The 144,179-nt window shown below is 42.8% G+C and overlaps 9 protein-coding genes and 2 long non-coding RNA genes across 13 annotated transcripts; 5 read left to right on the top strand and 6 right to left on the bottom strand.

Annotated features, from left to right (window-relative positions):
* Positions 1-4,523: 4,523 nt before the first annotated feature.
* gja1b (gap junction protein alpha 1b) lies at positions 4,524-10,071 on the bottom strand. Its single transcript, XM_044049703.1, has 2 exons — positions 10,004-10,071; positions 4,524-7,456 (listed from the first exon to the last, which is right to left on the bottom strand). Exon 2 carries the CDS (start codon positions 7,437-7,439, stop codon positions 6,273-6,275), a length of 1,167 nt encoding a protein of 388 aa, XP_043905638.1. The 5' UTR covers positions 7,440-7,456; positions 10,004-10,071; the 3' UTR covers positions 4,524-6,272.
* Positions 10,072-11,460: 1,389 nt separating this feature from the next.
* Positions 11,461-14,217, bottom strand: LOC122783777 (gap junction Cx32.2 protein-like). The gene is made up of 2 exons (XM_044048608.1): positions 14,135-14,217; positions 11,461-12,356 (listed from the first exon to the last, which is right to left on the bottom strand). Exon 2 carries the CDS (start codon positions 12,338-12,340, stop codon positions 11,480-11,482), a length of 861 nt encoding a protein of 286 aa, XP_043904543.1. The 5' UTR covers positions 12,341-12,356; positions 14,135-14,217; the 3' UTR covers positions 11,461-11,479.
* Positions 14,218-15,855: 1,638 nt separating this feature from the next.
* Positions 15,856-20,432, top strand: LOC122784258 (gap junction Cx32.2 protein-like). Its single transcript, XM_044049441.1, has 2 exons — positions 15,856-15,916; positions 19,428-20,432. Exon 2 carries the CDS (start codon positions 19,437-19,439, stop codon positions 20,196-20,198), a length of 762 nt encoding a protein of 253 aa, XP_043905376.1. The 5' UTR covers positions 15,856-15,916; positions 19,428-19,436; the 3' UTR covers positions 20,199-20,432.
* A 742-nt stretch (positions 20,433-21,174) lies between these two features.
* Positions 21,175-35,218, bottom strand: mcm9 (minichromosome maintenance 9 homologous recombination repair factor). The gene is made up of 15 exons (XM_044049440.1): positions 35,092-35,218; positions 34,310-34,500; positions 33,470-33,635; positions 32,746-32,852; positions 31,870-32,076; positions 31,714-31,795; positions 30,043-30,243; positions 29,835-29,960; positions 29,338-29,457; positions 28,914-29,088; positions 28,400-28,602; positions 28,020-28,223; positions 27,433-27,515; positions 25,655-25,800; positions 21,175-23,382 (listed from the first exon to the last, which is right to left on the bottom strand). The coding sequence occupies exons 2-15, from the start codon at positions 34,472-34,474 to the stop codon at positions 21,798-21,800; spliced, it is 3,570 nt and encodes a 1,189-aa protein (XP_043905375.1). The 5' UTR covers positions 34,475-34,500; positions 35,092-35,218; the 3' UTR covers positions 21,175-21,797.
* Positions 35,219-39,041: 3,823 nt separating this feature from the next.
* LOC122784520 (MYCBP-associated protein-like) lies at positions 39,042-41,468 on the top strand. The gene has a single exon (XM_044049821.1). The coding sequence runs from the start codon at positions 39,042-39,044 to the stop codon at positions 41,145-41,147; it is 2,106 nt and encodes a 701-aa protein (XP_043905756.1). The 3' UTR covers positions 41,148-41,468.
* A 2,391-nt stretch (positions 41,469-43,859) lies between these two features.
* Positions 43,860-52,333, top strand: rad51 (RAD51 recombinase). Its single transcript, XM_044049268.1, has 10 exons — positions 43,860-44,032; positions 44,436-44,532; positions 44,877-45,014; positions 46,070-46,187; positions 47,469-47,560; positions 49,492-49,586; positions 49,687-49,800; positions 50,575-50,704; positions 51,255-51,376; positions 51,841-52,333. The coding sequence occupies exons 2-10, from the start codon at positions 44,449-44,451 to the stop codon at positions 51,962-51,964; spliced, it is 1,017 nt and encodes a 338-aa protein (XP_043905203.1). The 5' UTR covers positions 43,860-44,032; positions 44,436-44,448; the 3' UTR covers positions 51,965-52,333.
* Positions 52,334-52,363: 30 nt separating this feature from the next.
* On the bottom strand, positions 52,364-60,920 carry rmdn3 (regulator of microtubule dynamics 3). Its single transcript, XM_044049267.1, has 13 exons — positions 60,714-60,920; positions 60,363-60,561; positions 59,525-59,714; positions 58,843-58,986; positions 57,368-57,695; positions 56,477-56,579; positions 56,281-56,341; positions 56,128-56,203; positions 55,427-55,504; positions 55,017-55,115; positions 54,158-54,211; positions 53,727-53,804; positions 52,364-52,856 (listed from the first exon to the last, which is right to left on the bottom strand). The coding sequence occupies exons 2-13, from the start codon at positions 60,550-60,552 to the stop codon at positions 52,803-52,805; spliced, it is 1,455 nt and encodes a 484-aa protein (XP_043905202.1). The 5' UTR covers positions 60,553-60,561; positions 60,714-60,920; the 3' UTR covers positions 52,364-52,802.
* Positions 60,921-61,003: 83 nt separating this feature from the next.
* Positions 61,004-87,607, top strand: LOC122784151. The gene is given in 25 exon segments (XM_044049265.1): positions 61,004-61,018; positions 64,835-65,043; positions 65,123-65,209; positions 66,790-66,913; positions 66,992-67,094; positions 68,612-68,710; positions 68,804-68,920; positions 69,997-70,157; positions 70,523-70,669; positions 76,948-77,050; positions 77,362-77,487; positions 77,617-77,799; positions 78,029-78,270; positions 78,350-79,135; positions 80,422-80,518; positions 80,594-80,686; positions 80,878-82,050; positions 82,243-82,365; positions 82,445-82,573; positions 82,653-82,845; positions 83,031-83,155; positions 84,004-84,194; positions 84,906-85,039; positions 86,229-86,398; positions 86,400-87,607. Coding segments are annotated over 24 exon segments (4,917 nt in total). The 5' UTR covers positions 61,004-61,018; positions 64,835-65,024; the 3' UTR covers positions 86,592-87,607.
* Positions 87,608-91,722: 4,115 nt separating this feature from the next.
* On the bottom strand, positions 91,723-106,300 carry slc5a9 (solute carrier family 5 member 9). Its single transcript, XM_044049155.1, has 14 exons — positions 106,212-106,300; positions 105,683-105,789; positions 105,520-105,591; positions 105,314-105,418; positions 104,920-105,084; positions 104,384-104,489; positions 104,016-104,096; positions 103,688-103,893; positions 96,581-96,716; positions 96,346-96,453; positions 96,104-96,254; positions 95,706-95,874; positions 95,414-95,629; positions 91,723-92,199 (listed from the first exon to the last, which is right to left on the bottom strand). The coding sequence occupies exons 1-14, from the start codon at positions 106,234-106,236 to the stop codon at positions 91,897-91,899; spliced, it is 1,950 nt and encodes a 649-aa protein (XP_043905090.1). The 5' UTR covers positions 106,237-106,300; the 3' UTR covers positions 91,723-91,896.
* On the bottom strand, positions 98,550-102,822 carry LOC122784077. Of its 2 annotated transcripts, none has more exons than XR_006362139.1 (3): positions 99,259-102,822; positions 98,972-99,104; positions 98,550-98,575 (listed from the first exon to the last, which is right to left on the bottom strand). It is a non-coding gene; the product is annotated as an uncharacterized LOC122784077 (long non-coding RNA). The 2 variants fall into 2 exon arrangements; XR_006362140.1 differs by lacking the exon at positions 98,550-98,575 and adding an exon at positions 98,763-98,781.
* On the top strand, positions 105,760-120,841 carry LOC122784076. 2 transcript variants are annotated; one of them, XR_006362138.1, is made up of 3 exons: positions 105,760-105,909; positions 119,259-119,650; positions 120,028-120,841. It is a non-coding gene; the product is annotated as an uncharacterized LOC122784076 (long non-coding RNA). The 2 variants fall into 2 exon arrangements; XR_006362137.1 differs by lacking the exon at positions 105,760-105,909 and adding an exon at positions 117,395-119,192.
* Positions 120,842-144,179: the final 23,338 nt, after the last annotated feature.

A 144,179-nucleotide genomic window follows, 5' to 3' on the forward strand; every position in this document is an offset into this window, starting at 1 on the left:
ATTGAACTGCTATGATGCTTCATCCTTATGGTATTTTGACCAAAGCATGTCACTGACATGTTCATTAGGACACCAGGGAACTATTTTAATGGGGGAAATAGGGTATAATATGTCCCCTTTAACAGCAGTGCAGGTCGTGATATTGACTTGAGCTCACTGGCTCCTGTGCATCATTAAGCCATATTTTTAGACACACCTTAGCATTTTTTAAAAAACTACTGAAGGGAAATCTTTCTCAGTTTTAACTCCTTCATTCTTTACTCTCCACATGTTATCAGCCACTATTTTCTATACAATGTGTGGGAAATGCTCAATTTGCTTTACAGGATCTTTAAAGACACTTTTTCCACACCAAAAACATAAAGTCTAGTAGAATTAACAAGCTGTAAATAAATTCCATGGCTGCACGGTTAGTGTAGTGGTTCACACTCAGGGCATGTTTGCATGTGTATGGGTTTTCTCAGATTTGGGGATTGGTGCAAATTGGACACTTTAAAATGACCATGAGAGACCATGTGACTCCAGGGTCGACCCCGCCTTTTGCCCTTTGTCTGCTTTGTCGGCTGGGATTGGCACTGGGCCGCTCATGTGGAGGATACAGCGATAGAAGACTAGGATTTCAGTTTATCATGCTTCTTTCATTTCTGATGACAGGACATGGTCCTTTCATGATAGCTACAGTAGGCAGGATGGGTTTGTCAGTATTGATTATTAATTCATTAAATCATTAATTACAGAAGACTTTGACCAATTACAGAGCAGTTCACATATTATTGGCTGGTTCTACTATGACAACTGCATACAGGCAATAAACCTAAAAACAGGGTCTAATAGAGAGTTGGAAAGTAAACACAACAAAACACAGATCAATCATCTGAAACTCAGCTTTAATACACTAAGTATTCATCACTGGATATGAAACCAGGACAACAGTGTTTGATATTACTAGTGCTGATTTTTGTCCTTGGTTTTTGTGGATTTCCTGTTTTTTTTTTACACTTCATGTTGTGACCCTCATCTCATCTCTTGTCATTTCATTCATTCCCTTTTTTTCCGTCTTTTGGAAAACCTGCCCTGCCGTGTCCTAGTGTTCTGCTCTCCTGGGATTTTGATATTTGTACATTGTTGTTTTTTTTTACTTTACATTTGTGTGCATTGTTTGTCTTTTTGGGCTGTTTTGTTTGACACTGCCTTTGTTTTTTCTACATTAAAATTCTGATTTCTTTTACTTGTTGTCCTGCATTTGGGTCCAACATTACAAACTGTGTTTCTTACTACAATAAAAAACAGTAGCAGACTACTACTTACTAAAGCCAGAAGAGCATGTTCACGTCTGTTTTAATGCTAAGCTATGCCATGCTATCTAGCAGCTCACATATAAACATAAAAGTGCACACTGTCGTGTGTAGTTTAGTTTTGTCTCACATATAGTTGTATTTGATTGACTGGTTACATATGAACCCTATTTCATCTGTGTCAATGCCTGATATATTTGAAACCACCACTCTCCTTCTACTGAACACAACAGGAGCATTTTCCTCTACAAGAAATAAATATTTGACAGCTGTGAATGAATAAGTGTGTAATTAGAGTTTGACGCCCCCTCACACTCCTCCTCTTCTCTCCGTCTCTTACTTTGAGCCACATGTGGTCTTCAAGCTGCTGCTCAGCTCTACAAACATGTGGTTTAATTTAGTGTTGTGGAAAGATTAAATAGGAAACTTGGAAAAGTGAAAAAGAGCTGTGTCCTTTCATATTATGAAATGTAAGTGTGTCTCTCAGAAGTCTACAGTATACTTTAGGCTTGAATACCTATGGAGTCCTATCACTCTCCCTAATCTGCATTATGACTGGGTTTATGTGGTGTTCACAGGGCCTGCCAGTATGAGCTGGACAGTTTCCCTCTGTTTCATACAATGATGTAATCCTCTATAAATGTTCTAATAGTTGAGTCAGAAAAACTCTCATCATTAAGTTAAAAGATGATGTATGAATGCCAGTATGGTTATATTTGGCAGAACAGGTATACAGTCCAGGGTGGTCCATATATGAATCCAAGAACTAAGTAAAGATTCAGCACACAGGAATCAACAAAAATAACAGTGTATCCAGGTGTTTATAGTTTATTCCTCAGTACCCAATTTTCCATATACAGTATACCATGAAAATAATTACATCAGAAAGAGACATCGAACATGGAAGAACATAGAATAACATAGAAGAACATGCAAGAACATGGAAGAACATAGAACAACATGGAAGAACAGAACATAGAATAACATGGAAGAACATAGAATAACATGGAAGAACAGAACATAGAAGAACATAGAATAACATGGAAGAACATGCAAGAACATGGAAGAACAGAACATAGAAGAACATAGAATAACATGGAAGAACATGCAAGAACATGGAAGAACATAGAATAATATGGAAGAACAGAACATAGAATAACATGGAAGAACAGAACATAGAAGAACATAGAATAACATGGAAGAACATGCAAGAACATGGAAGAACATAGAATAATATGGATGAACAGAACATAGAATAACATGGAAGAACATAGAAGAACATGCAAGAACAGCGAAGAACATAGAGGAACATAGTAGAACATGAAAAAACATAGAAAACATGGAAGAACATAGAAGAAAATGGAAAAACATGCAAGAACATGGAAGAACATAGGAACAACATGGAAGAACAGAACATAGAATAACATGGAAGAACATAGAATAACATGGAAGAACATAGAATAACATGGAAGAACAGAACATAGAAGAACATAGAATAACATGGAAGAACATGCAAGAACATGGAAGAACATAGAATAACATGGAAGAACATGCAAGAACATTGAGGAACATAGTAGAACATGAAAGAACATAGAAAACATGGAAGAACATAGAATAACATGGAAGAACATGCAAGAACATGGAAGAACAGAACATAGAATAACATGGAAGAACATGGAAGAACATAGAATAATATGGAAGAACAGAACATAGAATAACATGGAAGAACAGAACATAGAAGAACATAGAATAACATGGAAGAACATAGAATAATATGGATGAACAGAACATAGAATAACATGGAAGAACATAGAAGAACATGCAAGAACAGCGAAGAACATAGAGGAACATAGTAGAACATGAAAAAACATAGAAAACATGGAAGAACATAGAAGAAAATGGAAAAACATAGAAGAACATGGAAGAACATGGAAGAATATGTAAGAACATGGAAGAACATGGAAGAACATAGAAGAAAATGAAAAAACATAGAAGAACATGGAAGAACATAGAATAACATGGAACATACAAGAACATGGAAGAACATAGAAGAATATAGAAGAACATGGAAGAACATAGAATAACATGGAAGAACAGAACATAGAAGAACATAGAAGAACATAGAATAATATGGATGAACAGAACATAGAATAACATGGAAGAACATGGAACAACATGGAAGAACATATAAGAACATGCAAAAACAGCGAAGAACATAGAGGAACATAGAAGAACATGAAAAAACATAGAAAACATGGAACAACATAGAAGAAAATGGAAGAATATGCAAGAACATGGAACAACATAGAACAACATGGGAGAACAGAATGTAGAATAACATGGAAGAATATAGAAGAAAATGGAAAAACATAGAAGAACATGGAAGAACATAGAATAACATGGAAGAACATGGAAGAATATAGAAGAACATGGAAGAACATAGAATAATGTGGAAGAACAGAACATAGAATAACATGGAAGAACATAGAGGAACATGGAACAACATGGAAGAACACAGAACAACATGGAAGAACAGAATATAGAATAACATGAAAGAACATAGAAGAAAATGGAAAAACATAGAAGAACATGGAAGAATATAGAAGAACATGGAAGAAGCTGATGCAGCAGATATTACCGGCTGAGACAGAGAGGCTCACACTCACTGACGACATTCACTGGAATGTTCTGGGTTTCATGTCTACATGTCCTTGGGTGCTCGGCATGTGCTGTATGAGAGTGTGAATGGGTGAATGGGTGAATGGCAAAAGTGTAGTGTGAAACAGCTTTGAGTCATCGAGACGAGAAAGGTGCTATATAAATACAGACCACTGACCTTTTCCTTATACATAAAGTAACTTACCCACCATAAAGTAAGATACTGAACGAATGACACTCAGTCAAATGCAGTTTGGTCAAAACTGAAGTCACATTATTAAAACTCCACAGTTACCAAAAACTGTATTAATCTGCAGACACAGCTTTTTCTAACATGCAGACATGGAACACGATGATAATATAGCCTTCATGACACTGTTCTATTAAAAGGCCTTGAAGACCTGCAACTCATGAACACATGAAGAATGGAAACGGCTGAAACCGGCACAAAGTGTGAAAATGCATAATGAAACTATTTATCTAAGTCAAATGATTAAACATATAAAACTCAATAACTAATGTCTATATGTTTAATATACAACACGAGCAGTGATGACAAGGAGTCAGTGATTAAGAAAGAAAATATTTATTGGTTAAAATAGCTGTTCACAGATACAATTAATGGGCTTTGTTTTGCTATCATGCACTTACACTGTACAACAGTGGATCCCCATGGATTAGCATTGTCTGAATAACTATTGCTCCTTTTCTGTCATTGGAAGACATCTCTGTAGTGATTCCTGTGTTATAAAATAAATTAGTAACATGTGTGTCAGAAAACTCTTTACACTCACTGTGCATCATATTACATCTCTCTCCCCAAGATCTCAGTGCAAACGCCATTGTAGCTGAAAGATCCATGACATACGTACCGACAAGAAGATGCACAATCGACAATTTAAAAATGACCAAAAAAAAATCTCAAATTGAGAAAATCCTTGTGTGGTGGAGTTGTGGAGCTACTTTGGCAAATATTTTATTACAATTGACTAAATATTAGTCCAGATCTATAAGCAGTCTTCTAAAAACTCACAATTTTATAGTGACACAGTTAGCTTGATGTACAGTACTAAATATCTACGTCTCAAGCAGCAATGGTTACATCTGAAACTGAAATTATAACATGACCTACCATTCACTCAAATATGTCAAACATAGATAATCACTCTACTGTCTGTCGCTACTGCTCCAACAAAAACGAAAAGAAACACACATGTGGAATGAATGTCAATGATAAAGCCTTTCTTTAAGGAAGCCACACATAAGCCCCGCCTCCCTCACACACACACACCCAAAAAAAGCACAAAATGAAAACATGAGAGCACATAAATTCAAAGTTTATCAGGAAAGTTACTCAAGAAAAAAAAAACATTATTACTGTCAATAAATATACAGTTTGTGGGGAGTTGATGTTAATGTTTTCCATCAGTAATAGATACTGGACAGTAGTCAATTCTCTTTCTTAGTGGTAGGTGTCCTACACGTGGCAAGCAATAAATATTCACTACAACTGACAGAAATCCTTCTCCTCCTGTCTGTGACTGAAAGACTAAAACGTGATGGACAAAGTTAGCACTAGTTAGTTAGAACGGTTCATTCTGAAATCTTTTATATGAGCGACTGATGGCTGAGACTTTACCTGATCATGTCGACATCATTCTGGACATTTTACCTGAACACAAGTGTGTTTTAAACTCTAAAGGAGATCCTCCATAACCTTAGTTAACATGTATGTATTTTAGTTAGACCCTAAAACTGTGATATGAGTTTAGACAGTCCATGAATGTTAGACTGCATTGGCTGCAGAAAGGGCATTCCAAATGAAAGAATCTGTGATACGTTGACATTACCAGTCACATTGTTGAATTTTGAATAAATTATTCAAGAGACAAAAACAGCCTTTCTAAGACCACTCAGAAAAAACCTGGTATATAAATTGACAGGTCAATTCAGCCTGATAATGTGAACTCTGTTGTTATCATTTCTGTTGTTTAAAACGGACGGCGCTTATTGATCAACAGAGTAAAGTATTATAAAAATAAAAATGCAGAAATTAGGAAAAACAAGATGAAACACAACCAAGGCCAGTGAGAAGTGAGTGAGTGACTTTGACAGGTGTGGACATGATGAGTGAATGAAAAACACCTCTTTAGACATGTGTCAGTGGTGTTCTCTTACAGCTGGGCTTGCTCTGCTAAAAAAGAAAGTACCTCTGACAGTGTTACATAATCATTTGAATGTCAGTGATTGAGGTTAGTCCCACCTCTCATGTGAATCTATGTGAATCTGCTTCTCAGAGGTGGTTTGGAGGACCAGGGTCTACACGTCCAGATCATCTGGCCTGGCTCGGCTGCTCATCCTGCTGCTGGCTCGGCTGCAGGGCCTGGCGTCCATCAATGCCAGAGGCTGTAGCTCGTGTCCTGCTGATGAGGAGAGTTTCTTATGCTCATGGGTGTCATCAGGGAAGTCAAAGGCCTGTGCGTGGGAATTTGAAATAGTGCTTCCTCCACCAGTCTGGCCGAGGCGGTTCTGCTCTGTGGAGTAGTTGGCCCAGTTCTGCTCATTGGCCTGCTTATTATAGTTACGGCATGAGCCAGTTCCCCTCTCACCTGTGGCCAGCTTGTAGCCTGGGGGGGACATGGGTGACAGTGGAGCTGTTGGGGAGGAACAGCCGTTATAGTAGGAGTACTTGTTGGTGGACAGTTCTTTAGGGGTGGGGCTCAGGGTGCCTGCACCTGGAAAGAGAGTGGACTGCTGTTGGCCCTTCACACGATCCTTGATCCTCTTGAAAAACACGTAGAACAGCTCGATGATGTTGAGCAACAGGGACACAAGAGAGACCACCAGCATGAAGATGATGAAGACGGTCTTCTCTGTGGGTCGGGACAGGAAACACTCCACCTTCTGTGGACATGGGGAGCGCTCACAGGTATAGACTGCACTCAGGCTGAAACCATACATGTACCACTGGATGAGCAGGAAGCCCACTTCAAACATGGACTTGAAGAAAATACTGACTATATAGGTTCTGAGCAGAGCCCCCTTCATCTTGACTTTACCGTGCTCCTCAATGCCGTACTTTAGCTTTTTCAGCTCAATTTTCTTGAGCGGGAGGTCGACATCACCTCCATCATTTTGCACAGCTTTAAGCTCCTCCTCCTTCCTGTTGAATTTCTGCTCCTTCCTGTTCAGATAAAAGACATGGGCGAGATACAGGAGTGTGGGCGTCGACACAAAGATGATCTGCAAGACCCACAGTCGGACGTGGGAGATGGGGAAAGATTTGTCATAGCAGACATTTTCACAACCAGGCTGCAGGGTGTTACACTTGAAGGCGGACTGCTCATCTCCCCAGGCGGATTCCACTGCCGTACCCAGGACCAGGATCCTGAAGATGAAGAGGACCGACAACCACACCTTCCCTCCAGCAGTAGAGTAGGCCTGGACTTTGTCCAGCAGACGACCCAGAGCACTCCAGTCGCCCATTCTCAGGGAGTGTTAGCTGGTGAAAAACAGGGCATGTTGAGATGTTATACACACAATAGTATGAAGACATGCACCTTTACATGGACTCTTGTGGGTCTTTTAAGAAGATGAACACCCGTGATGCAACAGCTTCATTATTGGATGAGACAAAACTAGACATTTGAAGCTAAACCAATTACTGAGTGCAGGACACATTTCAGGCAGTTTGTGCAACAACAGCACGAGAATATAGAATTAAACTGTCAGCAAAACGAAAAATGAATGAATGAGTGAACATATATATATATATATATATATATATATATATATATATATATATATATATATACACATAGCAGAGAAGAGCAGACAGAGCAGAGAAGAGCAGAGATGAGCAGAGAAGAGCAGAGAAGAAGAGCAGAGAAGAGCAGAGAAGAAGAGCTGAGAAGAGTAGAGAAGAAGAGCTGAGAAGAGCAGAGAAGAAGAGCAGAGGAAGAGAAGAGCAGAGAAGATTTAAGAGAAGAGCAGAGACGGCAGGGAAGAAGATCAGAGAAGAGTAGAGAGAAGAGCAGAGAAGAGCAGGAAGAAGAGCAGGGAAGAGCAGAGAAGAAGAGCAGGAAGAGCAGAGACAAGCAGAGAAGAAGAGCTGAGAAGAGCAGAGAAGAAGAGCTGAGAAGAGTAGAGAAGAGCAGAGAAGAAGAGCAGGAAGAGCAGAGAAGAGCAGGAAGAAGAGCAGGGAAGAAGAGCAGAGAAGAGCAGAGAAAGAAGAGCAGAGAAGAGCAGGGAAGAAGAGCAGAGAATATAGAAGAAGAGCTGAGAAGAGCAGAGAAGAGCAGAGAAGAAGAGCTGAGAAGAGCAGGAGAAGAAGAGCAGGGAAGAGAGAGAAGAGCAGGGAAGAAGAACAGAGAAGAGCAGAGAAGAGCAGGGAAGAAGAGCAGAGACGAGCAGAGAAGAAGAGCAGAGAAGAGCAGGGAAGAAGAGCAGAGAAGAGCAGAGAAGAAGAGCAGAGAAGAGCAGAACATCTACTGAAAGCCAAGCTGTTCGGAATGAGGCTGCTGTGTGATTGATTGAGGCAGAGTAGACTTGGTGAGTGCAGCCTGTGGTGAGCTTTCCTCACTGCTTATTGAGACACCCTGCACACGCACACAACACTTCCTGTGGGAACATGGAACATCGAACATACGCTGAGTTCCTGTTGACCAGTGTGACGCAGTTCAGTCCAAAGCCTGCAGACTGGCTGTCCACCATTTCCTGCTATTATCTCACTTTGACTAGGGACCAGTTTCCTCTGCAGATCTCTGACTCATCTGGATTAGTCCTGCATGTCCTGTGTTAAAACCTACACATGATGACATGAACTGCATGTACTGTATGTATCAACCCTAACCTTTGACTTTTCACATTTGTACTTTCTTACTTTTAAGAAAGTACCAGAGTTGAATGAGTATTAGTGCTGTGAGACAGTGACAACACTATGATGATAGACACTGAACTGAGTTCACTACAACATCAATGGATAAGTGGAAGCCTTGAGTCTGACCCACATGGTGTCACATGTGCTCTCACTTATCTTATTATACACTACACACAGTTCAGTCTATGACCTGAAACACACACACACACACACCTGCAGTCTCTGCATGTAGAAACTTTAAAGCAGGGGTCTCAAACTCAAACGACCTGTGGGCCAGTCAAGTAAAAATAAAAGCCCCCAAAAAAAACAGCAGTTGTGGTATATTGATATGTCAAAATGACATATCAATATACCATAATCATTCCTTTTTTAATATGTACTCTATTGCCTCATGTGAGCTTTTCCGTCTTTTATCCATTATTCTGCACAGCACTTTGGTCCACTGTGTTTGTTTTAAAGTGCTTTACAAATAAAGTTGGATTGGATCATTTCAAAAAGTGGTTGTTTTAATATGCAACAATAAAAAATATATATTCATGATGCAAAATGAATCTATTCATTTAAAAATAAAAACATATAGAAATGACTTGATTGTTTGGAGGGCCACATGTGGCCCCCGGGCCACAACTTTGAGACCACTGCTTTAAAGAGAAAAGGGTGATATGACAGAAAACACACACACACACACACACACACAGTCCCGCCACTTTCTAGTTGAATGAGTTTGTTTGGTGAAATGAAGCAAAGACAAAGCAGAACAATAGAAGCAGAAGACAAAAGCTGCACTTCACTTTGGCTCATGTCTAGGGTCAAATTCAGACCATGAGCACGAATCTCAAGAAAAAGAGAAAAAGAAAATGGGATTAAATATGTGAAAATCCAGGGAATAAACTCAGTGTCTCACGATTTCATCTTATATTTGATAAAAGAGGGAAAAATCGAATAAGACAAAAAAATATTACAATAAGTTTTTGCTCTGAACAACAAAAACACTTTGAAAGAGAGAATCAGAAACTTCTCTAACTTCTGAAGTTGCGCTGCATGAAGTCTGAGGCGCAACGCAGCTTTTCTAACGGGACCACACAGAGACAGACAGACAGACAGAGAGACAGACAGACAGAGAGACAGACAGAGAGAAGGAGAATTCAGCGTGTTGAAAAACAAAACTTACCCGCAGAGTGAGTGAGAGACAGACAGGCCGCAGTGAGACATCCACGTTAGAGCGCAGCAGCGAGACTGACGCCAAACTTGTCAAACTTCTCTTATAAGAGTCCGTCACTGAAGTTCCACAGTCACCTGATCTCTACGTCAGGAGCGGGGCAGCCTGTGTGTGTGTGTGTGTGCGTGTAGTAAGTATTGTGGAATAATTTAAATATTAAGATCTGATCTCTATGGAAGAGGATTTGGGCCAGATTACATATATTAATTATCATTATTATTATTATTATTATTATTTACAAAACATTAAAAGATAATAATTACGAGATTAAAGTCAGAAATCAGGCTTTTTATTTGTGTAGTGCCAAATCACAACATACACTGTACATAATAAGGCACAAACACAACAGTTCACACAATGAGCAAATAAAGAGAAAAAAAAAAATCGAAATCAATTGAATTCAGTGAAAATAATTGGACTGAATTCCATACAACTTGCTAACTTTAGATTAAATGAGTGTATTATATTTGTGAGTTAACACCTGACGTGGTTTCTTACAGGTTTGTGTACACTTTGTTCTTTCAGTATAAGAATGGTACAATTATGTTCATGGTGAATTCTAAACTCCTCATAATAACACATCACTGTCTGCTTTATGCTGAATAGATCTGAACAAATGTGTTTGACATCTTTCATTCCATCTTTCATTGTGGGGTTAAGTGTCTTGCCCAAGGACACGTCGGCATGTAGACTAGAGGAGACGGGAATCAAACGCACATCAATCTATAAAAGTCTAAAGGGTTTAAATAAAATGGTAAAATGGTATTTTAGAAGACTGAAATAAATGAAAATGAAATTGTTTCGATATAGAAACCGTCTTCTTTCTTCTGTTTGAATATGATGAATAAAATCTTTCATTATCACAGTATTTATAGATTCACAAAGCACAACTGCTTTCCATCAAACTGCTGCCCTCACACAGCAATTCCTCAGTATACAGCACCACCTAGTGGATGAAAGCAGGTAATGTGGGTTTATGGACAGTATGACTAAAGACTTCTATTGCAGTTTTTAGTTTCAGGTCTTTAATGTTCTTTTATAACATTATATCCATGTCAAACATGTTTTGAGATGCACTCACACAATCATGTGGACTGTCAGGTTGTTCATGACTGTTCATCACATGCTTACAGTCGAGAGAAAACTACAAATGCTGTGGGATTATTCAATCAATCTGAAATGTAATGATGAAAAACAATGCTGTCGATCACTACATTAGTAAGTTAATGTACAATCATTTGTAAACAAGCAATGTCCTTTATTTCAGATGAGTTTTTTCTTCATTTTATTTTGGTTTCATTTCTTCTTTGGGAAAACTTGATTATTCTGAGCAGCAGCAAATCTGTGAAGAGCCTCTTGAACATGAAGAGTTTAAAAAAAAAAAAGTCGGCGATATCAGCAGAAGAAGAAGATGTGACATGTCATCCATCAGGTGTCCTTTTCTTTTCTTTCTTTTTCATCAGTGGAGCTGTGTGTCAGACTGTGAGCAGGCAGAGGTGACAGTGGGAAGCCTCTGTAGTGGCTGCTCTGTGCCTCCCAGCCCGGGTTGGATGGGTACTGCTCTACACCGAGAAAACGCTGCTGAGCTCCACGTTGTTTCCTGGCGTTCCTCCTGTTATTACAGAGCAGGTAGATGATCTCAATGATGTTTAGGAGCACCGACACACTGGACACCACAAGCATGAAGATGATGAAGATCGTCTTCTCTGTGGGACGAGAAATGAAACACTGGGCACCGGTGAGACGGGCACAAGGTGGAGACATGTTGCAGTGGAAGTAGGAGACCATGAACACTGAACCAAAGATGTAGAACTGGCCCACACCAAATCCCACCTCCAGGAGGATCTTAAACATCAGCTGAGTCATGTAAGTGCAAAAGAGGACGCCTTTTATTTTCACCTTCCCTCTGTCATCTGTATACCTGGGTTTCTTCAGTGTACTTTCATTAGAGCGGCCCTGTAGCTGTGCTAGCATCCGCTTCTCTTTGTGGATGATGTGGATAGCGTGGCCCAGGTAGACCAGGGTGGGTGTTGACACAAAGGTGATCTGCAGCACCCAATAATGAACATAGGAGATGGGGAATATCCAGTTGTAGCAGGCGTGTGAGCATCCTGGCTCCAAAGAGTCACAGTAGAACTCTGACTCTTCATCTCCCCACACTTTGTCTGCAGCAGCACCAAGAACAAAGATCCTGAACAGGAAGAGGACACTCATCCAGATCTTCCCCACCACAGTGGAGTGAGACTGGACCTTGTCCAGCAGTAAGGCCAAGTAGGACCAGTCACCCATGGCTGGAAACTAACATCTGAACGGAAGGAGAAATGGATTTAAAAGCACATCATCACTACATCATCACTACATCATCATCATCACTACATCATCATCATCACTACATCATCATCATCACTACATCATCACATCACTCATCATCATCATCACTCATCACTCATCATCATCACACATCATCACTACATCATCATCATCACTACATCATCATCATCATCATGCTCATCATCATCATCATCATCATGCATCATCATCATCACCATCATCATACGCCATCATCATCATCACCATCATCCTCATCATACATCATCTACTCATCATCATCATCACTGCATCATCATCTTTACATCTCACTACATCATCATCACATCATCATCATCATCACTCATCATCACTCATCACTCATCATCATCATACATCATCATCATCACTACATCATCATAGATCATCATCATCACTACATCATCATCATCACACTCATCACGTACATCATCACTGTGTAGTAATCTTTCGTAATCGCTGCATCATCATCTAATCACTTTCATCATCATCATCATAAATCATCATCACTACATCATCGCATCATCATCACTTTCCATCATCGTCATACGTATCATCGTCACTGGATCGTCATCATCATCATCCGTCATCGTCGCATCGTCGAATCATCATCATCATCCATCATCCATCATCATCATCGCATCATCGCCATCGCTGGATCATCATCATCGCATCATCATCATCACTCGCGTCATCATCATCACATCATCATCATCATCATCACATCATCATCATCATCATCATTCATCATCATCATCCATCATCATCATCATCATCATCTCATCATCGTCATCACCATCATCATCATCATCAATCGTCATCATCATCATCACTTCATCATCGTCACTGCATCATCATGCGTCATCATCATCGCATCATCATATCATCATCATCATCACATCATCATCATCATCATCATCATCATCATCATCACTCATCATCACATCCGCATCATCATCATCATACATCATCCATCATCGTCACTCATCATCACTCACATCATCTCATCATCATCACATACATCATCATCATCCTATCATCATCACATCATCATCATCATCATCCATCATCATCACTACATCATCATCACCTTCATCATCACATCATCATCACTACATCATCCTCACTACATCATCACATCATCATCACTACATCATCATCCTCACTACATCATCACATCATCATCACTACATCATCATCATCACTACATCATGAATTATCCAAAGTATGTTCGACCTCCAATTTATCAAGTGGTAAAAACCTTTCATTGGGATGATGTTCAACGACAGCTGTCAATCTACAGTCTGTTCTACTGTGTTTGTAGAAGTTTCTCTATGACGAATCCCATTTATGTTCATATTAAAAATGTTTAATGTTTATAAGATTTTATAAAGTTATACGTTCACACCAAAGTCTCAGCAAAGCATATTTTCATGTTGGATTATTTCTCAAAACTGCAGGGTTAAGTTTTCCTGGGAAAACTAAAAGTAATAACAATAATAATAATAACAATAATAATAATGACAATAACAACAACAATAATAATAATAACAATGATAATGACCAGAATGAACCCAGAGAGGAACAACAACAACAATAATAATAATAATAATAATAAAAAAATAATGATAATAATGTAAAAAATAACAATAACAATGATAATGATAAGAATGAATCCATAGAGTGATAATCACTCCTTACTTTGACTCCAAATGAAAGAAACACAGAGATCCTCACCTGCCAGGCTTCAGCTTTCAGAGAGACAGCAACAGAAGATGTGATCCGTGAGTAAAATGGCTCTTAAATACATTCTGTGAGTTTAGTCACTTACATTTCACAGCTTCTCCTTTTACTCAACTAATCATGTGATGATTTTGATGATTCTGGGAAAATGGTTTTGTCACTCTCGGTTCCTGTAACAGATGCTGACACAGCACAGATCTCCCACAGAGTCCCAGAATGGACACCTTAAACACACCCAGACTATGTGAAATATTAAAGTCCAAATATGTGACTAACAGGCACTTTGATGTTGACGGTGACAGGAGAAGGTGGAGTCAAAAACACAAACACTTGATCACTCCATCTGTTGTTTGCATATTTCTACATTCTCGTTGCGTGATAGATCAAAGCAAAGACTTTTGTAGGAGTCAGAGTTAAGTTAGTTTACCTCAGAGTTCGGCCGGGTGACTGATGCAAGATTTGACACTTAAAGTACAATGTTATTTATTAACAGTTTTCTCCTTTAGTTAAAAGCTACCATGGACACTTTGATGTCTTTGATGTCTATGATGTCTATGATAGATAAAGGGACTGGAAGATGTGCTGAAAATTATCTAGGGTTGGATGGATGTGTCCATTTAGAAGCTGTACTTTAGGTTTTGCTGTCAGTCAGTCAGTCAGTCATCATCTAACCGCTTTATCCTCCACCAGAGGGTCGCAGGGGGTGCTGTGCCAATCTCAGCTACATCGGGCGATAGGTGGGGTACACCCTGGACAGTTCGCCAGTCCATCGCAGGGCCACACACAGATAGAGACAAACAACCATTCACTCTCACACTATGGTCAATTTAGAGTGTCCAATTTACCTAATCCCCACACTGCATGTTTTTGGACTGTGGGAGGAAGCCAGAGAACCCGGAGAGAACCCATGCACACACGGAGAGAACATGCAAACTCCATGCAGAAAGGCCCTTGTTCCAACCGGGGCTCGAACCCGGGTCTTCTCGCTGCAAGGCGAGAGTGCTACCACCGTGTGGCCCCCAGGTTTTGCTGTAACAAGGTTTTTTCCAGTTGAAACCTGCTTACAGCTAACGACTCTTCAGTGGCTTTGGAATTAAGTGTACTTTTGCCACTACAACTTTTATTTTGACATAAATTTTTTTCACTCGAAACGCCCCAAGGTTATTTGAGTTTAACTGTAACAGACCTTACCTCCCACACAGCCACAGCATGAACACCTTAAACAACACTTTGATTTCACCACCACACCCAGACAATGTGCAATTATCAAATGTCCAGAAATGTGACTAACGGTCACAGAGGGAGGATGTTATTTACTTGTGTCAAACAACTTTCAGAAGTGAATTCTACTTCTCGTTATTGTCTCCGCCCACCCCTGCTCTGCTCCCTCACTCAGGTCTGATAGTTTTGCCTGACAGAGTCTGTTTTCAGATGAAAGACGCCACAAACAATTAATGTTACAATGTTACTTTTCACAAAGACTTTGACATTTGTCCTGATGTCTTTGCTAGAACATGTCAGTGGCCATGTGACTTCCATTAAAATGGCAACTCTGTTTTTCTTTTCTCCCCTCCACCTCATGTGTCCCCAACATCAGAGGACGTGGCTTGATTTGGAGTGACACCCAAAGACGCTGTGGTTTGACGACGTCAGTGCGGGGGACGGTGGATGTGAATTTGATGATTCTGCAACTGCTGCTTCTGTTATAAGAGAGAAGTGAGAGAATCTTAGTCCTGAAAACGAGACGGACTGGACAAGACAGTGATCATCACTGAGGTAGGAAGTGCTGAGACTTCTAATACAAATGTGAATTCAATGATTAATCACTTAAAGATATTTGTCTAATTCTAACTCCTCACCAGATGGAATACATTTTCACTTCATTATGAAATAATCTAATAATAATAATCACTTTTTACATATCTGTGGCTGCTGCACTTGTTTTGTTTTTTATTTAATAACACTTTGGATTATGTAATAATTATATTTTATATATATATTATGTGCATGTCCATTTTATTGACAGTAAAAAAGCTTTCATTAGCTTACATATCTTTCCTCTTCATCTTGTTTTCCAACGTCTTCTTCTCTGACTTACAGTTGAAACCAGAAGTTTACATACACTATTTAAAAAGACACATATGCTTTTTTTTCTCTCTGTCTTTGACATGAAATCAGACAATCACTTTTCCTGTTGTAGTTCCGTTAGGATTACCAAAATTATTTCTATTTGCTAAATGTCAGAATAATGAGAGAAGACAATTTTTCATTACTTTCTTCAAAGTCAGAGCTTTACATAGAGTAAGACTATTATTCATTTAAAGAATTTGGGAAAGCCCAAATGAACATGTCTGATTTGAGTTAATTAGAGACACACCTGTGGATGTATTTTAAGGCACACCTGAAACACACTGCTTCTGTGTGTAACATCATGGGAAAGAAATCAGCCAAGATTTGCACAAGTCTGGTTCATCCATGGGAGCTTTTTTGCATGACAGATATATATTTATTGTGAACTGCACAAATACTAAATAATACTGAACAGTTGGTTTTCCTTCACTTGAAGCGCCCCCTCTTGACCAGATTTGAACTTCAAGTGACCCCCAGGTCATTTGAGTGTAAGAGGGAGTTATGGAGGACTGAAAAGTGCCATTAAATACATAAATACACCATTACATAATTACCAAAATGTGTCATTAGTTAATTAAATTGGAATTAAATACATACATGTGTTATTAAATGTGTCATTCATTCATTAAAATACCAATTATATATAAAAAACAACAACAACATATTTAATTATTTCATGGTCCATGTTGCATCATGAATTTATTTTATCTGTCAGACTAACAGATTTCTAACACCTGATTGGTTAACCTGCACATCAAGTCAAGACAAATCAATTCCAGATAATGGATTGATGCAGAGCTGGTAAACACATTCCTATGCACTGGGTGGCGCTATTCACCACTATGTTGGTTTAGATTCTCTATCAAACAAAACTTTATTTACAACCATGAAAAATCATTGACGTTTCTCAGCATCCATACTTGTGTGTCCTTGTGAAACGTCATCAGTCTCAGTCCAAGTTCTGTTCCAAGTCTCAAGATCGTGAACAGCGAGGACGGTTCTCAAACCCGGAAGTGTTCTCGCTCCGCCCATTTTTACCAAGTATGCATCGGGTGGGAAAGCCATGTATCCCAGAACATAATATAGTTTTTAGAATTATATTTTATACTATTTTTATATATTATATATTTGATTTAGTATTTATAATACAAATCTAAATCTGAAGTAAATATTTTTCTGTGTCCCGGAGCAAAGTTTTAAGATCATTTGAGGCGAGAAATGAGTCATTTAGAATTCAAACATGTGGTTTGTGTATTAAAATCTGACGTATTCATAGTTTGACAGCGACGTTGTCAGAGGTGATAAGCTCCGCCTGCGGAAGCTCAGTGCTCACTGTGCCCGGTGCAGAGCAGCGTTACCTCGGCCTGTCCTAGTCTGTCATTACATGCTCGGTGTGATCCATAGATTTGTTGTTGACGTGTTATTTTGTTTTTAATGGAAACGTTTTGACCTGACAGTTTAAAAGCTTGTATATTATTAATGTTGTATTTATTTTAACTTTGAATTTTAAAATCATTGCATCTGTATTTAAATATAATATGTACATGTGAAAATAATAACAAATAATAACAAGATATAACAATATATATGCATTTAATAAAAGTATTTCATATGTTCATTTATCAACACTGTAGGTGGCGTGAATTCAATTCAATTCAATTTTATTTGTATAGCGCCAAATCATAACATACATTATCTCAAGGCACTGTACATAGATAACATCAAGGAGAGCAGAGAACCCCAAGAGAAAAAACTCCCTCTCTGACAGAACCAGGCTCAGAGATGTGCGGTCATCTGCCTTGACCGGTTGGGGTGAAAGGAAAATGGAGGACAGTGGAGAGGTGGGAGACAGAAAGGGGGATGAGGTAGAGACAGAAGAGAGAGAGAGAGACCAGGAGCAGATACACAACAACTGTAACAAGTTACAAGTTTATACAGTCAATGATATCGACTTTTAATTATAACATAATAATTATGGTGATGATATGTATGATATGGATAGCCTCGAAAACTGGATCTGGATCCTGCAACCTGCAAGATGAGAATACAGAGAGAGAGAGAGAGAGAGAGAGGGGGGAAAGGAAGGAAAGACACAAACTAGGGAGAGAAAGAGACAAAGTTAATGACATATAAAAGGTCATATTCATATCCTGAGTGTGAGAGAGTGAATGTGAGTGCACCACAGGAAAATCCCCCAGCAATTTAGTTTTATAGCAGCATAACTAAGAGATGGTCCAGGTTTCCCTGAACCAGCTCTAACTATAAGCTTTATCAAAAAGGAAAATTTACTTTAAATACAGAGAGAGGCTCCGCCTCCCGAACTATCATTGAGAGCTGGTTCCACAGGAGAGGAGGAGCCTGGTAACTGAAGGCTCTGCCTCCCATTCTACTTTTACAGACTCTGGGAACCACAAGTAAACCTGTATTTTGTGACCTAAGTGGTCTGTTAGGGTGATAGGGTAAGACTCGGTCTTTCAGGTATGAAGGGGCCTGACCATTAAGTGCTTTGTACGTGAGGAGGAGGATTTTAAATTGAATTCTATACTGTACGGGGAGCTAGTGTAGAGAAGCTAACACTGGAGTTATGTGGTCTCTCTTTCTAGTTCCTGTCAGAACTCGTGCTGCAGCATTTTGAATGAACTGAAGGATTCTAATAGACTTGTTGGAACATCCTAATGAGGCTTAAGCACTTGGCGCCACCCGCCATTCAAACAGTAGAACAAGGAAGTAGCTGCTGTTCTAATTGAAGAATCATACTTGTGTACTCTGTACTTGGCGAGTATGTACTCCAGTATGTACATACTTGCGTACTTGAGTATTGTGGCTGACCTCTGTCCTCAGCCACAACAGATACCTGCTGAACTGTCACCAGGCATGCTACTTCAGACCAAAGCAATAGATCAGACTAGATCAGCGTTAGCCCCGCCCACTGACTTTAATGGGCCAGTTTGACAGATAAACTAAATGAATGATGCACTGCAACATAGGACCACGTTGTTTATATAAAATTAATTTGTATTTGAATGAATTCATGACACATTTAAGTAATTCTTTAGTTTAATGGCACTTTCAGTCCTCCACAGAAACGGGTGGAGTGATTTGGAAAAGTTTGGTTTGGTTTGATGTATTCATCAGAGCTGGTTGTTTTCATTGACAGGCTGGCATCATGGGGGAGTGGTCCATTCTGTCGGGTTTGTTGGATAAGGTGCAGTCACACTCCACTGTCGTGGGGAAGGTGTGGATGAGTGTTCTCTTCCTCTTCAGGATCTTCATCCTGGCTGCTGGTGTGGATAAAATATGGGGTGATGAACAAAGAAGCATGGACTGTAACACCAAAAGCCCTGGCTGCAGGAACGCCTGCTACGATCAGACCTTCCCCATGTCTCACACACGCTTCTGGGTTCTCCAGATCCTCATCGTATCCACACCAACACTCATCTACTTGGGCCATGTCCTGCTGGTGATTCGCAGAGAAAACAAGCTGAGGAGGCGTTTGGAGCAGAAGATTGGGAAGAACGGGATGGTTAAAACTCCAAAGTATTCAGATGAACATGGCAAAGTGCAACTCAAGGGTGTCCTGCTGGTTAGCTACATGATGCAACTGCTCTTCAAGATCCTGCTTGAAGCAGCATTCGTCGTGGGCCAGTACTACCTCTATGGGTTCATATTCATGCCGACTAAGATTTCATTTCCTCACTACCCATGTCCATCACCAGTAGACTGTTTCATCAGTCGACCCACTGAGAAAAGCATCTTTATTGTCTTTATGCTGGCGATGGCTGTCCTCTCTGTGATCCTCAACATCGTGGAGCTGTTCCACCTGATCATCTCAAAGATGAATGACAAGAGGAGGAGGCGGGACTCTTTCCCTCCTGAGATCTACAGTCTTAACAAGCCAAACCACAGTGAGACAGTGGCTCTTTGTTAAAGGACAGTAAACAGAGACTCTCGCTTTGCTTATCAGACACACACCCGTCACTGTAGGCAGGCCGTAGGGAGCCGGGCCCGCCCCTAAAAATGCTTGTGCCCCCCCACTTGAGGTTCAGATCTCCTAATTATTACTTAAAAATTACTTTTTTTTATTTTATATTATCATAGTAGCTAAATAAATGACTTGATAAATACTAATGTTGCATTTTTTGTCATTAAAACATTAAAAATATGTGTGATTTGTTTGATTGATGGGAATCTACACTGCAACAGCCTATCACGTATGTTATGTAACGTAGCCTACATCAATGTTGCCGCTCAACTGTTACGGTGCATTCATCTGATAAGATAAGATAGTCCTTTATTTGTCCCATAGTGGGGAAATTTGCATTGTTACAGCAGCAAGACAGATGAACTAAATCAGACTGTTGACGTACTGAAAAGCTAAAAAAAAAACAAAAAAAGCCTTACACAGGAAAGGGCGGGACATCTCTACAGATCACTTGTTTACATCCTTTGAGGCAGAAACATTACAAGAACACAAGCCTGGTTGGCACAGTCGATACAATCAGAAGAGAGCTGTTCACCTCACAGGTGCTGAAAAGTAACAACGCATCACTCACTGTCTACCAGGACGGTGTCCGCGGTGTATCTGACGCCTATGGTCCCACCTGTGGTGATGTGGGCATTAAATAATTGTAAATTATTGTCATAACATTTATACCATGGATATTTTTTACATTGAAGCATGTTCTGGGATCTGTGCTCGTCTCGTCATCCCTGCGCTGTCATATCTACTTTGTGTTCCGGCACTTTATGATTGACTTTAAGCACCGACTGTAGGTCATACCTGGTCATACTGCTATTGGTTAAATTGGTATTTAACATGATGATTACAAATATACATACTGTAGACTCATGACAGTTATCACTGAACCCAGGATGCTCTCAGTAAAAACACGTCTGCCATGGGGGACACAGAAAAATAGATTTTAATCCAAGGCTAGAATCAAAACCACAACTAATCAACTCTTTAGCCAGTTTACCACAGACACAGAATCATTAGTTATCATCACAGACATTATATATTGATTTGAATCCCCTTTAACTCAACAGGCTGAAATAATGAAAAGTATTCAGGGCATGGACCTTCAGGACCTTCAGGACCTTCAGGACGTTCAGCTTCAGCTGCTAGTGACACCCAGTGCTCACAATAGGTATTTCATAGGAACTCACAGGTAATATTTAATAAGATGTTGGGCTTAAACTTTTCTGCAGTGTAACAGAACACTGGTGATTTGTCTTGTTTTTTAATCGTTAATCATAGTTTCATTTCATGGAGGCAATTTAATAAATATATTGGTTCCTCATCTGAGTTCAAACACTATCCTGAAACCATGATTACAAAGAAAATATATTAAAGATTCATTATAATATTGTCTTTTATTTGCATCACGTTGCTAAACACATCACCTGCTTCATCTTTCCTAACACACACATTATTATTGTGGAGTTCTTCATCCATAAACATGCACTGATCCACTCCCTCAGACTCACATTACATTGAGAGAGTGTGTGTCGCAGTGTTAACATCATTTCAAATCTCTTGGTCCCAGTCAGTGTCAAGTACATCATTACTTAATTCAGCAGAGCTAAAAAGAGACAGTCCAGAAAATGCACAATCTCTACCTGATGAAGAAACCAGCTCAAAGCATTTCCTCTTCTTCAGATTGACGGTGCTTTCACAGCCCTGTGGCTGTTGTACAGATGACTTTGATGACTGCACGAACACACTTTTGACTTTGTTTGAGGTGAAGGCCGTTTTTAGCTTCTTTTTTGTGGGACTGTGTTCAGCGATATCTTGAGTTTCATTCACTTTTGGTTGATTTGGTCTAAAGGATTCAGCACGGTTATCCTCTCGTGTTTGAGCTGTGGCTTTAGCTGTGCATGTGAATGAGAACCGTGCCAGTTTAGTCAGTGTTGACGAGTTTATGGTCGACTTTTTGACGCCCGGTTGGAACGGTGTTGGACAGTTGATGTGAGTGCTCAGATTTGAAGGTGGTGTGTCAGTAAAGCCATCTACTATCTCTGTACTGTCGCTGATTCTTTGTTGCTGAGTCATATTTTCTGTATTACTATTTCCCTTTATTTGACTTCCATTTTTAACTGCTGATGAGCCACTCTCTCCCACCTCACTGACGCAGCTAAGATGCTTTTTTCTGCACCTCTCGTCAGACTGATTTTCCTGTGTGTTGGCTGACGGACTGGCTAACACATCATGACTCGTTGGTTTATTCTCGCTGCTTTCAGTGGAGACGTGGAGATCTCTGCTGCCTAAATTACTTTCAGTTAGGAAGTGTGCACTGACATCTGCACCGGCATTAAACTTGTGGCTGGGGAGTAAAGGCATTGAATTCCTTGGTTTGAATGTAAAGTTTAACAACTTGGCCCGCAGGTCTTTCCCTGTGTCACATTCAGCCTCCATCTTTTCCTTCAGAACAGCACACATGTTTGTAGTCTTCGTTTGGTTCCTCTCGTCTTCTTTCTCTAGTCTACGTTTGCCAGATGACTGGTTATCCTGGACCCGGATATTTGAGGGAATGTTTTGACCTGGTGACAGTGTGCTGCTCCTGTGGGAATGTGGAGGTGTATTTTTTGTATCTGCACCACCTGTGGACACCGCCCTGTCTGTGTGTCCTCCTCCTTTGTCCTTGTTACACTGCTGCTTATTCTGCTCCAGCTGCCGCAGTCTTCTGTCTCTCAGATTCTTCGAGACTTTCTGGAGCACAAACCCTGACGACTCTGAACGTTGGTCATCTTTCTGTCCCTCGTCTTGGAAGAAACTGCTTTTTTCTTTCACGCCTTCATTTTTCTGACTTTTTCTCATTTCTTCCTCTGAGGCAGCAGTAACCGCTCCCCTGCACTTTAATGCTCGGCTTGTGTTACTTTGACAGTTTGGCTGTTTGATTGTTGCAGGTGTTTCCAAACAACTAGAATTTGTTGTTTTCTTTATGTTCTGAGTTGATGTGATTACTGGTGAGGCCAAAACGTCAGGTGACACCGATGGAGTGATGGAGCGGAACCAATCCAAGCCACACTCCTCTGTGACATCACTGCATTGACCCCAGTGATCATCAGGTGGTGGATCACACTGGGGCGACTGTGACATGATGCTCTTTAGCCTAGAGAAGAGAGGAAACACAGATCCACGTCAATTCGACCTATGGTTAGTGTCTGACACTGGTAAAGACGACCAGGTGCATTACAGACATAACAGATGAGATAAATGAATTATATGAGTGGTCCTGTTAATCACAGTAAGTCAACAGAGAGGCCGTGTCTTTAAAATACTTGACTATAAATGAAGAGTTTGATGACAAAGTGATAAGGGATGACTGAGCCAGGATATCTCAGTTATCCTGAATCAATGTAGCCTGAACAAGGTGAAACAAGTTGGTATGGAGATTTATTCTCTCCATCGCTGCTGCTGCTGCTGCTGCTGACCAGGAAGATAATCCTGTTGAAGCATCAGTTTGGTCTGCTGTCAATCTGAGATAAATGTGCTACACTGTGGTTCCATGATATTCTGTGAATCAATTACATACTGTTAAAGTGGACATATTATACCCTATTTTCCCCTGGTGTCCTAATGAACATGTCAGTGACATGCTTTGGTCAAAATACCTTAAGGATGAAGCATCATAGCAGTTCAATAACCCTGCTAAACCCGCCCCTTTCAGAACGCTCGGTTTTGTGCATGGTCCCTTTATATGCAAATGAGACACAGGCAAACACACACCCACTTCTTCCAGGGGGTTTCTGATTTGTCCTCTTTACAGCGCTCACTCGCTCAGATTCTGTTCCCTCTGATCACCGCTGATCGCTGCATAAACAGCTGCTTTATGTGACTGTATCAGACCGAGTCTGTGCTCCGGTCATGGAGGACGTACTGAACAAATATTTTTAATTAGGACGTGTCAGAATGGTCAGTTATGAGCTCTATGTGACCTTTTCTTAACAATGTGTGTGTTTGTACGTCGGTGAAATACGGTCGCTTACTGGTGGGGCGGTAACATTCGCGGTGAAATGCGCATGCTGCCGCCATAAGCGCAGGGAATTCAACATGGAGTGTTTTATCGCCTATACTTACACTAAGGGGGACCACGAAAACATGACTGAGTATTCTTTTTCCACACTTTGGGAGTGGTAGTGGTAAGTATTGAAAATATTAAAAAGTTGATTTTGCATTATAGGTCCCCTTTAAGGGAAATCTGAAAGACTTTGAAAGTCTGAGGAAGGAATACCATCTTGAAAAATCTTACCTTCAGATACGTACTTATTTTGAACATAATATTAGAGACAGAACAGACTTTGATGACCAAATATTCAAAGTGTTCCTGGATGCCTACCAAAATAAATCAAGTAAGGGTATTATATAACTCTGTAAAGGTCTTTTGACAAAGAAAACTCATACCACAGAATATGTCAGAGAACAGTGGGAAAAGGAAGGTGATCTTTCCATATCGAATGAGGTTTGGCTGAATGCTTGTGAAATCCAGCGGAATTGTACAAACTCACATATGTGGAGGGAGTTCGGGTGGAAGTGTCATATTCGTTTTTTCATCACACCAAAGCAAAAAGCTAATTTTACAGGAGGAGATGTCAATTGTTGGAGACAGTGCGGGTCCCGTGAATCCGATCACTGGCATGTATTCTGGGACTGTCAGGTGATTAGGTCCTTCTGGAGATTCATAAAGTATTAAGAGACATCTTTGACACTGCTTTGCCTTTTCAGTTTCTCACTCTTTGGTCATTTTGATTTTCAAACAAGACAAGCGGATTGATATATGTTTCACATTTTGATACTTGTTTAAAAAAAAGCACTCACATGACATTGGTTACTCCCACAATTGAACCAGTGAACCTCCCACAATTCAGCAATGGATAAATATAGTAAATGATATTTATGTTATGGAGGGGATAACTTTTTCATTCCGTCTAAAGAAAACAGTGTTCATTGAGTTATGGTCCACCTGGGTTCAGTATGTAAGGCCTTTGCGTCCAGATTTTGTCGAGATATCAAGCAATTGATGGTGTAATGCCCTGTTTTCTTGCTATTTTCTTCCCTTAGTATTATTTCTTTTGTTGGTTTATTTTATGGGTATTTTACAGTATGTACAGTATGTGTGTGTGTATTTATCGATTATTATTGGTTGTATATTTGGTTTGGTTTTAACCCCCTCTTGACATACTTGAGATAATATTTTCTGCTATTTTGTGCACATTGTTTCCTCTCCCAAACTGTGTAAATGTTCATAGAATGTGACTGTTTTGTGTGGTTTGGAAAGAAATGTCTGTGTATCGCAATTGATGCACTCCGAAAAAAATAGTAAAAGTACTAGTGTCATAATTCACATGGTTCCCACTTAAAGAGAAAAGCATTCATATACTCACATGGAAATTCTCTGCATCTCTTTCTGTAGGAGCAGTGGCAAGTTCAGTCCCTCTAATAGCACCTTACACTGAGCTTCATACTGTGTACCAGGGTCAGCAGGGAATGACGTCAGTAAAGCATTCACATTTCCCAGCAGAGCACCTCCCTAAGACAGCAGAGAAACACAGAGCAGCTGGACATGTAGAATTAAGTTACTCAGGAACAGAATTCAGCTCCATCACTCTGCAATGACAAAGGTGTTTTTCACACCTTGGTGACTGGTAGGGCATCCAGAGTCCCAAATATAAGTATTAAAATGATTAAAAAGTTGATCTTGCATAATATGTCCCCTTTAAGACACATAAAATCATAATTGTAGGGGATTTCAACATCCATGTAGATGTTGACCGTGATAGTCTTCGCTGCGCATTTAACTTGCTGTTGGAATCAATAGGTTTTATTCAACACGTTAATAAACACCTTAATCACACCCTCGACCTTGTTTTAACTTATGTATTGATATTGATAACTTAAACATAGTTCCTCAAAACCCTCTCCTTACTGATCATTATTTACTCACATTTAATTGTACAATTATGAACTACAATAATATAAATAGAAAATACTGTCTGATAATAATATTAATACATTTAAAGAGACAGTGCAACCTTTATTTAACTTGGTGCCATATGTCAGTACATCTGAAGTCCCGCCCTCATAGATAACCTTGTTCACTGCATACTACATTAGATTGTGTTGGTGAATCAGATGAGACGAGCACCATGGTTTAACTCCAATACTCGTGCTCTTAAACAGACGTTACATAGATTAGAGAGAAAATGGCATTCCAATAACATAGAGGAATTTTATATAGCCTGGAAAGATGGTTTTGTAGCTTACACAAAGCTAGAGCTGCCTATTATTCTTCTTTAATTGAAGAAAATAAGAATAATCACAGGTTTCTTTTCAGCACTGTAGCCAGGCTGACCAATTAGAGAAAGAATGGATCATCTCCTCCCTCATAGTGGGACTGACTCATCTTTGAGCACAGGAGCTTGAGAAGCACCAAGTTAGACAGTTTCTCCCTGAGTGAACATCATCAGTATCTGACAGTTGATATCAGTATCATTTTTTATCAGCAGTCTCTGCTGCTGCTTATATAAATGACATCACTGACTCGGCATGTGCACAAACTTATCTGGTCTAAATGAACAGAAATGACATGACGAAGAAAAGCGAAAACACTAGACGCATGTGTTGCCGATGACGTTGTATTAAATATATTCATATTAGCAAACATGCAATAGCTGGAAGGTTTACAAAGAAAATCTTTGAAATGTCCTACAGATCATCCTGAAGTCCACCCTGACGCAGTGAAGTGCTAACGTTTAAGTTCATAATGATACTTGTTCTGCAGTCACTGACTAATCATTATTATTTAGAAATCAAATGAAGCATTTTTGTTCTTAGAAACTTCATTTATTTAACACTTAGTTTATTATACATTATTTTGATTGAATATACTGTATATAATTGCACTACAGAGCTGACATACAATGTAGATTAGCGAGATAGACCGTTAGCTATTTTTTGTATTATTTGTTATCATTAAAAAGTGATATTTTATCAGATGTAGAAAAAAACAAATACAGATGAATATATGGGCCAAAACAAAAGAATCACTCATCAGCCACCAGCTGCACTGATATACTGGTTGACATCTAATTGCTACATCATGCATTAGACTGAAATATAAGAATAAAAAATAAACACAAACACATAAAAGTCATCTGCTTACCTGCATGGAGCACTCCATGACAGACACAGCCATGACGGCATCCTCTATCGTCACCGTCTCTCTGTACATGAGCCTGGCATGTGCTGCAATGTCAAAAACAGTGTCAACCATTTCTACGCTCTCTTCTCTCTTGTTCAACCAATCGTTGCTGTTTTTACATGAACAGACAAACTTTTTCAGTAGTCCAAAAATGTAGTAGTGATAACTCAAACCACAGTTCATCCACATCTCAAACAGATTACCAGATTATTTTCATTATTTATTAACATGTCATTTATTTTCTTTATATTTATGATTCATCATTTGGACTTTTTTTTTTCAATTCCAAAACCTCAAAATAATAATTTTGTTTTGTCAGACGCTCCTCAGTATCATATATGACTGAATATTTAAATGTATCAAAAAGGACCAATCAATGCAACATTCAATGACGCGAGTATCACTCACACACCAGTCACAGCTCATGATTATCACTTCATCGTTCCAAGAGGACTTTTTGTCAGAAAGTGAATGTACTACTCATTAATAATGTTTGTATAAGTGCAAACGTTATGAATATAATTGGAATATTAATATAAAAAAATCACCTTCAGCCAGCCTGCTCAGACTTTCAAGCATGCGGATGGTGGTGCGAGCAGCGTTGCGGCCGTTACTTTGTCTCTGGAGCTGGTAGTAGCGTGTCAGGATGTGGTTGGCCTCCTCCGACACCTGCGGCTGCAGTCGTTTAATCACACTGAAATAAGCCTTCATTTTCTCCAAGGGCCACAGGCTGCATGAGCTAGAGGGCGGTCCTGAGCTCAGAACAACAAAGGCCACGTGTCACACACACTCACCATACAACATACACATACATATATATATATATATATATATATATATATATATATATATATATATATATATATATATATATATATATATATTTGAAATATTAATGATTCACTTCCTGATTTTGCACAAGCAATACCTCGGTCTTCCAAAATAAATGAGGAGATGATGCGGTCCCACTCTGCATTCCTGGTGTCCAGCAAAACCAGGACCAGGTCAAAGCGACTCAGCAGAGGACTTGCCAGAGCAATGTTCACAGACAGAGGCTCGTTAGGATCGTACTGGCCTTTAGGGTTGGTCGCTGCCAGGATGGTGCTCCGAGTGTTCAGCTTACAAACCATGCTAGAGACAATTTACAGGAGCAAAGCTATGACAGTAGACAGGTCTGCTTATAAAGAACACAACTACCACAACTGTGTCTTGCTTCAAGATACATGAATATGGAACTTGTGCAGCTGCATGCTGTCCAAACTAAATTATCTAAAAACAACTAGACATTCTGCTCCTGTGAGGGAAACAGCTGATGGGAGTGTGTATTTATCAGTGAGAAGTGGAAGAACCAAAGAACCATGTGGCAGAGGACGGATTTGTTTGTCTTGGTTGGTCATTGCACAGAAGCACAGCAACGTCATTAGAACAGTGGAGAGTCTTACCCAGCTTTGGCCACACTAATAGACTGTTGCTCCATAGCCTCATGGATGCTGATGCGGTCGTGTTCCTTGATACTGTTAAATTCATCAATGCAGCACAAGCCACCATCTGACAGGACAAGTGCTCCTGCCTCCAAGTGCCAGTCACCTCCATCTTTCACGGCAGCAACCGTCAGTCCTTTAACAAATGTGTCAACACATCCAGTGAGTTCAGGCTGTCTGAGGAAATCAAGCTCCATCATATACGACTACAACCAATATGCAATCACTCTAAACTGCACAGTATTTTATTCAGAAACTGGTTTGAGTGTTTTTTTTATTTTTCCCTCATCTCTTCAGATCAAACAACAGCTGGATAAATGAAGAAAACAATCATGAGTTGCAGCTCTGATAGCAAAGTCCTGATGGATCTGAAATGACGGTCTACCTGCACTTGTTGATCCTATTCCAGCAGTGAGGACAGAGCGAGGCATGATCTTAGCAGCATACTTCAGAAACTGAGACTTCCCTGTGCCGGGGTCGCCCACCAGCAGCATATGACACTCACCTACAAAAGGACAACAAGAACACCACAGTCAGTTAGTAACAAAACTCCCAGATGTTTTTCAGTCTCAGAAACATGAGTTTAGTTACATTATATTCATTGAAGGTGGGACTGCTGCAAAGTCTTGAGAATGACAGAGTGTGTCAAGACAACAACAACTGCAGAAAGAATGTTGTTCCTCATTTGCTTCAAAAATAAACAACAATGGCAGCTCACGTACAAAAGTCTTATTCAAAGGCTAGAAAATGCAAACGTTTTTATTTGAAAGAGGTAATACTGATATAAACATTACATTTCTACCAGGGAATGAACTCTCCATGTTATTATTAGGTGACATTTTTCACCTGCCTAATCTAAACCACAACAGAAAACAGTGATACCCCTGATCTTGGTTCCAGAAGAATCTATCCTCTGTACTCCCCCAGCCAGCACCATGGCCACCGCTAGTTTAATCACATACATGCCAAACACCTGTGGACACAGGCTCAACAACATGTGATCCCGACCTACAGGAGGAGAGACAATAACATTTAGAAATGTTCAAATAACAGGAGAAATAAAAGTGTGTTCTCAGACAAGCCTTCATACCAGCAAGGGGATTGTGTTTGTAACTTTCCCAGAAGACTTCAAACTCCTGCTGAACATCCTTCATGAGGAGAGCAGCAGCTGCCTGCTCATTGTTTACTTCTATGTTGTTAGCTTTGAGGACCAACTCCACATCACAGCGACAACTATCGTAAAACGGCTTCCAGCGCTGGCACATGACACCGTAGACAGTCACATCGTCTCCTGTGCGCGCACACACACACACACACACACACACACACACACACACACACACACACACACACACACACACACACACACACACACACACACACACACACACACACACACACATACAACACCATTCTTCATTTTAACTCTGATACTGATGCTCACGACATTGTATGCACTCACACATACATTACTTCAACATCCATGACACCAAAACACAGACCACAGCTTTGTGTGTTCAACATTTGTAAGAACAAGTGTAAACAGCTCATAACTCTAGTGGTCAGGGATTATATTAATAATCTGACATCTGACACCACCTCTGAATGTGCTCTGATGGATCTAATCTCTCTCCAGCAACTTCAGTTGTGGCAATTAAACTGATCTTAAATGACAGACTGTTCCGCACAAGAATGATAATAATAATGTTAATAATAATAATGACATTAAATAATAATAATAATAATAACAATAATAATAATAATGACATCAATAATGATAATAATAATGACATTAAATATTTACATTAAATAATAATAATAATAATAATGATAATAATAATAATAATAATAATAATAATAATAATAATAATAATGACATCAATAATGATAATAATAATGACATTAAATATTTACATTAAATAATAATAATAATAATAATGATAATAATAATGTTACTAATAATGGCATTATTAATAATAATAATAATAATAATGTTAATAATAATGATAATAATAATAATGACATTAATAATGATAATAATAATGACATTAATAATGAAAATAATGATAATAATGACATCAATAATGATAATAATAATGACATTAAATAATAATAATGCTAATAATAATAATGACATATATAATGATAAGAATAATGACATTAATAATGTCATTAATAATGATAATAATGACATCAATAATGATAATAATAATGACATTAAATAATAATAATGCTAATAATAATAATGACATATATAATGATAAGAATAATGACATTAATAATGTCATTAATAATGATAATAATAATGACATTAATAATGATAATAATAATGATATAATGATAATAATAATAATGACATAAATAGTGATAAAATAATGACATTAATAATCAAAATAATAATAATGATGATAATAATAATGATAATATGACATTAATAATGATAATAATAATGACATTAACAATGATAATAATAATGATAATAATAGTACATGTGAGTAGAATATCAGTCCAGTGGGTATTTATTTGTTTAAAAATGTCTTGTCAGTGTTGTGCGCAGTAATCATTTATTTATTTTTCATTTATTTTTGAACAGTTTGAGATTATTCATCCTTCTGCCATCGCAGTCACAGTTTCAGCCCCCGCCCACGTATGTGTATACACATGGCTCCGAGGTTTGTTCAAGTTGTTTATTTAGAATGAGCAAACTTTGGGTAGAAAGTGGCCCCAGGTCTGGATTAGTGTGTTTGGTTGCTGTTCTTACCAGATTTACAACTGTCAACCAGGTCATCCTCAAGGACCACCACCATAGAACGAGGAATACTGCCCACTGACAGCCTCTGCACCTGAGAGGAGAAGACTTACAATGACCAAATGTTCTGTCCATATTTCAGAAAATAATCACAGTATTGCTGCCTACTTGTTCTTGAATCTTGATCTCCTGATAGTCCCTGCAGGCTCCAGGCTCGGATCCTCCTGACAGACAACTGAATGTGTATGAATTACAACCCTCAGGATTGGGGCAGGATCCAGGTGCAACAAAGACGTAAAACTGATCAAAATCAGCGTGCAGAGTGAAAACATGGCGACACTTGGAGCACATGTAATCACGCTCAGATTCGAGAACCTATGAGAAGAGGAAAAGACATGAATCAAGTGAATGCACACATGGTAACAACACTCTAGCTTACTGTAAAGTGACAGCAGAGTGGCTGGGTTCCATTTCTCTTCATCAGTTTCAGGGTGCATGCAGGTTCACTGTGCTCACTCACAGCTACTACACACAGCCATTGTTAATGATTGAAATTCATCATCCCGTGCATATTTATTTTCTATTGTTGTTTCCAAGCTATGACTTGGTGATTAATATAATATATCTCTATTAAAAAGATAAAACACACATTCTTTCTTTATTTATACAGATGTAAAAAGCCTAACTGAGATTCATAATCTCTCTTCTAAGAAGGCAACACAACAGTCGCAGATTACAACAACACAGACACAACTCATGTGGTTCAGCCTCTGCTGTACCATCATTTTTGTTTTCACAGTAAATAATAGAAAGTAAAACTTTAAATAAATGATTGATTATAATTTACAATTACAGCTAAAAGCATTACAAATAAAGAATACTACTATAGCTCATACATGAATACTATATGTATATGAAAAGCATTTGTCAGCATGGGTTTCTTCACATAATCTATTATTGGGTCATAATTAGAAAATCTCTGCTAGAACAGGAAGAAGGTTGTGTTAGTCCTGAACTATTCATGTTTCTGTGCCATGTAGTCACCTTTGCAACACTGGTGCGGATCACAGTGCCAGTGACAGACAGAAAGTGTCCTACATCTCTGGACCTGGGAATGGTGTCTCTGGTCAGTTCTGGACAAACTGGTAGACCTACACATACATAAGATTCAGTTACCAACAGAACCAGAGAAGGACACGGACACATCAGCAGGAACTGCTGCCAATGGTTGTGCATAGAGAGAAATGTGTCTCGGATTGTAATAAAAATAGACATGTAGAAATGTCTTCCTTCCAAAAGTAAGAAGTGAAGTATTGTTTTTGGTGGCTCTGTCTGTCTGTCTGTCTGTCTGTGTGTGTGCTTCCGCACTTGCTTGCACAATGAGCAACAGAGACGGACAGAAGTTGTTAATAACTTTTTGACAGGATATGAACACACAACCTTCTGATCGTGAGTCAGTCGCTCTACCACTGCGCCACAGTCTGTTACACACACGGGCTGACAGAGGCTTGTTGAGTAAAGGAGGCGTGGTCTGCCATCTCTGATTGTCTTGCTTCTACATTGTTAAATGAGTGTGAAATATTGTAGCGTCACATACAGCACATCCATGAAAGCATACTCTGAAAATGGGAGACGTGCCTGTCAATGACGTCAAGCATCATTTCATCAGACAAATCATTTCAGTATTACAACTTAAATAAAAACACAATTTGTGATGATGATTTTATTCCACAGTGGAATGTTGTGACTGCACAGGGGAAGCTCTCACCTGTGATGCGAGCATGAAGCGTGCACCTCATTCTCCGCTCTTTTGCTCTTTGTCCTCCACAGTGTGTGGGTGAACCATTCTGTGATAAGTCCATAGCTGTTTTTTGTAACACTTTATCAAAAATAGCCAGGACATCGTTGGGATAGGCATTGAAATAGTCCCCAACCTGTGGTCACAGATATTACACATAACACCAGGTCATTCATTAGGATACACACAGGACAAATGACGATGATCCCTAATGAGTTTATCAGAAGAGTAAACATGCAGGTCTTAACTGAACCTACATCTGTCTATCTGGTCACTTTTTTAGTGTTTTCTTGTGAACCTACACAAAAAGGGCTGCAATTCATCGATTAACTGTTTGAGCCATAAAATGTCCAAAAAATGCTGATCGCAGTTTAACAAACCTTACAATGATGTCTTTTCTTTCTTCTTCTTTTTTTATTCAAAAAACATTATACAGTTTTAATTAACTCTACATTATATGGAGCAAAGAAACTGGAAAATATTCACATTTAAGAAGCTGAAAATTCAGAGAGCTAACACTTAATGAAAATTGATGTAATTTATCAATGAATCTGCACTGCAGCCCTCATGATATCATAAACAGTATATGAACAGCCTCATCTCTGAAGCTCTGGGCTGCACAGATGCAGAGTGAGCCCCCCCCCCTCCCCCTCTCTCTCTCTCTCTCTCTGAACAGCCTCTGATTGGTCAAAGCCTCCCATCATGAAAAGAAAGAAGTACTGAGGATGTGCTCAAGTGCAGATCACTGGATTTACATTATGCTGAAGGATTATAAATCTAAAGATGGAACACTGAGACTGTTCACATTACCTCCATATTGGCTTCAAACAATGTCATGGCATTGATAACAACAGAGTGATGGGTCTCCTCATTGGTGTCTGCAAAAAGCCGGAGAACGTCCCCATGGTGATGCTCTGTCAGATAGGTTTCAAACACCTGGCCAATCAGAGCCTCCTGTTGGGGGTTTATCAGCATGCTGTTAAGGGATGTGATGTGAACTCCTGGGAGAAAGTAAAAATACCACAATCAGAATTTTATATTCATGTAGCCTCAGATCAGACACATGTCATGTTCACTGGACTGAAACGATGGAGCAGCTTCACAGTTAATGATTTTCACAGTTTTCAGTCAGAAGATACAGATTTTTCAAATATGTTATAATAAGGAAGTGGCAATGTGTCACATTAGTGTGTCACATTCAACTGCACAGAGACGGTGTTTCTGGGTGTGTGGACACTATAGAGCAACAACTGAGACTGTAGGTTGTAAATATAATATAATATAAATAAAAAAACAACTTCTTTCAACAGGTGTGGTGTATGTTAGTGTAGCACAGGTGCATGTCATGACACATTACATCACATTAACAGTCAACAGACACACAGTCTGTCGCAGAGAAACAGCGACAGCTCGAAGCTAACACAAACACACACACACACACACACACACACACACATACATACAGTCTGTCGCAGAGAAAGAGCGACAGCTCGAAGCTAACACACACACACACACACACACACACATACAGTCTGTCGCAGAGAAAGAGCGACAGCTCGAAGCTAACACACACACACTGAAGAGTAACTTACTGTATTTTAAAAGATGAGTTCGCTTTCCTTTTTCCTGACGTAAACCATTGACTGCATTTACGAGACAGAGAAGCTTGTATTGCGCGGTTAGCAGCAGAACTTCCGCTGCTGTTACCAACAATAAGGGCCACTACCGCCACCTTCTGTGGCGGAGTGTGTACTTCTTCTTCTGGTTCTGTAATGACACCCCCCTCACACCACACGACACGCCTATTCAACTCTGATTGGGTCACAGAAGAGACTGCGTCTGAAGGGTGGTGGTGAAGAAGAAGGATGAAGAGAGAGAACAGTTTGTGTTTAAAAACAACACAAACAACTTGTTATACTTACACAATGACGGAGGAAAATGTAAGAATGGATAAAGAACGCATTTAATATTTAACACTGCATCAATAGTCATTATTTGTATACATTTAATCAATTAAGTTTGTTTTACTAACCAGTAATGTCTGCATGCTGTAACGATAGCGATTGTAACAGCAAGCAAGACGCAGCGGGTTTTTATTTATTTATTTATTTACATATATAAAGGTTATAACATTGAGACAGGGGGGTCTCATTTTCAACCAAGAAACGTATAAGATAAACTACATGCTCTTTATTTATTTCTATTTAGTTTGAAATGTTTAGTTTGTTCTATCTGTTTTTTAATCTTTCATGACTCTGAGAAGTTGCACACAGTTTGCTCATTTGAAAACTTGTGATGTCAGTTCTACAATTGTTAAGATCAAAGATTTGATGATTAATAATATTTTTCATGTTTAGAAATAAAAAGGATTGTTCTTTGAACCTCTTCATTAAGAAGAAATGGAACACTTTGCCTCTCTGACAGGGTTTGAAAAATGTATTGTTTTGTTTGTTTCTTGAAACTTATGAATCACTTTTCCTGTCTGTCTTTTAGGATACAGTGTCTACAGATGCCACCTTGACTGTGTGCAAAGCCATTATCACTGCGGCTTTGTGAAAAATGTTTTGTCTGTCAGTTTAAACTCTGCTGCAAGACAACAACCACAAATATTACTGCAACTGTGGCGTCCACAGTGACTCCAGTGTCCACTTCAGTGTCCACGATGACTCCAGTGTCCACTCCAGCGTCCACTCCAGTGTCCACGATGACTCCAGTGTCCACAACGACTCCAGTGTCCACTCCAGCGTCCACTCCAGTGTCCACGATGACTCCAGTGTCCAGCATCCACTCAGTGTCCCGATGACTCAGTGTCCAACTCCAGTGTCACATGACTCCAGTGTCCGATGACTCCAGCGTCCACGACTCAGTGTCCACTCCAGCGTCCACTCCAGTGTCCACTCCAGTGTCCACGATGACTCCAGCGTCCACCTTGACTCCAGTGTCCACAGCGGACCATCAGAAACAAACATGTATGTTTACTATGGTAGTGTGTCTCTTTTGGAAGTTGTTGACATTTGCATTTGAGACATGCTGGAATATTGAATCACTTTTTTAAAAAGCCATAAAAATCCTTGACAAAAAATCATGTAGCTTCCACCATTGCATTATTTTAGATAAATACAAATTCCTTAATTTTAATAACTTTGTGCATTTGAGAAATGCTTGCTTAATGTTCAGGGTTTTACATGGATTGGCCCCTCCTCCCCTGACCAACTGTATCAAATTCCGGTTTATCAGTGGAATGGCCACCAGGGCCGTAGCTCGCGGAGACTGCGAGGTGCCGCGCATGGCACTCCTTTTGGACGGTCCACATTTTCAGTCATTGGAACTACATATTGGAATGATTTACCCCTCGACATAAGACACTCACAATCATGTGTCTCCTTCAAATTCTATCTGAAAAACTGGATGAAGTAAAACCAGACCTGTCTCCATCAGTAGATTGTCCACATGAGGGACAATGCCCACTTAAGGTGAGGGACAATGCCATGGTCCCTCACCTTAAGGTGTTGCAGCATGCCTTCATCTTCATGTTGAAGGAGGGACCATGACATTGTGTGTGTGGTGTTTGTGTATTTACAGTATATACGAATACTCAAACTAAACACCTTTAATATATTTATATCATCAGAGGCAACATTGTGTCTCCCTGGGCCAAGAAGGAGGGCAGGGTCTTCATTCTTTTGAAGATGATGACCAAGTCTTGTCTGGAGTGGTTGAAAGTCCACAGACAGATGAGAAGTCTGCAGATCCTGTGACTTTAATCATACAGAGGTAGACTACATGTTTTATATGGCTGCATATGTCTCCTTTTAACACACGCTCACTGTCCAACACAATCTTAAATCTTAATCATTGATGTATGTCCCTGCAGCTGTTCACTCCAGCTCCCTGGACAAAGACAAAGACATGGACACATGTGGAACTGAGTTTGACTCCAGGTGAACTGGATAGTTTAGAAAACTGTTCATCCAATTTTCACAACCCTTTATATCCCATAATATATGTGAGTGTCATTAATGACTTCATTATTTTGTCTTTTCAGCAAGATAACACAGCTTCAGAGCCACATGTCCAAGGAAGCGAGGCTCAAACAGGAAAGCCTTAGAGAGTGAGGACTTTGTCGTTAGGCGCCTGTAATCCCTGATTTAGAAACATCTAAATAGTTAATTGTCTTGTCTCTATTGTATAAATGTGACACTATATCGTATAAACGTGATAATTATATCGTATAAACGTGATAATTATATCGTATAAACGTGATAATTATATCGTATAAACGTGACACCATATTGTATAAACGTGATCATTATATCTTATAAACATGACACTTTATTGTATAGGGCCACACGGTGGAGTAGTGGTTAGCACTCTCGCCTTGCAGAGAGAAGACCCGGGTTCGAGCCCTGGTTGGAACAAGGGCCTTTCTGCATGGAGTTTGCACGTTCTCCCCGTGTGTGCGTGGGTTCTCTCCAGGTTCTCCGGCTTCCTCCCACAGTCCAAAAACATGCAATGTGGGGATTAGGTGAATTGGACACTCTAAATTGACCGTAGGAGTGAGTGTGAGAGTGAATGGTTGTTTGTCTCTATCTGTGTGTGGCCCTGCGATGGACTGGCGAACTGTCCAGGGTGTACCCCGCCTATCGCCCGATGTAGCTGAGATTAGCACAGCACCCCCCGCGACCCTCTGGTGGAGGATAAAGCGGTAGATGATGACTGACTGACTATATCGTATAAACGTGATAATTATATCGTATAAACGTCATAATGATATCGTATAAACGTCATAATTATATTGTATAAACGTCATAATTATACTGTATAAATGTCATAATTATATTGTATAAACGTGACACTATATTGTATAAACGTGATAATTATATCGCATAAACGTGATAATTATATCGTATAAACGTCATAATGATATTGTATAAACGTCATAATTATACTGTATAAATGTCATAATTATATTGTATAAATGTGACACTATATCGCATAAACGTGATAATTATATTGTATAAACATGACACTATATTGTATAAATGTGATAATGATATCGTATAAACGTCATAATGATATCGTATAAACGTCATAATTATATTGTTATTATTATATACCCGCTTAAACTGCTGCAGGATGAGGATTAACTCAACATTCCCAGCACTGATTTTCTGAATGATTGAGAAACATGGCATACAACCAATTTAGCCTGAGCACACACTCTGATGTAAAATTCCATTATTAGATGTAAAAGAAGAATGAACGCGCTGCTTAGTGCCTTTGATCTGTGACATTTCATGGTATGAATGTGGAAATCCCAGCCTTTGAACATATTTCAAAGGCTGGGAAAGAGAAGCCAGTACTGCAGGAAAACGACAACTGTGGAATCATTCAACATCATCTGGAACAAGAGGCTTTGTGATGCTTTGGCTGAGGCCAGTTCAAGAACTCTTGTTGTACTGTGAATATTTAGGCTCTGTTCCATCACCCATCAGACCTCAATAAATTCAGTCTCAGTGCCACTGAAGGACCATCGAGCACCATGGACCCTGACTCTCCGCCTCTGGGATGCTCAGGACAGGAAGGGCTTCTGTTTGATGACCAAGGAATGGTTCTTCCCCATAGCATCCTGGGAAGTTTAGAGGATTTTAGAAGCTATCTAGAGGCCAAAGGTGAGACAGAGTTGGTAAAGCGACTACCAAAGTCTCAAAGAGATCCTCCACGTGGGAGATATAAGTGTGAGGCTGTGGAGTGTCAGGTCTCTTCAGAACACAGAAACCTACAGAGTAATGCCCTGCAGAACTGGAACACACACATGAGGCAGCGCAAACGACAGCAGGACTATTTATCAAACCTGCTCAACAAACCGACCAAGACTTTACTGATGAACTCGGCAAACAATTTCAGAGAAGTACAAGAGCAAAGGGAATTTCTAAACCAAGTCATGCCGTTCATCCACTCTGGATATGGTTATCGTGTCGGCAGTGAGTTTTGGAGTCTCCCCCCGCATTTGGGGGATGAAATAAGTGGCATCACAGCCACTCTGACTCAGACACAGCAGGGCAGATGGAAACCAGTCACGTATATAGGACAACCAAGCAGCATCTGCAGGGAATCAAGTGCTGAGACTTCTCGTGCAGCCTCTTGTACTTGGAACCAGAGCTCATACCTCCAGCACCAGTACCAGCTGCTGGGGGAGTTTTTACAGGACATGACCATCCAAAAGCCTGACTTGAGTGTATTGGAGGTGATAGGCTCTGGCAAGCCACTCACATTTATCACAGAGTGTCAGAGTCCCTTAGTGGAGAAGGAGATGGAGCATGAGGAGGAGATGGGAAAGAGCATTGATCCACAGAACAATGAAGGCCCCTCTGTTCTGCTCATTCCTGCCCTGAGGTTCTGTGGTCAGCTTGCTCACTGGACTGGAAACTCTGCCACGAAGCATGGAGAAGTAGGAATCAGTGCCACAATAATCTTTGAGGGTTTGACTGAAGACATCGCCACATCCCATCTGGAGATGTGCAATGAAGGCAGCACGGCCATTTTCTTCAGCTGGCAGCAGCTTCCCATGACACAAAGCTTTCATAATCTGCAATCGCAAACAAAACACCGAAACTTCTACTTCAATTCCTCTTCTGGTGTGATCCTTCCTGGTGACACCCGGCGCGTGGAGTTTATATTCAAGTCAGAGAAGCCAGGAATCAGAACGGAAGTATGGCAGCTCACCACCCACCCTGTGCTGCTTCAAGGAGCCTCACTACAGGTTGTGTTGAGAGGGGTGTCTCTGTACCAGGACAAGACTTCTGATCAAAGGCTTTTCATAGAGAGCAAGCTGGAAAAGATGATGACCGTAAATATGTGTCAGTCGATTTTGTGCGATGTGCTGCGTGGCATTCGAAGCCCTGAGAGACCCAGCTCTCCTGCTGAGCTCTACGTCACTGAAGAGCAAAGGTTTCTTGATAAAAACCTAAAGTTGCAGTACCTTTATCAGCCAGTGGAGGACCTGAAGAGACTGTATCAAAAAGTAAATCCAGAGCACACCTGGGACTTCTCTGTTGATACTCTTCAACAAGCTTTGCTGTCTCTTCCTGAGAATGCTCAGGACACCATCACCAAAGAAACGAGCTTGGCTCAGCTCAACTCTCTGCTTGTTGACCTTTCAAAACCTCCTGAACTGAAAAACTGCCATCTAACAGCAGCGGCTGTCGGGCACCAGCTGTGGGTGGTACTCCTGGACAGGATGGCAGATGAGGCTATGAGCCTTCGAAACCTGCTGGGCCTCCCCGAAAACAAAACATGGACGTCTACCAGCGTTAACTCCTGCATGTCTGATGGCAATTTAACAACAGGTGAAATATTTAATGAGAAATCAGTGGAGGATAGCAAAAAGAAGGGGAAAAAAAAAGAGGAAGTTGGGAAGCGCACCAAAGAAAAGCACGGGAGGGTGACTTCTTCACTGACTGATTCTGAAAGCATCGGTCTGCATCTTTACGATGACCCAAATGAGGAACCAGAGGTTTCGGACATTTACACAAGGCTCCTGCACAAAAAGGTGTATGCTTTGATGGGAGACCTGGTGGACGACCTGTGTGGCCTGATGGACGAGGGGGCAAAGGAGGACACCACATGGAAAATAGGAGATAAGTAAACAGATGTCTCCATGTCTGCTGATACACATTTGACCAATTGTTAAGTATTTGTCACAACCACACAGCTTCTATTGTTTTGTAGATTATTAGATCACTGCCCATGAGGTTCACACAAGCACATTGAAATATCACAAATACTCTTTAGTTACTTTAACAAAACAAAATAAATACTGAGCAACTATTTTGCGTCTGTATTTCCTGATCTAACAAGAATCAGACTGTGGCCTTTTTAAAAATCTGTGTAGTTTTGCTTGTTTTTCATGTAAAAATGTCTTTCTAGTCTTGATGACCATGTGAGGTACTATACTGTACCATTGTGCTTTCACTCATACATTCATACAGTGCTTTTTTATCACACACTCCATCCTACACATTGACACACACACTGTTTGCACTGCCGTCCTGTGGGGACACATCCACATACATAACTAGCAGAGTAGGTATTTCAGTTGGAAGACAACCCAGTCTACCACTGATCCACTGCCCTCTGTCATGAGCCTGTTCAGCAGAGCTGAGCTCACTTGCTTTATCCTCCACACGAGGGAGTGACAATCCCAGCTGACAGAGCTAAAGGTGGGGTACATCCTGGACAGGTTGCCAGTCCATCCCAGGGCAAACATTTGGAGCACGGTCCTCTGCAACGACCTGGTCTTGAGTTAACTGTCCATTGCTGAATGTCTCTCTCCCTTTCGTGCTGTCTGTCCTATCAACTAATAAAGCTAAAAATACCCCAAACATATCTTCACTAAGATTCATTTAAGATTCAGATTCATTCATATTCGTCACTGTACTGCAACGTTCTTCTTTCCCAATGGAAAAATAAGAGTGGCTGACTGAGGCTATGGGTCAGAGGAAAGTAGCCCACGACAGGAGACCTATCAGAGTCCAATGATCAGGTTCAGTCATCAAACTTTGTCCACAACCTCATGATACAAAGGTTTCCTATAAGAACATAAATGAATAAGTTACGTAGACTGAGTAACTATGCTCTTTAATACCTCAGTGTGTGCAGCATCAAATAATAAATGGCCATACACACTGACAACAACTAACGTCAGTGAACATAAATGCTGCACTGACACTATGGGCTTAAACTATGTCTATCTACTACAGGTCACTTTGTTTTTGTTAAGCTGTATTTGTGAGTTCTGTTAAGGTAATCTGTTATTCTCCTCACATTTCCAATCATTTGCTCATTTTTCATTCATTAGTCATTTTATAAAATAAAATTGTCCTGCTGCTTGGTCCATGACACCATCAAAGTCCTTCTTCCTCCCTGTACCTAATATTAGTTTTAAAGGTTCAATCCACATAAACTCCACTGATGACTTTCAGCAATAAAAAATAAATAAACCATTACCAACTAAAGTCCTGAACCTGACAACATTGGCACCAAGAATATATGTATACATATATATACATGTATATATATGTACATATGTGTGTAGCTGTTTGTATACGTTTGTCATTCATGGTTCATTCATACATTTGTATTTTCTTGTGAAACCAAACTGATTAAACAATGTTTGAAAAATAATAAGAATTTGACTTCACTGCAAATGATGCATCAGAATGTATTGATTTTATTAAGTGATGGACTGTTTGATTATCTGTCATTTCCTCTTGTGTACACTATTCCTCTCATTTGTATTTACTTTAAAGTGGCATTTTTATTTTTATTATTGAAACGTATAGTATATATACTGTTATATATATATACATATATGTATATATGTACAAATCAATATATACATATATATGTATATATATATATATATACTGATTTGTCAACGTTTTTCTTTGTTCAATACAATACAAATACTAAACGCACACACACACACACACACACACGTCATCTGTTCAGACTCACGTTCATCACTCATAAGCTTACAATCCAGCCATTCTGAAAGCAGACAAGACCTCATTATAGAAATACAACAAACATTATATAGAATTCAGATGATGGGACTCACAGAAGCAGGAAAGAGGAAAATATAATAGCGAGGATCAGATTTGGCCATACAGGATTAAACAACACATTATTTCTTATGAATAAACACAATACAGACAGATGTGATCACTGTGGGCAGGAGGAATCCATTCATCATGTTATTACACAATGTCAGAAATATCAAAGGGAGAGAGAAGTGATGATTAGAAAGCTGAGAGACACTGATGAGGAATGGGAGTTGGTAGAGGTATTGAGCTAGAACCGGAGTGAGTGCTACAAAATATTACTGCAGTTTCTTAAAACTACAAGGTTGATTGGGAGGATATAGGATGTGTGAGTGTGTGTATAAATAGGTGTATTTATATGTATATAGGTTGTTGGTTGTTGTAGTGTTTATATCTGTATATGTATATATAAATATATATATATATATAGATATAATTATTAGTATTATGTATATACATATACATATTTATTTATTTTTACTCGTGTTTATTTATTTATTTAATTTTTCACTTTTAAGTAATAGTTCAGTTGGATTAACATTTCGAACCACACTCCGTACCAGATGGTGGCGGTAATGCACCAAATCGTTGTTTGCCAACCGCCATTAAACCTCAGAAAAGAAGAAGAAGCACACACACACACACACACACACACACACACACACACACACACACACACATACACGTGCGCGCACACACACACACACACACACACACACACACACGTGCGCGCACACACTAACCAATCAGAACATGTGTGTGTTTACGTCCAACGTGATTGCGTTGAATCGAATTTACGTCGTGCGTCACGTGTTGTGCGCGGGATCTTTGGTTATCAAACGTTGAGTTAGAGGGAGAAGTTCGAACAGATGAGAAAGAGAATAAATCACGGAAGATTGAAGCTGACACAGTGACTTACAACACACAGGTAAGAGCGACGTGAGACAGCTGTGTGTGGCTCATGCGTTAGCTTCTGATGCTAACGAACTAATGCAGACAACTGGTAAGACAGTGCGAATGCTAACAAGCTAACCCGCCCGTTTGTTTTGACTGTATATTATGCTTATTGCAAACACTTTGACCAGGTAACGTTCTGTCTAGTAAGTCTGTGAACTTGTTAGGAAGTAGGAAGATTACACTTTCTAAAATCACGAGCACCTTAAATATTTCTTGCTGTTATGACATTCAGTGTCATAACAGCCGTTCAACATCATTTCCTTATATTCATCTTCACATGGACCAGTCATTCATTCATTCATTCATTCATTATACACCCTGGCTCACTGTAGTCCAAACTACCCGTGACTCACTGAGTGTCGTCTGTGGACCAGGTATTCTTACACCATGGCAATGAGGAGCGAGGCCAGGGTGGAGGCAGAGGTGGAGGAGGAAGAAAACTTCGGACCACAGCCTCTGTGTAGACTCGAGGTATAGTATCAAGTACACTCATCCCACTAAAGTCCATAGAGAAGGTCTGTGTTTGTAGTTTGTCTCTGTTTTACCACTGGCAGCCATGTTTTCATGTTGTTGAAACACAGGAGTCACTCACTGACTCTGAACTGTCCACACGGAGGCACTGACGCTGGAGCTCTGAAGGCTGCAGTGTTGATTTTCTGCAAAAACATAAATGAAGCTTGTTGTCTGACTGTGGGCCTTTTAATGAATCCGTGCATTAGTTTAATCAAATATAATGCAGACATGTACAAACTCTCCTATCTTCTCCTTTGTAATCAATATGTGGCTCTTATATATTCCAATCTTTCCAATTGCAGCAATGTGGAATCAGTGCTAGTGACATCAAGAAGCTGGAGGATGCAGGTTTCCACACTATTGAGGCAGTAGCCTACGCACCGAAGAAGGAGCTGCTCAACATCAAGGGCATCAGTGAGGCAAAAGCTGACAAAATTCTAGTAAGAAATCACAGATCAGTGTCATATTGTACGTGATTTTATTTTCTTGTATTGTCTGTGACCTGATTCATGCCTGCTATCAACATTTATCTTATCAAATCGCAATTGAACAGTATTAAACCTGTAGTGCTCAATATTTAAATGTTACATTCACAGCGCATCAGAAGACTATCACTCCTTCCTCTTCTCTCTCTTCCTCTGTTTGTGTGTGTGTGTTTGTGTGTATGAGAGAGAGTGGGTGGGGGTGGCAGAGAGAAAACGAGTTTCTGTTTTGGTTATTACTCAGAAATCCCCAGAGGGCGATGGAGGTTCAACCCTGGAAGTTAAAGTTGCTTCAGCTTTGAGCTTTAAACCTTGGATTTTAGTTTCTACAGTACTTACAATACGGTTCAAAGGCCGTTATACAGCACAGACTGCATTCAGAACACAGGCGCTCCGATGTCAATCACTGCATAGCTACTGCCAAGCCCATGGAAACCACCCCCAGCAGTGTCACGCTTTCCAGTAGATTCCAAGAAGTAACCATGATCTTGGCATACATTAACTGTATTAATGGTTATTGACATTAACCATATTAATGGTTATTGACATTAACCATATTAATGGTTATTTACATTAACCATATTAATGGTTATTTACATTAACCATATTAATCGTTATTTACATTAACCATATTTGGAAGGCCGTAGCGCCTGGACTGTCTATTTCACCGGCGTAAACAACTTCAGAAGCTTGCTTTGCCCCGTTCTCAACTTAAATGTGTCAATTGCTCTGCTAATGGTTTTTTCTACTTCAAAATCACTTGATTTCATTCAAGAGGCTAATATTTGGCCTTCATGACCTATTCTGTTTGTTTGAATAACTTGAAATATGTCAGTACAACCTGTAAAATGCTCATTTGCACTTGTCATAAAGTGCTTGCAGCTCCTTCCTTGTAATGTTAAAATCACTTGATTTCATTCCGCACCAACCCACAGTTTTACAATGTCGTGTAATTCCAGGAAGTTGCTCTTCAGGTGCGATTCTAATGCATTTTCTTTTTATTTCTATTTCAGACTGAAGCAGCCAAGCTGGTGCCTATGGGCTTCACCACAGCCACGGAGTTTCACCAGAGGAGAGCAGAAATCATCCAGATCTCAACAGGCTCCAAGGAGCTCGACAAGCTACTGCAAGGTCTGTTCTTGGGTCGGGCTGTATCCACATTTTGATGCCAGGAAACCTTCTGGTATACAGTGTTACAATAACTATGATAGAATTACACCAGGGCTAGACTGTGACCAAAATTGTCGTGAGTACATTTTTAAAAGAAGCTGCAGAATTGAAGTGTTAATCTGTTATTATTTGTTAATATCAGAGCTTGAAGTGAGAAAAATTTGACTCCCATTATCCACGTGAGGCATGTATCTCTGTCGGTACGACAGAATTATTAAACACTAAATTATGAAAATCTTAAGTAACTGAAAGATACAATAAGATGTGAGTGATGTTCACATCTATTAATTTAAATATTTAGTCTATATTATAAATGACTAAGAACTAGACTTATGTTGTATATGAACAGTTATTTAAACTTATTATTTTTAATATTTGAATTATATTTGAATTTTTAATACAATTTGAACTTCATATCATGTGGTTCTGTCCACTGGGCCATGCAGGTGCCTCTGGACTGTGTTCATATTTGTCTGTGATGATGGAGAGAGAACGCTGACTCACGTTGGTCGCTGATGCAACGTTTCAGCGGTGTGTCTCGTCTGAGCTGCAGTCGCTTTGAAAATGCTACGTTTGTCTATGAAATGTGCGGTGACTGTCGCATCATTATTTTATTATTATAATCAGCCCTGTAAGCAGAAGAGAGACTTTCCAGCATTTGCTGTTCCACCGTGTCTCCCATCTTGTTGGAACCGTTTTATTGGTGTTCCAAACTGACCTTGGACAGACTCTAATGGCATGTTTCAGCATGGCACGGTTAAGTTGCGTTTCCACTAGCATAGTACTTGGTACCAGGTACTTATTTTAGTACCTGCTCTGGCGAGGTTCCAAGCGTGCCAAGTAGGTGCTATGCTGGACGTCGTCAGGTGTGTGTGTGTGCAGTGATGACTCCGCCCATGTTGAGTAGATACTTTTTTTGTAGTGCAGCTAGGACAAGAGTGGAAAAGGGCCATGAGCGTGAATAGACAGGCGCGCGCTGGCTGCAGCAGTTAGATATTTATTGTAAATATATATAGTAGAAGTAGTGCAGCCTGAGAAATGATTGTTGTGGACACTAATAATGAATAGGACAGATAACCTCAACACAACAGCAAAATAAATGGAATTAAATTAAATAAATAAACAAAAAAGACAGAAAGCAAATAACTGTGATTAGCAATAGTAACAATGAATATGTACTGTACTAGTGTATGCTAATGCTCCTGGTCCCTGAGAGTGACATTTGTGTGTGTATGTCTGCAGGTGGGATTGAGACCGGCTCCATCACAGAGATGTTTGGAGAGTTTCGGACGGGAAAGACTCAGCTGTGCCACACGCTGGCTGTCACCTGTCAGGTACAGAGAGAGCCTCACTGGTGTCCTACCAGAGGGTGAATGTATGCAGAGTAGGGGTGGGCGATATGACCTAAAATTAATATCACGGTATTTTTCTTACTTTTTTTGGTAGGTTTTGGGAGGAGTACATATTTTTTAATAATATTCTAATCTGATATTTGTAGTTTTTTTTTCCTTTCTGATCCAGTCCCCAGAGGTATCACGGCTAAACTAACAACGAACAATACAATACTAATGTGGTGGCCTTAAATTTGTTTTTGTTTTCTTTTTTTAATACAAACAGAAAAGGACTTGACAAATTTTCTGAATATGAAATGTTAGGTTTACATAGTGTAACTTACCAATAGCGTTGTGCAGTCTGTGTCCAAAACATGCGAGTCTCGTATATTTATTAATTTCCAGAGCGCGCACCGTGTTTGCACCGCTGTCAGTTGTCATGCACATCAGACGCGCTTCATCCAAGCACCAGTCAGAAAGTGCATCCTTCAGGCCTAACACAATTATTGCTCCGGTGTGGTCTTCAGGGAAGAAGGCGGTCTGGAGGCATCTGCTGCGCAACTTCCAGCGGCCTCGGTCTCTCCCTCTGGTTCCAACACTCCACTCATCTTTTTTCAGATATTATTGGCCCGACCTTTCTTGGCGATGTTTGAGCAGTTGTTTCTTTATTGATTACCCAAGTGCTCGTTACGCTAATTTAATGGCCACTCCCCTTTTACCACCGAATATATTTTACTTTTTTATTTGCAACAAGATATACAGTATATAAGGACAGATATTCAGACCACTGAACGTTTGAAGAAAATGTAATGCATTATTATATAGAATTAGGAGATTATTGGCGCTCAATTGATTTATCACGGTATTGACGGTATTGCAAAATCCATATCATGGCGCAATGTCACACCGGTGCTGACTATGACACTGGTATACCGCCCACCCCTAATGCAGAGGTTTTTTTTATTTTTAAATACAAGAAATCATGATTGTTTACAAGTAGGAGTCAGGGAGAGCAGTGTGTTGGACTAACATACCTGGATAATGTTGTTCATGGTCTGATTCCTCCTGCATGTGTACGCTTAGTCAGACTTGGTGTTCTGCACATGCACCATGAAGGAGACGACACATAATACGACCCTTTCTCAATATCCAACACAAGTACATACTTGCATACTTGACACAACCACAGCACCTTCACTGTCAAGGTCAACAGGAAACTGATTCACACAAGCTTAGAGGGATACAGTGCAACCTATGGAGGCGGAGTCAAATATGTGGAGGAGGAAATAATGGCCCTTTCTCAATACTCAAGTATGCGAGTATGTACTCGCCAAGTACAGAGTACACAAGTATGATTCTTCATTTGGAACAGCAATGATCCCTGACTGATCCACAACTGACAAACAAATCATGGTCTATACTTTAATGGTAGGTTTATTTTAACAGTGAGAGACGGAATATCCTAAAGAAAATCTCATTCAAAAAAGATACTAATTTATTTGCATTTCATTGAGTGAAATAAGTATTTGACCTCCTATCAAAACATGACTTAGTTCTTGGTGAGGAAGTACAGCGGTCACATGGTTCTTGTAGTTGATCACCAGGTCTGCACACAGCTCAGGAGGAATTTTAAACCACTCCTCTTTGCAGATCCTCCCCAAATCCTTAAGGTTTCCAGGCTGTCGCTTGGTAACTCAAAGCTTCATCATGTGGGAGTCAGAATACTTAATATCTTTTTTAATGTGATTTTCTTTCAGATATTCTGTTTCACTGTTAAAATAAACCTGCCATTAAAAGTATAGACGGTTCATTTGTTTGTCAGTGGACAAAGTTACAAAATCATTCTTTCCTTCACTGTTACTCAGACTCTGCAGGTCTTAGTCAGACTGGTCTGACCTGGATTACACTCCTGAAACTGTTCTCTCTATCCACAGCTGCCCATTGATCAGGGAGGTGGAGAGGGTAAAGCCATGTACATTGACACAGAGGGAACCTTTAGGCCAGAGAGGCTTCTTGCTGTAGCAGAGAGGTGAGTCCACAGCTCTTCTCTCTCTCACACACACACACACACACACACACACGCACACACTGGATGCAGTGACAGGTTGTGTGTTTCTCTCTGTCCTCAGGTACGGGCTTGTAGGCAGTGACGTTCTGGACAACGTGGCTTATGCCCGAGCCTTTAACACAGACCATCAGACCCAGCTTCTGTATCAAGCGTCTGCCATGATGGCTGAGTCCAGGTCAGTCACTGTGTGTTCAGGGTTCATTCACTGTGAGCACTCCCTGCTGCTGAGAACCACCCTGTTAAAACAGGAACACAAGGAGAGCTTCACTTCAAATCAACACTATAATCATTATCGTCATGATATCACGATAATGATACTTCATAATCATTATCGCCAGGATATCGCGATAACGATACTTCATAATCATTATCGTCATGATATCACGATAACGATACTTCATACTCATTATCGCCAGGATATCGCGATAACGATACTTCATACTCATTAGCGTCAGGATATCGCGATAACGATACTTCATACTCATTAGCGCCAGGATATCATTACTATACTCATTGCCGGGATATCGCGATAGATACTTCATACTCATTAGCTGCGATAACGATTTGCGGATATCGCGATAACGATACTTCATACTCAGGATATCACGATAACGATACTTCATACTCATTATCGTCAGGATATCACGATAACAATACTTCATAATCATTATCGCCAGGATATCAAGATAACGATACTTCATAATCATTATCGTAACAGTAGCACGATAACGATACTTCATACTCATTATTGCCAGGATATCGCAATAACGATACTTCATAATCATTATCGCCAGGATATCACGATGACGATACTTCATAATCATTATCGTCACAGTATCACGATAACGATACTTCATACTCACTATCATCAGGATATCACAATAATGATACTTCAGTGTTTGAAATCCTCACATTCACCCCAGTGACACTCTGTCTCTCTCTCTGTCAGGTATGCTCTGCTGATCGTGGACAGTGCCACAGCTCTGTACAGAACAGATTACTCAGGGAGAGGAGAGCTGTCAGCGAGGCAGGGACACCTGGGCCGTTTCCTGCGTATGCTGCTCAGACTGGCAGACGAGGTAGACGACTGTCTTCATTATTATACATGATTTGCTTAAAGCTAAAGAGTCTTCTGTCTTACATTTAAAGCTGGAGTGTGTAACTCTTACCAACATGCTACTTTACACATGTAGCACTTATACTCAGTGTGTTACCAGGCAGTCATTTCCATTATTATACAACCTCCTCTACATGGCTGCACTGCGCACACACACACACACACACACACACACCTCACTGTGGTGTGTGGTTGTGAACTTTGTGTGTTAGCTTCCACGCTGGGTTAGCTAACCTCTGACTCTTACTGTAGAACATATGGACAGTCTGGACCAGGACTGCACCCTTGTTTGAAAATGTGAATCCCCATTTTCAAACAATAAAACACAATCTTTTTGAATGTTTTTTTTTGCTTCTTAAAAAGCGTTTGAAAATATTGACACAAATCTAATTCCACACTATGTTCTGTATGTGGATATGACTGAATCACGTCATGTGGTGAATAAGGACTGTGAAACAAATGCAGACGAATGGTGAGATGACTCTGAATCTCTGTCTGCTCTGTCGCTACAGTTTGGTGTTGCCGTGGTGATAAGCAATCAGGTGGTTGCACAGGTGGATGGGGCAGCCATGTTCTCAGCTGATCCAAAGAAACCAATAGGAGGCAACATTCTGGCCCACGCCTCCACCACACGGTGAGTGTGTCAGACAGACAGACACATCACTGACATGTTCAAAAGTTAGTAACACACGATATTGCAATATATGGGTTGTCTGATGTTTTAGTTTTTTTACTGATTTTCAATATGCTGAGATACTGATGTATATACAGGCTTTAGGTCACATGACGCTTCTCCTGTTGTGGAATTAAAACAGAATGCCTGCAAATAAACACCGTCTGTACACAGTAGAAGAATCTAGTGCCATTTATTTATTACATTTTCTCTCAACTATACCGTTCTGATCACGGCACATGTTTGAGGTTTAGAGGTGAACAAATATAAATATTACCTATTGAAATGACTTTGGTTTCTAATTAGACATTTTTATTTATATGTACAAATCATAGTTTGCTTACGTTAGGTTTCCAATGTGTTCATGTGGCAACATCCCAAAAATCCAGTGCGAAAGAGAAGCTCAGTTGTTGTAATTGTTGCAGTCTGTACCTGAGGAAAGGCCGAGGAGAGACGAGGATCTGTAAAATCTACGACTCGCCCTGTCTGCCCGAGGCTGAAGCCATGTTTGCCATCAATGCTGACGGAGTGGGCGACGCCAAGGACTGAGTGGGCGACGCCAAGGACTGAGTGGGCGACGCCAAGGACGGCGCAGCACTTGATCACACATGAAACCTCAGAGTGACTGAAGGCTGAGGCCAGTGCTGCACACGTGCAGATCAGTGAAGCCTAACCAGCTGGAACATGGAGTTTAACTGAACACAAACATCGTTTCATGCTTCTTTTAGTGTTGTGCCACAATTGTGAGACATTGTCATAATGAGGTTACAAAGAATTGTAAAGGTTTCTTTTCTTTAATTTAGTCTGTTGAAAAGGCAGTTCCAACTTCATTTTACAATCAACATATTTTCACTGTCATTTCTTCTCATTTCTTTACTGGAACCTTTGATGTCCAAATTAAATTTATTTTATTATTGACGTTAGAACTGAGCTGCTTCCACACAAACACATTTTAAAATCATTCGTTTATTTAAACTCCACTTTTATCTCACAGCCAATTAAATTCACAGAATCAAAAATACAATGTGAGGTGATGACAGGAGACTGAACAGAAGACACTATGCACATGACAAGAGAAATGGACCTCGTTTAGATTAAAGTGCTCAAAACACAGTGAATTACTTTTCTTGTAGTGATTCCAAAAATCCCTCATTATCTACAGTCAATTTCCTCACTGAGTGGAGTGTTGGCAGCCAGCGTACAATAAAATGCTTTTATTGGTCCAGGTTATCACGCAAAAATTGAGAGGGAAAGTTGTTCAGTGTCCGAGGAATAAATAAAAACATTAATATCAAATCCATATACACACTCTAGTAAATAAATAGACATCAATAAATTCTATTTCACAAAGATACAATGAACAGATCAAAGCTTCATCTCCAGAGGTTCATTTCACAGCTAACATGTGAAGTTCAGTCTCCAGTTGAGATGTTTCTTCATCCTTGGAAACAAAGACAGATGGTAAATACTGTGTTAGTGTAAATGGAACATTACAACTGCAGTGTCCACATGACAGAGACAGACACTTTGTTCTTGTATGTGTAGCTTTGTGAGGACCTCACAGTCTGAGGGTTCATGTAAGGATTAGGGTTAAGCATGTAGTTGTGATGCTTAAGTTAAGGGGCTAGTGAACGCATCGTGTCTATGAGTTTCCTCACTACCAATCACTTTATAATGCACAAGATCACAATTTGCCTTGAAGGGCTTTCAGAGACGGTGTACAGCAAGTGACACCCTCTGTCCTTGGACCCTCACATCGAATGAGGAAAAACTCCACAAAAACCCTTCAACAGGGAAAATGACAGAAACCTCAGGAGAGCCAGAGGAGGGCTCCCTCTGTCAGGACAGACAGACGTGCAGCAGGTGTCACATGCACAGAAACAAGTTCAGCAGATAACAGATAAAACGCTACATTAACAAAGAGGAGAAGATGGAGAGCAGGAGCTGACTCAGCCCTGTGCATGTTACAGTGTTTCTTCTCTATTCTCATACAAGCTTGACGTCTTGTTGACACACACTGAGCTGCATATCCTCCGTTGTTCATTGTGTCACTTTCAAGGTCATAGTTTGTCAGCACATTGTATCTCGCTGCCACGCCCACACCCCGCCTACTACCTAATGGTACTGTTGTCAGTCAAGCCTGACCCAGGGCTTTACAGTTCTGTACCAGGATAGAAACATGGCTTTAGTGAGGCAGGTACTAGTCCAATTATTATAGTATATTATTCATCTATTTGTCAAACTTATGGACAGCTAACAGCAACAGGGGTCAGTTTGAATGGCGCGCGCATGTGTGTGTGTGTGTTCTCACATCATCCACGTTGTTCATCGTCACAGTCAGCTCCCTCCAGTTGATGGCCTCAGACAGGTTTCCCAGCTCTTTGTGACACTGAAACAAACACGATGAGAAGTTTTCTCCTCACAATCACAACGTACCTGTGTCGCCATGGTTACAAACATCAAACATGATGTTACTAAAGAAAACTTCAGAAATGGATGTTTTGTTTGTACAATTAAATTTTTTTTAATTGCAAATAAATATTTCTGATTCAGCAACTTTTTCTTCACAGCACTCCACTCTGTTGTTATTGTTATTGTCATCATTATTGTTGTTGTCGTTATTGTTATTATTGTTGTCATCTGTGTTAGTATTGTTGTCGTTGTTGTTAGTATTGTTGTTGTTATTGTCGTTAGCGTTGTTATTGTTGTCGTCATTATTGTTGTTGTCGTCGTCGTGCTTACCTTTGCGATGTAAAGTCTCACCATCTTGGAGAAGCCTGGACTCAGTTCCTCTGCCTGGAACAGAAGTAGAACAGTTTGACTAAATAAAACACTAGAGTATGTGAAGATCTGATAAATGTGATGAACACATGAATTAGAGTTGAAGAAAAACAGGCTGATTATAAAACTATTTTAAACACATTGTTTTTGTTCCTAATAATATGGTCATGAGTCTGCAGGTTTATTTGAATATTTTATGATCATCATATTAATACAGGGGTCGGGAACCTTTTTGACTCAGAGAGCCATGAAAGCAAAATATTTGCAAATTTGTTTCAGTGAGAGCCATATAATATATTTTAAGACTGAATTTAACTAAATGTGAGTATAATAAGCCTCTGAATTTATTCTTTTAAATAATGTTGTTATAATACTCACCATTAATGCGACTTCTGGTTCTTGTGGACCCTTTTATTGGCAGAACAGCAAGACTTTCTTCGCGCAGTGTGTCACCAGCAGCATATCTTGCAATCACACTGAACTGCGACAAATGACTTACGTCTGTTGACTCATCCAAAGCCAGGGAATAGAACGGTGCTGCATTTATGTCATTCACTTGTGTTTCCTCCACTTCCAAAATCGATGGATGGATTAAAACAAGTGATAATATTTTATGTTTTATCTGAAAAGCCGAAATCTGCGAGCCAGATGCAATCATCAAAAGAGCCACACCTGGCTCGCGAGCCATAGGTTCCCTACCCCTGTATTAATATAATATCAACTTTGTTTCCTTCTCTCGGCTCCTCCCCCAGCGTGAACGCATCAGTGTTACCAGTGACGCAGAGTTCTGTAGCATTAACACACAAAGACAATGGTGTACCTTGAGGAAGTTCTCAAGTGCATCATGCAGTGAGGAGGAGGGCGGGCTCTGGTAGAGGGCAGCAGCTGTCTTTGTCTCCAGCCAGTCCAGAGAGGCTACCTACACACACACACGTTGGACATTCATGACTTGAGGGGACATTGCATTGACTTAAATTCATTTACTGGAGACTTACTCTAACCTTAACCACAATTACTACTGGCCTAATCCTAACCCTAACCCTAATCCTACCCTAACTTTAAAACATATCTTCACCTTAAAATGTAGTTAATTACATTGTGGGGACTTTTTGTCCCCACAAGGAAGACAAGTCCCCATAATGTGACTGTGTAAACAGTTTTAGGTCCCCACAACATTAGTAATACTCGCACACACAGAGACACACAGATGTTAGGACGATGACCTCTCACCTCATAACACCATTTACCCAGCAGGAAGAAACACACGGGGTCATCGTCTCTGAGGGCAATGGCACGGTCCACATGCTCCTGTGGAGACATCACACACATGAGCCCACAATACTAATAATGAGCATCCATCAGACTCATCGGTCCTCACGTCGGCCACTTTCCTGACTGACCTTCACCTCACCTCAAGTAATGATGGACTGTGGTTTGTCTTCACTCAGCTAATTGGTTCTTGACATAATATGAATTCTAACAGTGTTACTGTTACCTGACTTCTGCACAACATAACTGACGGTCCCAGCCCGGTTAAGAAGGCAAGACCTTCACTAATGAACCCTGACCTCGTGAAGCTCACTGAGAGAAGGCCGAGGGTTTATAAAGGGTTTAATAAAAGGGAATCTAAACTATAAAACATGTTTTTCTTTACTACATAATTCCATATGTGTTCATTCATAGTTTTGATGCCTTCAGTGAGAATCTACAATGTAAATAGTCTATTCAATGAGAAGCTGTGACTGGCAGAGTGTGTGTGTGTGTGTGTGTGTGTGTGTGGTTAACATGAATCCCAGGCAGAGAAGTTTAGTTCAGAGTCACGTGAACTTGTGTATGTACAGATGTTTTCAACACATTGAAACATCTCAGAACTTCGTCAGCGACAGTGACTCAGAGCACGTCTCTCCTCTGTGCTCGTCAGTGACTGTTACCTTCAGGATGTGGCAGGTCTTCAGTTTGCCGTGGATGCTTTCATGGTGGTAGTTCAGTGCAGTCACTACAGCAAACCTGACGACAGAAACACAACCACTTCAACATCAGCAGGTCACAGTCAAGTGACTCTGCATCGTTCATTATCATCGTACCATTTATGACACTCTGCGTTCAGGCCGTTCTTCATCAGGGCTAGCTCCGCCTCCTCACGACCTGCAGCACCAACCATACAATACAATACAATTACAGTGGTTTAGCATGTCTTTTTATTATAGTGATACATTTAGCACAGCGTTACTTTGTTTTAGTAAATGTCATCTCATCGGTGTGTGTGTGTGTGTGTGTTACCTTGTTGTGCATAAGTCTTCTTCTGTTGTTTGTCTTTAGTGGACTTGTACACATCAGTGTAGGCCCGAGCCAGTCGCCATAGAAACTCCCTGCTGTCTCCATACTGCAGCACAGAATCAACACTTTTCATCAAGATCAAATGTAATGCACGCACGCACGCACTTCACCAGAAGTGGCCGAGGGTGAGGTTTCCCCTCTGGACTTTTCCTCACTTTGCTGATGAGGAGCGCTGTCACTTTCTCTTCTGATTCGGACCATTTTTCGTTGTCATTTTCTGGGATGGCGTCAATAATCACATTCAGCCTTCTTCCCTGCGCGTCCAATACATCTGCTTTAACTTGAGCCCTAGATGTTTTAAGCTCGTCAACTTCTCTTTGGATAAATTGTAAGCTGATTCTTTGAGCAGATTGTCCATACGTGCATTTGTATTGTCAACAAACGTACGCAAACGGGCTGTGAAGGCAATCTGTTGTTGATCAAGTATTTCCTTAAAATGTGTTTTTTGCTCTTCCAGTAGTACGCAAACTTGCTCCGAGGTTACGTATTGTGCCTCCTTGTCTTTCTCCCTTTTGTTAGCCATCCTTGTTTTGCAAGGTATTGTTGATGCTAGCTACCCGGCATAAGCCGAGTGCTATCCAGGCTAACCAATTCACAGTTTGCGCAACTTCTCCAAACTCTCACAGCTTACGATGTGCGTAACAACACAGAAGCCCGTTTGTTAAAGTCCGAGTATATAGCAGCAAAGCTCAATAAACTAATCGATGTTTGCGCGCTCGTCGCTCCTCCGTATGGTTTTATTGGTTGTGTGAGTCAGGCTGAATGTGTGGATCTTGTGATATTGTGTATGGTTTTATTGGTCATGTGAGTGTGAGTCAGGGTCCAGTCACTCACCTCTGTTCTATTGTCCAGCAGCAGTCGACAGCCCTCAGCCTTTAAAGTGGCATCTCCTGTGTGGAGGATATCACTCTGAGCCAGGAGGAGAGCCAGCTCCACACTGGGAACTTCAGTCCTCAGCTGCAGCCTCCCCTCATCAACAACGTCCTCCTCCAGCTCGCCGTCTTCCTCCTCCTCTTCTTCCTGAGAGTCTTCCTGGCGTAGGGTAAGGACTGTAGCACAGCTCCCGTCTTCTTCCTCAGACTCCTGCTCGGGCTCTTTGTTTCCCTCTTCTCCATCTGTGTCACGGTCTGTGTAGTCTGACTCAGCATATGCTGTGGAGTACCTGGGACATGAACAGAGGATTACACAGATTATTATAATATAACAGGTCATTTACCCAAACTGCTAATTAATAATGGATGTTTCAATTGTCTGGGTTTTTAAATCTGTCAATACACCTCTGTGACACCTTTGCATCAGCACTGACTCAGGTCTGTTCATTGGCCAATCATATAATAAATACTGGGTCTCACACAAAGAGATTAAGGAGAACTTTTGATTCATCAGTGGTTCCAGAGTCATATGAAAATACACACTCTCACTCACTCACTCACACAAACTCACACACACGATAAGAAAGCAACTCATCGTGGAATAATCCAAGTATTCATGTTGAGTATTATGTAGTGATTACAAATGATGTCCTAATGGTTTATCTGCAGTGGAATTACTGTCAGTAAGTAAGTTATGTACTTAGGTCGTGTTCAGTACACATGACACTGCTTAACTGTGTGGAATTGCCTCAGACTAATTAGTTAATGAAGCTTATTAAGAAGCCTATCAACCCTGGACCTCAGCCTATTCCCACCATCAACACGGCTGTGGCTTTTCTCTTCAGTGACAGAACACATGACAAACATGCTATGTTGTTGAGGGCCGGACCAATAGGCTGAATTTATTCCACTCAATATTAATGTTATCACTTCATAAAAAAGCATTGTAATGTTGGGCAGTATACAAACAAACAATAAACTAAATGAAGGAAAATGCAGATTGGATTCAATAATAATTAACTCTATTGAAAATATCAAATGACTACACTATATAATGAATCCTATTATATTAGACTACTGTGGTGTAGTGCAGTGAGCGATTATTGACGGCTCTCAGCAGTGCTGTCGCTAAATACACACTCCTGGTAAATATGTGACAAACTTCTTTGCTAGATGCTGGAGATGAATGCATGTTTTCAGGTTTTGTAAGTCTTTTAACTGATCTACAGTTCGTCTCTTGTGTCGGATGTCGTGCTTCAAATAACGACACTGTCTGATCAATCAGTGGCTGTCATCACATCTTAGTACTGGCTCAGCTCGAGAGGAACCTCATCGGAGCAGGCTCCAAAAAAGCACCAGATACCAGAGTCTAGAACTGTATAATACACACTGCTCATTGACCACATACACGGTCACCTCCCCACACCCATGACGCACCCTCCTTCACTGGTCTCCTCACAGGTGCTGGTCAAACCCTGGCTGGCAGTGAAGTAAATGGAGCTGGAGCTGTTTGAATCTGTGCGCTCTCTGTGGATGACATGACGACGGCGACGGACACGCTGACTGTCCTCCACTCCCCTTCTGAATGTAGCAGAGAGAGAACAAGCATGGACATGGTCATTTTTCAACATTCTATTCTGTCAAGACGCAACATGTAGCTGACGGAGCCAAATCTAACTGAGAGATGCTTTGTAAATGTCTGTCTGTGTGACACTCTACACTGACCTGTGTGACCAGAGGTCGATGTCCGTCATTTTGACAGGATGTGACTGAGAGTGAATGGTAGTTCCTCACTGTGTTTTATGGACTGGTGACCTACAGTATCTGACCCTGAGTCACAAAGTGACTTTGACAACAACTCCCATGATCGCACATGGCCCCCCATAGTTATTAAACTAGGTATTTTATTGTTGTTTTGATAAAAGGAGAGAGAAATGATATAATGTGTGTTTAGTTGAATTTAGTTCAAATTTGTCATTTATTCTGAATCAATGATGAGCAGAGAAACAGGATAAAGAACTGGTTTAAAGGAAAATAGTGTGAGTGTGTGTGTGATGAATTCTCTACAATGTTACTGTCATATCTTGAAGAACCTCAAGATACAGCTCATGTCACTCACTTGACATCCTGGATAATTTGTAGGGCGATGTCCTGTAGACCTCCCCTCAACTCAGCCACCTCTGAGCGCAGCGAGGCCACGCAGCTCAGCACCTGGTCCAGCTGGTTCCTGAGCTCCAGCTGCTGCTCTGGTGACAGACCCTGGACCGCAGCTTCCACCGCTGCCACAGCCTGCTGCTGGGCCTCTGCCTCTGGAGGAGCACACAGAGAACATGTTAGTCATGGGGCACACAGCACAGCTTCACTTTTCCTACAACTGTTTGGCTTGGAATAGCAATGTCAATTTGATATTTTATGAGTTTCTCCTAAAATTGCACCATTTATTCAAATGTTGCCAACATTTCACTCCAATACCCAGGAAAACACTCACAACCCTCCACCATTTCTGATACCATGAGGGTATAAAAAATAATATACTGCAATAAAGATTGGAACATAATAGTCAGATAAAGAGACAACACAATGGAACTGTTACTCTTTCATTATAATCCATTCATCTCTTGACTATTTCTCAAATCCAATTCATTTTTGGTCCATACAATGTTGATCAGTTCTATGTCTTGTCCACAAACTAAAAAGATTCCGTTTTATTGATGTCTTTGTTATATGGAGCAAAGACACCATATTTCTTATATTTAAGAAGCTGAAAAATCAAAGAGCTTGTTTTTTTTTGTATTCTTTTCTCTGCTTCAATCTCAGATTTAAATGAAATGACCTATTATCCGTTGTCGTTACACAAGATGACACTGTTGGAACCAATAATGAGTATGTATTAATATCTGAAATATTGATTTCTAGTATCATTCGTATATGAAAAAGAGAGAGAGAGAGAAGCCCACCCTGATCATCCAGCGTCTGCTGCAGCAGCGCAGCTCCATCTGCCTGCTCCATCAGCCGGTGACATGTTCGGACCTCCAGCTCCACTCTGTGGCATCTTTTCCTGTAAATGATGAGGGCAATCAGGCCCAAACCAGCTGTGGCTGCAACAGCAATCCCAATGAAGCCGTTTCTGCCGAGCGGCGTGTTCATGTCTCCACCCTGAGCACAGCACACATAGGCCGGTTGTTACTGAGGTGAATGTCACTGACCTACAGACGCCACACGGACGTGTCCACCATTTAGCCTGGCTCAGCCTGGTTTAGCCTGGTTTAGCCTGGCTCAGGCTACCACGGGCAGCACAGCACGCTCACCGCTAGCACGTTAGCCCGTTAGCGTCAGGTGATGATGTTTTGATATATTTCGACCCGTTTCTCGCTCAGTGTTCCGTCAATGACATTTGTTGAAGTACAAACGTTGTTCAGTCCATAACGTTGATGCTACAAACGGAACTTCATCACCTCAGGAACATCGCTGTCAACGCACGTGAATAATAACTTCCGGTTTCAATGTACAAAATAAACTCATTTCCGGCAGCGAAAGAAACGTAAAACTAAACATACGAAAGACACTTGACAGAAAGGAGGGATTGCATGTGTCTCAGCACTTTTGTATCAAGGTCTGTAAAAGTTTTTCACGCTTTGTAATATTTAAGAGTAACCATGTATGACAGGGTTTGGGTAAAGATTGGCCCTACCAATATTAGAGACAAGGCATTGTGTGCGCGCGCACAGTGGATTCACAGTGTCCCCAACAGTCTTGTAACCAAACCTACACCCTTGACTCGAGGACATGATGTCATCCACTCTGAACCAATGAAAAGTCTGGAAGAGACTGAACATGCCATGAATTTAAAGGGAACATTTAGTAACAGGGAAAATGTTATGAATGAAGTTTGTACATTGAAGTATGCGTAACTAAGAAACTAGTAAGGAGCTCAAAATGTCTGTTTTTGAAGAAGTTTTCAATTCATTTTAATAGTGAAGAAATGTACAAAAAACATTGAATATTTTGGCAATAATTTAATATTCCAAATACAAAATACAAGCAATACTCTCCTAATTGAGCTGAAGTTTTTGTGTTGAATGGCCAAGAATGGGCATAAGGAAATATTATAACATATGAGATAGTTTGCAGTATTCCACTATAAACCAGGACTGCTCCTAGTATTCCTAGTCATGGAAGGGCCCTCGCCCTCGGGGAGTGCAGCAGTTCCCTGACCTCATTATCTTCCTCACTTCGCAGTCACATGGCTTCACCTTTATTCAGGTATATTTGCCAACAAGTGTCAGTGATCTGTCTACTTCTCTAGTACAAATTGACGTGTTCAGATCAATAAATGTACGGTGAAGTTAAAGGGCACTTCCTGTTTTGGATGACCTGCTTCCTGTGTGGCTTTCAGATGTGTTTCTTGGTCTCACGTTTTGAGATCGGTCAATGTATGGTCAAGTGAAAGGGCACTTCCTGTTTCATGACGAAACAACGGCCGACTTCATGTTCATAGACGTGTTCAGAGTCGGTCGCTTGTGTCATGTATGAAGTTTCGAGCTAACTTTTTGATAACTTTTCATTTTTGATGTGTCTAGTACAAATGAATGTATTTTTTATGATGGTACGATAAACATGCTCAGTTTTGATAAAATTGAAACTTACAATTGGGGGCGCTATTGAGCCATAATGCCAACGCATGGGTCCATGCACTCTGCCACTATCACATTTTCACCACACCTGACCTCCATGCGAAGTTTCCAGTTTTTATGCATGAACCCACCTCAAAAATGACCACAAACAAACAATATGCTCCTCGATCTTTGTGAAAGGAGCTGTTTCGGCCTCTGGCGTCTAATTTATAAACAGTCCAGATCTACATCCAGATCACTTACTTGTTTTGTTCTTCCAGCTCCATATATTCAAGATAGAGCTAAAAGAAACTGTGTATAATGTATACTGTTGTGAAAGATTGTTTAGGTTACAAGAATGAAGGTTAGATGAAAGCTCTTCAAAGCCATAAAAGCTGAGGAAGCTCCTCTGCCGGTCTGATGGTGTGATCGTCACGTTTAATGTGAGAAGGGGATGAGACTGAGGAGATGAGAGGATTTACAGGAACTTTGACCTGTGGAGGGTACACTGTACACAGTGTGTTGAATGTTGCTTGACATGCTGCTTTGCTCACATCTTTAGGATTACTGTCCTTTAACCTGTTGACATATCGACCAATGACTTTAGATGCAATTTGAATGTTAACCAGTGTTGGAAATGTTACTTTAAAAATGTCATTAGTTACAGTTACTTCTCCTAAAAAGTAATGGAATTAGTTACTGAATTACAAATTCTAAAAGTTACTAGTGAACGTAACTATTGTGTTACATTTTAAGTGCTCAAAGAATTTGGACCTCACCTCTACCGCCTCTTAAACAGAACTTAAAATTCATGTGCATGTTCAATTATTTATGACACATCTGAATATGATAATGAAATGGACACAGTACAATAAATGACTAACAGACATAGTTTAATGAGTTGTTTTGATTGCGTAACTCTGTCTTTGTCTTCTTCACTGTTCATGACCACTGTGACGCTGAAACATGTTTCATTAGGTCAGAATTCCTTGACACCAACTCAGAGAAGCACTTTTGTCCAGAGCATAATGTGCATTCAACGTATAAATGATTTCCTTTAATTTCATTTACATAAAAGTAATGACACACACACACACACAGTCTTCTCTGTCCTTTTGTTGCATATTCTTTATCATATTTGAATTCTGTATCCTTTAAAATCATCACATAACATTTGGTGTGGAAACCAGTAGAACAAGTTGGCAAATGGAACTGTTTGTGACTTGAGACAAAGTCAATAGATGAAGGGCTGAATTGTTTACCTGTGAGATATGCAGTCAGACCAGTGGAACCACTGAGATTCACACAGGAAATATTCTTGTTTTTCTGAGATGAACTTTGCTGTGAAAATGTTACCAATGTTTTCATGAAATGTCCAAACATGGGACACAGTTTACCTGGAACATCAAATCAACAGAAAAGTATAAATGGCAGCCTTGGATGTTTCTGTAATATTACAGTATGTGTTTGCCTTGTATCATTGGTGCTACTGTTGTTGTTATTGCTTTCTTGTTTATCTGCCCATTAGTTTTGAGTTAAAAAGATAAAACATTATCTTCACATGCATGAACTCATTTTCAGTTTAAGCATGAAATATCTTCAAGATTCAAGGACACTGAAGAATTCTTTATTGTCATAAAGAGGTTTGTCTTTACATCCTGATCACAGGGTTTAATACCAGAGCTGTGTCTTCTTCACTGCGTGATGGTAGCTCAGTGGTAGGGTGAGTTGCCTTTCAACTGTAAGGTTGTGGGTTTGATTCCTGCCTCCGCTAGTGGCTAGAGATGCTGATGCACTTAGAAAATACAGCAGTTTGTCAACACTGGTGCCCTCCGTCATTTAAACTTATCACTCAATATAATGCAATATAAGATCAACCTGTTTGTTACTGTAAGAAAAGGTGAAAACACCAAAAATAGCCCATGAGCAAAGGACTGAACAAACAACAGAAACAAACAGTCAGCAGATGACTAAACACTATTGTAACAGTTAACATCCATACTAGCATACAAGATGCCAGTCTGGGATAAATGACAAGTTTGTCTAACGTTGAAAGGATGTGAATGACAGGCCTGTGACCTCCACTTCATTACTGGGATTAATCTTCTTCTACCTGTTCTTAATTATTCTAACTATTCAAACTATTCAAACTTCACCACGTTCAACTCAATTACACTGACATTATGGGATGTATTCAGTTTTCTATCTTCCAAATGATTGATTTCAGCTCCCTCCTCTCATTCATACTTTCATGTAGACACACTCAAATTCTAATTTCAACATTATTCAATGTATTCAACTTTCCAATAGCAGACATACTTTTTCAAGTTTCATCAAATTTTTGGACTTCAGAGTTTAACATGAGTGTGTATGTGGATACATCATCTACCAAACCTTTGTTCTCTCGCTTCTGTACTTCTGTACTATGCACTCAAAATATGACTTTCTCTCAATACTAATACTTCTAGTAGTTAAGCATACTTAACTACTCATTTTTATTTATTTCATGTACAGTTTAGTTTCTTTGTACTTTTAACAACTACTTTAATGGCTTTTCAATTCTTGAAAATTGGCTCTTCAAACTTCATGTGGTTGGGTGAGTTGAAGCGACGCTGAAGCTACCCTGTGTCGCTGCGTAGCTTCAGTTCAAACTCATCACACTGCAATGTCTATTTACTATAAGCCTTCTGGCCATGAGATCTTTTTAAGCAATGGCAGTATTTCCTGTCACATGGTCCCGGTGCCTGGCCGAGCCCCGGCCCTGTACATGGTTCAGCTGTAGGTGACCGTCCCTGTCTTTGCTCCGCCCCCTCCAGTTCATAAAAGCAGCAGCAGCAGCAGTAGCAGGATCAGCAGCAGTAACACTAACATCCCAACAACAAGCTGAAGTGTTGCCGCTGAGCAGACACGAACATGGCGGAGCGTCACTGCTGTTGTGTGTGAGTCAGTTCTGCTGCTTGTTCTTCACTCACACCTGGACCAACGTAGCTGCGCGTGAGGAACGTCATGAGCCGACACACAACAGGTAGAGACACAAGTGCGAGTGTGCACGCGACCATCCCCTGACCTGTGTTGAGACCGTGTCTCTGTGTGGACTGTTGCAGGTGAGCAGAGCTCCGGTCAGAGGAGCGCGACCTCCTCACCGCTGCCTCCGGATCACGTGCTGAACTCAGGAGCTGTGTTACTCCCCGGTACACCACACACACATCCATGTTGTTCGACTCACTGTGTGTGTGTGCGCGCGCGTGCGCGAGTGTGTGTGTGTGAAGCCTGTTTCCAAAGTAAAGTCGTGGACCTCGTGGCTGAGTCTCACCTCTGAAGCGTTAGTTGTTGTTAAACAGATGTTAAAGATGTGGTTAAAGACAAGGCCAGTGATTCTCCAACTTTTTATACCAACATATTAAAGTTTCTCAGTATCAGTGGTGTAAACAGTTAAAGGAGACATATTATACCCTATTTCCCCAAGTTAAAATAGTTCCCTGGTGTCCTAATGAACATGTCAGTGACATACTTTGGTCAAAATACCATAAGGATGAAGCATCATAGTAGTTCAATAACCCGGCTAAACCCGCCCCTTTCAGAACGCTCGGTTTTCGTGCATGGTCCCTTTATATGCAAATGAGACGCAGGCAAACACACACCCACTTCTTCCAGGGGGTTTCTGATTTGTCCTCTTTACAGCGCTTTACAGCTCTATTCGTCTCCCCCTCCCTCCACTAGTTCTCTGACAATATCAACATGGCAGCGTGAGCAGAAAACAGCGAGAGTGCCGTCACAGGAAGAGACGTCCTACATAAGGATCGAGCCGAACACTGCCGAACTGTAAATCAGTTAAAAACACTTAGGAACAGCACAGCTGATCACCAGCGGCGCGTGGCGAGCTGAATAAACTGCATGTTGCTGTATCAGACCGGAGACTGTGCTCTGGAGACCTCGCCACCGCTGACCAGCTCCGGTGCTCCGGCGAGCTGGCGATCAGCGGTGCTGTCCCTATGCCCCTAACTGATTTTCACAGAGAGTGCACCACCGCTGATCGTCAGCGGTGAGCTGCATAAACAGCTGCTTTATGTGACTGTATCAGACTGAGTCTGTGCTCCGGTCATGGTGGACGTACTGAACAAATATTTTTAATTAGGACGTGTCAGAATGGTCAGTTATGACCTATGTGACCTGTTGGACTGAGGTCTGGGCTTTGACGAGGCCATTCCAACACATTCACATGTTTCCCCTTAGACCACTCAAGTGTTGCTTTAGCAGTGTGTTTGGGCTCATTGTTCTGAGGGTGAACAGAGTGGTCCAGGTATTTAGCACCGTCCATCATGAGCACTTTTCCCAGTCCCTGCAGCAGATGCTGCCACCACCATGTTTCACTGTGGGGATGCTGTTGTTTGGGTGATGTGATGATGACGTGGCGTTTTCCTTGATGACTGAAAAGTTAAATTTTAGTCTCACCTTCCTCCGTACATTTCAGGAGTCTCCATTTGTTTTTTACTGAAAGTGTTGGCTTTGTTGAGCCACTCTGCCATAAAGTGTCCGCCTTACTGTCGTCTTATGTGCAGACGCTCCAGTCTCTGCTGTGGAGCTCTGCAGCTCCTCCAGGGTTCCCTCAGGTCTCTGATTAGTGTCCTGATGATAGATTTGATGACGCTGCTGGGACTATCAAAGATTTGGATGTTTTTTTGAATGAATGAATGAATGAATGAAGGTTTCAGTTCACCAGGTCATGTGCTGTATTGAAGTGTATAACATGATGAACTGTGCTGTGTCTCAGGTGCTTTTGATCAACATGGCTGCCCTCTGATCGTGTTCCCGACAGACACACATGCCAAACTTTACTCACAAGTCAGCACGGCACATGTGGTGGACTTCATCAGTTACTTTCTCTCTCTGCACAAGTATGTGGATTCAGACCCACGTGTGCTTTATATGTGGATGTGGCTTCTTGCTGCTGATGGTTGCTTTGTTCCCCACAGTAAGCAGCAGGAGAAGCAGAGTTTGGCATCTGTTGTGGCTGATCTTAGTCTCTCCTCGCTCCCGACCATCAAGTTCATCGCTGAGACTCTGCTGCTGCTGGAGGTTTGTCATGTTGCTGCTTCTCGACAGTCTTCTTATGACTAACCATGCTGCAACAGTCAATCATCATCATCATCACGTCTTCGGTTTGTGCAGGAGGTTTGAAGACTCTGGAAAACCTGCTTTACAAGACCCGTTATCTTAGTTCTCTCTAACGCATCAGTCTAAACGTCCCATTAGTTGTGCTTGAGACACACAGATGACACACAGCTGTGTGTCTGGTCTGGGCAGAGTAGACTAGAGGGGTTCCAGTCCATGGTTTGTGGAGAAGCGCTGTAGTCTTTATTTATTCATAGATATCAGGACATGAATAGGATTTCCAAATCCTTCTCAGCTGAGTTCAGTGTTAAGTCTACTGGTCAAAGAAATCCAGCCCCAGCTCTACTGCTGTATGCGTACACTGGCTCCCTCAGTGTCAGAGCTGTTGTATGAAGATACAGTGCCTATCATAATAAGTATTTACCCTTTTACTGCTTTCATAAATCAACCGTGGTCAATAAAATAAAATTAAGTAACCCCCTTTTCACATGTCAATGAAACAAAACTGTATAAAGAAATATAATTGTTTGCATAATTATTCACCCAATTATTCATTTTTAATTGAATGGTCTAATTCAATAGAGGTCCACCTGAGTGGTGTGGGATTGAGTTATAAACCAACCAGTCTCTGGACCCTTCAGACCTGTATTCCTGGCTACCATTACACCATGAAGACAGAAGAACACTCCAAGCAAGTACAATTCAGGGGATGGATACCAAAACATTTCAGTGAAATCAATCATCAAGAAATGGCAGGAAATGGCACATATGTGAATCTGCCTGGACCAGCCCGCCCTTGTAAACGGAGTGACATTACTTTATAGAAATCTGTTTTCACTTTGACATTAAAGAGTTTTTTTCCAATAAATGTTTGTGTGAAAAAAAAATCCAAATTTTATTGACCGTGATTGATTTATGAAAGCAATAAAAGGGTAAAACATCCCAGGGGGTGAATACTTCTCATAGGCACTGTAACTAGTCTCACTGTCCATGCTGCAGATCAGGATCAGGGTTCGGGAGCTGGACTTTCAAATAAAAAGAAATCAAATGTCCATGTTGGCCGAATAATTGATTATACTTTTGTTTATTTCCTTTTTAGCTGAAAATAAGAATGTTAAAGGAGAGGTTTGTCATTTTTGAATATAAAGAATCAACATTGTTTGCTTTGTTATTACATGATCATCTGATGCAGTATTCACCATGTTAACATTCATTTGAAGGGTGTTTAGTGATGGAACATATTTGGTTCTCCTGTTTTTATCCTCTAACCTCGACATGGAGCAATGTGCCTGATCTTCTCCACATGTTACACAGGATGAAATCACTTCAGTGTTTCGGGTGTCAACTCATTAGCCAGTTAAATTGCGGGAAATGCCTTACATCTATCAGTGTACCATGCGTCCAGTTTAGAGACGGAGGATTCAGAAGGTGTGTGTGCTTGTGTGAAGTTAAAATATTGTCTTCTGTTGTTTCTTTACTAGCTGCCCATGCGGACCATACACAGTGTGTACATCATTCAGCCCAAAAAGAAGGATGTTGCCAAGCTGTTGCTAAAACTCCTTTCTCCAGCTTCTTTCAAGGTCAATGAAAAACCCTTGTTTGTGTGACTGTGTTTCCTCTCTGTGGATTCAAGGATTCTGTGTCAGTGAGTAACTCGGATTCACTCTTTGCAGAAAGTCTTCTTGAAAGAAATCTCGGCACTCTCCAACCACATCGATCGGAGCCAGTTAACACCATCACTGGGTGGATACTTTATTTACTGCCATCACAGCTGGGTCACATTCGTTAAGGTAATTATACTTGTGTTAACAGTTGAAGGAAACTGAGTCAAACACACAGATTTATGATCCATTCATGATCGCTGTCTGTCTGTTACCCTGGTGAAGCTCGTGAAAGGCCTCGCTGTATCAGCTGATCTGATTAGCGAGTCAATGAGAGACTCGTTTGGCTTTGATGACGCAGCATCTCTGCATCTATACAATACTCATCAGTGGAGAATAATGAAGAGCAGCCTCACGACTGTCTGCAATAATACATGAAACCAGTGTTGTCCTCACACCTGTGTATACCATGATGTTCACCGCTGTTTATGCTCTTATGCTCTAACAGTGTGATGAATAATAAGCAGCAGCTCTCTGACATTTACTGTTGATGTTTGTATAGTTATCAGTTATTTTCTTTCAAAACACAAGTTTTTAAGTTGATTTTCTAGAAAAAAAACAAAGTTGATGGGACAATGTGCAGACCTGTGCACCAGCTCTGACTCATGTTAGGTCTATTTGTTGTTTCTCTTACACGTGCAGTACTGCAGCCCATTCCCTGACATGTCATAATAAAGATCAGTGCGATGGAGCTGCAAACAGAAACCTTTTATGAGCATGTATTTAATCATGAATGAAACCGTGTAATGAGATGATGCACAGGCGCAGTGTTTGTTAGAAATGAAGTGACACAGTCTCAGTAATGTAAGAAATGGAATTGAACTGAGAGGATTGTTTTCACATTGATTTGAGAAATCATTTTAATAATAGCTTTCCAAAACAGTCAGTATAACAACTAACTGAACATAAATGACCTAAACATGTGTAAATAATAATTCAGCTCCCAGCAACATCATCACACTGGTTTCTCCCAGTATAGGAGACATTGTCCAGCAGGGGACAGTATTTCCTCCCCCTTCACGTCAGAGCACTTTTTTCATGTCTGTCACTGTCCTCGCTCTCTGCAGTGACATCATCTCTTTCTCTGTTGGTTCATTCACCGGTTTGATCTGTGCTCATACTCCACGTGGAGTCTGATCGATGCTTGAACAATGCGTGGCATTTCAGAATGTTATGAACAAACACTGTGCGTGTGTGTCCTGCAGGAGATTGACGTGTTTGTCCAGGAGTTCCTGTCCGTGGTCCAGCGGCTTCCAACCTGCATCTCCTCCCTGCAGGCTCTGTCCAGGCTGCCGCTGCCCACCACACTCGCAGAGCTCCAACATTTCTGCTCCACCAACGAGGCCAAGTTCCAGCAGCTCAGGAGGTCGGTGTCACACGTTCTTTACAAATATTACTCCAGCTTATGAGATCGTTCATCTTTTTTACTTGTACATTGTCTGGAAAAACTTTGAATGCTTTGGAGTTTATTGTGAGCTATCACAATCAGAGCCGGATTAAATAAATGGATTAAATACTAGGCATTTTTTGGGCCCCCCTCCATCGATGTTATTTCTGAATTGAAGTCTGAAACTTACCAAAGTTACTAATAAAAGTTAATTCACATTTTACATAGCGTAGTCTTTGGTTACGAGTTGGTTCTTTGTATGCCAAAATAAGTCATGTGTCGTGTATATGAAACAGTCTATCAGACTATTTTTTGATTTTTATTACTGTGTGTGTGTGTTGCAGGGAGCTGGGTCTGGATGAGCTGCTGAGCCACTGTGAGAATGTGCTGGAGAAGCTGCGTCACCCTGAGCGACAGCCCTGTTACCAGGCCATGGCTGGCACTGCACTCTTCTTCCACACGGCCTTTGACATGCTCCACAACCACAGGAGGTACTGCAGGCAACCACATCAGTCCCTTAATTCCACTCTGCAAGGCTCGATGTTCACTGTGTGTGTGTGTGTGTGTGTGTGAAGTCCTGTTTTATTGAAATGACGATGCATATAATGGCCTCGTTATTAAGTCCAGTGAGGTTGGGAAGACCTGTTATTATTAGCATTATTGTTACTATTATTAGTATTATTTTTATTACTAGTATTGTTATTATTTTTGCAGCAGTGTTTGAGTCTGGTCCAGTTTTTACAGCATGTTGAAAAAACAGGTGGAACAATACAATCAAAGTGGCTGATGCTTTTATAGTCTGTCAAATATGTAACAATCCACAGAATAGGGCTGCAGTGTTTTATTTAATCAATTCATTAAGAAATTATGTATGAATAGAATAGAATATTCTCTAATAAGCTCTAATAAATTAATGCTAGTGTAAATGAGCGTGTGACTACATTAAAATGTGTTTTCTGTGATCAGTTTGCTATGGGACAGTGTCTGACCACTAAAGTGTAGCACTATTCATACAGAGCATATAAATGCATGAAGCAAATCCCAGAATAAAAATGAAACTCATTAGAGATAAAGGTGTGATTTAGCAATAAAAACAAGAATGAACGGATATTTCAGAAAAAGCTGATTTAAATGAACAGACCTCACAGGTGAGGAGCAGGAGAACTGAATGCTGTAAACCTGGTCCTGATGAACTCAGGGCTCTGGATGCTTCATAGGGAACTAATACGTCTAGGATTTATTACTATTATTAATAAAAATTAAATTAAATTAAATAATAAAAAATTATTACTTCTTACTATTTTGGTCCAAGACTCTTTACAGACCAACAGTAAGATTTTGAGAAGCCAGGGCAGTGATCTGAGGACCAGTTTCCTCTGCAGCAAAATTCTGGACCAGTGAAGACCTCTTTACAATCTTGTATGTTATTCGTAATAAACACAACGTTTATTGCTCAGAAACGTTTATACGTCCAGAACTCACTTGTTCACCAACATAAACCCTCCAACATACCGAACACGCCTACTCCGCATGTACTAATACAAACCCACTTTGAGGCACCTCGTGCCGTAAAGAGCATTGCTGTGGGAAAACAACATGTTAACGATCGCCCTGTACTTTAAACAAAAAGAAAAGACGATCTAAATAAAAATATTGTATAGATGAAACTTATACAACAAAGGCGAAAAGTCGCCGCAGTGTGAAACAAAATAGTTGGTGCATATGCAATAAAAATGTTCAGTGCTTTCAAGTAGTTTAGTGTCCACAGTCCTTGAAACAGTGCTTTCAGTAGCACCACAGACCTTCACTGAGTGCTTTCAATAGCACCAGAGCAGACGCTCCCTGTTTGGTGTCTGACCAGAGTACCGTCGTTATCCTTTTACTCCGTATGAGCTCCTTAGTGCTGCTTATTTCCAGCCAGAGTCGTTTCTCAGTGACCTGTTTTGTTGACTTAAGGGCATCAAACGGAGAGTGATTGTCTGTCACACAGACCAAAGGAGGACCAGAAATAAAGCATGGTCTATTCCATCTGACAGGGCCAGAGTTTCTCCTGCCAGAGTACTCCTCACCACCTGTCTAATTCTCTTAGACTGCCAACAGAGAGGAGAAAACTTCCCTCCTTCTCCTGTGAGACCAATCAATGTTCCCCCCCGTGTGCCCCCATCAGGAAGATTACCAAGGGAAGCATCACTGTTTCCCAAATGCTGAAACCTGAGAGTAAATTTTTCAGATTTAAGTTTCCTAATGACCTTGTTTGTCTCGTGAAAAGACTGGACTGTGGCACCTTTTATATTTGACGCTAAGCTGCTTGCATCTCATGTCTGGTCTGGTTTGTTTTGCAACCCATAGTGTCTGTCCTGTTTTTGACTTCCGATGCTCTTTTTCAGTCTCATTCAGAGAGGCATCTCTCTGCACTGCACGTGATGCTTGCAGGTGAATAGGCTGTAAGTTTTCAATATAACTATGCTGGTGTATATGAACTACAACATTAACATTCACATGGTCTATTGCCACATAGCAGAAGTTTTCATGTTCCTCACATCCAACATTTAGTTTAGCGATCACATCTATTGAGAAGTTTTGTGACATGCAAGCAATCCCGTTACTTTATACTGTACATCCAGCCAATAAAATACAGCTGGATCTACTTGAAACATTTTACCACCTGTACTCCAATACAGTGATGCATCAGCAAGGCCATAAACAAATTTGTTAAGTTTCCAAAGAATATTTTTCTTTCCTGCTTCAGGAGGGGGCCGGACATAGATTTCTCTAGACAACTGCATGCCTTGTAAGAAAGCAGATTTGATGTCCATAGAATGAACTTGCCACTCGTTTTGACAGATTACTGCTAATAATAGTCTAAGAGATTCAGAAGCACATGTTGGGGAATCTTTCTGCAGCTCGTGAATGTTAAGCTCTTCAAAACCTCTGGCTCCAAGTCGTGCTTTGGGCACAATACCATTAGGAGTTTCATTTGAGACTACAGACCCATCTGCTAGAGACACACTTTTGACCTGCATCATCAACTTCCTCGAAAACATTGTTTTTGTGCCAGTTCATTATTTCATCCTGTTTGGCTGAAACAAATGAAATGTCTTTTGTTATGAGAACGTCAGTCTCACCATCAATTGATTCAATGTTAAGATTATCAACACGTGACATCAAGTGGCTCCTTTTGCCCCTCGCTGCCATCAGGGTTGACATGCTGCAGATTAGAACAGTTTTTGTGTTTTCCAGAGGCTTTGCCTGCTTGGCCTAAAACCTTGGCTCTCTGTAGACCACTATCATCATGAATGTTGATAGTTCATAAATGTTACGGTCTGTTCTGTTTTTAACTTTAAACCAACGGAAGAGACAGGGTTTCCACAAACATTGTGATTACATTACATTACATGTCATTTAGCAGACGCTTTTATCCAAAGCGACTAACAATAAGTGGATTTAAACAGTCAATAGCAGCAACAATAACAACTTTCTCTTTGACCTAGCAGACAAAATGTCAACGATTAACATTTCTCTTGTAGTCACCTCCCTGTCGCTGTCTGTGTTTTCTTCACTGTCTGAGCTTTCTGCTACTTTGTTTAAACTGTTGTTTTGTATAGTTTGCTTATCCTGAGATTACTGATCCTGTGCGTTTAACTTAGAAAGCCTGGATTGATGCACTCTAACGAGAACCCCCCCCCATGTCTTACAAACACAACAGCTCCATCCTGACCAATGACATGTAATGTCATATACCTTGTCTCCTGTCACATACATGTCATCTGTGGGCCTGAGTTGCTTACGTAGTGCCCTTCTTATCCGCTCAGAAGACTCTGCCTGAAATGTGTTCTCCTACTCTAGCACTCACAGTAGTACCTTCTAGAGCAGGTAGTGTAACAACTAATACAGAAGGAAGGTTAGGATTCTGTCCAAACACTAATTGGTATGGGCTGTAGCCATGAACATTCCTATTTTAGCTGATAGTTTCACATTTCTTGTGGGGTACCCCAAATTCTCATCTCCAAAACAAAAAGGTCTGCAACTGGAAGCTTCTGTTTGCATCAACCGGTTCACTTGATCCTGGGTGAGGTCATCAGTATAGTTTTCCAGCCATTTCTCCCCACACACAGTACAGGTACATGCAGTTTCAATAATCGCTGATCCTTATGATTCAGTCATGAATATTTCTGCATCTGACATGGAGGCCTCTGTAAACAATGTAATGTTGCATTCATCTGCATGTTCATCTTCAGTTACTTTTACATGGACAATCTTTAGCCCAGTGAAATTTGGATCTCTTACCAAACTTATCCAGTGGATTAGTGTTTGACCAGCAACGTCGTATTCCATTTTCCTCTTGCTTGTGGTCTTTGGTCTGTGAAAAACGCCACGTCCTGGTTCACTTGTATTCCGTTTGACGAGCTTGTCGAATTTCCTCCGAAAATCCTTTTTAGAGCCGATTTCATGGAGGAGAACGTCCACTCGGTGCAGGCCGTCAATGCTAGTTGTCTGCTTTTCATCAAAATAGGAATAGGCTTCATATGCGCAATCTTTTTCCTCCTTTAGGAGTCCTTGTGAGTAACGTTGTCATGCTGTTATCATTGTCCAAATCTTCCGCCGTTATTTCCATCGCCGTTTCACACGCTCTTCCTTCAAGCCCCAAAGTGACAGCAAGGGCTTGTTTCTTTTTGTCGAGCTCTGTAACCCGCGTCCAGATATTAACTTCATTTTCCAACACTCGTATGGTCTGGCTTCATCAAACTTCGGCGGAACTTTGTAACTACATGCCATTCTGAACCATCGTCTGCTACCAATGTTACTCGTAATAAACATGACGTTTATTGCTCAGAAACGTTTATTCAGCGCACGTCCAGAACTCACTTGTTCGCCAACATAAACACTCCAACATACCAAACATGCCCACTCCGCATGCGCTAACACAAACCCACTTTGAGGCACCTCGTGCCGTAAAGAGCATTGCTGTGGGAAAACAACATGTTAACGAGCCCTCTGAAAATGAAAGCAGGAACAAGTTTTTCTGTGTCGATCCCTGCGATGTTATTCAGGTGCTAATAACCAGACTTTCAAATTCAGTAATTACACCCAGATTTCTGTCTTGATCTGTAGTTTTTAATGACATGTGGTGAAGGAGAGCATTTGACCTTTGACCATCACTTCTGTCTTGTCTGCATTGAGCTGCAGAAACTTCTGGCACATGATCCACTCAGTGATTTGATGAAGGGAAATATAAAGTTGTGTCATCTGCAGAGAGGTTGTAATATCTTATAAGCTGAGCTACAGGCAGCATGTAGATGTTGAATAGAAGTGGTCTGAGAACAGACCCTTGAGGAACCCCGCATGACAGACTCATAATGACCAACTGAGACAAAGTAGTCTCTGATTTGTACCAGTTTAGCAGAGTTCCAGTAAGTCCCGAACACTTTTCCAGTCTGTCCATCAGTGTGTTGAGATCAACTAAGGTCCAATAATACAAAGACATCATTATTCAGACTTTGATAAATCCGAACAACAAAAAGGCGTGAATTTGTTGATAAACGACTCAGAAGGTTGGACATGTGTCTGTAGTTAATCGTGAGTTTTTACTTTAATCACTGCAGTTTCCCAGTCCTGAGGAGACTGGCCTGACTGAAGTGTTTACTATCTGCAGAACATCTGAAGCTGTGCACTTTGTAACATTTTTAAAGACATTTGTGGGCAGAATATCAATGTTTCTAATCTTTAATATTTTATCTGTGAAAAAAGACTTTTTGGACAGCAGCTGGGACTGAAGCTTCTGTCCATTACACTGTGATTACTGTTCATCTGAGAAAAGTCCTTGCATTTTTCACTTCCTGGTTCTAGATGAGGAGACTCTCTTTATAGATGTCATCGTAAACCTGAGCGTCTAACTCCAGATCAGAAGGTTGCACGTTCAAATCCCATGACAGACAGACAGACAGACAGACAGACACTATAAAACTTTAAATGAAAGTAATGTAATGATCAGAGTGTGACATCAGTCACCATAACCTCACAGACACTGTGTTGAGTCTGTTACATGCTGACAGGATGTTCCATCACAGTCCAAATCGATGCATATAATAGACAGTAGTTTAGCAAACTTTCCATAAGATATCATTTTGCATTAAAGACTGTCATTAAACAAAATGGCAGCTCCTCCTTTTTGATGTCGTCTTGATTCACTCATGAAATGAAAGTTGGTTTTAACTCGATTAAAAACTGTTAAGTCCCAAACAAGTTTCAGTTAGAAACATGAAATCATTGAGACGTGATATTTAAGAGCGCTACGTCTGTGTTCTGGCACAGACTGTGGCTGATTACCTTTGATCAAATGCATCCTAATGAGCCTGCAGGTCAACATACTTCTGTTTACTGTTCTGATTCAAGGTTCTAAAGTTTCTACACATGTGTGCACGTCAGGGCTCTGGACTTCTTTTCTTAGGTCACACCGGTGCACCTGACATTACCTTGGTCTGTGATGTGAAGCTTGTGTTCTGACACTCGAGGAAACCTGATGTTTATCAGCACTGTTTGTTTTTAGTAATTGTGCTTTGAGTGTGTCCATCTTTCTTATCTGGGGCTGAGTGGGCGGAGCTCAAGTATAGCACTAATGATCTCACTTATAAGCCTAGAACCAAGTTAATGTAAGGAAATAACACGAGTGATTTCTTCAGCCAATTTACTTACAATGTGTGGAGAGGAAAAACTGCTCGACAGTTGAAGCGTTTGGGATGAACGCTCAGAAACATCTGTTTGTCTTTAGAATAACGACAGCTGTGGAGAAAGTGGAGCTGCTGTGGCATCAGGCGTTTTCTCAGGCTCGTCTGCAGCTGCAGCTCATCCAGCTGCGAGGGGAAGCTCTGCAGGTGAGTCAGCTGACTGAACTGATCACAGGCTTACACATTCAAGAACACCAAGTTTGCATGTAAATGGTCAACATGACACATGCTGTGTCTCTCTGAGCTACATGTAGCCTCTGCACTTCAGTGCTCATATTTCTTTTGAAAAGAATCTCTTCATACTAAGTTTATTCAGGATTCATGCAGCACACGTGTCTTCTTACCCATGAACGTTTGCGAAGAAAACTAGAGGAGGTTTTTCTGTTTTTAACTTGATTGCAGCTCTAGTGTGAAACATCACAACTGTGGACCATGGTTCTGTTCTCATGTTCTTACAGATCACACAGCACATTGAAACACTTGAAAAGAAGCTCCAGACGTACAACATGGACATTGCCAAGGACGCTGCACAGGCAGAGGTCATGTTGTCCCACTTTGAGACGTCCATTCACACTCCTGCTATGGTACTTGTGTGTTTTGAACTTGATGTAACATGCTGTGTTCATGTGTAAATGAGATGTGTAATCAGTCACTAATGTTATGGTATACCATATCTGACGTGAGGGAAAATTACCTCCTCTCCCTCACAACAGGCACATGTTGGCTGTGCTGAAGACGTGATCCACACACTGACCCGCATCCTTCCATCAGATCGTCAGAGCAGCGAGCTCTGGGTTCTGGACCTGGAGAGACTGAAGGAGAAAGTGCGCTCTGCTGTGAACTTGGTTCTCCAAACCCTCCGAGCCGTTTCAAACTATCATCACTACTTCAACAAGGCAGGTTCTCTGATGGAGACTGAGGTTGTTTACGTGGAACCATTTGTTAGAAGGTTTTATTTGAGTTGTTGTTGTTCACCTGACCTCCAGTGTCCATCTGGTCCTGAGTAACATTTGTAAAACCATGGTTACAGGTGAAGTAGAAGCTGAAAACACCTTGTTACTGTGTGTACAATTCTAACCTAACATTGTGTACTTGACATGAACTAGTGAAGTGTTTCTTTGACAGGCCAACAACTGGTACAGTCTGGTCCTCTCTGAGGACTTCCTCCAGGAGTTGCTGTCAGGTGTTTCTGCAGCACAGTGTTACAAGAGGAACTTTGCTTCTGTCCCTGCATGGAGGCACAGACTGTCCACTTTCCTGAAGAGGAACCCTCCACCAGACATGGAGGAGCTGCTTCATCTGGCTCACCTGTCTAAAGTCATCCCTGATGATGAAGTCCAGTGGGCGGGGCAGCGGATGTCTGAGCGGTGAGAGAACAGAGTCAGACACACGGCTCAGACCTGCTGGTGATCATGTGATCTGAGACTGTTTGTTTTTATCCGACAGGTGCATGACCTTGAGGAAGCTGCTGATGTCTTCAGGGTCAGTGGTTGTGGCTTCCCTCCAGCAGGCCTTACACTGGCAGTATGAGTTTTTGCGCAGCAGCAGCCATGTCCACCGCTCCCCTGATGACAGAGCTGCTCACAGAGCAGCTAAGGATGTCCAAAACAGCCGATCTGAATGCGGGCACGTCATTGGACAGTCGTCTTCACCTGCAGTTATCGGGACTGTGTCCACTAAGCACAAACCTTCCTCCCTTACCTCATTCGACTCGGGCTTCGTTGGAGCAGCAAACGGCCAAGTGGAGGTGTGGGGAGGTCCAGGACTGAAGGCTCCATCAGTATTAGCTGGGAACATGGACTCTGTGAGACCTGCCAAGAGCATGTCGGGTGTTTCAGATCATGAGGATTACACCAGTATCCAGATCACCCCCAAAGATTCCCTCCACTTTGAGATTCAAGTGAAGCGCTCTGCTGCACTGCCGACTAACCCCTGGCTCAGTTTACCGGTCGATGATCTGGAAAAGTCTTACACCGTCACCATCACACAGAAGACAGAGCTCCACAGTCGTTCAGATCCATACTGCAGCAGTCCTCACACAGCAGTGTTCAGCAGCTCACAGCCTGAACACTGCTTACTCTACTCACAAAGCACTTTGGAGGATTCTCAGTTCAGTCCCATCCACAATGTTCTCTCCAGCACCATCACAGATGGAAGCTCCACTGACGGGATTCCCACTCTCCTCTGGGATTCATACGACCTCCATGAGCAGAATCACGATGCTGGGATGAGGTAGAGCTTCTGTCTAAACTGTTGCACAAAGGATAGAAAGAGCTTAAAGCTCTGGTGAATGCATGTGTTCATTTGTACTCGTGTGAGTCTTTAAAGCTCTGGTGAATGCATGTGTTCATTTGTACTCGTGTGAGTCTTTAAAGCTCTGGTGAATGTGTTCATTTGTACGTGTGAGTCTTTAAAGCTCTGTGAATGCATGTGTTCATTTGTACTTGTGTGAGTAAAGCTCTTGTGAGTCTTTTAAAGCTCTGGTGAATGCACATGTTCATTTGTACTGTGTGAGTCTTTAAAGCTCTGGTGAATGCATGTGTGTACTTGTGTGAGTCTTTAAAGCTCTGGTGAATGCATGTGTTCAGTAGAGTCTTTCCTGGTGAATGCATGTGTTCATTTGTGTGAGTCTTTAAAGCTCTGGTGAATGCATGTGTTCATTTGTACTTGTGTGAGTCTTTAAAGCTCTGGTGAATGCATGTTCATTTGTCGTGAGTTTTTAAAGCTCTTGTGAATGCATGTGTTCATTTTGTATGTTTGTTTGAGTTTTTGTGTGAGAATGTTTGTAAGGCTCTGTTGAATGCATTGTTGTGTTCATTTGTACTGTGTGAGTCCTTAAAGCTCTGTTGAATGCATGTGTTCATTTTGTACTCTGTGAGTCTTTTAAAGCTCTGGGGAATGCATGTGTTCATTTGTACTTGTGAGTCTTTTAAAGCTCTGGTGAATGCACATGTTCATTTGTACTTGAGTCTTTATGCGTGTGAGTCTTTAAAGCTCTGGTGAATGCATGTGTTCATTTGTACTGTGTGAGTCTTTAAACCTCTGGTGAATGCATGTGTTCATTTGTACTTGTGAGTCTTTAAAGCTCTGTTGAATGCATGTGTTCATTTGTACTCGTGTGAGTCCTAAAGCTCTGTTGAATGCATGTGTTCATTTGTGTGAATCCTTAAAGCTCTGTTGAATGCATGTGTTCATTGTACTCGTGTGAGTCTTTAAAGCTCTGTTGAATGCATGTGTTTATTTGTACTGTGTGAGTCTTTAAAGCTCTGGTGAATGCATGTGTTCATTTTGTACCGTGTGAGTCTTTTAAAGCTCTGGGGAATGCATGTGTTCATTTGTACTTGAGTCTTTAAAGCTCTGGTGAATGCATGTGTTCATTTGTACTCGTGTGAGTCCTTAAAGCTCTGGTGAATGCATGTGTTCATTTGTACTCGTGTGAGTCTTTAAAGCTCCAGGTTTGTGTGACTGAAGTCAGCAACAGTTACACATTAGGGTAAGTTTTGTTTTCTCCTTCCTAGTTTGGTGGATTTCTCAGAGGAGGACTGGGATGAGAAGGAGCACGAGGGTTTGAGAGAGGTGGAGAAGATCCTGGACCGGGCAGATCAGATACTGGAGGTCAGGGACGCACACCACCACAGTCTGAAGGTTCTTTTCTCACTTTGTCTCATTTGAATTTAAATGTCTGTAAAGGAAGAAGAAAGTGTGGCGGCTCAGGAGGTCGAGCTGGAGGCTCTGCTCAGGTCTGAGAACACACAAGGTCTCTGGCCTCAGCTGCTCACTGTGGTATGTTTATCTTTCCTTAAATAGATCATGTGATCTATGATGATGACTCATCACTGACTTCAGGTCTGACAGTTGACGAGTCACTGAGCAGCTGATGTGATGTCTGGTGAACATTTAATCACTTCTGAAAATGTATAAAAATGTCTCTGTGATCAAACTACAGTGTTGTTCATGTTGCTTCATCTACTCAGATGTCGTCCACTGAGCTGACTGAAGCTGGTGTTCTTGGTCTTGATGACAGCGTGGAACCTGCAGAAGTTTCCGGATCAGCTGGAGATATAAGTGGAACTCAGGCCTCTGAAGATGACGGACACTTTGACAGCAGGCCGGACCTGCTGACCGAGCTGAGGACAGTGCACCTTCTGGAGAAGCTGATCATGGAAGAGAACCTGAAGATCCACGAGCTCAGGTGCTATAAAGAAACCCCCAACAATGAAGTGCTCAACAGCAAACCTGCAAACGGGTCATCAGGTGTGAGCAGAGACAGGGAGGCTTTCCTCTTACAAGTGGAGAAGGAGAAAAGGGAGGTGGAGCAGCTTGAGAGGAGTCTGCACAGAGATAGACCTCTGAAGGTTGTCAAATGTTCTGTCATGAAGACTGGAGGGGAATTTAATGAAGACCAGTCATTGTATGATGAGCTCTCATCACAGAGAACACCCTCTGTCTCTGTATCACAACACAACAGTGAGCCTGCTTCTTCTGACTCTGCTCCATGTGGTTGTGAAGGCACTGACGTGAAGCTCTCTGCTCAAGAGTCGGGAAAACAACTCGGGGAAAGCACCTCGAAGAGAGAATGGAGAGAATCTGCACATGAAGCAGCAGTTTCCCCTGACATGAGGCGAGATGACGGAGCATTTGACCCCGGTGGAGAATCACTCCTCCCTCCTGTTCCAGCTTCACCTGCTGCCAACAACAACCTCACACAACAGGACATCAATCATTCCACAGAGGTGCTGGATCCAGGTCCGTCTGCAGTGGCTCGACGTCCTGATTTCATGCAACCTGATCTACAGGAGGAACCATTTCAATCACAACTGGACTCATGTCACAACGATAGTCACATGTTTCTCTATCCAAAGGTGACGGCACACAGCAACAACAACAACAACAACAAGCATTCAGAAGAATCTGAAATTACTGCTAAAGATGAAGGTGATGCATCTGAAGTGTCTACATGTTTACATGAAGCAGAGGAAATCCACACTTTCTCTGTAGAGATGTCACAGCAGCCAGCAGCAGCAGCATCAGCAGCAGCATCAGCAGCAGCAGCACGGCTGCCTCCTCACCAGCTGAATGAAAACGGTCCTGATGATTTTTGGAGGATATCACGATGTGGGTCACCTGGTAACATTCATATGAGAAAGGTAGGACCAGCCTTGAGAGCACATCAGTGTTGGAACAGGTTCTTGTGTGTGACTGACGTGTTGGACTCTGATTTACTGAACTCTATTTTCTCATCTCACTCTGAGAAATAAGAAAAATAAGTGTAATGTTGGTCAATTGAATACTTTTCCTTTATTTCATCTAAATGGATTTGTGTCAATAATGAATTTCAGATATCAGACTGTAAGACGCCCATAGTACTGGACACAGGGTCTGGTATGATGAAAGCAGGTTTTGCAGATCAAGAACAACCAAATATTCTGTTCCCAACAGTAATCGGGACGCCGAAGTATGAGGTAAATTTGTCATGTTGTTGTTCAGCTCTGCAGGTGATGAGCTGTCATTCAGCCTCTGTGTGTGTGTGTGTGTTTGCAGGAAGTCATGAACGGTCACTTTGAAAGGGAATCTTACATTGGACACGAGGCTCAGCACATGAGAGGAGTTCTGGCTCTGAAGCATCCCATAAAGAACGGAATCATCCGTGACTGGGATGACATGGAAAAGGTTCAGCACTGAAGTGAATGTGTGAGCAGAAGTGACTGAGAACAGGTGGGAGATGCATGTGTCTGTGTTTCATCCACAGATTTGGGATCACAGCTTCCAGCTGCTGTGTGTGGATCCTCAGGATCACCCTGTGCTGCTGACCGAGGCGGCCATGAACCCTGTGGAGAACCGACAGCGTATGGTGGAGATCATGTTTGAGTTCTTCACTGTTCCCTTCACATACGTGGCCATGCAGGCTGTGCTGGCTCTTTATGCATCAGGCAGATCCACTGGTAACTGTGTGTGTGTGTCTGTCTGTCTGTCTGTCTGTTCATATTTAGGACCTCATGGAGACCAAAACCTGGTCCTAACGAGGTAGAACCTCATTTCTGAGGAACTGGTTAAATTTGATTTAGTTGGGTTAGGGTTAGTTATTAACTGGGTCTGGTTGTTAATGGTGTGTGTGTGTGTGTTGTAGGTGTGGTGTTTGACTCTGGAGATGGTGTGAGCCACAGCGTGCCTGTGTTTGATGGATACTGTTTACCTCATGCAGTGCAGCGCCTCCCTGTGGCTGGTGTGGATGTGACCATGGAGCTAAGAAAGGTATTCACACACACATTAGTGTGGACTGAGGTCTGACAGTCTGCGTCTCCTTCCTCTCAAACTGTTGTGCTGTGTGTGAGTCGAGTACATAGAAGATCATCTTAATCTCAGTGTAAGTGAGGAAGAGGAGGAGGAGGAGGATCTTTGCTCGGCCTGTTCACACCACTATATTTTATTGTTGGTGATAATGTTACTGAGAGAGCTCCATGTTTTCTCAGGTGGTTCTTGGTCATTAGTTTTCCCTCAACAGCACGCCAATGACACACACACACTCACACACACTAGAGCACTCAGTGGATTCATGTGCAGCCTCACTCACTTTTTTTCTTTCTTTTTAAACTGCAACTTCTAATCTTTTAACAAAATGAAATTATGTTTGTGTGACATTTTTAAAAATGTGTGTGTATGAACATCTACAAGGAAACTGAGTGTTAGAGATAATAATAGATCTAACTATAGTAATAAACGTGAATCCACTGTATATGCATCTTTATTAGCAACGTCCTCGTAACATCAACGATGCTGCAGAGTGCAGCCGTGCGTCCATCACTGATCTGCACAGAGCTCAGTGTAGATGCTGCTGCTGATCAAAGTTCTGCCTGTTAAATGTCGTAACAGAGGACCCACATCACGCTGTCCATCAATGGGAAAATTTGTTTGTTCATCACAGGCAGGATGAACAGGGTTTTCAGCGGTGCTGTTGCGGTCTCAGGGTCTCAGGGTGTTCTGCCGTGACTTTAATCCAGATCACAGGCAGACTTATTGTCTCAAACATCTGCAGCAGTTGATCGTTCAGAGTCAGATAATAAATAAAGTGGAAATGTATTATTGTGTTGCTGTGTTTGAAGCTTCTGCAGGAGCAGGGGCTGAGCATGTGCACCACAGCAGAGCTGGAGATAGTGAGGGAGATGAAGGAGAAGTGCTGCTGTGTGGCACTCGACTATGAAGCAGCACTCACTCAGGACAGCGCCTCCTGCAGGGAGATGCCTTACACTCTGCCAGACGGACGCATCGTCACCCTCTGCACAGAGCGCTTCAGGTAACTGTCGTAGATGTTGACTCGGTCCACACAGTCAGGTTTATTCATACGGAACATTTAACACAAAGCAGAACCAGACAACCAGGACAAAGACAGACTTCACGAGTAAGAGAAACTCATGTGGGACAGGAGACGACAGAGAAATCCATAAGTGGGGGAGTTGATGATGATGATGATGATGCCCGTGTACCTTTTGAGGTTTAGAAATGGATTGTGTGAGGGAACAGTAACAGTGTGAAAGTCATGGGATTATAACTAACTGATGACATGTTTATAATGAAACAGGTCAAATGTTTAAGAATCACACACACACACTGTACATGTGTTTTTAAAATGTGTTACTATGTCATTTTTAACTGTAAAGTGTTTGAGAATTGTAAACATAACTTTATATATAATAATAATAATAATGATGATAATAATGCATTCATTTTATTTCTAATGTGGTAGACATATAATTGTCAGGGGTTTGACGTGTCTGTGACCTCTGACCTGTGTGGAGGTCTTGGTCTGCATCAGCTGAGATTTGATGGATTCTGTGACTCAAACTTTTGTTTTCATCTATTTAATATAGAGTTTGCAGAGTAGAGCGAGACCATGAGTGTAAATGTGATCACATCATGAACCATTTAAAGCATCATGTCTTACTGGATCACATCCAGCAGCTCCCTGCTCATGTACAACTGTTGTTTGTGTGTGTGCTTCATCCAGGGCTCCTGAGATTCTGTTTAAACCACAGATGATTGGACACGATCATTATGGGATACACGAGAGCATCTTCAAGTCCATCCTCAGTTCAGACATTGACTTACGGCGCTGCCTCCTGGGAAACATCATACTGTCAGGTCTGTCTGTCTGTCATCGTGCTCATCTGTCTGTCTGGAAGCATCATACTGTCAGGTCTGTCTGTCTGTCATCATGCTAATCTGTCTGTCTGTCATCATCTGTCTGGCATCATACTGTCAGGTCTGTCTGTCTGCTCATCTGTCTGTCTGGAAGCATCATACTGTCAGGTCTGTCTGTCTGTCATCGTGCTCATCTGTCTGTCTGGAAGCATCATACTGTCAGGTCTGTCTGGTCATCTGCTCATCTGTCTGTCTGTCTGTCATCGCGTTCATCTGTCTGTCTGGAAACATGATACTGCCAGGTCTGTCTTTTCATCACATTCATCTGTCTGCCTGGAAACATCATACTGCCAGGTCTGTCTGTCATCACATTCATCTGTCTGCCTGGAAACATCATACTGCCAGGTCTGTCTGTCATCACATCATCTGTCTGTCTGTCTGTCTCGCTCATCTGTCTGTCTGGACATCATACTGTCAGGTCTGTCTGTCTGTCATGCTCATCTGTCTGTCTGGAAGCATCATACTGTCAGGTGTCTGTCATCTCATCTGTGTCTGTCATCTCATCTGTTGTCTGGAAACATGATACTGCCAGGTCTGTCTGTCATCACGCTCATCTGTCTGTCTTTCATCACATTCATCTGTCTGCCTGGAAACATCATACTGCCAGGTCTGTCTGTCATCACATTCATCTTCATCTGTCTGTCTGTCATCACATTCATCTGTCTGTCTGGAAACATCATACTGAGGTCTGTCTGTCTGTCGCATTCATCTGTCTGTCTGGAAACATCATACTGCCAGGTCTGTCTGTCATCACATTCATCTGTCTGTCTGTCTCTTCATCTGTCTGTCTGTCACATCTGTGTCTGGATGATACTGCCAGGTCTGTCTGTCATCATGTTCATCTGTCTGTCTTTCATCACATTCATCTGTCTGTCATCACATTCATGTCTTTCTGGAAACATCATACTGCCAGGTCTGTCTGTCATCACATTCATCTGTCTGTCTGTCATCACATTCATCAGTCAGTGATGAGACGTTTACATCGGCTCGTTTACAGCGACGAGGAGGTTTTTGACTATAAAAATGCTTGTGAGTACACCTGATCTCACATAGAAGTGAGACAGGACCAAGCTATGGCCTCTTTAAACTTCCACTGAGTGTCTCTGTCTGTCTGTCTGTCTGTCTGCAGGGGGCAACACTCTGTTGCTGGGCCTGCCTGAGCGGCTGCAGGCGGAGCTAAGAGACCTGACACCTGCTGACACTGGGCACAGTGTTCATGTCAGCAGCCCTAAAGACAGAGACTTCTCAGTGTGGTGTGGGGGGGCAGTGCTGGCCAACCTGCCCACCTTCAGCTCTGCATGGATCAGCCAGGAAGAATATGAGGAGTTTGGCCCACAGATTGTCTTCAGGAAATGCTTCTGAGATCTGTCTCCATCTGCAGCTAAACCATATTATCTCATGTAAATGTCTGTGTTACTGTCGTCGTCATCATTGTGCACTCTCTCTCCTCTCACTCCTCTCTCGCCTCTCACTCACTGTCGTTCCAGTGTAAGCATGTCTTTATTCAGTGAGGCTTGAGAAGCATGAATCGGAGTGATTGGCAAAATGAGGAACAAGAGAAGCTCAAATATAATCTATTTATGTATCTATGTATCAATGTAATATCAAAAACTCTATTTATACAATACAAAGTGAAGTTGGTGTCACAGAGGAATGGAAATCTGTCATTGTTCTCAACCAGATTATATTTATAAATAACACATGTATGGGATGGACATTAAAGACTCGTTTTAGGAAAAAAAAACAGCTTTTAGAATGAATTTTACAAACCTTTTATTGTAATGTTATAACCCTTTTCTTTGGATGTTGATTCATCATATTATGACCATGGACCTTTTAAAATCTATATCTATTAGTATTGAGTCCTGATTTAAACTTTATCCTTCTTTCTCTTGCTCTGGCCTTAATCAAATCAAATGAAACTAGAGGAACAGGAGTGTTTGTTGCCGAGTGGCGTCTCGTTACTGTCTGACCCACATGTTGATTGTGTGAATGATGGTGAATGATGGGATGTGCAGTGTTGCCTCTGGTAACTAACGCCTGTCACTTAAAATGTTAAATGCTACTGCTGCAGGTCCAGTGTTTTGATTTTCTCTGTAATATTTTCCTGTGTTGTGTTGTGATTTGAACACTTGCACAGTAGTGTTTCTTTTTGAAAAGGTGTTGGTTTTTGGTGCCAAACCTGCTGCGTTTCTGTCATTACCATGAATTCTGAAAAGTCAACCATGTGCACTTATACTTGTCCTTTTGCATGAAATGATGTGTTGTGTGTAATGAGGTTGTACATTATTGCATGTGGCTGCATGTGTTTCTTTGCCATGTTGTGTGTGGGTGGTCATGTGACTTTGAGACTCTGAGAACTGCAGAGATGAGCTGCTCTGGCTGCTTTGCTTTCCTGACTTTAGTGAGAAGTAAATGAGCCGCCTCCTGTAAATGTGCTGTAACAGTCTGGACTCAGTCCAGCAATGATTATGTCTGTTTTTATAATAAATATTAATAGTGATGTTTTATGAGCTTCACATCTGTTCTTTTTTTCACTCCAAGTAAACACAAAATGCATTGTTTAAGTGATGATTTTATTTATTAAGGGAACTGGTTAATCAAATTTTTTGGAACACGATGGCCTGAAGTTCAGGCCGTGTTGTGATCAGGAGTGCCGGCTCCCTCAGCGCGATCAGCTGGTCGCATGTGTGAACAATGCCCCTGCTGCGCTGTGCGTCCGTCTCACCACCAAAAAGTAAAAAAAAGTAACAGAAGAGCCACAGAAACCGCACAAAAGTAGCGGAGTACATGGCGCAACTATTCCAGAAAGTGTCACTCCAGATGCGAAAATGATAAGTAAGAAAAAAGTACTTAAATTAAAGAAAACGCTAATACACTAAGGGAGCTGCTGTGTCAAGCTGCCGCTAGCACGGCACCTAGGCACCTTCTCATTTGCTCTGACATGCACTGTGAGCTGTAAGGTGTTATATAGACAGGTGTGTGCCTTTCCTAATCAAGTCCCTAGCAGACCACTTAGGTCACAAAATACAGGTTTACTTGTGGTTCCCAGAGTCTGTAAGAGCAGAATGGGAGGCAGAGCCTTCAGTTACCAGGCTCCTCCTCTCCTGTGGAATCAGCTTCCAATGACGGTTCGGGAGGCAGACACTCTCTGTATTTAAAGTTAGACTTAAAACTTTTCTTTTTGATAAGGCTTATAGTTAGAGCTGGTTCAGGGAAACCTGGACCATCTCTTAGTTATGCTGCTATAGACCTAGCCTGCTGGGGGATTTTCCTGTGGTGCACGCACATACACTCAGGTTTTGATTTTGACTTTTTATATGTCATTAACCTTGTCTCTTTCTCTCCCTAGTTTGTGTCCTTCCTTCCTTCACTCTCTCTCTCTCTGTATTCTTATCTTGCAGGTTGCAGGATCCAGATCAAGTTTTCAAGGCCATCCATATCATACATATCATCACCATTATTATTGTGCTATAATTAAAAGTCGATATCAGTAACTGTATAAACTTGTAACTTAATACAGTTGTTGTGTATCTGCTGCTGGTCACTCTCTCTCTTCTGTCTCTACCTCATTTCCCTCTTGTCCTTTCTCTCCCCCCTTTCTGCCCCCTCCTCTCCTCTGTCCCCCATTTTTCCTTTCACCCCAACCGGTCGAGGCAGATGACCGCACATCTCTGAGCCTGGTTCTGTCAAAGATTTCTTCCTTTTTAGAGGGAGTTTTTTTCTCTCCACTGATGCCTAGTGCTTGCTCATTGTGTGAACTGTTGGGGTTCTCTGCTGTCCTTGATGTTGTCTATGTACAGTGCCTTGAGACAATGTATGTTATGAGTTGGCGCTATACAAATAAAATGTAATTGAATTGAATAGATACTTTTATATCATGATGTGATGAAATCTAACGGCTTTTCTGTTAGCGTCGTAACAATACCTTTATTTGCTGCTGATTAATGACTCGTCGCTAATAAGCACACACACTAGTAGAACGCAAAGACACACACACACTTCGTTCATCATGGATTTGGTCCTAACGTGCGTCACTCTTCGTCCTTAGTTTGCGTCGGGCAGCATTTCAAACATTTACGTCAGCAGCTTAAATGCTTTGTGTGACGTCACTTTTTTGTAGTTCTATGAATGATCTGTCAATATCATTGAAAGGCGGGGACAACAATTATTGTGGCATGGGTCATTTGGGAAATACTTTGGTTTTATTTTTATTTTCAGTATTTTGTTACAGATGAGGTAACACCTATTGCTCCCAACTAGACTTGATTGTTTGGACTTGCTATTATATGTATTTTTTGTAAATAGCATTTCTTCCACTTGCACTGAGTGCACCTTGGGTTGGATGGGGGCCACACAACATCAGCCCATCAACCACGCCATCATTTGTTTGGTTGAATTAAAAAAGTCTTACTTCACAAAATTCCTCAAACTGTAGGAAAAAAAAGTGATTCAGAAGGTTAGAAATTTCAACATTTCAATTTCAATACAATACTCGCCTATGCTGTGAAAAAAACCCTGATGAAGATGATGATGAACATTCACTCAGGCACAGCGCAGACCTCAGCCTGTCATTTAGTGAGCATGAACAGCTCCTACTGCTCTTTTCTGTCTCCATCCATGTTGTGGTGTAGTTGTCAGTAAAACTACATGGTGCCGTCACCTGCATATAAAAGAGCCATGATGACAGTTCCTGTTTCATCTCAGGTGACAGAGCCAATGACGTCAGCATGATCCAGGCGTGGGCGTCAGCATCTCCGGGCAAGAGGGCATGCAGGTCAGAAAGTTTTTACATTACAATTAAAATATTTGAATCTGTGGATGTTTGTGGAAATGACTTTGTGTCAGAAAACGACTGATGATAGCGAGGATTATTTTAGATTAGCAGAGACAGTGCAGTGGCTGTTTGTTGTAATGTCTCTGTGGTCCTGCAGGCGGTGATGGCGAACGCTCCCACGTTTCAGTAATCTTCAGAAGCTTCTTCTGCTGGTGCTACTCTTGCCTGATCCTCTACTTCTTCTACAAAAACGCTGTGAGTTATATGTCATGTCATGTCATTTCGCAGACGCATTTATCCAAAGCGACTTACAATTGAATTGAGTACAATCAGCCAGGGGTGGAATCAAACTTGTGACCATTGCGACTATGATGTCTTTCGCACACAGGGTACCGGTCTTAACCACTGAGCCACTCCACCCCCAGTTAGTGATGGTTATGGAGAACCAACACTAACAGCAGATGCTGCTCACAGTTTATAGTCAGAGGAGGATTAATAAGAGTCGACAGTGATCTTCCTCCTCCTGATTTTTGTCTTTGTGTCTTTGGTTCCTCAGATGTTTGTTGCTCTCATCTTCTGATATCAGTTCGACTGTGGGTTCTCAGGCTCAGCCATGATTGATCAGTGGTATCTCATCTTCTTCAACCTGATGTTCTCCGCCTTCCCTCTACTCATCACTGCCACTGTGGACAAGGACCTGTCAGCAGAGACTCTCCAGCAACTCAGCTCTACATGACGGGCCAGAACTCAGAGGTCAGTCAGTGAAAACTTGTTTTAGCCTCTTCACAAAAGACCTGTGTAATAAAAGTTAACTTGACTTAAAACTGAACTTTGTAAACCACTTACTCTCCCACACACACACACACTCTCCCACACCAAAGTCCATAGAGAAAACCAGTGATTTTGACTTCACACACACAGGAGTTGTTAATCCACTGCTGCCTCCATCACTGAGTTCAAATGTCTTGTTCAGATTGACCTTAGTGTCACAAAGTGACCACACAAGGCAGCAGAGGACCAGCAGCTCCTGTGTCCCCGCCAGCTAAAATCACTAATTTTCTCTATGGACTTTGGTGTGGGAGAGTGAGTGGTTGACATGAACATGTCCCTTTTAAAATTACTAAAAAACGTAAGTTTGATTGATTGATGTTCCTGGATGTATCCGTCTCTCATGTCTGTCTCTGGTGTCCGTCTCTCATGTCTGTCTCTGGTGTCCGTCTCTCATGTCGGTCTCTGGTGTCCGTATCTAATGTCGGTCTCTGATGTCCGTCTCTCATGTCCGTCTTTAATGTGTGTCTCTCATGTCCGTCTCTGGTGTCCGTCTCTCATGTCCATCTCAGGTGTTCGTCTCTGGTGTCCGTCTCTCATGTCCGTCACTTCCGGTCTGCCTCTGTCTCTACTTCCTGTCTGTCTCCACTCTACTTCCTGTCTGCCTGTCTCTACTTCCTGTCTGCCTGTCTCTACTTCCTGTCTACCTCTGTCTCTACATCCTGTCTGCCTGCATTCTACTTCCTGTCTGCCTCTGTCTCTACTTCCTGTCTGCCTCCACCACTTCCTGTCTAACTCTGTCCCTACTTCCTGTCTGCCTGTCTCTACTTCCTGTCTGTCTCCACTTTTTTCTGTCTGCTTCTGTCCCTACTTCCTGTCTGCCTCCACTCACTTCCTGTCTTCCTCTGTCTGTACTTCCTGTCTGCCTCCACTCAACTTCCTGTCTGCCTCCACTCGACTTCCTATCTTCCTCTGTCTGTACTTCCTGTCTGCCTCCACTCAACTTCCTGTCTGCCTCCACTCGACTTCCTGTCTGCCTCTGTCACTTCCCGTGGTGAGGTCAGTGAATTGGATTGTCTCGTGTGTGAAGTCTTTATTGACAAACACATTTTGTAAAACTTAAATGTTGTAATAAAAATGTTTTACATTGGTCAGAAAAACAAATCAGTTTAATCTTAAATAAAAGTTTAAGATCCTGAAAAAGTCAGTGAGCCAGGCTTTCACTTCCTGTCCAGGAGTTTCCTGTCATGTGTCAGGCAAAGAATCCCCACAGGAAGACACTGACGGCGAGCAGCAGCAGAGTGTTGGCGTCACACACTTGTCTCCAGAACGGATCCTCCTCCAGAGAGTTCAACTCACTGTCCACCACAGCAGGACCAGAACTGGATCCTGTCAGACCACAGAACCTCAGCACCGCACGCCGCCAACATGGGCCTGCCGCGCGCTCTGAGTCAGCACTGAGGTCAGAGGTTGGCGGGTCAGGGGTCAGATACGGTCCTGTGAGGTCGACACGAGGCTCCTGACTAAACCTGGACCACCAGGTCAGTCTGTGCAGCTGGAGGACAGAAGACCAATAAATGGCTGTTTAAGTTATGTGTCACACATGTTCTCTGCACAGTCTATAACTGTGTTCCATTCCAGGGACTGGACCCGACGGAGTGCACGGTCGACTGAACGCTTAGGAGGACCCGGAAGTCAAGCGCCCCCCAGTTACGTCACCAATCCTTCGGCTTCTTCTTCTTCTTCTAATTATGGCAGGCGGTAGACAACACTTGCCGGCTCTACAGCTCCCCTTAGCTAGCAAGAAATTTTGTATGTCTAAATGAATTTGTTAGCTATTATAATCATATATTTATTGTTTGGTTAAGTTGTTTAGTAGTAGTTAGTTTAGTAAGATTGTTTGTAGTCGAATAGTTTTAGTCAGTTTTTGTTTTATTCATTTTAATTGAGTTTAGTTTATTTATTTATTTTGATGGAGGGTTTAGAGTTCATTATCTTTTTAATCATACTCATGAAAAATCATTTATTTCAAAGGTGTTAATAATTTCAATGTTATTTAATGTATAGTTGTGTTAATTTAAAATGTTAATATAGTATGTTTTGCATATTTGTCTAATAGTTTTTTCTATTTAAATAATAAAATCAAATTCATTAATCTATTGAACAGTATATTATTAATCAATATAAACAACATATAAACACATTTTTAAATTTTTTTATTTAATCTTTTGTGACACATTTCAAAGATGGAGAGGAGTCTGTCCATCCTCCTCTCGTTCCTCTCCTCCATCTCCCTCTGTCGCTTCATGTCCTCCCTGAGGAGGTCGACAAGTTCCCCCTCCTTGTCCCTCTTCCTTTTTGGGGCACCTGCACCTCCTCCTCCTCCTCTTCTTCCTCTTCCTCGCCGCCCTCCTGTCATCCACCCACTGCTGAACTTGGCCCTGGTCTGTCCTCAGGGATGGAGGAGATAAGGACAGGTGGAGCAATGGAGTGGTTCTGTCCCAGCACCTCATCCATGTGAACATACCAGGGCCAAGTGACAGCAGTGGGCTTACCCACTCACTCCTTCCCCTGAGCCTGAAACAGAGGATTCATCATTAAAGTCCACAATAACAACAATGAAATACATTTTATAAAAAGTATATTATTAATTATAATTATATAATATTATGATAAACCAAATATAATGTAAAACACTGAAGAGATTTATCAAACTCATATATACATACTACATACATAGTTTCCTGTGGTGCACGCACATTCACTCTGTCACACTCAGGATATGATTATGACTTTTAATATGTCATTAACCTTGTCTCTTTCTCTCCCTAGTTTGTGTCTTTCCTTCCTTCCCTCTCTCTCTCTCTGTATTCTCATCATGCAGGTTGCGGGATCAAGATCCAGTTTCCGAGGCTACCCATATCATCACCATAATTATTGTGCCATAATTAAAAAGTCAATATCATCAACTGTATAAACTTGTAACCTGATACAGTTGTTGTGTATCTGCTCCTGGTCTGTCTCTCTCCTCTGTCTCTCCCTCATCTCCCTTTTGTCCTTTCTCTCCCCCCATTTTCTGTCCCCCATTTTTCCTTTCACCCCAACCGGTCGAGGCAGATGACCGCACATCTCTGAGTCTGGTTCTGTCAGTGATTTCTTCTTCTGTTAAGAGGGAGTTTTTTCTCTCCACTGATGCCTAGTGTTTGCTCATTGTGTGAACTGTTGGGGTTCTCTGCTCTCCTTGATGTTGTCTATGTACAGACCTGAGATCATGTATGTTATGATTTGGAGCTATACAAAGAAAATTAAATTGAATTGAATACTTTATAATTTTTTTTCAGGGTGTCCCACTTTTTTTTGCCTGCAAGGGAGTTATGTCGCCCCCTGCAGGCCCATTCTTTCCAAAATAGTACTATTCAAAGACAAAAGACAACAAGGGAAGATGTATCAGTAGTTTTAGTACAGGGGTTTTAAATTACACATGGTGCTGCCCCCTTTCAGAGTTAAAATTATCATTATAGGGATAACATTATGCTTATTTTTAGGAATTACCAATGTAATATTTATGTTTTACTGCCAGACAACAGGCGAATAAATTCAGCCGTCTGATCCTTGGTCCCTTCAACTTAATAAAATGATTATGGTATGTTTCTTTCATACCACCAACTATAATTAGTGTACGTGGCAAAATAAGCATTATATACACCCGCCACATCTATGTTAAGTCAAGTTTAACTTAAAACAAAAGTTTAAAAGTTACGCCGTGATTGAAACGACTGTTTCCCGGTGCTTGCAGACAGCGAACAGCAAATGCAGTGGCCAGTCTTGCGACTAGCGCTTATCAATAGCAGTACGACTTTTAGTACAGAAAACACGTTTCATTTGTTTTGTTTGATTGATTTGTCATACTTACATTTTATAACAAACTTGCTGCTGCCACTCGAGATGCTTCCCTCCTCCATCTTGCTTATATTCAGAGATTTGTCGGTGGCGCGCAAAGATTATGGGATATGGTCGGCTAAGAAGGATACATCAGACCTATCCTTCCCAAACAAGCTAACGTCGGCCACATACGTTGGCTGGATACGAAGGAGTTGACGTAGACTGTTTGAATTGGGACAGCCTATATCGCTGCGCTGTGACGCAATTTGACAACATCCGGCCGACAAATCCACACTCCGTAGGGTCCAGTCCCTGGAATGGGACACAGTCTATATGATAATTAAAGTATTTTTAACGTGTCGCCCTGCTGCTGAGAACCAACATAACATGACACTCTCACTCTGTGAAAACAGACTGACAGTAAAGCACTCACTCTCCCACACACACACACACACACACCCATACACTCACTCTCCCACACACACACGCTCACTCTCCCACACACACACTCACACCAAAGTCCAAAGAAAACCAGTGATTTTAACATCACACACACACACACACACACACACACAGTAGTTGTTGATCCACTGCTGCCTCCATCACTAAGTTCAAATGTCTTTTTTGTCACTTCAGTGTTTGAAATCTGTTGTTCAGATTGACCTCAGTGACACAAAGTGACCACACGAGGAAGCAGTGTCCCTGCAGCTAAAATCACTGATTTTCTCTCTGGACTTTGGTGTGGGAAAGTGAGTGTGTGTGGGAGAGAGTGCTTTACAAACTTCACTTTCAGCCATCTTTTCATGAGTCTGCCAGGTTCTCAGTAGCAGGGGCCTGAACTGTCCCTTTAGGGTCAGTATACTGTATGTTGTCCACATGTCCCTCACATGTTCCTCAGGTATGGGGGCGGTGACCAGACTGACAACGACGATGACCATGCTGGTGATAGCCAATAGGATGAGAGCAAAGTACAGGTAGTGAACATCAGCGAGGATGGCAGGTCGAAGGTCAACCTGTCCACAGGCTGGAACCTCGTACGAGAACTCCAGAACCATCCGGATCAGACCAACGAGGAGACCGGACATCAGACCCCAGAACGCTCCCTGACACACGCGAACACACACAATTGCAGTGCTATATTTTACGTGTATTAAATTTGTGTGAGTGAGAGAGACTGACCTGCTCATTGGCTCGTGGCCAGAAGATGGCCATTAAGAAAACAGCTGTAATGGGCGGAGCCAGGAAGCTGGTCACTGATTGGATGTAGTCAAACAGCTGACCACTGTTGGCTGTTTGAATGACTGGAATCCACAAGAGACTCACACACACCAGGACCAGGATAAACACTCTGACACACACACACACACACACACAGCAGTGTTAGGATGAGCAGACGTCACACACACACACAGACACAGACACACACACGTAAACATTTCTCTGTTATTTATGTAAAATAACAAACAGCGACCTCTAGTGTTCAAACAGTTGCTGCACTACTGCACCACATGCATCAATTTTAAAGACACAGTGGTGTGTAAGGTGAGTGTGAGGTCAGAGGTCATAGGTCAGCTGACCTTCCTACGACCATGAGCTCCATCTCTGAGGCTCGAGGTCTTGCTCTGTGGTAAAGATCCAGAGTGAACAAGGTGGCACTGCTGTTAAAGATGGACGTCAGAGAGGACATGAGAGCGGCGAGCATGACCGCCAACATCAGACCACGCACACCTGACAACCACAGAAACACAGAGAGAGAGAGTGAGTGAAAGAGAGACAGACAGAATGTAGGTGTGCGTGTGCGTGTGCGTGTGTGACTCACCCACAGGCATCAGCTCCACCACTAGTTTAGGGTAAGCGATGTTAGAGCAGCCGACTGAAGCTCCACACACACTCTGACACACAACTGGATCTACACAACCAACCTCATCTACACACGAACACACACACAAGCATTTTTATTTGGAATGTATGAATTAAATAAAAATTATTATTGTTTTTTGTGAAATGTTCCTTTTGCACCACTTTCGTTTATATGAGATTATAGACAGACTGACCGGGGAAAAGTGTTCTGCTGATCATTCCTGGCATCACGATGAAAAACATGGGCAGAAGTTTGAGGTAACCTCCTAATACACTTCCTCCTTTGGCATGAGACACTGAGCGAGCTGACAGTGACCTCTGAACTATCACCTATGAACACATGAAACACACATGAGACACTGAGTGAGCTGATGGTGACTTCTGAACTATCATCTATGAACACATGAAAGCCACATGAGACACTGATGAACACATGAGACACTGAGCGAGCTGACAGTGAACTCTGAACTATCACCTATGAACATATGAAACACACATGAGACACTCATGAACACATGAAACACTGAGCTGACAGTGACCTCTGAACTGTCACTTATGAACACATGAAACACACATGAGACACTCATGAACACATGAAACACTGAGCTGACAGTGACCTCTGAACTATCACCTATGAACACATGAAACACACATGAACACATGAGACACTGAGAAAGCTGACAGTAACCTCTGAACTATCACCTATGAACACATGAAACCCACATGAACACATGAGACACTGAGCTAGCTGACAGTGACCTCTGAACTATTACCTATGAATGAAACAACATGAAACACTGAGTGAGCTGACAGTGACCTCTGAACTATCACCTATGAATACATGAAACACACGGAAACACTGAGCTGACAGTGACCCTGAACTATCACCTATGAACACAAACCACATGAACACATGAGACACAAGCTGACAGTGACCTCTGAACTATCACCTATGAACACATAAAACACACATGAAACACTGAGTGAGCTGACAGTGACTTCTGAACTATGAACACATGAAACCTGAACACATGAGACACTGAGCTAGAGACAGTGACCTCTGAACTATTACCTATGAATACATGAAACACACGAAACACTGTGAGCTGACAGTGACCTCTGAACTATCCTATGAATACATGAAACACACGAAACACTGAGCGAGCTGACAGTGACCTCTGAACTATCACCTATGAACACTGAAATCCACACATGAGACACTGAGGTGAGCTGACAGTGACCTCTGAACTATCACCTATGAACACATAAAACACACATGAAACACTGAGTGAGCTGACAGTGACCTCTGAACTATCACCTATGAACATATGAAACACACATGAGACACTCATGAACACATGAAACACTGAGCGAGCTGACAGTGCCCTCTGAACTATCACCTATGAACACATGAAACACACATGAGACACTTATGAACACATGAGACACTGAGCAAGCTGACAATGAGCTCTGAACTATCACCTATGAACACATGAAACACGCATGAACACATGAGACACTGACCGACAGTGACCTCTGAACTATCACCTATGAACACATGAAACACATGAGACACTGAGGAGCTGATGGTGACTTCTGAACTATCATCTATGAACACATAAAATACACATGAAACACTGAGTGAGCTGACAGTGACCTCTGAACTATCAACTATGAACACATGAAACACACATGAGACACTCATGAACACATGAAACACTGAGTGAGCTGACAGTGACCTCTGAACTATCACCTATGAACACATGAAACACACATGAGACACTGATGAACACATGAGACTGAGCTGACTGACAGTGACCCTGAACTATCACCTATCAACACATGAAACACACATGAGACACTCATGAACACATGAGACACTGAGCTGACAGTGACCTCTAAACTATCACCTATGAACACATGAAACACACATGAGACACTGATGAACACATGAGACACTGAGCGAGCTGACAGTGACCTCTGAACTATCACCTATGAACACAAACATGAGACACTAAGCAGCTGACAGTGACCTCTGAACTATCACCTATGAACACATGAAACACATATGAACACATGAGACACTGACAAAGCTGACAGTAACCTCTGAACTATCACCTATGAACACATGAAACCCACATGAACACATGAGACACTGAGCTAGCTGACAGTGACCTCTGAACTATTACCTATGACTACATGAAACACACGCGAAACACTGAGCGAGCTGACAGTGACCTCTGAACTATCACCTATGAATAAATGAAACACACATGAAACACTGAGCGAGCTGACAGTGACCCGCTGAACTATCACCTATGAACACATAAAACACACATGAAACACTGACAGTGAAAACACTGAAACACTGTGACAGTGACCTCTGAACTATCACCTATGAACACATGAAACACATGAGACACTGAAGAGCTGACAGTGACCTCTCGCCTATGAACACATGAAACACACATGAACACATGAGACACTGAGAAAGCTGACAGTAACCTCTGAACTATCACCTATGAACACATGAAACACACATGAACACATGAGACACTGAGCTAGCTGACAGTGACAACTATCACCTATGAATACATGAAACACACGTGAAACACTGAGCGAGCTGACAGTGACCTCTGAACTATCACCTATGAACACTGAAATCCACATGAACACATGAGACACTGAGCGAGCTGACAGTGACCTCTGAACTATCACCTATGAACACATGAAACACACTATGGCAGTGGGGTATGGTTAGAGCAGCGGGTGCTGGAGGAGAGGGAGGAGTAGCTCAGAGAGGGAGGAGTGATCAGACAGCTATATAAGCACACTTGTAACCTTGGGCGGCCCGGCTCCTCCCCTTGCTCACCGGGGTGGCGCAGCTGGCTGCGCACAGTCTGCCAGCGGCCGCACGTCACAACTTCGCCCAGCTGAAGAGAGCCATTTAGGACCGGCTGGGCAGGACTCCGGAGGGACACCGGTGGCGGTTCAGGGGACTCTCTTTTGAAGAAGCCGGCCGCCCCTTTGCATACGCGCAGCAGCTCCTGGATGCAGCGAGGCGCTGACTCCAACCGGGGACCAACTCTGCAGAGGACGTCGTGGGACAGCAGTTCATCGCTGGGTTACCATCGTCCACTTCTAATTGGGTCCAGTGCCACCGTCCCCCCAACATCGAGGCAGTGGTCGTACTCGCAGAAGACCACCTCTCCCTTCCCCGGTGGAGCATGAGGGAGGAGGCCAAGCCAGAGGAGATTCCCACTGGCCGTCCCACTCCAGCCCCAAGGAAGAGATTATCAGCGACAGCCACACCAGCCCCTGCACCACACACACACACACACACACACACACACCCGGAGCATGCATTGCTCCGGTCCGTTAATAACCCTCTGCCTTCTGTCCCACAGGGCCCAGCCTACATGTCTGATCACTCGGCATCCCGGGGGGCTCCTCAGACGCCAGGGCAGGTGTGCTGGCGGTGTTGGCAGCCCGGCCACATCCGGGCAGAGTGCCCTCTCATGGAGGTGCGGCAAGTGGTTTGGGTTGCTGGGCCGCCGGCCCCCTCCCCCGGTTCGGAAGGGACGTACCGTATACCGGTATGTATACAGAGGGGTACACACTAGGCTCTGCTGGATTCTGGTTGTGAACAGACCATGATCCACCAGCATCTGGTTTGACCCGGGGCATTGTTAGAGGCATCGTGGGTGAGGGTGAGGTGTGTGCATGGGGATATTCACGATTTTCCAGTGGTGGCTCTGGAAATTTATTTTAAAGGGCGAAAACATAGAGTCAAGGCTGGAGTTAGTACTCGCCTCACACACCCTTCAATCTTCTAACACAGTACTCATTCACCTCTACTTTGTCATCATTAGGGACAGACCATACAAAGCGAGTCGTGACCCTCGGACCGGAGAAGAGCTCACCCAGTTATTGGTACCGAAAAGCCGTCGCGAAACAATTTTCCAGGCGGCTCATCACAACCCCATGGCCACCTGGGATATGATAAAACACTGAACCGGATCATGGCCCGATTTTACTGGCCGGACATTCGGGCGGATGTAAGTCGGTGGTGTGCATCCTGCCGTGAAGGCCAGTTAGTCAATCCACCGGCCACCCCAAAAGCGCCGTTGCGCTCATTACCACTAATTGAGGTCCCTTTTGATAGAATTGCCATGGACCTCATCGGGCCATTAGACCGGAACGCACGGGGATATCGCTTTGTGTTAGTCCTAGTGGACTATGCGACGCGTTATCCTGAAGCAGTGCCCCTGCGCAATATCTCTGCAAAGAGTGTTGCGCAGGCACTGTTTCAAGTTAACTCCCGAGTTGGGATCCCGAAAGAGATCCTGACTGATCAGGGCACATCATTTATGTCACGTACACTATGCGAGCTATACGAATTACTGGACGTCCGCTCAATCCGGACTAGTGTCTACCATCCCCAGACCGACGGCCTGGTGGAGCGGTTTAACAAGACACTAAAGAACATGATTCGTAAGTTTTTACACGAGGATAGCCGTAATTGGGATAACTGGTTGGACCCTCTGTTGTTTGCGGTGCGGGAGGTTCCCCAGGCCTCCACAGGATTTTCTCCGTTTGAACTCCTGTTCGGCAGAAAACCTCGGGGTGTCTTGGACCTGGTTAAGGAAAACTGGGAGGCGGGTCCAAGCACCAGCAAAAATGAGGTACAGTACGTCCTGGACCTGCGGGCAAAACTAAATTCACTGGGTCAGTTATCATGGGAGAATTTGCTCCAGGCCCAGGAATGTCAACAGCGTCCAAGGGCCCTTTGTGGTCACACGGCGAGTGGGGGATGTTGACTATGAGGTTGTGCGTTCTGACAAGGGCGGAGCAACGCAGATTTACCACCTCAACCTCCTCAAAGCCTGGAGGGAGGTGGCGGCTGTTTCTCTGGCTACCACGGTAATAGAGAGGGACGAGTTAGGGCCGGAGGTGACTAATTCGAACCAGTCAGCGCCAGTCCCCGTTGACGACTATCTCTTGCAGGGCCAGAGAACAGACGCGGCCTCGTTGCAGCGGCGGTTTGGTGACGTGTTCTCTCCCCTGCCACATAGAAACACCCCCGGGCCTGACAGTGCGTTCACGGCCCTATCGGCTGCCAGAACACAAGAGAAAAATTGTTCAGGCAGAGCTTCGGGCTATGTTGGAGATGGGGGTAATAGAAGAATCCAACAGTGACTGGTGTTGCCCCATCGTGCTGGTGCGCAAGTCCAATGGGTCAGTACGGTTCTGTGTGGACTATCGTAGGGTCAACGAGGTGTCCAAATTCGATGCGAATCCAATGCCCCGGGTCGACGAACTCCTGGATTGGCTGGACACTGAATTGATCAAGGGCTACTGGCAGATTCCCTTGTTGCTAGAGTCCAGGGAAAAGACGGCCTTCTCCACTCCGTATGGTTTGTACCAATTTGTCACACTTCCATTCGGGTTGTTCGGGGCCCCAGCTACATTTCAGCGCCTCATGGACCGGGTGCTGCGGCCTCACTCTGCATATGCTGCGGCCTACTTGGATGACGTCATCATTCATAGTTTGCTTGAGTCCCTGAGAAAGGCAGGGCTCACGGCCAATCCGGGGAAGTGTGCTTTTGGACGGAGGGAGGTACGGTATTTGGGGTACCACTTGGGGGGCGGGCAGGTGCGTCCACAGATACAAAAGATGGCAGCGATTGCAGCCTGCCCAAAACCCAAGACAAAAAAAGAGGTCAGGTGGTTTCTGGGGCTGGCTGGTTACTATAGAAGGTTCATTCCAGCTTTCTTGGAGCTGACCAGCCCCCTAACCGACCTGAACCGAAAGGGTTGCCTCAGATCCGGTTCAGTGGACTGAGCCTTGTCAGCTGGGGTTTGAGAAAAGTAAAGCGAGCCCTCTGTGGGGAGCCACTTTTGTACACACCTAACTTTTCTCTCCCTTTCATCCTGCAGACCGACACCTCGAACAGCGGGCTGGGTGGTGTTTTGTCACAGGAGGTGGAGGGGATCGACCGCCCTGTACTGTACATTGGCCGAAAGCTGGCTCAGCGGGAGGTGAACTACAGTACGGTGGAGAAAGAGTGCCTCACCATACGGTGGGCGGTTGGGGCCCTCCGCTACTACTTCCTGGGGCGCACATTCACCCTCTGGTCGGACCATGCCCCGCTCCAATGGCTCCACTGCATGAAAGATGCCAATGCACGGATCACTCACTGGTATCTGGCGTTACAGCCCTTCCGGTTCGAGGTGATCCATAGGCCGGGTAACCGCATGGTCGTGGCTGACTTTCTCTCTCACTTCGTGGAGGGGGGGGGAGTGGGCTTGCGGCCAGTGGGATCCTGGCCTAAGTCGGGCGGTGGGGGTATGTGGCAGTGGGGTATGGTTATAGCGGCGGCTGCTGGAGGAGTGGGAGGAGTGGCTCAGCCGGTGATCAGACAGCTGGACAGAATCAGGTAATCAGTCAGCTATATAAGCACACTTGTAACCTGGTTCTGGTCTCTTGCAGTACGCTGGGTCCAGAGAGAGAAGCAGAGTGGAGACGGCTGTAGAAACACAGCGGATGCAGCCCCCAGCCGTCAGAGTGACGGCGGCGCTTTTTTGTTGAGACTTTTGAGACGTTTCAGTTGGACTTTATCTGTTTATGCCACCTTTGACAATAAACTGGACTATTTTCACAAGAAACCCAGGCTCTTACATCCTTCGTGAACCCACCGTGAGCAGTGAAGCTCACACACACATGAACACATGAGACACTGAGTGAGCTGACAGTGACCTCTGAACTATCACCTATGAACACATGAAACACACATGAACACATGAGACACTGAGAAAGCTGACAGTAACTTCTGAACTATCACCTATGAACACATGAAACCCACATGAACACATGAAACACTGAGCGAGTTGACAGTGACCTCTAACTATCACCTATGAACGCATGAAACACACATGAAACACTGAGCGAGCTGACAGTGACCTCTGAACAATCACCTATGAACACATGAAACACACATGAGACACTCATGAACACATGAAACCCACATGAACAAATGAGACACTGAGCGAGCTGACAGTGACCTCTGAAGAATTAAGAAAACTGAAGAATTAAATAACTTTCTCAATGTTAACATGTTTGTTTGGGGGAGGAGCTTTGGTCCCAGGGATGGCAGAGGGGGACGGAGGTTATTTCTGTAACATCTTCAGGTCATGGAACGATGCCCCTTGTGGCACTTCATAATAAATCACTATGACTGCATGTTGGTGGTGAATGATGATTAATGATTATTAATATGAGTATAATTCAGTCACGGGACCTGGTCAGTACACCACACCCATGTGGCCAGCACCGTGAGTCCAAAGATGAGACCGGGCCACGGTAAATCCCCGGAAACCGGATCTCTGAACATCCGGAACGCATCGCTGCGAGGGAGGTGACAGGAAGTGTTGGCAACCGTTACCGAGGGAACGGCTGACATGTAACCATCCACGAGACCCTGGTACCAGCCCACTTTAGAGAAGGCTGACACACACAGAGACACGCACAAACACACACGAGTAACCCTGTCTGTGTTATCACTGCACAATCATTATATAATGAGTATTTAATATGTGTGTGTGTGTGTGTGTGTGTGTGCGTGTTACCTATAAACATGAGTGTCAAGGCTCCTCCCACCATGATGACAGTCTGTAGAGCATCAGTATAGATCACTGCTGCTAAACCACCTACGTGAAAAAAGTGACTTTAATCCACTGAACACAATAAAATGTCATAATTTTATTATTTTGTTTTTATTAATTTATGAGAAACAACTTTACAACAGTTGGGGGATGTAAAAATGGGCGTGGCCAGCAGCTCCTGTGTTACTGTGAACTAAAATCAATGAATTTGTGTGGACTTTCTGTGTGTGTGCGTGTGTGTCTGTGTGCGTGTGTCTTTGTGCGTGAGTGTATGTGCAGTTGTGTTTGCGTTTGCGTGTGTGTCTGTGTGTGTGAGGTGTGAGTGTGTGTACCTGCCACAGTATAAGCAGCAGTGACCAGCAGCAGGATTCCTGTGGACAAATAAAGGTCCCAACCAAACGACATCTGGATGAACAAGGCTCCTGAAAAGATGTCTGTCTGTGACACACACACACACACACACTCATGTTCGACATTCATGACATGAGGGGATATTGCATTGACTTACATTCATTTCCTGGAGATTTACTCTAACCCTAACCACAATTACTACTGGCCTAATCCTAATCCTAACCCTAACCCTAATCTCAATCTCAGCCTAACCTTAAAACATACCTTCACCTTAAAATGTAGTAATTTACGTTATGCGGACTTGCTTTTTGTCCCCACAAGGAAGACAAGTCCCCATAATGTGACTGTGTAAACAGGTTTAGGTCCCCACAACATTAGTAATACCTGGACACACATTACACACATTAGCACACACTTCATGCTCTGAAATTTGTTAATTTCCCAAAGGGATTAATAAAGTCATCTGTCTGTCTGTCTGAAATGATGGATCATGTGTGAGTGTGTGTGTGTGTCTCACAGATATCTTGGTGAAGATGTAGAGGATCAGTGACAGCACAGACATATAAATCCTTATCCTCCGTCCTCCAAAGCGTTTGGCGAGATATTCAGGCATTGTCACCACGTTTGCTGAGATGTAGACGGGAATAAATATCCAACCAAGAGCTACAAGGACCCAGGCTGCCTACATACACACACACACACACACACACACACACACACACACACACAGACACAGACGATGCACAGCGTGCGACAGGCGACGCACAGACGACGCACACACACACAGACATACGCACACACACTCACACACACACACACAGATGTACGCACAGACACAGAGACACACACACACACTGAAGTGCGTTTCAGACACATTAAATCACTAATATTTTCACTAGTGTTTTTCTTACATTCCATTCAAACCCGCCAACTGCCACGCCCCCAGCTGCTCCTGTTCCTGCCAGACCAATAAACAGACCACTGCCCACGTTACTGGACATGAGAGACGCTCCGATCTGTCAACAATGTAACATAGACACAGAGACTTCATACTTTACCACCATGCTTTAAAAAACCTGAACTGTCCCTTTAAGATGGAGCTGAGGAGGAAACTCACAGGCCACCAGGTCATTGAACGTCCAGCCAGGAAGTACCCGCCCACTGTGCTGCGATTGGCTTGAACTGACGCCTGAGGAGGAGACGGACAGAGGTCAGAGATCAGACACAAACATCAACACTCTGTGATCAGCTGATCATCAGTGAGTGGAGACTCTTCTGACCCAGATTCCAACGATCATGACGAAGATGAAGTAAACAACGACCACAGCGATGTCAGCTATGTCCACACGGAGACCAGAGGTGGGCGGAGCTTCAGTGGAGCTGCTATCTGCAGGAACAGGAATAAACACTTGTCTGGCTGATCTTCATTCAGCTGTTCAGTAGAAGAAAAGCTGGAGAAACATGAAGGAGCTGAAACTAAAACAGTAAAAACTGCTGTTTATATGAGGTAATGACCAGCTGAAGCGCAACAAGAGATCAGCACAGAGGAGAAAGAACAGCTGAGGACAGTGAAAACAGCCGAGGAGAGTGAGATCAGCCGAGTAGTGAGAACAGCCGAGTAGAGTGAGATCAGCCGAGTAGTGAGAACAGCTGAGGAGAGTGAGATCAGCCGAGGAGTGAGAACAGCCGTGAAGAGTGAGATTAGCCGAGGAGAATGAGATCAGCAAAGAGTGAGATTAGCCGAGGAGAGTGAGATCAGCAAAGAGTGAGAACAGCCGAGGAGAGAGAGTTAGACTCAGAAAGACAGACCTGTGGTGAAAGTGGTAATGGACATGTTTCCTCCTAGTCGTTGTCTCTCGGTTGTGTGTATCAGTGTGTGTGTTAGTCAGTGAGGTGTTTCCCTTCACTGAGAACCTTTAGTTTAATTATTAATCATTTTAACAACATGGCCAAACTTCACAGGCTGCTGATTATCAGAGACACATGATGTCATGTGAAACTTCCTCTGATACTGTGGACACATTTGTGTCTTTGTACACATGTAAACACACATTTGTGTCTTTGTACACATGTAAACATACATTTGTGTCTTTGTACACATGTAAACACAAATGTGTGTCTTTGTACACATGTAAACACACATTTGTGTCTTTGTACACATGTAAACACAAATTTGTGTCTTTGTACACATGTAAACACACATTTGTGTCTTTGTACATGTTACACCACTCACAAGACAATGATATGATGCAGGAATTAGTTCACCTTTTATTCCTCACAAGCAGGATTAACATCAAGCAAAACAAAACCGACACATCCCTCAGTTAGCACCACCCAACCACTCCCGAGCACGCTCTGGACAACAACAGAAAAAGAAAGACAAACAACTCTCCTCCACTACTTGGCTGACAGTCATCTTTTTCTGACTCTGCCCCCAGCTGGCAGTGTAAAACATAGTAAAACATAACAACAGTCTTCTGTAACATAATTTGTAAAATAATCTATAATAACTATTCAGGTGTTACAATCCTCCCCTGCAAAATCAATGTTGTCCTCAACATTAGCATTGTTAAACAATACATCTCTGACTAGAGGGTAATACCAACACTCAACTTGTACGTACAACATCAAAAATAACACCCTAGATCTGACATAACACACAATGGCAAACAGAGCCGGATTAAATAAATGGACTATACTAGGCAGACTGTATTTTTTGGGCCCCCCTCCATCGATGTTATTTATGAATTGAAATCTGAAACTTACCAAAGTTACTAATGTAGTGGTATGAGGCACCATTGATTTAGTTGTTTGACTGCACCCCGGCCCCTCTGGCTGATTAGAAAAGTAGGCTGTGTCCCCCCTCCTGATCTCTTGCTCCCGGGTCGTTGTATGTGCCGCTAGCATCCAAGCACAAATCCAGCGTCTTCACCGGGGTCGAGCCGATCGGTCGGGGCAGTGTTTATTGCTGCAACCAGAGCATTGTCTGCTGGTTGTGTGCTGCATGGTGGCTGTCTTCCCTGCCACGGCTGACCTCTTCACCCCTCTCCCTCTTTGGAAGGGATGCCAATGCACCCTGACTTATAACTGGAACTGCAACGCTAAGGCTAGCGCTAAACTAATGCTAGCGCTAAGGCTAATGCCAACGCCAAGTACAAGTACAAGGCTAAGTACAATCTGGCACGGTTTGGTTTAGTTGTTTACCTATTTACTCTTTGTTTAATGGTTGAATTTATGTTGTTAATATGATCCGTTTGAGTTAAAACTGTTAAAACTGATTGAGTTCATATCTCTGGCCAGAGACTCTTTTGTTTCTTGTGTTTGGTTGATTTAATAATATCATTTAACATTTTTCAGTAGTTCAATTGATCATTTACATTTGGTTCCTTAAATTTGTTCCTTAAATTCGCCGCGATCGACTCTAGATCGCCTTGGAAGGGCTCGGGGCGAAGGTGGTTTACAGCGAACCACCGCCCGGACCTCGCCACGGACATGTGCACTCGCTGCGGCTTCTCCCGCCCACCTTCCCCCAGCGCGACTGTCGATCGGAGCAGACTGTCCTCAGTGCGCCCTGACAGTGTCGCGTCATCAGGACGAGGGGCGTAAATCGTCTTGAAACGCGGACCAAGTCATTTTTTCTGTCTGGGCCCCCTGCCAATCAGGCCCTAGGCACATGCCTAGTTTGCCTTTGCGTTAATCCGGCTCTGATGGCAAAAGCTTCCTTTAAACACCTAGAAAGAAGTACATGGCTTTAAATGCATTTTAGCAGGTTTTACCATAAAAGTATATTACTATTGTATACCATGTGATCTCATCACACTATACATTCCATGGAGACTTCTGACTTGTATAGCCACACATACTGTAAACAATCCATTCACATTTTTTTTTAATGCCATAACTTAATACTAAACTATCTAGATTATGACTGTCCAGTTATAGAACCCATATCAGAACATCATTTGAAAAACATGCAATTTACCAACAATGTTTTTCCACACACTTTGTTTATTGCTGTACTCATCCCATGACATCCATAATGGACAGTAGCCACTCAGTTCACTAGCAGTCCATGTTACTGTGTCCACTGTTCACTGAATAATCTGCATCAATCATAGCGAATTTATAACAGTTTTTCAGTAGTATCCTGCAGGAACAAGAGTAGAATAAACCAGATGTGGTCCAAACAGCTGTGGAGATAACCAGGGCACACTGCATAGTCCATACACCGGTGCCACTGTGTTAACCTCCGACCTCAAGCTCCGACACACAGGTAGCAGAACGGATCTCCGCTTGTCTGACTGACATCTCTCAGTGGATGTCTGACCATCACCTGAAACTCAATCTCGACAAGACTGAGTTTCTTTTTCTCCCAGGAAAGGGTTCTCCCCCCACAGACCTAACCATCACCCTTCGACAACTCTGCGGTAACGCCTTCTCATAAGGAACCTGGGTGTGACACTTGATGACCATCTCTCCCTCACTGCCAACATTGCTGCAACAGCTAGATCTTGCAGATACATGTTGCACAACATCCGAAGGCTACGGCCTCTTCTAACCCAGAAGGCGGCACAGGTTCTGGTCCAGGCTCTTGTCATCTCACGCTTGGATGACTGCAACTCCCTCCTGGCTGGTCTCCCTGCGTGTGCCATAAGACCTCTGCAACTCATCCAGAATGCAGCAGCTCGACTGGTCTTCAACTTACCAAAATTCTCCCACACTACACCGCTCCTCCGCTCCCTTCACTGGCTTCCTGTAGCTGCTCGCATCCGCTTCAAGACTCTAGTGCTTGCGTTCCATGCTACAAACAGATCCGGTCCAGCCTACATCCAGGACATGATCAAAACCTACACCCCAGCCCGCCCACTCCGCTCTGCATCGGCAAACCGGCTCGCTGCCCCCTCACTGAGAGAATCGCAGAGGCACTCGCAGAACTCGAGACTGTTCACTGTCCTCGCTCCCAAATGGTGGAACGATCTCCCCATCGACATCCGGACAGCTGAAAGCCTCCACGTCTTCCGCCGCCGACTAAAAACCCATTTCTTCCGACTCTACCTCGACTAAGACGACAACAAAAAAAACAAAAAAAAACTTGTACATCGCACTTATGACTAGCACTTCATAGTTTGATCTACTTGAAGCTCTTACTTACTTCTAGCTCTTATTTGTACCCAAATGTTTAAATGCACTTTTGTAAGTTGCTTTGGATAAAAGCGTCTGCTAAATGACATGTAATGTAAAATGTAATGTAACATATAGTGGGTTTGTGAAGCCCCACCACACGATGAGTAGGTTGGCCAAAAGTGTCATATGTCAATGTCTCTCAAGGACGTCTTTCTCTCTGTGACCTGCGTGGCTGTATGTCAGAGGATTCTGGTGTATCTGTGTATCAGTCTGTAGGCAGATCTACAGACTGAGCCATTTGTGTGACCTATTGAGTGTCATATCCAATTGTTACATGTCCAATAACGTCGTTGTCCACACACGTTTGTACTGGAGTCTCCAACCTGAACTCCGGCTGAGGTTCTGTCTCAGGAGTTACAGGAGGTGCAACATTTTGTTCTCCGGGCTGGTTGTGATAGTGCCTCAGCCTATTAGCCCAATAACATTCTTCCTCATCTGAGCTCTCTGCATCCTCTGATGTTTCATTTGATTCATTCTTATTGTGTCTCTTCCTTTGTTGGATATGAGGATTTCGCCCTCCCAGCATGCTTTGAGCTGGTTCCTGAAGTGACAAATTGTTACATGGCATTAACATGTTGCGATGGAGGATTCTGCCCCTCCCTGTGCCACATTCAAATTTTACCTCATACACTGGGCTGTCTTTCCCCTTTTGAGAAACCACAATGTGTATCTGATTCTCCCAATACGAGTGTAATTTCCCTGGTCCCCCGCGCTCTGACATATCCCTCACCAGAACCCTGTCACCTGGGGAAAGAACTGAACTTTGTCTCTTTTGATCATGATACATTTTTCCTCTTGATGTTGTCTTTTCAATGGTTTTAGATGCAATTTCATATGCCTCTTTCATTTGCTGCTGCCATTTTTGGGCATATTCTTGGTGTGACTTACATCCTTCTTCCTCATTTATTCCAAAGATCAAATCAATTGGCAAACGTGGATTTCTACCAAAAAGCAAGTAGAAAGGGGAATCTCCTGTTGCATCGCTGGTCGTACAGTTGTAGGCATGTACAACTTTACTCACACAGTCACTCCAGTTTCCCTTCCTCTCCTCATCCAAGGTTTGCAGCATCAATAACAAGGTGCGATTAAACCTTTCGGCTGGGTTTGCTTGTGGATGATGGGGGTTGTTTTTGAGTTTGTCATGCCTGTATATTTTTGCAGGCGTCTGAATAACTGGTTCTCAAAGTCTTTGCCTTGATCATGATGAATTTTAACAGGGAAACCAAATTTGAGATATAAAATACATGATGTCTTTTTGCATCCCAGGCCAATAAAACCTCCGTCTAGCCAGATGTAAGACATGCTCTACCCCTAAATGTCCCATTTCACAATGAAGGTACAAGTTCTTTATACTTTTCTGGAAGCACTACTTGTTACTTGTTAAGTACTGGTTGCTGTTTTGCGCTTTAACAAACCCTCTGGAGAAACATAAAGTATTTTCCATTCACGTAACAGTTGCTTAGTTTTTGTTGCTTCCCTATCCATGATCCTCTTATCTGGTTTTTCACCAGATGCTTTAAACTGGAGTACACGGGATATGACAGGATCTTGCACCTGTGTTTGTAGTAATTCTTGTTGTGTTACTTTCATGTCTGGTTGTTCGTGTGCAACTAACTCATGGACAAGTGGGCTGCAGGTAATGGCCGAAATCCTGTCCAGGTCGTGTTGCTTTTGTGTTTCCTATTATTTTATTATTTATTATTTTTATTTAGAGTTGCCTATTATTCTTCTCTAATTGAAGAAAATAAGAATAATCATAGATTTCTTTTCAGCACTGTAGCCAGGATGACACAGAGCCACAGCTCCACTGAACCATCTATTCCTTTAACACTGAGCAGTGATGACTTTATGAACTTTTTTGTGAATAAAATAACATCAATTAGAGAAATATATATGTTATATATAACATATTGGGACTGACTCATCTTCTAGTACAAGAGCTTTAGAAGCACCAGGTGCACAGTTAGACAGTTTCTCCCCTATAGATCTCCCTGAGTTAACATCATTAGTTTCATCATCTAAGCCATCAACCTGTCAGTTAGATCCTATCCCCACCAAACTGTTTAAAGATGTGTTTCCTTTAATTAACAACTCTATATTAACTCAAATTAATCTATCCTTATTAACTGGATATGTGCCCCAAACGTTTAAAGTAGCAGTTATTAAACCCCTTCTAAAAAAAGCGACCCTTGACCCAGATATTTTAGCTAATTACCGACCGATATCTAATCTTCCCTTTGTCTCTAAAATCTTAGAAAAGGCTGTTGCCAATCAATTATGTGAATATCTGCGCATTAATGGCCTGTTTGAAGATTTTCAGTCAGGTTTTAGATTAAACCATAGCACAGAAACAGCACTAGTTAAAGTTAGTAATGATCTTCTCTTGGCGTCAGATACTGGTCTAGTTTCTTTACTTGTCCTGTTAGATCTTAGTGCTGCATTTGACACCATTGATCATGATATTCTACTGCAGAGATTGGAGCAGACTCTTGGTATCACAGGTGCTGCCCTCTGCTGGTTTAAATCATACTTATCTGATAGATTCCAGTTTGTTCACGTTAATGATAAAGCCTCATTACAAACACAAGTTAATTGTGGAGTTCCACAAGGCTCAGTGCTTGGGCCTATACTTTTTACCTTATATATGCTTCCTCTAGGGAACATTATTAGAAAGCATAACATACACTTTCATTGTTATGCAGATGACACACAGCTATATCTATCGATGAGGCCGGATGAAATAAATCAGGTTGTTCAACTCCAGGAATGTCTCAGAGACATTAAGTCCTGGATGACCTGTAACTTTCTACTTTTAAACTCAGATAAAACTGAGGTCATTATACTCGGCCCTAAACACCTCAGAGAAAAACTTTCTGCCCACATTGTCACTTTAGATGACATCACCCTGGCTTCCAGTTCCACTGTGAGGAACCTTGGAGTTACTTTTGACCAGGAAATGTCATTTGATTCACACATAAAACTAATTTCCAGAACAGCCTTCTTCCACCTGCGGAACATTATGAAAATTAGAAACATTCTGTCTTTACAGGATGCTGAAAAACTAGTTCATGCTTTTGTTACATCTAGATTAGATTACTGTAACTCCTTATTAGCAGGATGTTCTAACAAGTCTGTTAGAATCCTTCAGTTAATTCAAAATGCTGCAGCACGAGTTCTGACAGGAACTAGAAAGAGAGACCATATAACTCCAGTGTTAGCTTCTCTACACTGGCTCCCCATACAGTTTAGAATTCAATTTAAAATCCTCCTCCTCACGTACAAAGCACTTAATGGTCAGGCCCCTTCATACCTGAAAGACCTAGTCTTACCCTATCATCCTAATAGACCACTTAGGTCACAAAATACAGGTTTACTTGTGGTTCCCAGAGTCTGTAAGAGTAGAATGGGAGGCAGAGCCTTTAGCTACCAGGCTCCTCTCCTGTGGAACCAGCTTCCAATGATAGTTCGGGAGGCGGACACTCTCTCTGTATTTAAAGTTAAACTTAAAACTTTCCTTTTTGATAAAGCTTATAGTTAGAGCTGGTTCAGGGAAACCTAAACCATCTCTTAGTTATGCTGCTATAGAACTAAACTGCTGGGGGATTTTCCGGTGGTACACGCACATTCACTCTCTCACACTCAGCATTTGATTATGACTTTTTATATGTCATTAACCTTGTCTCTTTCTCTCCCTAGTTTGTGTCCTTCCTTCCTTCCCTCTCTCTCTCTCTCTCCGTATTCTCATCATGCAGGTTGAAGGATCAAGATCCAGTTTCCGAGGCTACGCTCATCGTCACCATTATTATTATTTTGTAAATTAAAAAGTCGATATCAGTAACTGTATAAACTTGTAACCTGATACAGTTGTTGTGTATCTGCTGCTGGTCTCCCTCTCTCTCTTCTGTCTCTCCCTCTTGTCCTTTCTCTCCCCCCATTTTCTGTCCCCCACCTCTCCACTATCCCCCATTTTTCCTTTCACCCCAACCGGTCGAGGCAGATGACCGCACATCTCTGAGCCTGGTTCTGTCAGAGATTTCTTCCTGTTAAGAGGGAGTTTTTTCTCTCCACTGATGCCTAGTGCTTGCTCATTGTGTGAACTGTTGGGGGTCTCTGCTCTCTTTGATGTTGTCTATGTACAGTGCCTTGAGATAATGTATGTTATGATTTGGCGCTATACAAATAAAATTGAATTGAATTGAATTGAATTGAATTGTTTCAACTGTGCTGAATATTGCACTCAAAACTCCAGGGGTGCACTGCTCTGTACATTCGCTCATGTAAGAGTCCATACTCACAGGTATGCGGGACAGGAACTCTGCGTCTGTGTTTGTTTTTCCTGGACGGTACTTCAGTGTTGTGTTGAAGTTGGCAAGTTTGGAAACCCAGCGATGTCCAGTCGCTGTCACTCAGGCAGTTTGTTTTCGTCCATGCCTGATCACCAGAGCTCCTCATCACAGCCACAGATTCCACAAGTTTTTGATCCTCTTAGTGAGCGATGCTTTCATTTGTAAGTTTTCTTATCATAGCCTTTCAGCTGATACCTTAGTTAAGATTTATAGCCCTTTTTGTTTTCCTCCTTTTTCCTCTGTTTGTAAATTTTCACAGCCTTTTTAGGAACTCCAATCACTAGGATTGTGACTTACTTTTTATTAGTTAGATTGATTAGATCCAATCATTTAGATTGTGTTTTGTTTTTTTTCGTCCATAGTTCCGCAACGTTTCCTTTGAAGAGCGTTGCATTTTCCATTTGTTAGAGTTTTTCATAGCCTCGCTTTTGTTTTCCCTCAGTAAAGAGGATCTGTCTTGTGTTTTGTTAACGAGTGCCAATAAAGACCATTAAAAGGCCTCTGCATCTGAGTCCTCTCTGAACCATCTTGACAGTACACACTGGCCAGTATGGATTCAGCAGAGACCAGACAGTGGTTAGAAGCCCTGAGCACCCAGGAAGCCCGTCTCTCCAGGCAGGAGCAGTTCCAGACCACCATGGCAGAGCATCTGGGTCAGCTTAGGACCCAGGTGTGGAACTTGACCGATCTCCACGACCAGCCCGCCTGTAGCACCGAAGCCTCTGGTGTCTGTGGCAACGCCGACGCAGGCTGCCTCCTTCGCTGGATCTGGGGTGAAACTCGCGCCCCCAGAGCGTTTTTCAGGCGCACCAGGACTTTGCCAAGCCTTCATAACTGAATGCTCCATGCATTTTGAACATTATGCCCTGACCTTTACCTCGGACAGATCCAAGGTCGCCTTCATGATCTCTCATCTGTCGGGCAGAGCGAGAGCGTGGGCCATGGCCGAGTGGGGACGAGACTCGCCCCTCTGCGGTTCACTCACAGACTTTCAGGGAGCATTACGGCAGACGTTCGACCCGGTCTCCACGGCCCGGGAAAAGGCCAGAGAGCTGAGCGGGCTGAAACATGGGAGTCGATCAGTCTGCGACTACGCTGCACCTTAGCGGCGGAGAGTGGGTGGAACGCGACGGCACTCTACGACATATTCCTGAAGGGGCTGGCGAAACTGATCCAGGAGCAGCTGGTGCCGCTGGACCTGCCGACGAGCCTGGACGCCCTAATTGCTCTGGCATCCGGACGGACAACAGACCACAAGCTCAGGGAGCGCGACAACCGACCTCCGCGCATGCCACCAGCTATGATCTAGAAGCACTCATAGACTCAGGAGCTGATGAAAGCCTCATGAATTGGGATTTGGCAGCAAAAATAGGACTTAAAACCCAGATCCTGGCCAGGCCTAACAGAATCTCTCAAACTATGCATAGGGAGGCACACGGGTCTCTAAGACCCTGTATAGATTACAGCCCTCTAAACGCTATCACCATCAAGAACCGCCATCCCCTGCCTCTCATGTCCTCTGTATTTGATCAGCTACAGCAAGCGAAGGCATTTTACTAAACTGGACTTGCGTAACGCCTAGCACCTAGTCAGAATCAGGGAGGGGGGACGAGTGGAAGACAGGTTTTAACACCCCCGTAGGACACAATGAATATCTAGTCATGCCCTTTGGACTCACTAATGCCCCCGCTGTTTTTCAAGCCATAATAAACGACGTCCTTAGGGACTTCCTCGACCATTTTGTTTATGTTTATTTAGATGATATTCTAATCTACTCCCCCGACCAAGACACCCACAGAGAACATGTAACTAAAGTTCTTAAGAGACTATTAGAGAACAAGCTCTATGTCAAGGCTGAAAAGAGTCAGTTCCATGCCGACATCATCTCCTTCCTGGGCTTCATTGTAGCCCCTTGGAAGAGGGCAGATGGCTCACGCCTGATAGCCGCAAGAAGGTTCAGCAATTCCTTGGCGGTTTATCAGAAGCTTTAGCGCAATAGCTGCCCCGTTGCACGCACTTACCCCCCCACAGGTGAGGTTCCACTGGTCTCTGGCGGCGGAGGTGGCGTTCCAGAGCCTCAAACGGCGATTCACCACGGCACCCATACTGACCATGCCAGACCCCCGTCGACTAGTTTGTGGTGGAGGTAGACGCATCCAACGAGGGGATCGGGGCAGATCCTCCTAGTGAGCGACGCTTTCATTTGTAAGTTTTCTTATCATAGCCTTTCAGCTGATACCTTAGTTAAGATTTATAGCCCTTTTTGTTTTCCTCCTTGGGAGAGACTTCTGTTTGTAAATTTTCACAGCCTTTTTAGGAACTCCAATCACTAGGATTGTGACTTACTTTTTATTAGTTGGATTGATTAGATACAATCATTTAGATTGCTTTTTGTTTTTGACCTCATTCTTGGTTAGATAAAGATCGCCAATCAGTAGGATTGTGCTTTTGAGTTAGTTTTCGTTTTTAAGTGTTTAGAGCAGTGGTCACCAAACTACGGCCCGCCTCCACAATTGACCCAGCCCCCTGAACAATACCAGAGACACATTATTTTTTTCCCCGCATTATTATTATTTCAGTCTGGCCACGCAATCGAGACTAAAGCATTCATAGAACACTGGGGTGAAGTGGGCCTGCCTGACTGAATCCCTGGAAATGTTTCCTTACGTCAATGAAGCTCATTTGAATTGAATTGTTAGCCACACTGAACGGAATAATGGCAAAAAGGTTAGGTAAGAGAAAAATTGATTCAGAATGCAGGGTATCTAACCTGCATACGATATTTCTTTTTTTCAATGCAAAGAAAAGGCTGTTTGTCTCATCTGTCAAGAGGCGGCGGCGGTATTCAAAGAATACAATCTGCGCCGACAAACTCTCTAAGCTAAAAAGTGGACTGTTAGCTCAGCAGGCTACATTTGTACGCCAAACTCAGCTGAACCAATCATCAGTTCGGGCCAGCTTCCGTGTTGCTCAACTGATAGCAAGCTGCGGTAAACCTTTCACTGAGGGAGAGTTTGTCAAGAAATGTTTGAATGTTGTCGTGGAGGAGGTGTGTCCCGAGAAGAAAGATGTCTTTAATGCTGTGAGTCTTTCGGTGAGTACAATCACCAGGCACATTGAAACAATAAATGTTTACAAATAGGCACCCCTGCAATCGTCACGCTTTTTCTGTTACAAACTGACTGGCCCCCCATCAGAGAAGTGAAAAGTTATGTGGCCCTCACTGGAAAATGTTTGGGGACCCTTGGTTTAGAGCTTTGTTTTCCTCCGTTTGGAGAGTTTTCTGTTTTGAGTTTTAGGTGATAACCATAGTCTGAGTTTGTTTCCTCTTCTGAGTGATTTTTTGTTCCTCATCCATAGTTCCGCAACGTTTCCTTTGAAGAGCGTTGCGTTCTTCATTTGTTATAGTTTTTCATAGCCTCGCTTTTGTTTTCCCTCAGTAAAGAGGATCTGTCTTGTGTTTTGTAACGAGTGCCAATAAAGACCATTAAAAGGCCTCTGCGTCTGAGTCCTCTCTGAACCATCTTGTCAGTCGCATTCAGTTTAGCTGTGCTCAAAACATAAATAACAGGGTTGTTATCACTATATATTGTTACAGAGGGGGCATAAAACAAATAGTCTCTAAACCTGTCTGTAACAACCCATTTGAGTGCTAAAAACTCAAGCTTCCCTTAATGTAAGTGGTAGTTTTTTTCTGCTGGTGTCAATGTTTGTGAACCATACCCTATCACTCTGAGTTTGCCTTCCTGCCACTGGTATAACACTGCTCCCAGTCCTTGTTCTGAAGCATCAATATGGAGAATGAAAGGATCTTCAAACCTTGGATATGCAATTACAGGTGGGTTAGTCAAGACATCCACTAAATAGTTCAGAGCTTTCTGGTGACTATCACGCCACACTATTTTCTGATGTGGGGGGAGCTGCCCTGCCCCTGCTGACTGGAAGGTGGGCTTTGACTTGGGATATAGAGTTGCATCTGTTGAAAGCAGGTCATACAGGCATTTTACATGACGAGAGAAATCTTGCACATAGCGTCTATAATACCCCAGAAAACCCAGAAGTTTGGGCAGCTCTCTGATGTTTGTAGCGGGTTTTGTCTTTAGCACTTGTACAGCCGCAATTTCTTTCTCATCCATCCTATAGCCTTCAGCTGAGATCACTTTGCCTATGTAACGTACCTCATTTTTGAACAGGTCACATTTGTCTGGCCTCAGCTTAATACCCCAAGTTTGCTGTCGTTTGAGGACAGCCCTCACATCCTCAACATGCTGTGTGAAAGTTTTACTGTAAATTAGGACATCATCTAAGTCATTTAAGCTTTGAGGTCATGGCACGTCCATCCATCACAACCTCTGCCAGTTTCCCAAAGTTTTCTGCCTATCCCCTGCTCTGCACCCTCTTGCCCAATGTGTGTCAATGCCGCACTTAAAACAATGGTTGCAGTCCTTTTTGTCTTGCTGACATGCTACACATTGTCTCTTTGATTTGTTAAAGGCATTAGCTGGAGCTTTGGTCTGGTCGTCATCAACAGTTTTTCTCCCACGCTGGACAGTTTGCACAAGTGATGCTACTTGACCTGTGAGCTCCCTAATTGCTGTGTTACTCTCTTCCATTTTTGGCAAGAGCAGCTCATCACTACTTCTCTCATCCTGTAGATATATCCACATCTCCGTTCTTATGTTATCATTGATCAAACTTGTTATGATGGATTGAGAACATTGACTATGAACTAGCTCTCTGTTATATTTCAGGCCAGATTGTGCACACTCAGATGAAAACAAGACCTTTTGGCGCAGATCAAGTACCTGGACCAGAAAATCAAGTGCTGGTTCACCAGATCCCTGTACAGCTTTTGTCAGTTGTTGATACAATAGAGTTGCATCTTTTTCTGCATAGTGGGCTCTTAATATTTGTCAGAGAGTGGCTAAAGTTAAATCTGTTTTCCCCTCCAAATAGCTCCTCAATTTCAAAATGGGATCTACAGCACGTATCACAGCCTCCAAAATTTCCACTTCTGGATAACCTTTTCTTAAACCACTTTCAATCTGGTGTTCAAGGCTGCTATAGCTCAATGGGTCTTTTGATGTTGACTCAGTGTGGCAATATATAGTTCAGTAACAATCAGATGGGCTGCAGTTCCACCCAATCACAGTGGGAGACTGCCACATAAAGGCGGGCGTAAAGCACCTGTCAGTCCTTTGGTTGCCGGAGGCTGGGTCACTCCTGTGCTTCCTCCATTTCCGCGTCCGTGTGGTTACAGGTGGGCTGCCGGCTGCATTTCTTGCGTATGTTGCCCATCCAGTACTAATGTGATTGTTTTATAAAGGTCCACTTGGGTGTTGCTGCTGGCTGCGCGCTGTTCACCTCTCTGTGCCACTCACTGCCTGCCGCTGGTCGCTCTCGGGGAGCGTTGATCCTCCCGTTCCACGCTGTGTTGGCCGGGATCGCCTGATCGGTATGTAGTGCAGTGGTTTTAGCTTCTTCCTCCAGCCATTCATAAGTTGCTCATTGTTTGTTCGCTTCATCGTAGGGCGACTGACCGTAACGGCGCAGCGCCGACAAATCCGCTCCTAGAACCGCTGCTGCTTTGCTTCTGCTCTGTTTCCACTTCTTTCCCTCAGTTGAAGAGGTTGTTGGGTCTGGTTGCTGTGCCTGATTGGAGCTGTGTGTTTGCGGAACTGATCGCCTCGCTTGCGTCGGCATTCGCCGCTCCGCCAGGTAGCTTGGTAACGCTGTCTCCGATTGTGGGCAGCCACGTCTTAAACTGTGTGTGTGTGTGTGTGTTTGCGTGTGTGTGTACTCGCATGAGAGGATATATAATATATATATATATTTGATTTGGTTCTTTTGTGGTAATTTCTTTAATTTCGTTTGTAATTTGTTTTGCTGTAACCCATAATTACAATTATTCTGTTCGTTTTGGGTTATTATGGATTGCTTTTCAATTGTTGTTATATAGAATTTTGTTTGTTATTGGGTTTGATTATTATAATTCCTGTACATTTAATTCTTTGATTTCTCTTTGTTATTAGTTATTGTTTTGTTTCATTATTTGTTATTTTCTAATTGGTTGCTTTCTGGTCGCCCCCATTCAGGTGCTGAGCCTACGGTGGTGGATTGGTGTCCTGGTCACGGTGTCCCCTTTTTGTTGTGTTAGCACTTTGTAGCTTCTTTGTTTTGTTTACTTTGATTTGCTTCACGTGTGGTGTTCCTGGGATCCCCTTTTCTTTTGGATACGGTTTTCCGCTGTAGGTCTCGGCACTGATTGGTTCCCCTTATATGTCCCCTTACGTGAGTAATTCTTTTTATAGTATTTTTAAAACAGAAATTTGTATAAATAAAAGTATTTTGTATTATCAAACTGCCGTCTCTGTCTCGTTGCATAACGAACCTCAGTGCCTTGCTTTATTTGGGTTAGTCGACTTATAAGAAATCCCTGGGTGAAATTCCCAGGGTGGCGTTGTCTGGCAATTTGAGAACAGAGACGTGCGTTCTGTGTTTTTGTTTTTTTTTCATTTGTTTTAAAAGAAAAATTGTGATTTTGTTAATGTAAGTGTCTGTGCCTGACCTGTGTCTATTTTCTTTCTTTCTCTTCCTCCGAGGCAAAGCAGCAGCTGGTTTTGTGGACCTGCAACAAACCCTTTCCCCTTGTTCCTGGTCTCCTCCTCACGGTAGGGAAGGTTGTAGCTGGTATAGGTTTAGTTATGGAGGCAGAACTGCAGGAACTGAGGGATTTAGTTGCTCAGCTAAGAGCAGACAACGAGAGGATGAGACAGGAACAGGTAGCGGCCATGCCTGGCCCTAGTACAGTGCCCCCAGTTTCGCTTGCGCCCACTGCACCCTCCTTTGCCAGTGCTCCTTCAACGGAGAGACTGATTTTTGTGCCCAGAGACAGAAAATGTCCCACATTTAGGGGGAAGTCAGGTTGGCCGAATGGCTGGAGGAGGTGCAAGCCTGTATGAGAGCACGCCACTTGTCTGCATCCGATCAGGCATTCTTCTTATTTGACCACCTAGAGGGGGAGGCGCGTGAGGAAATTAAGTACCGCCCCAGTGAAGAGCGTTTAGACCCAGCCAAAATCATTGCAGTGTTAGAAGAGCTTTATGGGTGTGCAGAGTCATATGTAGCTTTACAAGAGGCATTTTTCTCCCGACGGCAGCACGAGGGAGAGACTCTATTAGAGTTTTCCCTTGCATTGATGAGCCTCATGACCTCTGTGAAGCAGCGTGCACCCAGTGGCGTACCCAATGCAGAGGTTTTGTTACGGGACCAGTTTGTGGAGCATGTGCTGGATGGGTCACTTCGTCGCGAGCTGAAACAGTTTGTGTGCAGGCAGCCTACTGCTACCTTACTGGAGGCTAGGAGTGAGGCGATCAGGTGGGAGCGAGAGGGCTTACCTGGAGGTGTTAGAGGTCGTAGTCATTCTGTTCCTTCTGTCTTCAATGCTCAGTGTGTGGTCCAGGGCAGCCATCAGGCAGGTGTTAGTTCGCCTCAAGCCTTGGAGCTGGGTGAGATGAAGGAAATGCTGAAGTTGCAGCAGGAACAGCTGAACCAACTGACTCAGAGCATTTCCTGTCTGCAGGTCTCTCAGCAGCAAAGCCGAACAACTTTTCGTGGTCCCATTATCTGTAGGAGATGTCAGCAACCAGGTCACATTGCCAGGGAGTGTGATGGAGCTTGTGTCCCTCCCCGTACTCAGCCTTCTTTGCCGGTCTCTCAGCCACGTAGACCGTTCCATTCTGCCCAGGCATCGGAAAACTAGCACCCGCCGAACTGCAGAGTCACAGTTCGGAGGGGGCCGTTACTGGCTCAGGGTTAGGCGCAGGTGACATGGAAGTGTCCAAGCTCATGTCATCTTGTCCTCATTTAGGTGTGAGGATGGGAGGGGTTGCGGTCTCTTGTTTAGTAGATACAGGATCTATGGTGTCAACTATTACTGAGTCTCTTTTCCGTCAGCAGTTTGAGCCCTGGGGCCAAGAGCGGCTTAAATTTTGTCACTGGCTGCAGCTCAAAGCAGCCAATGGCCTGGCTATCCCTTATATCGGCTACTTAGAGCTGGATGTAGAGCTTTGTGGGAAGTTGTTGCCAGCCTGTGGGATCCTGGTGGTCAAGGACCAGCCTGGTAGTGCATCTTTGCAGGCTCCCGGTATTTTAGGGATGAATGTTATCCGCAGGTGCTATGGAGAACTTTTTGGGCAGCATGGCTTAGCTTTGTTTGACCTGCCAGTGGTAGCTGAGGCCCCTAAGGCCGTCGCACAGGCCCTCCAAAGGTGCCACGAAGCCAGTGTTAAAACTGATAAGGGGGCAGGGAAAGTCAAGCTACGTGGTAAAAAGGCTTGTCGTATCCCGGGTGGCGTGATGAAGATTGTCGCGGCCACATGCCCAGAACAGCACTCTGGCACTACTGTGCTCTTTCAGTCCCTAGACTCTGGCTTGCCCGCTGGGCTGCTTGCATCTCCTGCCCTGGTACCGGTAGTACGGGGCACAGCATACATTCCCGTTGTGAATGTAGGGTCTGTAGACGTGCTGCTTTACCCCCATGCTATTATGGGGACCTTAGAGGAGGTACGGGTGGTGAGTTTGCCTGCTGGTGTCACTGAGGTGCCACCCGTGGTGGCTACAGTGGCTTCTCAATCTGTTTCCCCCTCAGTACAGGAGCAGATGGCAGCTTTGGAGTTGGGTCATTTGCCTGCGGGAGCACAAGATAAGGTGAGGGCTCTTCTTGGCCAGTATCGTTCCGTGTTTTCAGCTTATGACGGGGACCTAGGGTGTACTGACCTGATCTCTCACGAGATTCCTCTCTTAGATGATGTCCCTGTGTGGCAACGGTATCGCCGAATTCCTCCATCTGAGTATGAGGTTGTTAAAGATCATATTAATCAACTACTGGGGGCTCAGGTCATTAGGGAGAGCAGCAGCCCATATGCCTCTCCAATTGTGCTGGTCAAGAAGAAGGACGGTAGTCTTCGTATGTGTGTGGATTATAGGCTCCTGAATGGTAAAACCAGGAAGGATGCATTCCCATTGCCCGCATCGACGAGTCCTTAGATGCCCTAACCGGTGCTCGTTGGTTTTCCACCATGGACCTGGCTAGTGGGTACAATCAGGTCCCTGTGGCAGAGGCCGATCGTTCTAAAACGGCCTTTTGTACCCCCTTTGGCCTGTTTGAGTGGAACCGCATGCCATTTGGGCTTTGTAACGCTCCCAGCACCTTCCAGCGATTGATGCAGCGGATTTTTGGCGACCAGCAGTGACAATCCTTGCTGTTGTATCTCGATGATATAGTGGTTTTGTCCCCTACTATAGAGCAACATCTGGAGAGGTTGAGTGTGGTGCTGGGGTATTTGCAGCACGAAAGGCTAAAGGTGAAACTCAGTAAGTGTGCCTTCTTCCAGCAGGAAGTGAGTTACCTGGGTCATGTCATTTCAGACAAAGGTGTCTCCACCGACCCCAGTAAGGTCAAGGCTGTCGCTAGCTGGCCCTCTCCTGCCACTGTCTCAGAGCTGTGTTCCTTCCTTGGTTTTGCCAGCTACTACCGCCGCTTTGTGGAGGGTTTTGCAAAGTTGGCAGCACCCCTGCACAAGCTGGTGGCAGAGCTGGCAGGCCTCAAACCTAAGCGAGTAGTTCAAACCGTCGCTGGTCGTTGGACAGAGGAGTGTTGCCATAGCTTTGAGACTTTGAAAACTCGTCTCACTACTGCACCTGTGCTGGCGTATGCCGACTTCACCCTCCCATTCATCCTGGAGGTGGACGCCAGTTACGGTGGTCTTGGAGCTGTGCTATCGCAAGAACAGGATGGTAAGGTACGGCCCATAGCTTATGCGAGCCGTGGTTTGAGGCCCACTGAGCGCAATATGAGTAACTACAGTTCCATGAAGTTGGAGTTTCTGGCTCCAGTTTATTCCCTAAAATTTCCCTAAAATTCCCTAAAAGTTTAGGGAATACCTGTTGGGGCACAAATGTGTTGTGTACACCGACAACAATCCCTTGAGTCATCTTTCATCCGCCAAGCTTGGGGCCACTGAACAGCGTTGGGCAGCCCAGCTTGCGTCGTTTGATTTTGAACTTAAATATCGTTCAGGTCATAGCAATAGGAACGCCGATGCCCTTTCTCGTCAGCACCTCCCCGGGGTACAAGACCTGCAAACTATGGTCCGTGGCACGTTGCTCCCTAAATCCTTACAGCAGGTCCTGCAGATAGACGAGGTAGATGCGACACAAGCCACTGTTGCAGCCTTGCCCCATCATCCCCCATCTGACATGGCTACGCTTCAGCACACTGACCCAGTCATCCAGGAAGTCCTGGCCTTCTGGGCACGCAAACAGCGTCCCACTCAAGAGGAGAGGAGACAAGTGTCTCAGTCAGACTTGGTGCTGCTCCGGCAGTGGGACCAATTGCTGGAAAGGGATGGTGTGTTGTATCGCCGGGTTTTCCGGCCGGATGGTGCCGAGGTTGTGCTTCAGTTGGTGTTGCCTGCAGCTTTAAAAACAGGTGTGCTGACTGAGGTTCACCAAGGGCACGGTCATCAGGGGATTGAGAGGACTCTGGAGCTCCTGCGCCAGCGGTGTTACTGGCCAGGGATGTCTGCTGAGGTGGCACAGTGGTGCCAGGCATGTGAAAGGTGCCAGGTGGCCAAGGTGAGTCAACCGGCTGCTCGTAGCTTCATGGGGCACCTATTGGCTTCTTGACCTAATGAGATCCTGGCTATTGATTTTACTGTCCTGGAGCCCAGTCGTAATGGGGTGGAAGATGTCCTCATAATGACTGATGTCTTCAGTAAGTACACATGGGCTGTACCTACCGGTGATCAGCGAGCTACCACTGTAGCTCGGGTCTTGGTTACTGAGTGGTTCTCAAAATTTGGTGTCCCAGCCCGGATACATTCAGTTCAGGGACGGAGTTTTGAGGGTTCTCTCATTCGGCAGTTATGTGTTTTGTACGGGATAGAGAAGTCTCGAACCACACCATACCATCCTTCAGGGAATGGGCAATGTGAGCGTTTCAATAGAACACTCCACGATCTGCTGCGTACATTGCCTGTGTCCCGTAAACATGACTGGAGTTCCTGTCTTCCCCAGGTCCTGTATGCTTATAACACCACCCCGCATCAGGCAACTGGTGAGTCCCCTTTTCTGTTGATGTTTGGCCAGGAGCCAAGACTCCCAGTTGACTTCCTTTTAGGCAGGGTTCAGGATCCTGTCGGTGGCTATGTCCACGAGTGGGTTCAGGAGCACCAAGCCCGCTTACAGATGGCTTTCGAGGGAGCTCGTGACCGATTGAAGGCTGCTGCAGAGCGCCGTAAGAAAAACCATGACCAACATGTCCGCGATGTCTCCCTGGAAGAGGGCCAGTTGGTATGGTTGCGCGACCTTGGTGTACGGGGGCGCCACAAGATCCAGGATCAGTGGGCCTCGGTTATGTATTGTGTCATGAGGGCACCGAGGGAAGGGGGATCGGTCTACACCATTGCCCCTAGGGATGACCCAGCCCGAGCCAGGCAGGTCCATCGTTCTTTGTTGAAGGCTGTGGTAGGGGTAGATCCTCCCGGTGGTGCTGCTGTTTCCTCTCCACCTCCTCCTGAGCAATCTCATTCAGAGGATGAGGTGTCATGTGATGGTGATTGGCTGGTAGTGAGGACTGCTAACCCGTTGCCCACTTCCTTCCAGGCCGAAGCTGTGACCCGAACCACCCCGAGATCGCTGGTTCCACCATCTGACCCAGCCCCCTCAGTGCCGTCTTCTTTAGTGGTCCCTGCTCCGGTACTGGCAGGTACTTTTTCCCTCCCTGTTGCTGAAGATGCTGTCCGGCGAACAGCACGGTTGACTGCAGGTCACCACTCCAATGTCCACCACCTCCCACGGTCTGCAGGGGGCGCTGGACAAGGAAGTGTTAATCCTTCTGTTCCCACTTCTAATGCAGTTGCTGCACTATTTAGGCCTTGGAGCTGAGCCTAGATTGTTGTTGGTTATTCCATCGTCGGGACGACGATTCAATTGATGGAGGCGGATTGTGGCAATATATAGTTCAGTAACAATCAGATGGGCTGCAGTTCCACCCAATCACAGTGGGAGACTGCCACATAAAGGCGGGCGTAAAGCACCTGTCAGTCCTTTGGTTGCTGGAGGCTGGGTCGCGTCACTCCTGTGCTTCCTCCATTTCCGCGTCCGTGTGGTTACAGGTGGGCTGCCGGCTGCATTTCTCGCGTATGTTGCCCATCCAGTACTAATGTGATTGTTTTATAAAGGTCCACTTGGGTGTTGCTGCTGGCTGCGCGCTGTTCACCGCTCTGTGCCACTCACTGCCTGCCGCTGGTCGCTCTCGGGGAGCGTTGATCCTCCCGTTCCACGCTGTGTTGGCCGGGATCGCCTGATCGCTATGTAGTGCAGTGGTTTTAGCTTCTTCCTCCAGCCATTCATAAGTTGCTCATTGTTTGTTCGCTTCATCGTAGGACGACTGACCGTAACGGCACAGCGCCGACTAATCCGCTCCTAGAACCGCTGCTGCTTTGCTTCTGCTCTGTTTCCACTTCTTTCCCTCAGTTGAAGAGGTTGTTGGGTCTGGTTGCTGTGCCTGATTGCAGCTATGTGTTTGCGGAACTGATCGCCTCGCTTGCGTCGGGATTCGCCGCTCCGCCAGGTCGCTTGGTAACGCTGTCTCCGATTGTGGGCAGCCACGTCTTAAACTGTGTGTGTGTGTGTGTGTTTGTGTGTGTGTGTACTCGCATGAGAGGATATATAATATATATATATATTTAATTTGGTTCTTTTGTGGTAATTTCTTTAATTTCGTTTGTAATTTGTTTTGCTGTAACCCATAATTTCAATTATTCTGTTCGTTTTGGGTTATTATGGATTGCTTTTCAATTGTTGTTATATAGAATTTTGTTTGTTATTAGGTTTGATTATTATAATTCCTGTACATTTAATTCTTTGATTTCTCTTTTGTTATTAGTTATTGTTTTGTTTCATTATTTGTTATTTTCTAATTGGTTGCTTTCTGGTCGCCCCCATTCAGGTGCTGAGCCTACGGTGGTGGATTGGTGTCCTGGTCACGGTGTCCCCTTTTTGTTGTGTTAGCACTTTGTAGCTTCTTTGTTTTGTTTACTTTGATTTGCTTCACGTGTGGTGTTCCTGGGATCCCCTTTTCTTTTGGATACGGTTTTCCGCTGTAGGTGTCATATCCAGAAAGTTGTGTTAAGTTATGTTTAGTTTTGCCTTCTAATTGTTTTGTGACTTCCTGTTTTATTTTGACATCTCTCTTTCCTCTTGTTTCAGATAACTTGCCCTTCCCCTGTAGTTTTCCCGCCAGTCTGATTATCTTCCCCGCCCTGATTGTTTCCACCTGTTCCCCATTTACTTTGAGTTACATATAGCCTGTGCTTCCCTCTGCCCTGCGTCAGTTCGTCTTGTCTGTCATGCCAGAGAACCCACGCCAATCCATGCCACGTCAATTGTTTTCTTAGTTGCTACTTTGTTTTGTCCCTTTTTGAGCCATCAGAGTTTTTTCCTCGTGAAGAGTGATTTTGATTTGGCACCTTGCCCAAACCTTTTGTCTCCTCCCAGTGAGTGATTATAATTTGTTACTTTTGCTTATCTAGTGATTCCTCGATAGAGTGATTTTCTGTTGATACTTTTCCTCCTTTTGAGAGTGATTTTTATTTGTTACTTTGTCCAATAAATTGGAATATTTTTGGAAGTTGTCTCTGAGTCGTGCTATTGGGTTCAAGTCCTTGTTCGGTTGTGACAGTAGGTCTCGGCACTGATTGGTTCCCCTTATATGTCCCCTTACGTGAGTAATTCTTTTTATAGTATTTTTAAAACTGAAATTTGTATAAATAAAAGTATTTTGTATTATTGAACTGCCGTCTCTGTCTCGTTGCATAACGAACCTCAGTGCCTTGCTTTATTTGGGTTAGTCGACTTATAAGAAATCCCTGGGTGAAATTCCCAGGGTGGCGTTGTCTGGCAACAATTTAAATTGATCGAGGCTGCCTTAAAAAGGCACCTCCCCATACCTCGTGTCGCCACATCAGCAACATGTCCGTTTATTCTAAAGTCCTTTCTGAATCCACTGGAAGGCCAGCAACTGTTGCACCCGGAGTCTCTATCTCTGCTTTGAGTCCGGTAATCTCGCGCTGTCTCCCGGGCGATCTGGGTCTCCAGTGATGGCAGAAACGGCACGCGGTCCCCAAGTTGTCGTCCCGATGTGTGCCACGCCGAGCGAGCCGTTTCCTCCTCTCCTCCGTCAGCCGCAGGTGGAGCAACGAGTGACGCCACTCCCACGTCGTCGGTCTCCGCCGAGTTCTCCCGCTGCGCGTTCAGTGCTTTGTTCAGCTCCAACAGTACAGACAAGCCTTCATCTTCCCTCTCCAGAAACTCGTCACGTTCACAAAACTTTACAATGTGCTTAACAAGTGCACGGTGAGTTTTGTGTTTAACATCCTCAGAGTCTTTTCCGCTGATTTTACAGTACTCACAAATTTGGTGCAGTTCTTTCACAGCCAGTCCAAACAATTTAGCTTCTATTTCCAGCATAAACTCTTCTTGGTGCTCAGACATCTTGCTCGTAATGTTGTTCAATACTTGGAAAAACAATAAAACGAAAATGTTGTGCAAGCTAGCCTTCCACTGTTACCTGTAGCTAACGTTACCTCACTTAGTTGACTTGCTGCTCTCACACATGTCCGACGTTCCCGTGTTTTTCCCGCGGTGAAAAATACATCTGCCTTGAGGTAATATCCCTCAGTTAGCACCACCCAACCACTCCCGAGCACGCTCTGGACAACAACAGAAAAAGAAAGACACTCTCCTCCACTACTTGGCTGACAGTTTTTTCTTTTTCTGACTCTGCCCCTGCTGGCAGCATAAAACATAGTTAAACAACAGTCTTCTGTAACAGAATCTGTAAAATAAACGATGATAACTATTCAGGTGTTACATACACATGTAAACACACATGTTTGTGTCTTGGCACACATGTAAACACACATTTGTGTCTTTGTACACATGTAAACACACATTTGTATCTTTATACACATGTAAACACACGTTTGCGTCTTGGCACACATGTAAATACACATTTGTGTCTTTGTACACATGTAAAACACATTGTCCAGGGGCAGTCCATGGAGCTTAAACACCTCATTGAGGATCACCTCAACGCTTGGCCAGGGGAATTAAGTGTGCCATCTTGGAGAATCGATTGACCACAGTCAGAATGCAGGTGTTCCCTCCGATGGTGGCAACCAGGTGACGAAATCCAGGGAGACGTGGGACCAGGATCTGGACGGCATGGTAGAGGAAGGAGTCTCCCACAGGCGACAGGCTGCCACAAACTCCCTGACATCACGGCGCATCACTGGCCACCAGAAGCGTCAACTCACAAGCTGAGCGGTATGTGATTCTACCGGATGGCAAGACCACTTAGAAGCATGCCCCCAACCAAGCACACTGGGACAAAGAGACGATTAGGGGGACAGGACAGCGTTGGTGGGTCAGAGTGATGAGAGCGCTTAACCCATTCCTTGACGTCCCAGACGACAGAGCCCACCACCAGGTTAGGAGGGAGAATGGAGACAGGAGAATCAATAGTATCAGGGGAATCATGAATTCTGGACAGGGCATCAGCCTTAACATTGCGAGAACCAGGACAATACGAAACAACAAAGTGAAAATGGGTGAAGAAAAGTGACCACCTGGACTTGCTGGGGGTGAGGTGCTTTGCTGCCCGGAGATACTCGAGGTTGCGGTGATCAGTTCAGACCAGAAACGGTTGCTCTGCCCCCTCCAGCCAGTGCCCCATTCCTCAAGTGCAGATTTGATGACGAGCAGTTCCCTGTTCCCCACACTATAATTTCTCTCTACACAAGATAATTTTCTTGAATTTTCGAATAGAAGGCACTGGGGTGAAGCTTCTGGTCCGAACCCGACCTATGAGGAAGGATGGTGGAGTCTGAGGTGTCTACTACAACCACGAACTGACAGTGAGGGTCGGGGTGACAGAGAATGGGTGCAGAGGTGAACCGGTGCTTAAGCTCTCTGAAAACACGGTCGGCGTCTGGGTTCCATTGGAAGGACTGCAATACAGAGGTGAGGGAGTTTAAAGGGTCACGAGACAGAAATAAAATTGAGAATGAACTTCCGGTAAAAGTTTGTGAACCCCAGGAAATGCTGAAGGGCTGAAGGGAGTCCGGAACATTCACGCACCACTTGGACCTCTCCGGGTGAAATGATGAACCCCAAAAAGGAAAACGAACAGGCGTGAAACTCGCACTTCTCAGCCTTTACATAGAGGTGGTCCTGCAACAGTCTCTCCAGCACCTGACGTACAAGGTTAATGTGGGAGGTCTGAATAGGGGAGAATATTAGGATGACATTGAGGTATACGAAGATGAAGATGTTAAGCATATCGCGGAGGACGTCATTAACGAATGACTGGAAGACAGCTTGGGCATTCGAGAGTTTGCAAGGATTGTGATTAAATTTGACTTTGTCCCATCAAAGCAAAGCTGAAATTAGATGTACATACATTATCTCAAGGCACTGTACATAGACAACATCAAGGAGAGCAGAGAACCCCAACAGTTCACATAATGAGCAAGCACTAAGCATCAGGGGAGAGAAAAAACTCCCTCTTAACAGAAAGAAATCCCTGACAGAACCAGGCTCAGAGATGTGTAGTCATCTACCTTGACTGGTTGGGGTGAAAGGAAAATGGGGGACAGAGGAGAGGTGGGGGACAGAAAGGGGGGAGAGAAAGGACATCACCAGGTATTCATAATGCCCCGACGGAGTGTCAAATGTTGTCTTCCACTCATCCCCTGCCCTGATACGAACAAGGTGGTGTGCATTATGGAGGTAATGCACGTGAGACAGGACGCTGACTGGAACAGGTAAACAGAAATGAGCAGATTCACAGAAGCACACACATGCAATAATCCACAGACAAGATCTCACAAAAACGGGGAAGAGCTCAAAAAATATGTGTTTTTTTTATTTATCAGGACAGTGTATAATCACATTATGCATAAAACAGCAGAGATGCTTGTACCAGACTGTAGCTTAGTAGCTAATTTCCATCTGTAGTCCTAGGGGGAAGGGGTCAAAGTGCAAGATATATACAGTGAAAGTTAATACACCATTCAAATACATTATCTAGACATTAAAACTGACAGCATACATACAGCGTACATCCTGATATGATCTAAAAAAGCACAACTCAGCACACAACTAACACTCAGATAAGGTGCAACCTTCATCGTGCATACAGTACAAGTCAATCACGTATCAATAATCTAAATAAATCACTTACATCACAGATGCGTACATCTCTGGTTACCTAAAAACCATGTTTTTGCTTCTCTTGCAAATAAAGTGAGTGAATTCCAGCTCAGCAGCTCAGATGGGAGCTTGTTCCTCTGTTTCACAGCGTTTGAAGAAAAGGCAGATTGGGCAAAGGCTGTCTTACATTTTGGGACACTACACTGCCCTCTAGTGGTACCTCTGGTCACTCTAGTGGCCGTATCAGAGGTCCGGTGGACAAAATCTTTGAGTGAAGATGGAGCCAAGTTGTGAAAAATTTTATATACCATTTTGAAATATGAAAGAGAGATAAAATTGTCAAAATTAAGAATGTTGTATTTGTTTAGAATGCTGTAGTGATGGTATGGTTAACCTTTTTTGTCCAGGATTTCAAGGGCATGTTTGTAGATGGATTCTAATGGTTTAATGGTTGTTTTATTACCTTGAGACCAGCTGGTAATACAATAAGAGAAGTGGGACATGATCATTGTATTTAAGTAGCTTTTAGCTGCCTCAACGGAGAGCGAATTTTATGTACTTTTGAAGTTGGCTAGATTATACTTCACTGTTTTTGTCATGTTTTTGATGTGTTTTTTGAAGCCGAAGGAGGGGTCAAGCATGAGTCCTAGGTATTTGTATACTGTTTTGGTTTGTATAGGTTTCCCATTGATAATGACAGTAGGGTAAACATCATATTTCTGTTTGTTGGTGAAATACATGACTGCAGTCTTTTCGATGTTCAAGGTGAGGCAGGAATCGTGGAGCCATTGAGCTATACTGTCCATGGCTGATGTAAGTTTAGCTGCAGCTTCTGCCATGTTCTTCCCATGAGTGTATATGACGGTATCATCAGCTTCAGACCCTCATGTCCAAGGAAGCAAAGCTCAAACAGGAAAGCCTTAGAGAGTGAGGAATCTATCAGGCGCCTGTAATCCCTGTAATCCATGACTGCTTTTAGAAACATGTAAATAGTTAAGTTTTAGCTTATTACCCACCTTTATCTAATCTTCCCTTTATTTTTCAATTACGTGAATATTTGCGCATTAATGGCCTGTTTGAAGATTTTCAGTCAGGATTTAGATTAAACCATAACACAGAAACAGCACTAGTTAAAGTTAGTAACAACCTTCTTTTGGCATCAGGTAATGGTCTAGTTTCTTTACTTGTCCGTTTAGCTCTTAGTGCTGCATTTGACACCATTGATCATAATATTCTACTGCAGAGATTGGAGCAGACTCTTGGGATCACAGGTGCTGCCCTCTGCTGGTTTATATCATACTTATCTGATATATTCCAGTTTGTTCATGTTAATGATAAAGCCTCACTACAAACAAAAGTTAACTGTGGAGTTTCACAAGGCTCAGTGTTTGGGCCTATACGTTTTACCAGTTAATTCAAAATGCTGCAGCACGAGTTCTGACAGGAACTAAACTAACTCCAGTGTTAGTTTAGAATTGAATTTAAAATCCTCCTCCTCACGTACAAAGCACTTAATGGTCAGGCCCCTTCATACCTGAAAGACCTAAAAAAAACCTAAGAAAAACCTTGTGGTTCACAGAGTCTGTAGGAGCAGAATGGGAGGCAGAGCCCTCAGTTACCAGGCTCCAGCTTCCAATGACTCTGTATTTAAAGTTAGACTTAAAACTTTCCTTTTTGATAAAGCTTATAGTTAGAGCTGGTTCAGGGAAACCTGGACCATCTCTTAGTTATGCTGCTAAAGACCTAGACTGCTGGGGGATTTTACTGTGGTGCACGCACATTCACTCTCTCACACTCAGGCTATGAATATGACTTTTTATAAGTCATTAACCTTGTCTCTTTCTCTCCCTAGTTTGTGTCTTTCCTTCCTTCCTTCTCTCTGTATCCTCATCTTGCAGGTTGCAGAATCAAGATCCAGATGACTCTCTGTTTCTGCTTTATAAATTACATTGTATTGCTATAAACATGTAGTAATTGACTGTATAAACTTGTAACTTGATACAGTTGTGTATCTGCTCCTGGTCTTTCTCTCTCTTTTGTCTCTTGTCCTTTCTCTCCCCCCTTTCTGTCCCCCACCTCTCCTCTGTCCCCCATTTTCCTTTCACCCCAACCAGTCAAGGTAGTTGACTACACATCTCTGAGCCTGGTTCTGTCAGGGATTTCTTTCTGTTAAGAGGGAGTTTTTTCTCTCCACTGATGCTTAGTGCTTGCTCATTATGTGAACTGTTGGGGTTCTCTGCTCTCCTTGATGTTGTCTATGTACAGTGCCTTGAGATAATGTATGTACATCTAATTTCAGCTTTGCTTTGATGGGACAAAGTCAAATTTAATCACAATCCTTGCAAACACTGTGTGGCTGTTCCCAGACACAGCTCTTTGGCTGATGGTGCAGGAAATGAATAATCCCAGAGTCCAATGCCTTGACTCAGGTTAGGGCAAGGGTTGGGGTTGGGGTTAGCGGTTATGAGGTTAAATTTCTGGTGCACAAGCCTACTGAGCCGGTGTGAGGTTATGGTGGTCCACTATTACCTCCTTTTTTTGGAACAATTACACCCCACGGATTAAAAGAGTTTACCTGGAGATGCCTAAGGAAGCAGGAGGACTGGGTCTTCCTAATTTTTTATTTTAATACTGGTCAGCTAACATCTCCAAACTGAATTACTGGATTTCTACCTATGAAAACAAAGGACCATCATGGGATTCTATGGAACTTTATTCCAACTCTCCACTCTCACTCTTATCTATCCTGAGTGGCTCCTTACCTGTCAGTGTAAGTCTTTGTCAAGGTATTGGATTATAGGTAACTGACAACCGATGTAACCAATCACAGAGGTCCAGAAGGAGCTGGGGGTGGAGTCTCGGGGACGTGGACGCCTGTGGACAAAACTCAGTGTTGTCATGTGCATCCTGTCGTGGTGATTAAAATAAATGGACGTTTGAGCACAAATAAGTTGTGTCGGCATGATTTGACATGATGTCAGAAGTGTTCTGAAGGAAAGACACCTGACGCTATGGCGAAGTTTAACCCGCCGGAAAACTTCAACTTCGAGCGGCCTGACGACTGGCCCGTGTGGAGACAGAGATTCTCGTGGTACAGGCTTGTGGCTAAGCTAAGTGGTGAAGATGGCGATGGCCTCAGGCTTCTGGCAGATCCCACTGCATGAGGACAGTAGCCTGCTAACTACCTTCATCACACCCTTTGGGAGGTACTGTTTTAAGCGGTTACCCTTTGGGATAAATATAGCTCCAGAGATATTCCAATGCAAAATGAATGAGCTGTAGTGATGGGAAGTTCGACTCTTCTTACTGACTCGGATCTTTTACTCTCAGACAGTAAATTGAACTAATCTTTTTTGGAGTCATTTCGTTCATTTCCTTCATATTTACAGCGGGTGGCGCTGTATCCCTCTTGTGGGCGTTGTAAAAAAGACCGCGGTTCTCAAACACTTAACACTGTAGGCAACATCGTTTTGCTTCAGCTGACAAAGTATAATAAACAAAATGCAATTCAAACCATATGAAACCCTAGGAAAGCAAATACACACCTCAATAAAGTGACTTGTGTCATGTATCCTCTCTGCCATTGTTGTTTAACAGCACGACAGTGACTCGGTAGCTGTCACGTGACCTGAGGACGGACGCTTGCTCAGTTGAGTGAATCCTGAACTAATCATTTCTATTTCCTGTCCTGCTGAGCTTATGCAGCTGCCTGCCATCATGTGGCGAAGGAAGGTACTGCATGAAAATGAATGAACGAACCACTCGGTTGAGTGAATCCTGAACTAATCATTTCTATTTCCTGTCCTGCTGAGCTTATGCAACTGCCTGCCATCATGTGGCGAAGGAAAGTACTGCATGAAAATGAATGAACGAACCACTCAGTTGAGTCAGTCCTGAACTAATCATTTCTGTTTCCTGTTCCGCTGACTGAATTTATGCAGCTGCCTGCCCTGTGGCGAAGGAAGGTACTGCATGAAAATGAACGATTCCTTGGTCACATAGTAGATGCCAGTGGAGTCAGGGCTGACTCTGAAAAGATAAAAGCCATCACTCAGCTACAAGAACCAACAGACATTCACAAACTCAAACGAGCTCTGGGCATGATCAATTACATGAGTAAATTCATACCACATAGTAACATTCCACATAGTGTAAAAGACTTTTATGCAATGATAGACTCATTGTCGGTGTGCGAAGGACTTATTACACTTGGGTGTCGCATTGTTGTTCCACAGTCAATGAGAGTGGAAATACTGGATCGGCTACACGATGGCGGCCTAGGATATCTGCAGATATTAAGAACAGAGTGGGAAAATGTCACTTTTGTCAGATAAACAGGCGCACACAGTGTAAGGAGCCACTACATTCTACACCCCTTCCTGATAGGCCATGGCAGAAGATTGCCACAGATATTTGTAGTACAAAAGCAAATATTACATTGTGACATCAGACTATTACTCACGTTACATAGAACAAAACAGGTTGTTAAGATGTTAAAATCTACATTCGCAAGATTTGGCATCCCTGACCAGATAGTCAGCGACAACGGCCCACAATACACAAGTGGGGCCTGGAAAGATTTTGCAGACAGTATGACATCACACATAACACATCTAGCCCACATAATCCACAGGGCAACAGACACGCAGAGAGGGCAGTTCAAACTGCAAAACGGATTCTTGAACAGGACGACCCTCTACTAGCATTGATGTGTTATAGAGCAACACCAACATCTGCCACTGGGATAAGCCCAGCTGAAATGCTCATGGGTAGGAAGATTAAGACCACACTTCCAGGTCTTGATCAGGTCTTGCAGAAACTAGATGAGGATAAGACGTGGGGAGGAGTGGTGAGAAGGAACAGACGACACCTTCAACTTCTCTAGCTCAGACACTGAGAAGGTGGACTCTGAGTTAGAAGGAACTGAAACAAAACACCCTTCACTGTGCCATACACAAAGTGACTCAAAGAGAGTTAGTACAAACACACCTGGGGGTCAGGCTGTGATTAGGTTTGGCAGCGTTTATAAATCGTTTTTAAGAATGAACATGTAACTATAATGTAACATCTTGATAAATGATTAAGGTGCAAACTATCAAACTGTGTTCTGAAGAGTGGAAAGTAGAATGGAGTATTTGTTTATGTGTGGAAAAAAACAAAACAAAACTGGAAACAAGTTGTTAAGTGACTGTCAATGTAAGTTGTGAACATTGAGTATATTGTGAGTTGCACAGAAAACACTTATTCTTTGTATGTTAAAGTTAAATTGGTTGTTATAACATAACTGTATTACTAGAAGGGTAATAAAAATTAAGGGCGAGATGTCAAGGTATTGGGTTACAGGTAACTGACATCCGATGTAACCAATCACAGAGGTCCAGAAGGAGCTGGGGGTGGAGTCTAGGGGACTCCACCCCAGTGTTGTCATGTGCATCCTGTCGTGGTGATTAAAATAAATGGACGTTTGAGCACAAATAAGTTGTGTCGGCCAGAGCTTATTTGACAGTCTTCAGGATTTGAGCCCAGTTGTCAAGAACACTCACAAAATATAGTTCCAATTCAGGAAACATTTTCATTTCAATCAGGCAACTACTTTGCTCCCGCTAGCAAACAATCATTTGTTTCCTCCATCCCAGATAGACACTGCTTTCCAGGTTTGGTGTCAGAATGGTTGAGTTTTTGTTGGTGACCTCTTTGTCGAAGACACATTTGCTTCATTTAACATTCTAAAAAAGATCACAACCTTCCCAACAGTCATTTCTTCAGATACAGTGGATACGGAAAGTATTCAGACCCCTTTAAATTTTTCACGCTTTGAATAAGTATTCAGACCCTTTGCTGTGACACTCATATTTAACTTGCATGCTGTCCATTTCTTCTGATCCTCCTTGAGATGGTTCTGCTCCTTCATTGGAGTCCAGCTGTGTTTAATTAAACTGATTGGACTTGATTAGGAAAGGCACACACCTGTCTATATAAGACCTTACAGCTCACAGTGCATGTCAGAGCAAATGAGAATCATGAGGTCGAAGGAACTGCCCAAGGAGCTCAGAGACAGAATTGTGGCAAGGAACAGATCTGGTCAAGGTTGCAAAATAATTTCTGCAGCACTCAAGGTTCCTAAGAGCACAGTGGCCTCCATAATCCTTAAATGGAAGACATGGCCATCCTGCCAAACTGCGCAATCGTGGGAGAAGAGCCTTGGTGAGAAGAGATGAAGAACCCAAAGATCACTGTGGCTGAGCTCCAGAGATGCAGTACAAAGATGGGAGAAAGTTCCACAAAGTCAACTGTCACTGCAGCCCTCCACCAGTCGGGGCTTTATGGCAGAGTGGCCCGACGGAAGCCTCTCCTCAGTGCAAGACATATGAAAGCCCACATAGAGTTTGCCAAAAAACACATGAAGGACTCCCAGACTACAGTGAAACATGGTGGTGGCAGCGTCATGCTATGGGGGAGTTTTTCAGCTGCAGGGACAGGACGACTGGTTGCAATTGAAGGAAAGATGAATGAGGCCAAGTACAGAGATATCCTGGAAAAAAAACTCTTCCAGAGTGCTCAGGACCTCAGACTGTGCCGAAAGTTCACCTTCCAACAAGACAATGATCCTAAGCACACAGCTAAAATAACGAAGGAGTGGCTTCGGAACAACTCTGTGACCATTCTTGATTGGCCCAACCAGAGCCCTGACCTAAACCTAATTGAGCATCTCTAGAGAGACCTGAAAATGGCTGTCCACCAACGTTCACCATCCAACCTAACAGAACTGGAGAGGATCTGCAAGGAAGAATGGCAGAGGATCCCCAAATCCAGGTGTGAAAAACTTGTTGCATCATTCCCAAGAAGACTCCTGGCTGTACTTGCTCAAAAGGGTGCTTCTACTCAATACTGAGCAAAGGGTCTGAATACTTATGACCATGTGATATTTCAGTTTTTCTTTTTAATAAATTTGCAAAAATGTCTACATTTCTGTTTTTTTTCTGTCAAGATGGAGTTGCTGAGTGTATATCAATGAGAAATAAAATGAACTTTTTTGATTTTAGAAAATGGCTGCAATGAAACAAAGAGTGAAAAATGGGTCTGAATACTTTCCGTACCCACTGTACTTACAGGTATGTAGTTTTGTTAAGAAACACTTCCCATTTCCCTCCTTACCACCTAAAAATGCAACTGCCTGGACCCTACGATGAAAAGAAGGGTATCTAAAATCTACAAAACAGTACTGGGCATTAGCTCGCCTCAGTGGCACAAAGCCAGACTGGCATGGGAAGATGACCTGGGTGTTGCACTGTCTGATGAGACATGGCTCCAGTCAACTCCAGTCAACTCCAGTCAACACCAGTCAGCTCCAGTCAACTCCAGTCAACACCAGTCAGCTCAAATCAACACCAGTCAACACCACCAGTCAGCTCCATTCAACTCCAGTCAGCTCCAGTCAGCTCCAGTCAGCTTAAGTCAACACCAGTCAGCACCAGTCAACTCCTCTTTAACAAGATCTCGAGCAGTGTCTGCACTCAGGTAAGAATCAGTTCTAAGTTACAATATGTCAAATCAGAATCAGAAAAAGCTTTATTGCCAAGTACCATGGCAAAAAACAGAGATAAAACACAAAACAAAACAACACGCACTAACACACCGAGGCAACCATCCACGGTGGCATCTTTGTACACCAGTTGGGACCTAAAATGAAGAATAGATTTTGCAGGTTGGAATTTAGTCATTGATTCTAAAAAAGACAATTTGCCAATTGATTAGAATTGAAAGTTGGAATTTGATTTCACAGGATTAGGAATTGGATTTTTGAATGAATTCATAGATCAACATTTGGAAGTTGTATTACAATTTGGAATTTAATCGTCGTTTAGAATTTGGGCAAGATTTGATTTTGGAATCTTTTATTCCTTTGCTTCAAAGTGTCAAGAGTTGATAAAACACTTTAATACATGTTGGATTTCCTTCCGCTTTCTAGGCCAACCAACACCTCTCTGAGAAGCAAGGCAGGTGACAAAATTCATGTGAGGCTTTACATGGCTCTACCAGACAAAGTGTCATTTTATGAAACCTGTATACTCTGAATAAATCAGCCTGAGCTCAGTCAGAAGCAAAAGACATGACGGACCTGCACAAGTGTGAAAGGACACACCTGAGACAAGCTCTGACGATGAGGTTCTCGTCTTAGCCGACAAACCCAATTCAAGCTCCTCTTCTAACCCTTAGGGTTAGGGTTGGGGTACCCTAGGACTCACACATGAGGAAACAGAATGTCATGACTCACACGTGAGGAAACATAATGTCAGGACTCACATGTGAGGAAACAGAATGTCAGGACCCACACAAGAGGAGACAGAATGTCAGCCTGAGCCAGGAGACACCCGAGGGTTTGCCAGAGGAAAACAAATTATTTTTTCCTAATATCTAATTTCTTAAACTATGCTGACACTTTGTTATTGTGCAATTCTGTTTGTTACATCACTTATTTTTACAAAAGTTTTTTACAGAAAAATCTAAAAATTATTTTGTTATTGCAGCATATTTAATTAGTTTTTGTCTTTCACTGAATTTTAATAAAATTCATCCATTTCTGTGTGCTTTTAGAGGTATGTTTGGGGTCATTGTCCTGCTGGAAGACCCATGACCTAGTACGCAAACTCAGCTTTCTGAGAATGGGCCCTACGTTGCGACCCAAAATCCCTTGGTAATCTTCAGATTTCATGATGCCTTGCACACAGTCAAGGCACCCAGTACCAGAGGCAGCAAAACATCTTTGAACCTCCACCATATTTGACTGTAGGTATATATATATTGTAAGCCTCATTCCATTTTCGGTAAACAGTAGAATGATGTGTAACCCTTTTTGGTGGAGCTACAGCATATATAAGAAACTGTGGTGAAAAATTGAAATATAATTTATCTATGGCTAGTGAGATCAGAAGCTCTAGAGCCGACTACAGAGCCAAGGGTGAACCAAACAACACACCAGGAACAACTCGGACACAGTATCTCTCCTTTTAGAAAGAACTCCTCTTCCCATTTAATAAAACAGGGAAGGATGAATAGAAAACAGTTACAGTGTAAATAATTTGTACAATTGTTACCCGGGTAGATATGAAAAATAAAAAAATAAGAAAACAATTCACAGCTGTTTAAATAGTCTTTGGTTCAATATTCAATTTAACCCTTCAAACTCAAACACTTAGTCCTTGCAGCAGGTAATACTGCCCAGTCCACTGGAAAAAGTGGCAACTGTTTATCCTACCGCACTGTTGAATGCGCTGACTGTGTGCGTGGAAGCAAAGTTTCTGGGGTTCAGGATTCCAATCCTCTGCATGCAATTGATTCGCTAATTCTTCTCCATTGGGCCATAGCTCGCCATCAAACGTCTAGCTCCAACTCCAGGTAGATCGGGAACTCTCGGGATCCACAAAAACCTGACCTAATGTGAATGAGGTCAGACATTCAAGCTTCTAATCAGTACATCACATAAAAGCTAGAATACGGCTTCTAATTTACCTGATCATTCTCTAAATTACCAGAGAATGACTCACAAAACATTTTTCACAATTATTAATAATCAACACATATAATAACAAAATCAATTTGCTAGAGAAATTGTTAAAGAATTATGGTTACTGAAATAACCTTTCACTCATTGATCTTCACAATCAGTCTCAATTGGCATAAAATAATATCAATACAATAATAACAAAAAAACACATGCTGTGTGCATCATCTGTCCTGCAACAGCAGCCTATAGCAGAGTCTACAAAATAATTGAGTGCAGCTTAATGTGCTTTAAGTGCACAGTAAAAGTAGTTAACCAACAACAAAATTATCTAATGTGCACAATTAGCAAAGTGCAGATGTGTGTGCTTGAAAAGCACAAATGAATGTCCTTAAATCCACACAAATAACCATACAGCATATAACAGTTATGCAAGTGTTAAATATAAACAACCAACGACCAATTAAGACTTCACTTTCAAATTAACAAAGCTAACATCTTTAGCATAAGTGAATGGCATTACCATAGTGTTTTGTTAGCGTTAGCGGCTAGCGCAATAGCGACTAGCGCATTAGCGGCTAGCGATTAGCATGGTCAAAACAGTTCTCACCGATGCGTTATTACTCCTCTAGTGAGGACAGATCCTTCTCGCTGTTCTCTCACGGGATGGTAGTGAAACTATCCAGCCAGTTTTCATAAATTTTAATCAACTTTTAGAGTTTTTCTGTCTATCTTTCATGTGCTGTGTGTTTCGATGTTTGCTCTCGCTCCTCGCTTCTCAAGAGAGGGAAAACCTTTTTTTTTTTCGGAGGTGAACTAGATGAGAGCTGACACCTGATTGGTCAGTCGAACCAGCGTCTCGACATGCGACAGGCTGATAAAATAAACAGGAAGTAACCCGCTGGCAGAGGGAACGATCCTTTCAAAATAACAGCACAGATTATTTAACCTTGGTTACAGATGTGTTTTACCAAAAAGCTCTACCTTGGTCTCATCTGTCCACAAGACATTTTCCCAGAAGGATTTTGGCTTACTGCAGTCTAGCTTGTTTGTGTCTCTGTGTCAGCAGTGGGGTGCTCCTGGGCCTCCTTCCATAGCGTTTCATTTCATTCAAACAACTACAGATAGTTCACACTGACACTGATACACCCTGAGCTTGCAGGACAACTTCAATATGTTTGGAAGTTGATTGGGGCTGCTTATCCACCATTCGGACTATCCTGCGTTGCAACCTTACATCAATTTTTCTCTTTCGTCCACATCCAGGGAGATTTGCTAGAGTGCCATGGGTTTTAAACTTCTTGATTATGTTGCACACCGTTGACAAAGGAACACCAAGATCTCTTGAAATGGCCTTGTACCCATGAGATTGTTGATATTTCTCCATAATTCTGGTTCTCAAGTCCTCAGACAGCTCTCTTCTCCTCTTTCTACTCTCCATGTTTAGTGTGGCACACACAGACACACAATGCAAAGATTGACTCAATGTCTCTCCTTTTTATCTGGTTTCAGGTGGGATTTTTGTATTGCCTACACCTGTTACTTGCCACAGGTGAGGTTAATCGAGGATCACATGCTTGAAACAAATTTTTTACCCACAATTTTGAAAAGGTGCAAATAATTTTGTCCGGCCCATTTTTTTAGTTTTGTGTGGAATTATGTCAAATTCATATATTTTCTCTGCTTTTTCGTACGTCTTCAATATAGACAAAGGAAATAAACATGTGTATAACAAAACATGCATGAATGCAATAATTTTCTGGGAGAAATACTGGGAAAAAAAAATTAGGGGTGCCAAAACTTTCAGCCATGACTGTATGTGACCCATGCCCAGAGTCCTTAGCGACTTGACAGCGCTGGCACCCCAAGACCCAATGCTTTGTGTCCGAAGACATTCCTGACCAATAGCAGCGTTGCCAGACCAGCTCTGTGGTCTGCTCTGCCCTGGTGGCCATGTTCTTGATGAAGCTGACGCAAAGTTTCCTGCTTAAGGGCGGCAGGCAAGATGAGCTGGAGAGACTCTTCACACCCATCTGAACAGAAAACCCTGCGAAAGAGAACACCATCTTTCTCTACTAGGCGATCCCATTGCCGGAAAAGTGCCAAAGCTGACTTGGGAAGCTGGCGCCTTTCCACAGAGGTGGGTGGAGCCTTCCGTCGCCAGAACACAAGTACATCTTTCAGGAGGGGATCAGCCTCCTGCAAGGAATGAAGGTCAGCAGCAGACTGAAGGGGGAGAACTAAGACCACAGACTGGGTAGCTGATGCCAAAAGAGCTGGAGGTAGATCCTGCTGGAGGCTGCTGGGGACCAAAGTACCCAGCAAAGAGTTCAAAAGTTGGTGGGAACCGGGTGCCTACTGCCGTGACAGTGCATCCGCATTTCTGTTGCTTCGGCCCAAACGATACTTGATATCAAAGTCAAAAGCGGCAAGTTGGGCAGCCCATCTGTGCTCAGTGGCTCCCAGTTTGGCAGACTGGAGATAGGTCAATGGGTTATTGTCAGTAAAGACAACACACTTATGCCCCTACAGATACTCTCTGAACTTTTCTGTCATGGCCTTCTTGAGCGCAAGAAATTCCAGCTTCATAGAGCTGTAGTTGGACATATTGCGCTCAGTGGGCCGAAGACTTCTGCTGTGAGAGGACAGCCCCTAGGCCACTGTGGCTGGCGTCAATCTCCAGAATAAAAGGCTGTGAAAAGTCAGTGTAGGTTAGCACTGGAGCTGAGACCAACCTTGATTTCAAAGCCTCAAAGCTCTCCTCACACTGAGGAGTCCATGCAGCACCCAGAGCCGAGCCTGACCCTTTCTTTTACCTTTTGCCTGCTAACTTAGCCATCGGCTGATGGAGAGGCCCGAAATGACATGCCCCAAATAGCCAACCTCCTGTTGGAAAAAGGCACACTTCTCGTGTTTTGCCTTAAGCCCCTCGTTTTGGAGCCGGTCAAGCGCCATTTCCAGCCGCTGAAGATGTTGCTCAACAGAGCTGGAGTAGACAACAATGTCGTCCAGATAGAGCAGTAAGGACTGACCTTGCTGATCGCTTAACATCCTCTGCATAAGCCGCTGGAAGGTGCTTGGGGCATTACACAAACTGAAATCATGCAATTAAACTCGAAAAGGCCGAACGGTGATTGTAGCCACTGGCCAGATAGATTGTGGAGAACCAGCGGGCCCCAAAAAGTGCATCTAAGCTTTCCTCAATGCAAGGAAAAGGGAAGGCATCCTTCCTTGTCTTGCTATTTAGGAGGCGGTAGTCCACACACATATGCAAACTCCCATCCTTTTTTCACACCAAGACAATGGGAGCTCTCCCTGATGACCTGAGACTCAAGAAGCTGATTGATATGCGCCTTCACTGCCTCGTACTCTGCGTCAATACCTCTGCCTGACTGGGACATCATCAATGAGCGGTATATCGTGGGAGATGAGGTTGGTGCAGCCCAAGTCACCATCATGGGCTGA

The sequence above is a fragment of the Solea senegalensis genome, linkage group LG17, assembly GCF_019176455.1.
Source record: "Solea senegalensis isolate Sse05_10M linkage group LG17, IFAPA_SoseM_1, whole genome shotgun sequence".
In the NCBI taxonomy this organism is placed as follows: domain Eukaryota; kingdom Metazoa; phylum Chordata; class Actinopteri; order Pleuronectiformes; family Soleidae; genus Solea; species Solea senegalensis.

Excerpts from the sequence above, each read along its gene's own strand:
- gja1b (XM_044049703.1), bottom strand. The coding sequence starts at position 7,439 with ATGGGCGACTGGAGTGCTCTGGGTCGTCTGCTGGACAAAGTCCAGGCC.
- LOC122783777 (XM_044048608.1), bottom strand. The coding sequence starts at position 12,340 with ATGGGTGACTGGTCCTACTTGGCCTTACTGCTGGACAAGGTCCAGTCT.
- LOC122784258 (XM_044049441.1), top strand. The coding sequence starts at position 19,437 with ATGGGGGAGTGGTCCATTCTGTCGGGTTTGTTGGATAAGGTGCAGTCA.
- mcm9 (XM_044049440.1), bottom strand. The coding sequence starts at position 34,474 with ATGCTGATAAACCCCCAACAGGAGGCTCTGATTGGCCAGGTGTTTGAA. Across the intron at positions 32,853-33,469 it reads GCTTCATGCTCGCATCACAG|GTCTACCAGTTTGTCCAGAA; the intron begins GTGAGAGCTTCC and ends ATGTATGTGTAG. Across the intron at positions 31,796-31,869 it reads AGATCAAGATTCAAGAACAA|GTGCAGAGGCTGTCAGTGGG; the intron begins GTAGGCAGCAAT and ends TTCTCCTCTCAG.
- LOC122784520 (XM_044049821.1), top strand. The coding sequence starts at position 39,042 with ATGGACCCTGACTCTCCGCCTCTGGGATGCTCAGGACAGGAAGGGCTT.
- rad51 (XM_044049268.1), top strand. The coding sequence starts at position 44,449 with ATGGCAATGAGGAGCGAGGCCAGGGTGGAGGCAGAGGTGGAGGAGGAA. Across the intron at positions 46,188-47,468 it reads GCTCGACAAGCTACTGCAAG|GTGGGATTGAGACCGGCTCC; the intron begins GTCTGTTCTTGG and ends GTATGTCTGCAG. Across the intron at positions 47,561-49,491 it reads CGCTGGCTGTCACCTGTCAG|CTGCCCATTGATCAGGGAGG; the intron begins GTACAGAGAGAG and ends CTCTATCCACAG.
- rmdn3 (XM_044049267.1), bottom strand. The coding sequence starts at position 60,552 with ATGAACACGCCGCTCGGCAGAAACGGCTTCATTGGGATTGCTGTTGCA. Across the intron at positions 59,715-60,362 it reads GCAGACGCTGGATGATCAGG|AGGCAGAGGCCCAGCAGCAG; the intron begins GTGGGCTTCTCT and ends GTGCTCCTCCAG. Across the intron at positions 53,805-54,157 it reads TGAGACTTTACATCGCAAAG|TGTCACAAAGAGCTGGGAAA; the intron begins GTAAGCACGACG and ends TGTTTGTTTCAG.
- slc5a9 (XM_044049155.1), bottom strand. The coding sequence starts at position 106,236 with ATGTCCATTACCACTTTCACCACAG. Across the intron at positions 105,790-106,211 it reads CATTACCACTTTCACCACAG|ATAGCAGCTCCACTGAAGCT; the intron begins GTCTGTCTTTCT and ends CTGTTCCTGCAG. Across the intron at positions 105,419-105,519 it reads GTTCAATGACCTGGTGGCCT|ATCGGAGCGTCTCTCATGTC; the intron begins GTGAGTTTCCTC and ends CATTGTTGACAG.